The sequence below is a fragment of the Spea bombifrons genome, chromosome 5, assembly GCF_027358695.1.
Source record: "Spea bombifrons isolate aSpeBom1 chromosome 5, aSpeBom1.2.pri, whole genome shotgun sequence".
NCBI lineage: Eukaryota > Metazoa > Chordata > Amphibia > Anura > Pelobatidae > Spea > Spea bombifrons.
In genome coordinates, this window is record NC_071091.1 from 59,968,121 (window position 1) to 60,112,299 (window position 144,179).

Genomic DNA, 144,179 nt, shown 5'->3' on the forward strand with positions numbered 1-144,179 from the left:
TAACCTTCCATGAGGAATGGTTGGGGATATAAAGCATCTAAGATATGTATGTAGATTAAGGTTGACATTTCAGGAAGACAGGGAAGCAGAAAGATCCAATGCGCAATTATGCTATCTATACAGTATGTGTGCTAAAAGAAACACAGTTGCTACTGACATTTTTTAACATGGCCAAGGCAAGAGACACATAGCGAATTCAAGTTGGGACAGAAGGATGGGGTTCATATCTGCCGAATGTGGATAGATTAAATTTTGCAACAAGATTTCTAATTTTCTCTATGCTTGACTTCTGAGATTATTAATCAATGTGACTGGAATAGATTCAGCATATGTAGCAAAGACAATACCTTTAGCCACATAATGTGAAGCTGTATGTATAGAGTATTACAAAGAGTCTCCAGTTCTGGTTGTGCTATTTTAAACTGTCGCAAAGGTTTCAGAGAGCAAGACTCTTGAGTCCATTGTTCTAGTCTCATAATAAAATTATGACAGGCATAATAGATATTTATCAAGAAAGCTTGCTTTTTAAAAGCCAGTCAATGAAAATCATTTAAATTTGTATTTCCTCATTTACTTGTTTTAAATTGTTTTGCTTCTTGCAGGTCTCTCTAGATTAAACAGACTGTCTAGGTGACATTTTTTCTCAATTTCTTCCAGTCCAGAAAAATGTATTATTAAGATCCCCCTTTGTTTGCCTTCTTGTGCAATAATATAACATTTAATTATTTGTATTTCCCATGTCTAATATGTTGGAAAAGATAATCTCATACTAGGTCTCTTAAAAATCCTTCATACAGTGTATAGTGTTCTTCAAGCAAAATTAAATTGAATTATTTCAATCTATTTATTATAGCTTTAGATAGTCTGCATAGCTAAACTCTGTAATGATAGCACTATAAACATATCTTTGGAATGGTATTTTTTTTTATATCAAGAGGGGGGAGTAAATTGTTGTTTTGTGTAATTGAAAAAAAATAAGAATTTAATGCTGGATAAAACGCACCATATTATAATTGCACAAATATGTAAGCATATAGTACCTTAATTTAGTATCCTGCACAGACAAATTTAAATATTTCTGTAATCTGACCTTGTAAAGTCCTGATCTGTTCCTGCTCTACCCTTTTGTACTGCTTCTTACTGAAATCTAAGTTACTACTATGTGACCGCAAAAGTTCCAAGGAAATACTTATACACTATAGAGCAAAAACCCTGTGTACCTTAATAGCTCCAAACAAGGAAACTGATAAAATCAGTCAATAAAGGAAAGACTTAAAATATGATCTGGACTACTGCCACAGAACTGGAGAGAAATATTAAACAATGGAAGCAACTAGAGTAAAACCACAGCCTGGGGAAAACTATGACTTAGGGTAAGCATCAATGAGAAATCAATTTCCTTTGTTCAAGAAGGAGACTATATGAAAATGACTGCTGACCTATTTTGCCAAGATACTGCTCAACCAAGGAAAGTCCCCACTTGGTAGAGTCTCACATTTTAGTTTACATATACCATTAAAGAGGAAAAATCCAAACAAATGTTAAGTATATTCCAAGACAGAACAAACATATCATATACTGGCATGTAGTGCAGGACACAACCATCAACAGCATAACCATATGTACATAGGTGTGATATGTACAGACATATAATAACAGAACACCTGAAACATAAAAACATTCATACATCTATAAGTACTGGGATACAGTGCAGCACAATCAAGCATATACTTCATGACCAAAAGTATGCGGGCACCTACCATAACACCTATGTAAGTTTGTTAAACATCAAAAACCATGGGCATTAATATGGAGCCTCCTCCCCCTTTCCGGATATAACAGCCTCCACTTTTCTAGGGAGGCTTACCACAAAATTTTGGTATGTATTTTAGTATGTATTTTTGTATGTCTATTGGAATTTGCGCCCATTCAGCCAAAAGAGCATTTGTGAGGTCAGGCAGTGATGTTAGATGAGAAGGCCTTGCTCATAATCAGTTGTCTAAAATATTTTATATGCTGTAGCATTAACATCACAGGAGCCTAGCCAAAACCCTGAAAAACAGTGCCAGGCCATTATCACTCCTCCACCAAACATTACAGTAGGCACTATGCATTCTGGTAAGTAGGGTTTTTCTGGCATTCACCAAACCCAGCTATGAACGAGTATGCGTGATTGAGGAAATGAATCAGTATCTGTGAATGAGGGAATGAGTATCTGTGAATGAATGAGTATCTGTGAATGAGTATATGAATGAGTGAATTAATATTTGTGAATGAGAAAAATATGTGTGTGACAGCATGGATATATTGGCAGCAGGGGCTAATATTTATATGTATATTGGCGGCAGGGGCTTTTATATATATATATATATATATATATATATATATATATGACATATATATATATATATGACATATATATATATATATATATATATATATATATTGTGATCCTACAACCACACAGGGTACCAAGTCCTTACAAACAGCACGGTCCTCTAGGGTATTAAAGCCACAGTATTGGTGAATTAATCAGCCACAGTTTATTATTAATCCACATCCACCATTAACAGAATCCCAAACGTCTCAAACAAAAACCCTACAAACAAAAGCCTAGCTCATCTGGGCTCTTTCTAACATATATGCCCCTTACTAAGCAGGGTCTAAACTAAGCAAAATGTAGGCACACCAACCTCTTAGATAGCCTCTTTAGTGCATAGCCAGACTTGCTACTTCCAGGCCTCAAACAAAACTCTCCTTTCTGATAATCAGGCAAGGCTTTAATGCAGTCGCTGCAGCTAATCACGTGCAGCTGACCAGTGGACCACCTTTGGAGCCAGCCTGAACTCCTGGCCTGGATTCTCTTACACTCCAGGTGTATGTAAACTGCGGGGTGGAGCACCGGCCCGCCCTACTCTCTGTATGCTCCACCCCAGGGGCCCATATACTCATAACGTTACATCGCACAACAAATACTCCCCCTGGGGCTACATATCATACCCAACCCTCCAAAACCTAGGGGGGGATGTATACGCCATCAGCAACCCCACCCTGCAACTTATCACAATATATATATATATATATATATATATATATTGGCAGCAGGGGCTAATATTTATATATATTGGCGGCAGGGGCTAATATTAATATATTAATTAAAGAATAAAAACTAACTGCCAATTCAGCTGTTATTTTGAAATCATATTTCATTTACGGTCTTTACTTCAAAGAGATAAGTACATATTATGTAGTTAAAAATGCATGTCTAACGCATGAAAGCTGGAGACGCCACTGACAGGCTGCAGACTTACTTGGAGAAACATCTGAATATCTCTGCATTAATTAATTTCAGTAAAGCATCAGCATCACTAGCTTATTATTCTCCTAACTCCATCGTTTAGTCCTCCTATTGCATTAACTTAACTGTAACACTTTAGTCCTGAGTCCCAGGAGAGCCCATAAGAACTCTTACTATGCCACATATATCTTCATAAAATACTCATTGTGCTAAATACTGAATCTAATCTCCAATAATAAATTCTTTATATGGAAGAACATCAGTGTACTGTTCTGTAATGCTTAGAGTAATGCAATTAATTGTCATCACAATGTCATCAATACGCTTGCTATCTCTGGGAAAGAACGAGGGTATTGAGCTCCATATGTTTTGTCATCCAGTTATTGACTGACTCCAGAGAGTTTTGGTGGAAGCTGCAAGACAAATGTGATTTTGTAGACAAGGTTGTTATATCGTAATATGATGAGTATTAAAATCTATTTTGAAAGAGGTTTTGGCAACTAGCTGAATTGTTTATATTAGGCTTTCTAGTGCCAGTGGCCTACTGAATACATTTTTTTGCAATTCCGAATGAAAGGTTTGCACTTAAAATGACTATACATTCATATATATTGTATCATTTTTTAAAGCAAGGTAAGACACATTTTCAGACATACCATTATTCTACAAGCTGCATGATGATCCTACATCTCATTTTCTGATCTTTTTCTGTTTACATGTCACACCTGACCCTTCCAACCCCCGCAAGAAGGGCTATTGACTCTTACAACCTGGAGATTACATTTTTTTCAGGACAATTCAGCCATTAGAGCATCTTTTTGTTTCACAGGTAAAATAAAAACACATGCAATGTCCAGTATCCTGGTCTGTTACACCTAGTGTTGTTTTGTTAATTAAAAAAAAAGACTTTAATCCAGTAACAGCTGCTATAGCAATAAACGATGGGGGGGAAAATGTTACTTTTATCAGACTTATTATCGGATAGATATCTGTACAATTAAGTTAAAGTGAATATAAATAGAAAACACGATGCCTAGCTGTCTACCACTAAAAGACAACTAAAACAGCCAACCATTTGTCATTATACTAGGGCATCAGAGTGATCTTTAATAGACTTCACAATGTTTCTCTTTCTTTAATCCTTTAATAATTGGTCAACTAATCGATTATGAAAATAATCATTAGTTGCAGCCCTAGTAAGCATGGATGTGTATGTAAAAGTGTGTGGGGAAAGTGTGTATAAGTGTGTTCAAGAAAGTCTGGCATGGAGCAAGGGGGAGATTAAGTTATACATTTTATTTGATGGGATGAAAAATAAATACATCCATTGCAAAGAAAATATTATCAAAAACCTATTTTGTATGAAGTGAACTGAGTCAATATAGTGGCGCATGCAGTGACATCCTCTTTCACAACTGGAGGATTGAGGAGGACGTCACCGCAGTCCATTTTGGTGGAAGTTGCCGCTATAATGTTCTTTGGGGAATAAGGGTGGGCTTGCCGGAGCAGGGTTTCAGTCATTTCTGACACTCTGTACGAGCTTCCCTCCCGCCCTCCCCTTCTATCTATGTGTTCTGTATATTTTTTCCTGTGCCGGTGTTGGTTTCTTTTATTCTCTTTTAGTCACAGCGGGAAGTCTCGGCCAGCACCTTTTATGTGGAATATCCAGTGGATGGAGAAGGCTTGGGGAGACGAGTTCTGTGGAGGCTGACGGTACCCAGAACGAGAGCTCTTGGTAAAGTGTTGGGTTATCTGCCTGTTGGTAACACGACAGCTGGCAGGATGGTTATGTTTATGTATGGTTATGATGTGCTGGTTCATGACGTTAATAAAGCTGTGGCCAACGCCCTTACTCACAATGTTGTGTTGTGTATTTCTTGGGTGGGATGGGGTTTTGTGCCATATTAGGCCCTGTGGTCTTGGTTTAAGCAGTCAAGAAGATAGATTAAGGATTGGAGAATGAAAGTAGAATAAAGAAGAGAGAAGGTAGGCGATGCAGAAGTGGTCAGCAGAGAAGGTAGTGTACATAGTGTGCACCTGCAAGTTCCTGATGAAAATTATGAGCTTTTTGCTTAGTTTTCGTATGATTAATGGGGGGTCGGCCTCATTTTCGGGACTTTGTATGGATCACCAAATTTACCAAAATTCGGTACATTTGCAATTCGTAGCAATGTGAATGCACAAGTCTAATATCTGGCATCCTTTGAAGATGCTCTGCTTGGACGTTCTTCACGTTCCGCTGACTTTATCTGGACTAAGAAAAGGTTAGATTTTCTGGTATTCATTCAAGCTGCCCTTTTTACCCTTACTATCGTTCTGGATGAAGGCTTTTTGAATGACAGATTGTAAAGATTTCCATAATGTAGATTGTGGTGAATGATAATGCTTTTGAAAGATAATTTACCTTTAGATAAAAACCGGAGACATAAATCCCAATCTGGGGACTATCCCATGAAAACTTGAATTTACCCACACTATTATCACATTTAGGGCTCTAGAACACTCATACCCACCAAAAATTCTAGGCTCCTGGAAAAGAGGTGTGTCAGAAGAGGAAAGAGAAATAAATGAAACATTGGACAATGCTGCTGTAAATCACTCTTTTTGGACCCCAATTTAAGTGGAAGAATTGGGTCTCATTTCTGTTAATTTTAAACCATAGCTTCCTGATATTACCCTCATTTTCTTGGATTCAGGAGTGTTCAATCAAATTGTCACATGCATTGCTTGATAACGTGAAGATTTCATGCGTTTTTATAACCCTGACTCCACCGAGAAGAATTGCTGCATGCTTACTGTGATTTATCAGAACAGCCTTGGGCCTTGCTTGAAAAATATGACAGCTTTTTCCTCCCCACAAATGACTGCAGCTATTTTAATCTCCCTGTAAGTCAGTTTGAACTGATTTGGTACTGTATGGAACGGAACAGAAAAGCAACACTAAGAAACATAGCCTTAACTGGGCTTTTATACTTCCTTTATTCTTTACTTAGTTTGGCTGCATAAAGCTAGTGCCAATATTGTAAAATGAGAAGCTAGAGGCATTTGTTCCAGATAGATCAATGTGATAGATATCCTATGATTTTGATTAAATTACTTAAGTAGAATTGCTCTGCTACTATGATTCATTTATTTTATTCGTTTAAGGTGGAAGACTGTCTACACTTACTGTAAAATGGATCTAAACCACTTGTAAGAAGGATCTCTTTATTGCAAATACAATTAATCATTGCCCAAAATGCTGTTATTTTGTGTCAGAAATAAAATTCACAATGTCCTTATCTAGCAATTTTAATAAATTAGATATAGTCTTGAATGTATTACTAAGTGATAAGTGATAGCCAGCGCATATAAAATAAAAAATATATATATCCATAATCCAGTAGATTCTGCAGATTACAATGTACAGACAGCAGGACACATGCGGGGCAGATCATGCATTTACCTTTGCCGAGGTTTTAAGGTTTTATGTCACCAGTCAGTGTGTGGTGTGACACACATAAAATTAAAGTCACTACAAATGCTTGTGAACCCTAATATTACATAATCAGTGCAACATTTGCATTATTTAATTCACCGTTCTCCACTTAGAAATCAGAATCATAGTGAAAATGTTTAATGTGTGAAATAAACAGTTGACTTGTGCACACAAAGTGTGTTCGTATGAATAGACTCTTGGAGTCTTTAACTCTTGGAGGCCAAGTTCCGCCGTCAGATGTTAAAGGTCCGTGCGAGGGCCTCTATTGGTCGCCTGCAGGGGCCTCCTCTGGCATCAACCAACTGGTTAATGCTAGAGGAGGCCCCTGCCGGCGACCAATAGACTCGCTCTCGTGGACCTTAACTCCTGAAAGCGAACCTATGGATTTCCGCTCCCGTTAACCCCTGCGAAGCTGCATAGGCTAGATAGGGAAGGGACCAGGAAGATTAGTAAACGAAGACGAACACAAAGTCTTCATCTTCGCATACGTTTTGCTGCCACCATGTTCGTATGTTCGGTATATGGGCTGAACAACGAAAACGCACCCTTTGTGTTCGTTTTCATGTTTGTCCGAATACGAATGCACAAGTCTAGTAAGCAGTGCCATACTAATGATATTTCTATGTCACTTGTCTATATGCAATCAGTGTAATGTAGGGATGAGTGAGCAGGCTGTTGCACAGTACACACTGAACCAGAACCAAGGAGAACTCCAAGCTTTGTTTAATGAGTAGTGTATGGGCCAAACCATCTTTGCGGCAAATATATGAAAGGCGCTATAGTGCCATGCTGATAAGGTCTACTGAGAGTAAATGTAAGTATGGGAATTGAATTTCTAAAAAAAAACCTTGCCAAAGGGGTGTGGGGATTAGTGAGGAACAAGCTACCACATAATAAAACATGGTGTTTATTTTTAGGAAAAAACAACATGACTTCACATCTTTACCACCCTTAACCAAAAAACAGACAATACAAACTGTCTGTTTTTAAGAAGCGCTGCATAAATTGTTGGTGCTCTAATAATAGTATAATGAATAACAGAAAAGCTACTGCAAAAATAAACAAAAGCAAGAAATGAGTACTGTAGAAATATTGTAAATGAGAGTGTTGCAAGAGGGTACAAGTGGAGGGCAACACTTTAAATGGATGAGAGGAGTTTCTCCGCCACCACAGACTTAGTGTCACCACAGTCACTGGATTTCTTGGAGGAACAAAGATACATTCATCATTCCTGGCCATGCTACGTAACATTCCTTTCCATTACATCTTTGTATCATAGCCAATATCTGCAAGAAATTACTCAGTAATAGGTACTGTTTCATTTAATTTTATTCTTTCAGCTGAAAGTTTATCCACATAAAAACACAAAAGCTCAACAAGCTACTTTTCAGATTTTATAGCAATGTATGACCTATCCATACAGTTCCCGGCAGTAAAGTTTTAGATGATTACAAAATGATTTCTGGGAAAAGTTTGGGCATTCTATAGCGCTTGGAATGATGTGTTTATAGCTATAACATTCAGAAACTGACAAAAACTGCACAACTGCCAAAAATTGGTCATGATTCGTCCATTCATAGCCACGTGTACCCGTCATTACAAGCCGTTTTGGTGACATTACAAGCCCTTTTGACGCTCATTGACAAAGGAAAGTGGGAGGAACTGGGTATAGGAGGGTACATATCAATGACTGATACATAGAAGTAGCCAAAAAATAGGTGGTGGTCTCATTGCTGGTTATGGCTGTGAGTTTTTCCCTTCCGTTTTTTTTTGGGAGCAGACAGCATTTACAAGAGGAAGAGACAAGCATTACATAGATAAGTGTACTGACGCCATTTTAACTTGTCAGTTGCAGCAGTTACAGTTTTGAGCTGACTTTGTGAATAGATACTGAAAAGGGTTTTTAATATTCAAGGAGTTAACCTGCAGAGGCTATTGTCAAACAAATTGCTTTAAGTATCAGTAAATCTATTTTGTACTGCATTCTAAAGTCATAGAGTTACTGTACAAGTAATATGAGTATTGATCTTAATTACGCACAGACAAAATGCAAGGAGCTACAGTCTGCTGCTAGTCTAAAATACCTTAGGGATCACAAAGCGTGACTGTTCTAAATCATGGAAAAATAATGTCCATAGTCATTAAAGGTCTGATGTGCCATACAGCCCACCAACAAATAATATATGAAAGAACATTGTATATATGTGTTCATTTCTTGACTTTCATTAAAAAAGCACCTATTTCATGAAAACCACACCTCCCTACTGTCAATTACTAGCAAGAAAGTGCTCCAACTGAAATCAATGAAAGCTCCAAGTGCACATGTATCAATTGTTGTTCAGATCCTAGTGTCACGGACGCTCCAAAACTAACACAACATAAGAGGCTCTCACGTGACGTTAAGGGGAACGTGGACGTGAAAAGGGTTAATGCCAAAAACCAGCCCGCAGGCTTACTCGGCGCTCTCCCTTCATGGCCCAGAGCAACTACACCTTAACCCCAAACCTGTTCACCCCATGATCCCTCCCCAAACTTTATTTGCTGTCACCACCAAGTTCTATTTAAGGTTTTAAAAATAACTAAGTTTGAACTGCTCAAACTATAGAAAAACCCAATTTGGTTAAAAAAAAAAAATAGCATTTCCAAATTATAAGATATGGTAAGTGATAATTCTGGCTATCCTTGGAAGTTAGGATTTCCAATTTAGAACACAAAGAACTGATTCATTTATATTTAATTTGACAAAAATAGTAACAGTGCTTTACAAAAATAATGGTAAAAGAGACTGTGTATAGGAGGGTACATATCAATGACTGATACGTAGAAGTACCCAAAAAACGGGTGGTGGTCTCATTGAGTCCAACAACCTGTTTGTTTTTTTCTTGCTTTTTTTATTCTGGTATGTTATCATATCCCTTCTGAGGCGCCGTGTTTCTAAACTAAACATATTTAATGAATTAACCTTTCTTCATAACTAAAGTGCTCCATTTCTTTTATTAATTTTGTGGTCTGCCTCTGCACCCTTTCTAGTGCTATAATATCCTTCTTATAGCACAGCATATTCAAGGTGTGGTCTTACCATTGATTTATAAAGAGGCAAAATTATATTGTTATCTTGCGAATAGATGTCCCTTTTTATACATGACAATACCTTACTGGCCTTAGCAACCGCTGACTGACATTGCACATTATTTCCTAGTTTGTTGTCTATAACAATGCCCAAATCCTTCTCATTTGTTGTTATCCCTAATTCACTACCATTTAGGGTGTAGGTTGCTTGTGCATTCCTTACCCCAAAGTGCATAACTTTGCATTTATCTACATTAAATTTCATCTGCCATTTTTGTGCCCAGTACCCCAGTCTGTCTAAATCCCTCTGCGGCAAAATAATATCCTTTTAGTTTAGAGTTTAGTGTCATCTGCAAACATGGAGACATGACTTTCAACACCTATTGCAAGGTCATTTATAAATATGTTGAATAAAATTGGTCCTAGAACCGAACCCTGAGGGACACCACTTACCACTTTTGTCCAGCTTGAAAATTTACCATTTATAACAACTCTCTGTACTCACTAAGCCAATGTTCAACCCAAGAACAAGAATATTAAACTAATTATTTGTAACATTGTAGGTAATGTTCCTGTGTCTTGGACATATGGAAACCACTTTTTTAAGACCTACACCTCACTCACCGGTGCTATTTTAGACACCTAAACTTTTGTAGTAGGAAATGATTAGCCTTTCAACTAATAACAGGGTACCTAGAATTTTAAGGCCAACGACTAATAAATTATGTATGCACGACTGTCGGGTGGATATTCATGCTACCTTCTTCCACTCTCACTGCATGCAGCCAAATGTAAGCCCACCGGGCATTTGCCCAGTTTCCCAGGTGGCTAGGGCACGAAAGCTTAATACACACACTGTACACCTTGAGTGGAATACTTTAGTTGTATAAGTAAATATTACTAGCTGAAAAGTATCAGTACAATCAGTGTACGTTAAAATAAAAAAGGCATCACACAAAGAATACTGTGATTTGGGGAGCAAGAAACAGGTTTACAATATAAGTAAAGTATTTGAGGTTTTGATAAATATTTGAAAAACCCTTTTGTTGATGGTCTGGTTTATTTAACTGACTGCTGTAAATGAAAGGCTAAAGCCACATTTCATTTTTAGTGGGAAGTCAAACTGAGATAGATTGGAAAATAAGGAAAGCCAAACCAGACATGACATATCATTTCCTATCTCATCTGGAGCCATCTGGTCAGCTTAATCACAGAACCTAATTTCTCATACTGTTTACTTGTGGGCAGCAAAACTAAAACACATGACAAACACTTTTGATTTGCAATCTAAGCAAATGCAAACTGGCTTGAGATGCCAATTCCATTGTAGGTTGTCCATCAACTTTAACAGGTTTCATCTCTTGATTTTGAGTTTGTCCAGACATACAGATGTTGAAATATGTAAAAAATATTTGGAAGCTAATACATAACATTTAGTTGGGTATAATGAGTGTTGTCATCATATGTAACATATAAAGCTATAGTGAGCTCCGACTGCTCATCTATTATAAGTTTTTTTGCAGGATATGTATCTTCTCGTAGTCCCATTACAGCAGAAAGTAAGGTTACTAACACGCCTTACCATATCCATCCAATGTGATTTGATAAACACCAATGTCTGTATTTATTTTTAGAATGATGGCTATCTTAACAAAGTTCTTTTAAATATTACAGTGCATATTCTCTAAAGCAATTATTTTTTGCCATACATAGTTGACATGTTCAAATGGACTAACAGCAAGTCAGAAAATTTTTTGGCCCATTTGTTTTTGGGCAACAAATTCCGTTCCTTGCCCATTTGGTTCGGATGAAAATCTGGGAACCCAATTTGGGTGCCCACATTCACTCTTACACTCTCACTTACTCTCTCATCCTCTCTCATTATGGTTCAAACTCTCTAAATCTCACACTCTTGTTCTTCATCTTCTACAGTTCTTCTTTCATCTTCATCCGCATCTCTGTGGACATAAACTGACGCGAACTTCCGGCAAAATGGTGGCGCTTCTGGTGATGTCCTCTCCCTGATCGTTCAATCAGGGGGGCATCACCAAAAGCCCTGCAAACGTCTGCCAAAAGGTGATTGGAGGATCAAGGGAAATGACATCAGCGAAAACACCAAAAGTTCACATTAAGGCAAAATGGCAGTGCTTTCACTTACATCCTCTCCCCTGGTCGGAGAATCGAAGGAGAGGACGTCACCGGAAGTGTCACCATTTTGGCAGAAGTTCAGGCCAGGTTATGTCCACGGAGATGCTGACGAAGATAGAAGATAGACAAGAGAAAATGGAAGATGAAGAACAAGAAAATAAGTGGTCGGCAGAAGTGGACGACAGAGAAGTTAGGGAAACATTTAGAGAGAGTAAGAGGAGGTGAACCAGAATAAGAGTGTGAGAGAGTATGAGTGAAAGGTCCCACAAATTGTGGACAAAACTTTTGGCTTTGTTTTCATCTGCTTCATGGGGCTTCATACGAATTTCAGTTTTTACCAAAATTCTGTAAATTTGCAATTTGTACAAATTCAAATGCATAAGTCTAATACATAATACCTTTAAAACACCTGTCATACCTGTTTGCTTGCACCAAAGCATCCACATCTGTAACTACTATAAATATTATGTGATTTGTGCTTTATAATAGCAAACTAAATAATAGCAAGTTTATCAGAACACTAAACAAGGCTCTGTCCTTGGCCCTATTCATTTAAATTATCAGTAGTACTGAAGATGCACTGAAAGCTGCAGTTCAGGTTTTGCTGATGACTCATATTTATGTAAAGATATTTTTTTTCTTCAGAAGAATTTGATACACAATAGTTAAAGGGACACTCCAGCTATCATATGCGCTTTAATGCATGTTGGGATCCTGCAAAATGGTATTGTCGGGTGATTTAAGGTTAGGGTTAAAATGTGACATCAAATGCATTTATATACTATAGAGGAAACTATTACAATAGACTGAGGTTTGGGAATCCACAGCAACGTCCATTTTAAATGTTGCTACCAGGAAAAAAATCTGTTCCTGATTTATGCTATGAAATAAATGTAAAGGGTAAAGGATAATGCAATCAAGGAAAGACAATTATTGCAATTATTATTAAAATTTCACTGAATCATCAGGAAGTTAAATAGATACTGGATGTGGGTGTTACAGTACTAGTATAATAAATACAGTATATATTTATGGATATATACAGTACATATTAGACTTGAGCATTCGTGTTCATACCAATTTCAATTCAAATTAACTTTGTCAATTTTCTCAATTTGTACTAATCTTCGAAAATGAGGTGGAACTCCCAACAAACAAACAAAAACAAATTAATTTGAATTTTGTTTGTTCTTTCACTCACTCATGCTCTCTCGTACTCTTACCCAGTCTCTCTCACATTCTCACCCGGTCTCTCTCACATTCTCACCCAGTCTTTCTCACATTCTCTCATACTCTCATTCACGATCTCTTTGAATGTCTCCCTACCATCTCCATCGACTGCTTCCGTGTCCCTGCAGTTCCACAATGAAAAATGTGTCTAAATCGTTTTTAGTCCATTTGCACAAGTCTAATATGTATGTATGTATGTATGTATGTATATATATATATATATATATATATATATATATATATATATATATATCCCAGGCCAAGTTGCTCAGAGTGGTTGTCTGAGTCTGGGACTCAGTAAAACGTACAAAAAAAGAGTGAATCTCAAGCTTGAAGCAATGACAACAGCAATGGCAATGTAGCAATTGAACATGTCCCCCTTGCTAGCCCTCCCCTGATCACCACCTCTCCCATGTATGATATAAATAAGAAATACTTGTTAATGTATGCTAACACCAGTTGCAAGTGAACTTATCCAAGTCAGGCTTTTATCTATGAAGTGCTTTTCTGTCTTACATCATAAGGACAACGTGTTGACGTATTAAAGCAACTAGCATGTTCCATATAATCAAAGCTATAAAAAGATATTTGATATACATGTAAACTGATGAAGCCCCTCATGCATTCTGTGGTTTTGTTACATTTTAAAGCTTCAAATTACATTGTATTTCAGGTTCAATGAGATTTGAAGATTTCATATATTTCATTTCCTTTTGTTTATTAAAAAGAGATTATAGTGCACGCTACCAAATTTCATAGATGTGGTTTGGATATATGGAAACATTTTTTGACATCAGGACCAGACAGAAACAAATTGTTAAAATAATCATTTCTAATATAACTACAGTTGGCTAAAAAAAAATTACACCGTCTATGCCCTGTCTGAAAAATACTATTAAAGGTTTCTTGTAGCATGCTGAAAAATGTTTTAATAAAATTCTTCTTAGCTTTACTACAGTGATACCAAAACCTTCTTCACTTTGCAAAACCATCACCAGTTCTACGACTCTATCCCTACTTTGATCAATACTTAACCTCTGGATCTTACTAGCATATAAGATCAGCACTCTGTTTTTACATATTCAATATCACCATAATATCCTTCAAACCCATCTCTTCAAAGAGATCCATTCAACCAGTCACAACGACTATACTTTCCTCATGTGAACTGCCTACTTGTTGTTTGCATGGACCTCTTTATCATTTTTACTGCACATTTTCTGACTTTTATTTAAAAGACCTTTTACTCATCTTCAAAAACTAATGGAAAAAACCTGCTAAATAGATTCTGTTTTTCCTGAGTTTAGAAATATCCAATGTTTAAGTTTTTTTGCAAGTTATAGGACAATAAGTACAACTACCGTATTGCTATTTTATAGGGGTGTAAAATGCCCCTTACATTCTATACTATTTATTCTTATTTTGGGGGGTAGCAAAGGGTTTTTATGTATATTTCTTTCAGGAGGGGGCAAGTTGTTTGGGCACTTACCGTATTTGCTCGATTATATATGACCCTAATTATAAGACGACCCCCCAAAATTTGAATATTAATTTAGGGGAAAAGGAAAAGCCTGAATATAAGACTACCCTATAGGAAAAACAGTTTTACTAGTAAATATTAAATCACATGTAAACTATTTTTTCATATTTAATAAAAACTATAATTGAGAAAAATGCATTTTTTTGTTTTTATTTCCCTTTATTTGCCAACCTGTCCCCCAGTTATGCACATCTGCCCCCCAGATATGCCACTCTTACCCGACTTGTCCCCCGTGCTTCGGATTCCTTGGTGTCTAGTGGGGCAGCCGGTGGAGGTCTGGACGATGCACGCAGTCAGCCTCCACTGCTGCTGCTGGCATTTCCTCTGGGGCTTCTATGAATGAGCACCGGAAGGTCATGTGATGCCGGCGCTCCATCATAGAAGCCCCAGAGGAAGTGCCAGCAGCAGCAGAGGTTGTCTGCGAGCATCACACAGACAGCCACTGGCTGCCAGAGAGGAGGATCCGGGTCCCCTGCAGCACTGCGGGGGATCTGGATCTTAGTCTTATAGTCAGACCTCTATTTGAGGTCTGATTAGAAGACGACCTTGAATATAAGATGAGGGGTATTTTTCAGAGCATTTGCTCTAAAAAAAACTTTGTCTTATAATCAAGCAAATATGGTAGTTTTACTTATTTATTGGTTTAAATCTTTATTATTTTTCACATTTTGTTTTTTACATTTTCTGGAACTGGATGATTCCCTGTATAATGTAATGGTGACATCACTGGATTATTTATTGTTTTTATTTTTTATCATATTTTCATATATTTATATATATAGTATGTTTTTTTTATCTTTCATTGATCAAAAGCAGAGCTCTATTGCCCTGCATTGCTGATCGCAGTACCTGTGATTAGCCTACAAGGGGAGCTCAGAGGTCTGAGGAGGGTATGGACAGACCCTCTTGGATCTTTTCTACCTTTGTTGTTCTACCTCTCTACTTTTATTGTTTCTGGACTGCTGAAGCGCTCCGCCGCGATCACACAACGCCCTGAAGTATTTTTAACATAGACTAGTACTCATGCACACTAACATGTCCTGTCATCCTAACATGTACACACTCTTATACTATACACTTACACAAAAACATACTAATACCATACACTGACACATACACTCTTACTTGCACTAACACTTGCACAATTCTTGGTTGTGCTATACAGAATGATGAACCCACAATCTTGCTTTTCTGTTTGACTGCCTGTAAATGGCACTAGTAGTAGTACCATGGGGTGGTAGTAGCACCAAAAAAATAGATTTTTTTTTAAAAATCAGAAAATTACAAGCAGCCACCGTTTACAGAACAGATAATTGTCTGCATCAACCCTAGTGGCAATATTCTAGAGAGTCAGACTCTCTTGCTCATGTGATACTAGTGGCTTTGGTGTCATACATTGCACACCAGCACTCTGGCATTCAGCAATGAAAAATGGCACTGATTATAGTACTCTTACTTGAGACTGCGTCCTCTTACATGCCTTGTCCCGTGTCCTGTGTTCTGGGAGAAAAGTGGAAAGACAGAAATAATTTTTATTATTAAATGTTGCACATTCCTTGTGATATTTCATGCAGGGTGTGCTTCTTCCTGTACTTGTGAGTGAATGTTTTCAATGAGTTGTAATAATCTCAAATTACTGTGTTTTGAGCTGTTTAATGTGGGTTGCAATAAGAAATCATATAGTAAACATTAACATGTCAAACATGTTCATTTACTTTTACTTCAACCTGAAAATACTTCAAGCTTTTAATTAACCTTTAGCCTCTAAATTAAAGTGCCTTAAACTGTAACAGACACAGAATATTAGTTAAAGATAACAGGCTTGATTCAATTACCTGTCTAAACCTTGGATGAATCAAATGGAGATAAAAAATAAATGGTTAGTGGTTCAATAATTGCCCATAAAATTGCTTTGGTCTGCTTACGCAAACAGTGATATTAACATAGCTTTGATCAGCGCCGTCTTTAATATTGATTGGACCTTTCTCCCCCCACTCCCTGGCATACAATCACATCATCCACTCCAACACCAAAAACACCCCACATCATCCCCTTACCTCAACTGCAGATTTCTCCGTGGCATTACCCAGTCTTCCGTACGGGCTGGCAGCTTACCTCTGGGTTTCTCCCACTCTGTCTCTTTTTTTACGCCCAGGGGAAACAGGAATGCAGCAGAGTCCTGTGATCTCACATAATGCAATATCCTCCTGCTGCGTCTCTGCTTCTCCTGGGCGGTACAGAGAGGATGCTTGCAATGCATAGGTAAGCAGCGCCCTTAGGCTAGGTTTCCACTTGTTTTTTTTTGCTAAAAACGCCCATAAAAACGCCAATTCAGCCACACGGCATTTTTTTAGTGAAAAAACGCTGCAGCCCGATGTTAGCTGTTCTTCAATAGGAAATCACACTATGCCATATCCACTTGGCGTTTTTCTGTTTTGCGTTTTTTCAGTCCTCTTTGGTGTTTTTCTGCTTTTTTGGGCTCTGTGGCAGTTTTTCAAAATCGCAGCATGTTGACACCCTGGCCTTTTTTGCAAGGAAATCTTGGCGTTTTTCTCCAATAGAAGTCTATGAGAGAGAAAAAACGCCATGAAAACGCCATGTGGGTATTGCCTTAGCGTTTTTTATGGGGTTTTTTTCCACAGTTACAATGCAGAGAATGGACCCAGTATCTGTGTGTCCTACGAGAAATAGGCTGGAAACAAACAGTTTCACACAAAACAAAGTTCATATTGAATTTTACACCATTGGGAACAAACATGCCATTACAAACAAACATACCCGACGCATCAACTGGATCCTGCGTGCCAAAAGCAACAGCAAACAATTTGCACCATCATTTGGGGCCTTCTTCCTAGAGGAGCAGACATTCGGAGTAAAGCATGCCTTACAAACCACAGAAAAGAGACAAAAGGGTCCGCCGGGGCGTTTAAGTAGAACTCTATCAAGGAAATGACATCCGGAGGGGGCAGATACTTACCACTTATCCTAATCCCTTTTAGCTGGGTGAAACTTCTAACCCGTAAAGGCTGGAAAAACCGCCTAAGGTAAAAAAAAACAATTTCCACAGAAAGGCTAACACGCCAGAAAAAACTCCAGAAAAAAACGCCAAAACGCAGGTAAATGCAGTGGCAGTTTTCTTGGCAGGACAAAAACCCAAGTGGAAACCTAGCCTTAGAGTGGCGGGCCCATTAGCAGTTGCAACCTCTGAGACTGCGGTTGCTGTGGGCTCAGTCATTCCTGGGGGGCCGTAGCAGCTGCCCCTTTTGCCCCACATTAAAGATGGCCCTGACTTTGGTATGAAGAAATTCTGTTTTAAGTTTTTGTAGGCGAGGTTGGTTAACACTTGTTGCTAGTAACCATAAGCAAGTTAAAAAGAAAAGTCTGTATCTTTTAATGTGCCTTAGATATGAAAAGGGCAAGTGTCAAGACTGTGCATAGAACTTTGTACTACTGATACCCTGTCCAAGGTTACTTTGGGGCCCTTATGTAAAAGTGACAGCAATATAAATAACAAAATGATGTGTCCTGTATACTGCTAAATCCGAATGTCTTCTGTTAGGGAGTTAGTGATTATTCATGACTTGGTGGCCAGACGACAGTGTGGCTTGGGCTACCTGATTTCAGCATATAGTCATAATGTTGTCTTACTTATTCTCTTAAACCCCAAATTGCTGTTTGTTTCATTCTTCCTGGTGGCTGCTGGTGTGTTGAGATATTGTGCATTATTCAGATATAAAAAAGATCTAAATATGCAAATGTTGACAGAGCCACAGATATATCAAAAAGATACACTATCAAAAATATATATATTCAATGATTTTTTAATGGAATTTCAGATATAGGGGAAATGGAACACTTATCATACTCAGATTAAAGTTCAGTAGAGAGGTCAGTAGCAGTAGTTGAGTTTGACCCACAATGGGATTGATTTCTTCATCCTCAGACCTCAAATCAAAAACCCAGATATATTCACCTCAATTACTTCTACTTGCTGTATGTATTGAAAGGTAAGATTTAGAAGATTCAGTGAAGATCTCAATGCCGTTCACACGTCTCTGCTTTTTATGTAGTTTACAACATCTCCAGATGTATAATTAGGTGTGAGATTTTGAAAGCTCTTCGCACATTATAACAAATATAAAACATCCTCTTGTGTCTTTGTCTAAAACATGATAGCAAAACTGAATGCACTCTTCCCCAGGATCAGTTGGGTGACATATTTGCAGTTCAATTAAAGCAATATAGGCTTCCTTAGTAATACAAGGAGTAAATTAAAAAGCACAACAACAACAAAGCAAGAATTCAGTGCATACCATTCAAAAACACCTATCTAAGGCATAGATATTGGAAATTCTATCACAGTTCATGGCAATGTTTTGCTTAGTCCATCACTACATCAAAGTACCCCAAGTTTGGTGAGTTTTATCTACTTTTTCATTGCTTGGCGAGAATCAGTTAAACCCAAAGAGAGTCTCATGCAAGGTGGGATCTAAGCCACAACCACAACCAGTCTCAGCAGTGAACTACTGAGGCATTATATGGGGGCCACATATCTTTAATTAAAGTTGCATACACAGAAAGAGATACTTAAAGTCAGAGCAGAAGCAGTTAACTTAAAAAAATTTAATGTAAATACTTTGAAAGGTGTACCTTACACTATTGTGGCCTCTATTACTAGTAAATTTGGATACCATCTTAATAGAAAAGCTTAACGGACAGGCAGAGGTAGTTTACCGGGCTATCCCAAATAAGCTGAGCTGGGACTACTATGAGATTCGGCTGCGCCTCCTAGCCCGTTATGCAAAACCAGCGGATGCCTATCCCTGAAGATTTTGGGAAGTTGGCAACAAGAACATGATGCCTATGTCAAATGGGCCCAATGAATATACAGAGCTTGTACATACTGGTCTCATATAGAGACAGTGAAGGACGGTCAGTACCTTATTTTGCTGCAACAGTTTCACGCACCTCCAAAAATGGGGGACTGGGTTCAGGGCTGTGAGCCCAAAGCCTTAGACAGAGCAGCCCACCACATTGAAACTCAGCGAGAGGGAGCCCAGGATGCAGGGGGCCTCTCGTCAGATGATGGCTAGCAGAGGGCTTGTGGTGTAACATGAAAGCTTTTCTATCTTGCAATGGGCCTCTCTTCAGATGGTGGCTAGCAGAGGGCTTGTGGTGTTATAGGAATGTTTTCTATCTTGCAAGGAGCCTCTCTTTAGATGGTGGCTAGCAAAGGGCATGTGGTGTTACAGGAAAGCTTAATAAACTACATCTCAGTTGGAATTAAAGAAAAAAAAAACAGATGTGGATAAAACACATTTCACAATCTTATAGAAAAACACTGATTAATCTTAAATTCTGACTTAAAGGGACAGAATAATGTCACAGACACCCTCACTAAAAAGGAATGCATATTAAAGTGCTTTATGAGTACTTTAATATGCATTCATTAAAAAATGACCTGACCTATAGCTTCCTACTAGCCCATAGTCTATTGATTTTTGCCATTGGAGCTGACTGGCTGAGATGTTTTCAGCAGTATATAAAAATGAGAAGTGAGGAGATGCAGATGCATATGGCATTTAAAATAGGCAGTCTACCTAAATTTAAAGGGATCTCTCAGCTGTCATGTGGCTTAAAGTTCATATGTTCTCTGGAGAGTGCTTTTAAAAAAACACAAAAATACACTTTATGAGAACCATTGATACATTTATGCAAGTATTCAGAAAATATTTTAATAGGTGAACTTTCAATAAATAAAGAAATAATAAATAAGTAATTGCAACCAGTATTATTTATTTATTTATTTAAAAAAATTGTGAAATAGCTGTTGCTTAGATTCAGACATAGTAGAAAGAATATACAGTATCTCTGTATAACCTATGGCAATGGATGAGATCAAAGGCTAAAATTGGTATCAAGCCAGATGCTACATCGAAATGAGTTTGATGAAAGCAGAGAGTAAGCAGTTCCCAATTGGGCATTTGAGTTTGGCTTGTTCTCCAGAGCTGTGATGCAACCTCTGGAACTGATTACTATTACACTGATAAATGCTTGGGGAATACACTAACAGCATGCAATAGAAAGTAATACAGCAATAAACATGCAAAGTTTATCACGCTGCATATATGTAGGTAGGACTTGTTAAGCATTTGCTTAAATACCGTATTGGCTCGGATATAGGCTGCACCCGAATATAGGCCGCACCCTAAAAGTTTGGTGCTTTTTTAAAGACGGACCAAAAATTATATGGGGCGCAGATACATATAAGGGAAAAAAACAAAACAACAATATAGTGTAGAGTGTATAATCAATATTAGATTAGAGTGATATGTTGCACTCACAAGTGAAATAGATGATTCAGACCCATCAGAGTGGAGTAAAGTAGTATCTTTAATAATCTTCGTGTTGAATCTATAAAAACAAACTAAAATGGTACAATATCTTTAGGTAAAAAACTGAATTCACCGGTAAAAATGCACTCACATTTAGTCCATGCACTTAAAGGTGCATATATAGGCGTGTATGCAGAGAAATCCACCAATTGTAGAATGTAAAATCGTCCAAATTGATCCTTCCGACGCGTTTCGCCGAGTTGGCTTCCTCAGAAGTGTGATCAATCAGGTAAGTGTTAAAGAAAAAGTTTTGTAATAGATATGCTGCCACTCTGTCCAACCACCCCCGAGATATGCTGCCACTCTTCCCCCCCAAGATATGCTGCCACTCTGTCTCCCCCCCGAGATATGCTGCCACTCTGCCCCCCCCGAGATATGCTGCCACTCTGTCCCCCCCGAGATATGCTGCCACTCTGTCCTCCCCCCTCGAGATATGCTGCCACTCGCCCCCCCCGACTTACCAGAGCAGACCCCCAGGTGTCTTGCGGGGCCGGCCGGGGACATCTACGTAATACGCGTATACAACTTTCGGCACAGGAAATTGCGTAGATGTCCCCCGCCGGCTCCACAAGACACCCGGAGGTCTGCTCTGGTAGGTTTTGGGGGCAGAGGTAAAACGCATCGTGCGGACGTTCACCGGCTGCGGCGATGCGCCTAAACAACCTCCGCTGCCGGCACGTCTGCGCGATGTGCTTTAACAATCTCCCTTGCCGGGACTCCCCTCGTGGGAATTCCCGGCAAGGGAGATTGCTTGCCGGCAGTGGAGGTTGTTTACGCGCTCATCGCCGCAGCGGGTGAACGTCTGCGCGATGCGCTTAGACAATCTCCCGTGCCGGCACTCCCCTCGTGGGAAGTGCTGGCAGGGGAGGCTGTCTGAGCGTATCAGAGAGTAGGATCAGGGCCGGCCCTACAATGGAGCCGACTGGGGCAATTGCCCCAGGCGGCACTTTAGAAGGGACGGCACTTTGCCGCCCCAAGCGCTTTTTTTTTTGAAGCGGAGAGAGAGAGGGGCACCGAGTGGTTTTCGCTTACCCGCTCGCCGCCCCTCTCTCTCTCCTCTGCGGCGAGTCTCCCTGTTCGGTCGCGGTGCCGGCTTGTAATGCAGAGCGCCGGAAGTGACGTGAATTTCCGGCGCTCAGCATTACAAGCCGGCACCATGGCAGAGCAGGGAGACTCGCCGCAGGACTGTTTAAAGGTAAGTACCGGCGTCGGCGGGGGGGGCGGCATTTTAAACTTCGCCCCAGGCGGCGTTAAGTCTTCGGCCGGCCCTGAGTAGGATACAGGTCTGCTGCGGGGGATCTGTATCCTAACCCTGCTGCCTGCCTGGCGCCCGGAACTGCATGTCCCGGGCGTCGGGCGCTGGACCCTGAATATAGGCCGCACCCATACTTTAAAGACTTAAAGTGGGGGAAAAAAGTGCGGCCTATATTCAGGCAAATACGGTACTTAGTTATCCAGGGTAAACTTGCTTGGTTACACAGTTTGTGAGAAAACACACATTGTTCTTTTGCCACAAACTTTGAAAGATATTGGTGATGAAATGGATACATGAAGAGTGACATGACTCTACCTTTTTAAAATATCACAAACATGAATACATAGGGGACCAGAGATGTTGTCGAGCACAAATTGTTTGGGATTTTTTTTTTTTTTTGCCACAAACTTTGAAATAAGATTGGTGGATAAATAAATACATGAAATATGACAAAATGACCTCAATAAAATACTCTGTACTGTTTACTTTTCAGAGGCCTATACTTTTGAAGTTAAAATGCCAGTCTATGGAATAATACGCAGCCTAAAAAGGCACCTTATGATGTTTGCCCTGTTATTTCTATAATAGGTGAAAATTATATGCGTATGAAGTATTTTTCAAGTCAGGACAAGCAAACAAATGTACTTTTGGTTAATTTACATCAACTTCTTTAGTTGTGTCAACATTTTTAGGCACAACTGTAAAAATGTAGATTTCTCAAATTTCTTAATTTTTTATGTTTTATTCAGTGTAAATGAGGAGTTACATATATTCATAAGACATCAGAAGATAGCTGTACTTGTCTTGAAAACACCATATAATGCACACCTTCCAACAGTCCTTGATTTTGCTGGATAATCTTGATTTTTGCGGTTCGGTAAATCCTCTGATCATCCCTGACTAGCCCAGAAAAGCGAAAAGGCTTGCATGAACACACCTTCCACCAATCCCACTTCCGGTACAGACCCATACATTTCCTTTGCTGGCCCTGCCACATTGCCAACATACTGTAGGTCTCTCATCTTGGACACCTGAAATCTTGGTGGGAGGTTGGTTGAATATTAAAGCTATAGTAAGAAAATCATGCTAGGTACAAAAAATAGGAAGTGAGACGAAAACATAAAACAACAGACAACTGAGCTACACTTTCAATATAGACTCAAAAAAAGAGGTTTATTCACTAAAGAGTCTGGCAGGTGAGTTGCTGTTTCAGCGCCCTCACTTCATTATTCATTATGAACAGCCAATGCTGGCAAATAGCCGGTAAAGAGCTGAACGGGCCTTGTATAATGTGTAATTGAATGGGTAAGGAGATTTCAAAGAAATCTCACTTATTGTATTATGCGTTATACAGGGCTAGTCAGGCTCCTCCTGCAGCAGAAGCTCACTGGGGTTGGCCCTTTATAATCTACAGTAAAGTCAGGGATCTGTAACACAACTTTTCTGAAAAGTCTCCTGACTTTTCTCCTTTTACTGAATAAACCTCAAACAGAGCATTTCTATCACGTAAGTAATGTTGTACAAGTTACTAAATTACCTATAGGCGATATATATTTCAGCCACACCCATCGCTAACAGGTGTATAAAATTGTAGATTACCAATTATTAAGGAGTTACACGAAAACTGTATGTCTGCTCATTTCCTCATATGGGATAGGCCGAATAACGACAACGCATCATGGTTTGAGATTGAGAAGGTGGCAATTAACGTTCTCCGGCCTTATGATATTATCTGGACTAACTACGAAATAACAAACTATATAAAAAGTGACGATGTAGTTGTAAATGACATTTTAAAGACATTGACTAGGCTAAAGAAGAGTATGAAATTGGATAGGAAGCTTCTTTTCTCATCACCAATTGAAATACTGAAGGATATGGATTTGAGTAAATTCAAAGATGTCGCAAATAAGACATGGGCACCAGATGCCAAAATTCCAAGTTAAAAAATGTGTCCTTTTAGCCCCCAAACAACCAACATTAGCTGTTGTGGATGAGTAAAATATTTTTAAAAAATTGTTTTTTTCCCAATTTTTCACCATTTTTTTTTTTTTCAATAGTAAATTATATGACATTATCAAAATAACGGTATATAAAAAAAGCGATTGTTGTCCTATATAGAAAAACATAATTGTTATGTGGGTTCACTAAATGAAAAAGAAGAAAATGACAGCTAAACAAGAGATGTTAAAACAGCCTCGGTCACGAAAGGCAAAAGGCAAAAAAAAACCAGTCAAGTCTTTAAGGGGTTAAACCCAGTATTTTGTGTGCAATGTAATGAATACTCCTTGTCTCCTCACACCAGCTACACAGTGTGATTAATTAACAAAGTACACGGAACATAGCAGCGGGGGCATGAATAACCTGAGACAGTAACGAGGGCCAGGTATGACGTAAGCAGCGGTGATCCCCGGATCCAAGATCAAAATGCAACACCCTCTGATACGTCACAAGCGCCACTCCCCATCTGTTAGGGCTCGGTAGCAATGACGACGCACGCAGGACGCTGGCCCCGCCCAGGGGAGGGAAGTAAGCGCCTGTGTCTGTAATTATGCGTGTGTGACGCGTTGCTAGGTCGGGTGGAGGTAGTTTGTTCTGTGGGGCTCTCCGTACGGGGGGGGTTGACGGGAAGGAGCGGGGAGAACTCAGGAGGCTCAGTAACACGAAGGAGCCGGTGGTGTGTGTAAATATATATAACGTTATATATGTGTGTATTTTCCGTTCGTATGGACTTATTAATCTTCCCGTGTGGGTACTCGCATTGAGGAGATATAAATACTATGGCGAAACAGCGATGATAAAGTGACAGGTGAATTGGAGCGCGAAAACAAGGGCTACGGGGGTTACTGAAGTGACGTGTGCGAAGTAAGGGTAACAGTTCGGTAACGGACCATCGCAGCTTTCTATTGGTGCAGGTATGTCTCTCTTGTCACTCTGTGCATGTATGTGTTGTGTATACACACATGTGTTGTCTGTGTGTCCGCAGCCGGTATAGACTTAACAGCGCAGAGCATGGGGGGCAAGAGACGTGCGTCCAGGGCTACTACATAAAGGCAGCTCTGTTACAATGTCATGGGCTATGCCTGCTGGTTTTGCCCCACTAGCTGGTCTTACTGGTGAGGCTGTTGCCCCAGTAGTGCCTTGTGCCCAGATCCCAGTAATGTCTCTAGTAATTGTTGAGCCTGCCTACCCACGGTTCTCTTATTGCCTTAAAGACCCATTCCCGATGGCTTTGGGATGGATAATTCATAGTCTATCAATCTTTGTGTTGGGTTGTGAGATTGGGTATCAGTTCCTTGCAGCAGAGCCTTGTGGATAATAGAAACTCAAAGAAGAACATTTATTAGTTAAAAAGTATATGTGATGATCTATCTTAATGGCGTGTTATGTTTTTATAGAGCCTTTTGTTTTGAAAAGACTAAAACACGATAAACAAGCTTTTAGACTTATTTCTACATCCTGATGTGGCTTCATTAGGACATCTGATGGTATCCTATAGTGACCTTTAGCTAAACTGACAGATCCTCAGTATTCACTTACTCCCTGGATCCAAAGGCTGCTGGGTCATAATGTATATTTCTGCTCTTCATACAGAAGCAATATGAAATAATAGGTCACTTGAAAGTTATTGTCATCTCCTAGCGGCCAGAACGAGGTCACTCTTGGAATTTATACTACAGCTCAGCGTCGCTGTTTACGTATCGCTTCAGAAAACATACATTTTCATGGTATTTTCTGTTTCTGTCACATCTATTGAGACGGAAGATCAGAATAGCTAAGGAAAATGCACTCTGATTGCCCAGTTTTCATGTGTATCGATGTTTAGGAACCCAGACACGCATGCTATATACTGTTATTTCCTAGCAATAACAAATACTTATTTTATATTGGGCCATCAATAATATATTATTTAAAGAAAGCCAACTGGAAGAGAGGATTCGTTCCTGTGATACCCAGGCAATAAACTATTAGGTTATTCAATCTTAATTATTTGATGCACACTCATCCTCATGTCCGTTGACCTAGGTTTGTGTAATATTAAGAAGACAATGCAGTTTAATTTCATTAGGGTGTGGAATCAAGTTTAACTGCATTTCCCCTTCTATCTGAAATGTGTGATCACAGCTCATCACGACTCGGATAGCAATTATAAGATTTAAAAGAATATTGAATTGGCAAGGTTCCTAGGGTTTTGTTAATATTTATATTAATAATTGATATATAATGTGTATGTTTGTATTGAGGATTGACTGACGTATTTGCTGTCTTGGTCCAAGTGTCTCTAAAACAATGCAAAGAATGCATGTCTTGTTTTCTCATAGCAGTTTTTTTCTTCCTCTTGAAATGATTACGCTCGGTTGTAGAAGGATGTTCTTTTGAGATGACTTTCATGTTTCGCAACCTTTAATAATTTCCTTTTTGCTAGTTTGTTCTGTGCAGCTCAAGAACCTGGCCTCTCGCCGGCACTTGATTTAGTCCCTATCGTTGTGCCGTGACAACCGACATAGAGCTTTCATAAAACTTTTTTTTTTTTTTTTTTTTAAAGAAAAATTAATGATTTTCAAAGAGGGTGCCTTATTGCCCTGTAATGAACAGCAATCCATCTTGAGTTCTTCTAAGTATTGAACTACCCTTAATTGTTTTTAGAACCACCGATCTGAAAATTAACTCTTGAGGGCCATGTTTTGGTGGATGTTGTTCTGAGAGACAAAAAAATACTGTCCAGTTATGCTTATTGAATGTTGTGTAGTTGTATGGCAGATTTCCTCTTTGGAGACCATGTGAAAATCTGGTGTATTTTCATCCTCTCCATGGAGGGTCTACAGAAATATTCTGATCAGTTTTTCTGAAGACGATACAATAAGTCTGCCCATAACTTCTGCTATAAAGACTCGAACGTTAATCAGTCCTTGGTCTGGTCCTGTATTTGGGATAGCCAAATGTCTGCTCCATTCATGTTAATATTTTCTCACTATAATAAAGTCTGCCACTTATGCTGGGATTCTTTTGCACTTTTCTACCACCCTCTCAGTAACGTAAAACTTATTTACATTACATCTAAGCTTCTGACCTTCTAGTTTTTGACCTCTTGTCCCTGTGTTTCTTCCTGTATGTACGTTCATGCTATCTGATGTCTTCCTTTGAAAGCTGGGGCTATGAGACATACACACACACACACACACCTATATATATATATATATATATATGTTTTATGCTGAATAAGCCCACGTTTTTTTCTTTTGCTTAAATTGGAAGCATAGATAACATGGGAAGTCCTGTGTTAGTTGAGTAGCTGGGGTCAGCACACTTTTCCAAGCAGGAAATGTAAAGATCTGTTGTTCCCTGCCCCCAACTCATGTTGCCATGGTATACATGCAAAGCTGCTGCTTTTCATCTGGACAGAAATTCCTTTGGTCCTGAGGTTCACACACATTTGATATAGAATGAAGGGCTTTACTGTGTTGGTGGGGGGTTGATGCGTAGGGTTTAAAACAAGTACAGAGCCGAACTCACTAGACCAACTTGCATTATTTGTTATGCGTTTACCTTGTTACATGTCCATCAACATGCTTCTTTATAGAGGACTGCAGTACAGGGAAGACTTGGATGCCGTGTGTGAAACTGTACTGCAGAATAAAGACAAAGCTGCTTGGTTAAATATTCTGAAATGGTGCAGAGATCAGGACAAGACCAGGCTGGGCGATCTCTTCATTTATTTTACTGCCAGAACCTAACTTTGCGTGCTATGAAATATTGATCTCCATAAACGCATCCTGCCCTGTCTCACAAAAGAAGCAGACATCAAACTTGGCTTCTGAGATCTACCAGGGTTTTGTCTAGCCCTGAATTAGACCTCCCCTCATAACATACCATGGGGGTTTCTTTGTATTGGATTAATTATTTTAACAATAAATCAAGCACTTTTTCACATGCTGGAAGAGGTGCCTATTCCCTCTTGCTGCTGACACTGTTGCGGTTAAAATCAGCGATTGCACAGGAGTGTGATGTTAGGCAGTAATTGTTGGCTATGTGGACTGAATGTCTACTGGAACAATTGTGGCAAAAAATATTTCTTTATTAATAAAAATACCAAGCCCCTCCATTCTCACTGCAGTCCAGAGTTTGTATTGTGAGAGGCACAGTGGGGAGCTTCTAAGCCCCTTTATTCTCAGCGTTTCGTAACAGCCTATATAACGATGGCAAGTTTAGACGCTGTTGGGATCAATCCTGAGCCCATCCCAGTGTGGGAATCACTGGGGCAAAAGACTTTGTGCTGCTCACAGTCTATGGAAAGGCTGCCGTGGAGTGAGCGATCAAGCAACGTTTCTCACTGAAAGACCACTGTCATATCCGAGAGACAAGCATCAATGTGGCGGTCTAAAGAGGGGCTGTCACATTAATGCTTTTACCATAACTCAATTTAATTATCAACATACCTGTTACAGGTCTATATGATATACAGTCTATATAATGTTTTGCAGGTTTTTATAGTGTTTTCTAAAAGTGAACAAGAGATCTGTGGCAAAACTAGGATATTTATTTCCTGTTCTCTTTTCTGACCTCTCAAGATTCACAGGTGTGTGTGTGTGTGTGTGTGTGTATACATATACATACATACATACATACATACATACATACATACACATACAATGTGTGTGTGTGCATAGATAGTAATGTAGGAGCTGGGAATAACCATGACAATCCTGTGGCTGAAAAGTTAAAGCTGCCCTCAACTTCTAAGCACGATTACCTAGCTTCATCTCTTTTACAGAGCCATGACATGTAATATTTAAAAAAGGTGACAGATCTTCTTTAGAGCCACTGACGTCCGAAACATAGAACTGACTACCTCTTCCCCTATTTCTTTTCTGCACCAGTTGTGAAGCAGGTACAAATAACTAAACACATCCAAACGAATTAGAGGTTTTTAATATACCGGGTTCTCTTTAAAATGTGTATATGTATGTAATACATGCATTCCTTTAATCACATTTATATAAATGGACCAACACTATGCTTGAAGGACAATGGCAGGGATTATTTTGCTTAATACTTGTCACATATGTTTTACTTCTTCTAATGTTGTTTGCTCTGCAAATATCTGTTCATATTGTTTTGGGGAAGTATTCGCCTTACGTCAGGCTGTACAATAGTTTCGTACAATAACCTGGTTTGTGCTTTGCTCGATAGGAAGACCGTCCCCGTTCCCTTGTCTCCACAGAGAATATTTTGGGTCTTTACTATAGCACATCTCCAAATCTGTGAACTATTTGCTCTGTGGATTTTATCATGAACAAAAATGTAAAACAACTGAACATCTGTTAACAATTTTCCCTAACCAGATGTATAGATACATTTTTATAGCCTACAGAAAAGGGGTAGTTCACACATTATTAGTTGATAGTGATGCAGCTTTTTTGTGAAATGAATGAGTTAAGAATATATTGTTATGATTATATTAGAGGTTTGCCCCAATTTTGCCAAGTGTCATCGGAGTAACCTTTTTATTTATTTATTAGAAGCCCCAAGTTATCCATAATTATTGTTTAGATAAACAACCTTAAGGATGAAGGCTGAAAATTCTCTTTCCACGGATTGAATTCAAATGCTTTTTTCAGTGTTTTTTCCGGAAACTTGAGAGCAGTGCAGTAGCCACGATTTACTGATGAGCTCAACTGATCATTGCCAGGCGCCATCTACTCAATGATACGATTTGAGCTTACCCAATACCACTGCCAGATCCACCAATACCAAATTTACAGATTTCTGCGTGGCATTCTTCTAATTTACTACTGATATTCTTTATGGTTTCATGCTTACAGACTATGAATGCTCTGTAAGATTATATTTTTTGTTCTCTGTTTTTGCCTGTCTAGACACAGATGTTAGTTGTTCCAGCATCAGTAACAGAGATGAGTCCTGCTTGTTCTCAGAGATCCTCTGGGATCTACTAAAGAGTTTAAAACGTTCCTTTGACAAGGGAGAGATGCTGTCTGTGTATGTTAGGTTAAATTGGCATGGTACTAATTTTTGCTGCACACACAATCTTGTGGTTACGGCAGACAAAAGGCTTTGGTTGGGTTTTTAATTAAAAGTGTCTGTACAGCGTAAAGAATGCTATGCAGACATGTAGTTATGTCACTAATCATTTTATGTGTAGATACGTAAATGGTGATTTCATTGCTTTACTCACTTTTATCTTATTCAAAGATTCCATAATTTTATGCATATTGTCATTTTATTTTTTTCTTCAGAAAAGTACATTATATGAAGTTATCTCGTCCCTATTTTTTATTATTTAACTATCCAATGAGGGTTGATGACGTGTAGTCAGAAAGGGGGAGAGAGGACTTCAGGGCAGGAATTTCATTAGATAATGCTAGACTACCAAACGGCACAATCTATAAGAAGCTTAGATCATTACGTTTAAATTTGGCAAAAGAAAACCGTGATGTGTGTCCCCATTCCCACCATCAGTAGACTATAATTTAACAAAGGAGAAGACACACTTGTCCATCTTCCCTAGCTTCTGTTGGCATCTACACACTTGTGTTCATTCATGTAAATACAGTGGAGAGGTAGAAAAGGTTAGTATGCTAATACAAAGGTAGACATGTTCATTCTTTAAAACCTAAACTTATGATATGTATGATATACTGGAGTGTGCACCTGCATCTCATGGAGGAATAAATATCCCATCGTGGAAGCTGCTTACATACAGTATCTCTTAATGGCAGCTTAACAAGGTGTGTAGCAAAATAATGTTCCAATAAAAATAGCATCAGTAGATTTATTAGTGGCTAGATTTTCTTCACTGTAACATAAATTATAACTAAAGAGTCCCTTTAATAACATTCCGTACAATTTGTATTCTGTGTATATGCTGCTTCCAAATATTCATAGTCTCTCTACATCTCTCTCAAGTAATCTGAATGTGCTGGCTGCGGTTTACCAATTTAAAGGGTGCGTTCCATGGAAAAACTGTTTTTCGTTAAGCATTAAATTCAGTTCTTTATACAGCAAAGTAGTTAATCATTGGAGGGGGGGGCAGTTTTTATTTCATTTAGTTCCAATAAACTTTCTCTGCTCAACCATCACACTGAGGTGATCCTTTGTGGCAATGCCAATGAAGTCTGTTTCTACGTAGTACGGCTGATGGCGCCGAGCATGGGATGTCTGCGTCGTAGATTGGGCTAAGATAGCAGCTAAAACAAATGAATGACTAACATGCAGCTGTCTAAAAAAAAAATGACACTGCAAAACTAGAACTTTTAAGAAACGAAAATGGCACAATATTTTCCTACCTTATATTAATGTGGGTACTAGTAATAAAAACTAATTGTGGGAATTCCCTTTCAAGAATTAAAATAACTTATTGAACAATCTCAACATGCATAATTTTCATTTGCTTTGGTTTCAATGCATTTCCACACATACAGAAGAATACAAATAAATAATACATCTAGTGTCAAATACTCACATTCACTTACGCTTCAGCTAGGTAGATTGATAGATTTTGGCAATTTGGGTTACAATGTTTGTATGATGTATGGTTCTATGGATTCTCTAGTACCTTTGGGAACATCGGTTTTTGATACAGGTTCTTATAGGATTCTCTCTATCAATCAAAAAAAAAAATGTCTTATTTAATACAAAATTATTTGTTTCATACTTTTTGGAACATTCCCGAGGTTTACCCCCATGCTCATATTATATTGTTTACCGTTTATGACTGAATAAAGTATAGAATATGATACGCTTGTGGTATCTTCATATTATATATATAGTGTACGTTTTTTTTTTTTACTTTTTCTTGATGTAATGGGATTCTTGTGAAATCTTTCTTTCTTTCAATGACTGACAAGTTTTCCTGGGTGTTCAGAACACAGTTTTGCAAGTAAATAGGCGCTTCTGCAAAGTGGTGAAAGCGGAGCAGTCAGCACGTAAAGAATTACTCTTTATCCAAAGCTCCCCATGTGTCATAGTATTTAAATCCTTGAAATTTTGGCAATTCTATTTCTATGATTTTTCTAGATTAGTGTATATAATTTGCTTTTGATTTAGTACCCACTTTTTAATTGTTTCTTTTCTCTTTACAGGACTTCAACGACTCATAAAAGCGGATTACTGCTGCATTTCTGGTTTCTTTTTATTTTTGTGACGTTTTAAAAAATATTTTTCCTGAAATATTTTTTTGCTGCCCTCCTATAGTTTTTTTTTTGTCGTTTTTAATTACTGCCATGAAGAAATTTGCGTATTGTAAGGTGGTCTTGGCCACCTCGTTGGTTTGGGTCTTTTTGGATATGTTTCTGCTGCTGTACTTCAGTGAGTGCAACAAATGTGATGACAAGAAGGAGCGAGGCTTGCCTGCTGGGGGTGGTGAGTTACTTCAATTTTTTTTTTCTTTTCCTACGCCCTTTTTTTTTTTCCCCCACACCCTTAATAACTCAGTGCTTTTATTTGTTTATATTGCGTTGCTTTTTCATTTATTCGTTTGAATGTGCCAGTGCGTTTCCAGATGTGCCTGAAATGACTGCAGAATTAATCACTCCTGCACTTTTTCCTGTAACTTGTTAAGCTATAATATTTCTTTGGGTTTAAAGACATGAAAGTAAGCAAATTCCATTCCTCTCTTACCTCAAGGCTCAGTGTATGCGCTTTATCATTGGGAGCCATTGCTTAGCTGTGAAATACAACATTATGCATCTTGTCTTGAAAAACTTGATTTTCCTTTTCTACTTTGAGGCAATTAGAGTACCTATGACACACTTTGATTACTCGGTACAGTTTCTGAGTACCCATGACGCACTTAGAAACTTCCAGTCCACAGACTAGTTAAATAAGTTAAGTTTATATATATAAAAATTACACACACACACATTCTTTTGGCACAATTCCTCAACTCAGCCTTACTTGTTACCTAGTTTTAGTTGTTAAAGTGTGTTTCTTTCAAGACCATCAGTTGAACTGGCTGCTATATTTATATATATATATATATATATATATATATATATATATATATATATATATATATTTTTTTTTTTTTTCTTTTGATTTATGTTCTTTGTATGCCTTTTTTCCCCATATGCCATAATATAAATATTTACATTTGGTAGACTTTAGATCCTATTTTAACTTCCTATACTTTGTGTTAGGGAAGGTTAAAATGAATGTGTCCCAAGAGCTTGGTGCATTCTTAGAAGACCTTGTGTCCTAGACATTAGAAATTATGTCATAGGAAAATGAACACAGGGTGAATGTAGAACTTTCTCTTTCTACATTGTTATTGTACTCTTTGTGGACTGTACACCATTTTTTTAATGTATCTGATGAAGGTCTCAATATACCATATGGCAAAGACCAGTATACCGAATAAAGGATTTACAATAGTATGTGATGATCCAAATTCAAACAGTTCTGAAGCCTGAAATTTGTGTGGTTTCTAGCCATGGAAGCCTACTGGCCACAGAAAATCTGAGTATTAAAAGTATTCCGTAATTTAAGATTCTAATCCGCTTTTACCTTTAGTAAAACATAATCTGGTTTATTATGGTTTATGACCCATGTGTATAAGCTTATGTTTAACTATATTTATATTCTAAAGCACTTTGAACCTGTCATTCAGTTGAAAAAGCTGTATCTCCAAAAAAAAAAGTCGACACGGTGTAATTACTGTAGGGAGCAGCTGGCGTTCCATCCTTTGAAATGTGTTGAACAGCAGGTAGACAGGTATGCCACAACGTCTACTCAATTCAATTTCATATAGATCTTACAGATATTTTAGCAATATATTTTTATTTTACCTATTCATCTTCCTTGTAAGAAATCGGTGGAAGCTTCAGCCTTTTGTCGAAATAAAAGCGGGACAAGTCTATGCATTGGTATCGGTGGCCAAAGTGGGTTTCTGTTGGCCACATCCACTCCTGTGTGTTAAACCAATGCAGCGGACTTAACCCCTGCCATCGGTGGCACAAATCTCCAGGCGTTACTTTAATGTTCAGTATCTTGTGGCTATGTAGGCTGTACTTAAGAAGATACCATCATACATGAAATAGCCGTCTGTCTTATTAACCGCTCTTTCATTAGCTACACTTACAGGAGGCATAATGCAAATGGTGTTCATTTTACTAAAACACCTCTAGTTAAAGGGGGGCTCCCACTGTTTTTTATATATATTTTTTTCCCTTTGTTGGTGGCATTGGGTAGCTTTGTAAGTAGGCTACATGTGCTGCTGCCAAACACCCCATTTTGCTGCTTGTGTGTTGCAGCCTACAATCGCGATGCCAATCGCCGAGACGTTTCACGTTGTGAGGGCTAACTTATCAAGTACTAGAGAATATTTGTAGGCATTTTACATTCTAGTAAAAGCATTGTGTGTATATTACTTACAAAGTTATGTATGAAACAAAAATGTTGGGAGTTCCCCCTCAGTCTTGTTGCCCCCTAATCTGTAGTGTATTCTTTTTCCATCTATGGTAACATACCGCTCTTTAATAATAAAAAAATAAATGCATCAAGCTAAAAAAATAACAGGCACATTACTATAATAACCTAGGACAGCAAAGACAAACCGAGGCAACTGTAATTTTCTTTTACCTATTCTGAAAAACTATAATTTCTGGGAAGCCGACTGTATTAACCGTAGCTGTGAATCAGACGTGTTTGTAATACTTTATCCCACAGTCATGCAAATGTTAGTTTAATTGAACATTTCCACAATGCCTCTTTTATCATTTTTATTTAAATACAGGTTTCCCTTACTAGCTGCTGTAAATATATTGTATTATATTTATATATTTTTTTTGTTGTTGTTGAGCTGTGGGTATGTCCGTTCCTTTGGTTTCTGGAGATCTTCGTGCCGCTGCTGCTTTACCTCCCCTTGGGAGATGCTGTCATCGCTCTCTTCCCTCAGTCTGCGCTGCGGAGGAATTTCTGACAGGCTGCATCTGTCTCTCCAAGACTGAATTAAAAAACCCCAAACACGTATATATAAAACAGAAACCCAAAACGCTGTAAAATCGGTGCCGCGCCAGTTTGCGTCTGAGATCTTTTGGAGCTCTTCTCCCCCCATCAGCCTGTTGCTTTTTGGTCGCCAGTAGTTTACAACATGTCATTTTTCACCTGTTATTACTCGTGTCGGCAACATCACAGGTTACCTTGGTAACCTGTTTTGGATTAATGATTTTGAAGGCTGGAAGTAAGTTTTAAAAACCCCAGGGGGCAGTTTTGAAATGGCATCCGAATTATACAGTCGTGTTCCTGGAAGATCGCAATACAAGCTTTCACGGAAATGAAAATGTTTTTTTTTTTTTTTTTTTTTATCCGTTTGCTTATTTTAAGTATATTTACATATGAAGTGTGTGAATAAAGTAAGTGTATCACATGAAAACCTTTTCCTTTCAAAGCTTTAGAAATGTATCATAGAACATATGCTAATGATGAGGAAGAGGTCCATGGACAGTGTAAAGAGGAAACTTTACTAGCAGGTCCTAATTTCTATATTTGTACGTTATTTCCTTGCGCCGTTTATTTTGTTGTAGGTTAAAATCCTGCCGCTGGCGCTTGCTCATTACTCAAGTGAAGCCTCCTTCGTTGCACAGGTGATGAAGCTTAGACAGCAAGGGCTTCTTGGGGGAATTCTGGCAACTGCTTCTTTACCGCAGCGTAGGACGGCAACGTCTCAAATGCATTGCAGTTCAGTAGCATGGGAGTTAACAGAACTGTAGACATGCCTGCATTCTCCAGTGTTATCAGCTGGCTCCATTCAGGCGTACCAAGAGAAGATGAGCAGCGAGCACCAGTCTGCCCTCACTCCGCTACGCTCATTGGCATTACCTGCTTGATTAACTCTTCACGTCGGCGTACTCTCTAGCTGTCTGCACCCTTTTATTATTTAGCTCTACGTAGTACTAGGATAAGAGTAACAAGGTAAAATGATTTGCTAGTTACTTGACTGAGGAATGCTCTTGAGGTCTAAATAAACAGGTTCCTTCTGAAATGTAACAGCTAGGGTGTGTGTTTTTTTTTTTTGTCGACCCCTTTTGATAAATAAATACACGGAGCAGATTCCCGCACATGTTTTCCCCAAACATACTGATGGATGTGTACCAAACACCTTTTTTTTTTTTGTTTTTTTTCCTGATACCTCCTAAAAAGATTGTTGTTTGAATCCATAGTCATACATAAAGACAAATTGCTTTAGATTGCTGTCGTTAAAGGGTAAAAAAAGGACTTGAAAGGTCGATTAGTAAGTAGAATAAGAACAGGTGCAAGGGTCGAGCATAAAGAGCCACGAGTAAGAGTATAACATACTAAAAAAAAAAAAAAAAAAAAAAAGCATTACATAATACATAGGAAATGTGAAAACCGATGGTTCCATTAAAATCACTTTTAAAAAGAAAAAAAATCCCAGGGTTTATTGAGAGAGAGAGTTTTATATTTATAAGGTGACTGCTCTTTAGGAAGATACTTTTATATGACCGCTCCTAGTTTGAATTGTGAAAATGATTTGACCTGCAAGGCGTTAATACATTTTATAATTGCCCTGTTGCATTTTAGCAGGATGGAAAGAATTATTTTGCTGCAGGTTTAAAGAGTTGGCTACCGGCTGTGGAAAAAAATGTCATCTCCAGCGCTTTTTATGATAGAAAAATGTGAATATTATAATTTCAGCCTGTTTATTTGGCTTGCGTACGGTTTGTATCCTAATCCATTCATTCATTGAGACAATGACATCAGATGTCAACAGAAGATACATTATTACAGCTTTGAGACTTTTATGTCCAACCAGAGTAGGTAGCCAAATGAAACTTCGTAATGGGCAGTGAATGAAGGCACATTGTAACTCGAGATTCTGTTATTCACAATATGAGGGGTGTATATCATCTCAGAGTAGATTTTTATTAGTTAAGAATAATATATCTATTCTCATTAGCATGACTTAGCATGACTTACACCAGTTACTTAGTTCCACTTAATATGATGGTATATTTTTCTGCTGTCCTTGGTTCCACTTAGACCTGGCCTCCATGTAACCTGCTAATTTCAACCGGACACTTACCGACACACATCTTAAAGCTTAATTACTGGAAACCTGCCTTTTTTTTTTTTTTTTTTTTTTGGGAACATGACATTGATTAATGATGCAACCAGAGCAGTTACTGTATAGTCTGTACCCAAACCCATTGTATATGTTAATGTTGTGTAAAAGTACACAAAGACCTTATATGATGGAAAAAGCTCACTACAATATAAATATATATAAAAATTACTTCAAGAAAAGAGAAAAAAAAAATGAAATTTTATACTCTTTTATAAACTCTTACAATCATATTGTATATAAGGGATGAATATACCTTTTTATGTAGATTTCTTAAGGTATAGACAAATATGCGTGATGTTTACCCCCCGTTTAAAGAGCGTGTTTGAGCTCTGGTAGTATATCCAATCTAATCTTTCTGTAATCACAGCAGGGCTCACTTTTGTTATTTCTAATCCTTGGATATTTTCTTGGAATAATTTTCCATTTTACTCGAAGCTGTGTCATTTACTGATACAATGATGACATTGAAATCCTTTTTTTTTTTTATAGAGAGGTTTGCATATTTTTACAGATGGCTTCATCTATCAATACATTAGTGATTTCTCTGTCCAAATGTTTGCTTCTAATCATTTTTGTGCTTTTCAAATATTAAAACCATTTATTTTTAAAACTAAATGCTTCAGGGGCTGTTAATTCCCTGTGATGTTACCACCCCTTAAGTGCACCACTTGGGACTACTTGACCTTTTACAGGCTGCACAGTCTAGAACAATCTGTTAAAATAAATAATTTTGTATCTTGACTGCATACAAAAGCTCAGCCCGGGGAAGGCAGAGTGTCTGCACATAATGTGCATATAAGTAGATTTGTGTCTTATATTTCCTGATCACTCCAGGGAAAATAAATGTTCTTTTTGTGAAACAGTACTTCAAGGGTGGAGGAGAGATCAGTCCTTTTCCTTGAATTTTTGATTTCTAGAACTACAATATTTGTTTCATTGGGCAAAGCTTTTTCCTTAACTTGGTTTTTCATCCTGTCCATGATAAATTATACCTGCTAAGAGAATCACAACTTTACCCAGGCGAGGAACGTCTGCCTCCTGAAGGATTTTGGTTAATGATGGATTTGAGGTACTGTGTAATGGGTGGTACGCCTTAGCCGTATGTCCAGATGGTTTGCGGAAAATGCCACACACAGTTTATGGCAGTAACTTTATTGCAGAATCTCAAATTTTGCTAGTTCTAAGCACTGAAAGCACTTGGCAGTTTCCTTGGGTGGAAAATAAATCTGTACTAGCCGTAGTTCATATATTTCAAAGAGTTTTGTCCCATCCTCCTTACATGAAGGATACGTGAATAGCTGTTGTGTATTGTAGGCTTGCTAGCGGCGCGTTCAGTGTGACCACTCATTTTTCTTCTAGAACAGCAATTTACGTGCATATATAACGTATATGTAAATCTAAAATATATGTCTATATATCTTATAGATGTATGCGTTTGCTAAGTATTTAACACGACGCAAAGATGAACAGAAAATGTCTTACGCTTTACGTTCTATACATTTTGAAACTATAATCCAAAGGTTAAAAAATAGTTTACATTTCTTGACTTCCTAACGTATTTCAGCATTACACAGATCTTTCCCCCTTTAGCTAAACTCACCAGATACTACAATTAAATTCATGGGGCATGAGTATAGCGTGTAGTCGGTGATCTTAGAAATGTTGAAAACAGGGATGTGTGGTCATTTTAATCTCTAATAGTAGCCATTTTTTCTTCCCTAGTTAATATAGTAGACTTCAAGCAGAACCTAGGAACTTCTTGATTTTCTTTAACCTCTTAATGGTTTTTTTGGGGGTGTTATGAGTCGCATCACTCCATGTTGGTTTTGTACTGTGAGTAGAAAGATGTATTTCAACCATAGCATAGTACAATGGGTAGATCTGACATAACAAGTAGTATATAACATACAATAACAGGTGCAAGAGGGCCCTGCTAGAGTGGACTTACAATCTAGAAGATTCTGGAGTGTTATACCGTAGGCCCATTCATGTGTCTAAGTTCATTGGTGCTGAACGCCGTGAAACGCACAGTGGATTCGTACACTCTTGGCAGATAGAAACGAGTTTGTGTCCGTTAATGTGTCCTCTGATATCGCTCACCTTTAAAACCAACAGGACCGTTAGGGCTTTGTCACTTCTGGGTAAACATCCTCCTTGTGCAAACTATATCAACATATCTGGAGACATGTGTGATCGCATGGAAGACTGCAAATTAAACATTTTTTCCCCTTTACTTTCTTGTCTGAGGTCACACTAATCCCTAGGAAAATGTTAATAAACCAATATTTGACCAGGTAACCTGAGAAGGTCTGTCTCAGCTTTGCTTCAGAATTCTAGAATGTGATCTTGCATGTTGGGGAAATGATGCAGTTGACGGCTGGTTCAGGTATAAGTTCTGAGGTTTAGAGTTACTGTAGATTTCTGTTGATAAAGGCTTTTACATCCGTTGGCGCTTTGCTCTTTATTAGACACTTATCCTTAAGTATTCATTTCATTTTTCATTTTTTTGCTGCCTCTGTCCTTAACCTTCCAGTGTCAAGATGGAGTCGTAACAGGCATATGATTTGTACCTCTGGCTACCTATTATAGGGTGTGTGTTTTGTAATGATTTACAAGAGGCTTCACAATATTGATAACATTTCAACAAACACGTAACTTATTAAACATTAATATATACTATTGTGGCTCAAAGTACAAGTGTTATAAACCAGCATATAATATTCTGCGGGGAAAAGAATAGCATAAACAGCTTTGTGATCAGTTTTCTAAAATGTGCTAGGGATCCCTGTTTGTTTTATTTTTTCGCACACCATGGTAGTTTTAATGGTGAGATTTAATTTCATAAAAATGCTCACCAGTTCTGCTAAGTGTCCTTTGCATAACTCCAGGCCAGCTACAGTTACATAATTTCTGTTGACCTTGTGAACCACGAAAGCATTTTATGTGCCTAATTTTATTATGCTTATTATATGATAGAACGGAAGAATGAGTTCAATGTGTTTGATAAGTTTATTAACTTATTAAACTAGTTCTGGTTTGACAGTTTCCACAAGCATGCATAAATAATGGACATATTCACATGATCATACAAAGGTCCACTTTCAACAACCTGATTCAACTATGCATTAAGAAGATCCAACTTCGGTCATGTTATTCCGATGGAAACATCTATAGAGTTCTTCCCATACTCGGCTCAGGGCCCTTTTATGATGCATAGTGAGTTGAAATGTTTAATGGCTCCAGAATCTGCGTTAATCGGTGTCTGCACTTAGGAGACCCCAGTGTACAGCCCTGCACGGGACCGTTTTCTTTATTCTGCTCCCGCTGAATTTCTAACCATTACCGCCAGCTCCCCGCAACGTGTGTGCCCGATCCCGCCAGCTCCCCGCAACGTGTGTGCCCAATCCCTTCAGCTCCCCGCAACGTGTGTGCCCAGTCGTAGATCACTTTCTAAGCTTGTTTAATCAAGTGACTTGCCTGGCCCGTCATTGGACGTTAAGGGGTTAATGTATAAAAGTTTTCCTCATGGAAGATTGGTGGCAGGTCCATCAATTCTCTGTCCTTAAATTGTCTCCTTCCGCCACACCCTGACCTTACAAATGCTGCCTGATCAATAGCGATCAGCACTGAAGTCCCCTGAAAGAATATTTCTCTCCTTGAGCTTAAAATAAACGCTTTATAGTTGTATACAGCAATGTAGGTTAGCTTTGACACAAAGCTGGTTATGTTTATTTGGTATATTTGCATCCCTGGTTTAAACACCACACTGGGATGACTCTTAATGGCAGTGCTAATGAAGTCTGTTCCTCTATAGGCTTTCATTAGTCAATGTGTGTCTGGCTGAATACACAAAGATAACAGATACAAAAGAACTGATTTAAAAAAATAAAACATTTTTATTTTAATCTAATACTTGTGACAATAGTAAAATGGGAATTTTCTTTTAAGTATAAATGGAATAGGGTGAATACTCATGCAACGCTCCGGTTCTTGGAGTGAAGGTGGCTCCTTCGAGGGGAAGAAAGGGTCTCCCAAAAAACTACCACCAGTCACGACACGGCACAACAGTCTGAGCAAGAGAACCCTTTATTGGTACTGGACATGCTTTGTTATAACCATTTTAGGACTGGAAAGGGAGTTTACTTAGAAAACAGCAAAGGATTAGCATAATTAACACACAACATACTAGCAAGGGATTGTGCAGACAACACCGGCACCAGACTTATCTCCTCGCACATTCAACAATGGTGAATACACAACAGAGGTAAAGGGATTAGGGAAGTAATACATAAATGTGGACTAGACAGCGCATGTGTCTCAATACACAAAGATTTAACGAAACTACAAAATGTTACAGTCCCAATAATAATCTTAGGACACATGTTCTAAACAAATACACAGTAATGTATACATAAAAACATATCAACAAGGGTATAACCAGAATAGCTACATATTAACAGTACCATGTGCAGTTACAGATACCTTCCCTTGTGGCATGCAAATATTACTTACATTACATCTCTCAACAACATTGCATCATTTTTTTAATTTATTTTTTTACTTTATAGAATTAAAAATGAGATTTGGGGAAATACAAAATTACAAAGCTGAAATTCAAATGTGACCCAAAACCAATTTTATTGCATTCATTACTAGCTTGCTTGAACATTTTATTATTTTATTATTGACCTTTAGTAAGCGCTAACATATCACTTAGCACTGTATAATTTAGTAGGGGGCAGTTAACAAGTACATTAAAAATAAAGTCCCATTTTTAAATAGTTTTTTCTAGGAATATATTTCCAAGCGTTAAAAATTATAAAAATTCTGGATTAAAGCCTCTTTTTTTATGTCTCTTTTTAGCAATCCCTTGTTTTCTAATATGCAGTTTTTTTTTGGGTCAAACTATATACTCCCACACATTTAACCCTTTACAATAATAGTGTATGTATTGCTATTATAATCATTTTTATTGCACATCTTGGACCTATGACATGTGTTAATTTCAAAGCATGTCTGATTAAAGGCAGTTGAACAGCCCCATATCGTTATTAATCTGTAATTAAAAGCTCTGCAGCCTTTCATTAAATGTCAAAATAGATCACATCATATTTCTAAGATGGCATATCTGAAGGCAATTGATGAGCTGTATACTTTGTAAGAGAGGTCTCCTGGGGCTTTTAACATGGCTTTCATTGGGTTTTTTTTCTTCCCTTTTTTATTTTACTTTATTGAAGTGACCAGCAGTAGATTTTTAGATTTCTGAGGTTGACGTAATGCATAATAATACATTTAAGCCTTTACTATTTATAAATACTAGCATATTTAAAGCCGTCACATTTCCCAAATCATTAGTTTTCCATTTCAATAAACTAAATACATGTAATCTTTTTTACAGATTTAAATAATCCCATCTTCTATATTTATGATAAGCATCTCAAGTTTTCTGTTCTTAGGGGCGTTATCATTTATTACATGCTATTAAGTTATTTGATCTATCCTGTTTGGTGGCATGTGATTGGTTCATGCCTCCTTTGTGAGAGAGGTAACTTCAGGACAGTAAACAGACTAGGTACGCTAGATACCATTTGTCTTGGATCTGAACTTCGCTCAGGTCAAATAATCTTTTCCCCTTAAACCAAGCAGCTCGAAGTCAAATATCTTAATGGGAAACCTCTCTCTCAAATTCATTTTTCCTCGCGCAAGACCCTACTAAAATACTGATCAATTTCCTTGTTTTCGCCCATCTGGATTATTGCTGGCCTCCCCATCCCCTGCCTTACACAACTCCAATCCACTCTGAACACCTTTGCCACACTAATTTTCTTATCCCGTCACTCTCCATCTGCTGCTTCACTTTGCTCGTCTTTCTACTGTCTCCCTATATCCCATCGCTTCTCCCCACCATCAAGATCTCAGAAGACGTTCCACATGACCCATGCAACCGTTGAGTCTTCTTCACCCAAACAGTCTCCTATCTTCCGTCTCATTCTCTCACAACCACCTAATAGAGTGTAAGCTTACAAGAGCAGTACCTTCTGATTTTGTAACAATGTCTTAACGTGTATATTAAAAATAGAAGAAGGCTCCAGGCACGCAGGGGTTCCATCAGACAGATTTATTGTAGGAAACAGACAACAACGTTTCGACCTCACGATGAGGTCTTTATCAAGTTGATAAGTACTTGATAAAGACCTCATCGTGAGGTCGAAACGTTGTTGTCTGTTTCCTACAATAAATCTGTCTGATGGAACCCCTGCGTGCCTGGAGCCTTCTTCTATTTTTGATTTACTGGGGAGCTGGCCCTTCCTGGCACAGCTAAGCACCTGAGTTCCTGTGGGGAGTGAGTGCAGATTCCTAATTCTGGTGACTTAACGTGTATATTGTCAATATTAATTTTATTAATTTGCCATAGGAATCTGTTGATTTTTAATGTAAAATGTAGTGTATTGGTAACAAAAGTTTAACCTGTAAGCAGTTTTAAAAAATGTCTTATGATTTGACAAATTATGTAAGCTAACATATCAAAATAGGTTTAAAAAAAGTGAATGTTACAACATTAGTTAAATTACACAGCATCTGATTGTGCGTCCATTTAATATTTTTTGTTTAGCTTGAATGTTCTGTCGTTAAACCCACCTGGTGTCAAAAGCCAAGTGGTCAATGTAATTGAATTCACTTAGATTGATTTCCTGCCCAGTTTGATGACTGTCACATCTTGAAAGTCCTTCATAGTCTATCAGCTTTGATCTCTTGTTCACTTCTCTTGTTTTGTGGAAAATATATTTTGCTAGAAAAAAAATACACATATATTAAGGGCCTAAAGCTAGAGTTGGAAGTCTTTTCCTGGTCAATATACTCACACTGAGCTTCAGCCTGTATGCGATGAAATGAAAATACAGTTCTTGTTGCGATTAGTTATTTCTCCTGTTACCCAATCTGCATTTTGAAAGCTACAATCATGAAGTCTACTGATTTGAGATCCTGGTGAAATTTGCATGTGTGAGCACAAACAATGCACCCGTGATCATTTGTAGTTCCATTTAGTACCTCAAAAAAGTGAACCTAAGACATCCCCTGATAAATGTGTACCTGTGCGTAAGGAAGCTGTTCATTGTCAGGTATTTTGCCTGCGCCATGCTATTTCCAACTCCCTGAACCTGCATGTTGGCCAAAGCAGGTCTCTTCTGGATGCACAAGTTCTTGTGCACGGCCGGAAGTTGTAAAGACTACTGCTGAAGGGGTGGGGGAACTCAAGACGACCTTTGCTTCCATCAAGCGTAGTATTTGGTTCGATGCGGCAGTAGCGTACTCGCCAGCCTTTCTACGCCCTGTTCTATTGGGGACTGATGATCCTCCTCAATGCACAACATGACTGTCAGAAGTGTGCCTTCTGGTTTAATAGTTCAATCTTTGCATTCTAATGGCATTCTGTTACAATGTTTTTTTTTTTTTCCAATGCATAACTATATTGTATAGCTCTGTGGAATATGTATCCAATATTTACGTAAAATAAATAAGTAGAGTAAGGAAAAATGTAAGGGTGGTAATAATGTCTTCTATCCCTTTTTTTAAAATGTAAAAGGATTAAACCTTAACTATACCACTGACACAAGGGTGTTTCACATTGGCTCTCTATTTTAAAGGATGGTCATGCCCTTTATTCTTTAGTTACCACTGAGGGAGTCAACTGAATGACCTCCATATGTCCTCTACCCAAGTGGCTGGATACCATTAGTTTCACAGATAAATAGCGGATGCCTTATTTTTACAAAAGCAGCAGCAGCTCTGTGATCAAAAGAAACAGACATGGGTGTTCCTTTTTTCCAGGCTTTAATTATTACACTTTATTTAGTACTGTTATTCTTCCGTTAGTTTACTCTCCGCCACAATACCTGCAGGGTGTGAAGTCGAAGCACAGACCTACACGTGTTTACTTTCTTCATCAAAATTGTATTTAAAGTTCGGTAATTTGCGTTATCAGACAAACACTCATTAATTTGGGGTTAGAGTCATAAACGTCCTTTTTAATCACATGATATAATGCATGTTCAAGACCCGAGAATCGCTTCACTGTATCTTAGCTACTTGCCAGACACTAAAAAGTTTCACATTTTAAAAGGAAGCACAGATGGCAGGAAATACACTCACTGTATGTATGGGTCAATTTTCAGCATGATTTATATGACCGGATAGACAAAGCAAACTGCCAGTTTGGCTTTGACATTTATTTTCCGATTGTTTTTCTTTTATTTTTGCGTCACGGCATGCTAATAAGACAATTTGGCTGTGGACCTCTTGGCTGAAGCACCGAGATAGACTATAATAGTTAAATATCAGTAGATGTTAGGATCTTGGTTCTACATTATCAAAAAGATTTTAAAAAGCTAGTTTAGTAGTTTTTGTTTGATGCACAAAGTTTGTGTGAATTGCCTTCAAGGGGCAGGCATCAAATAGGTCTGAGAGGCTGTCAGAGGTGGCATCTTCTGAAGATATTAGAAACAAGGACAACAGCACCTAATCGGTTTGTCTTTGTCTGTCCTATTTTAGTCTTGTCATACCCCTTGAATATATGTATTGTATTAAGTGCAGCCTAAATTGTTGGCATTATATAAATAAAAGAGTAAAAATAGCAGCTTTGTTCTGCAGTGGGACGGCCTATCCACGACATTGTTTACTATAACATTTAGTAGAAATTATGTGTATGTTCTTTGAGTTTCATTGCTAAAATGTTTATTTTAATTTGAATTACAGTTTGGAATCAGGGCAGAGTGATGTTACCATGTCATGTCCCTTGTTGTGTTGCATACCAGCTGTTTTGTATGCGACGTCGCACATCTGGGGTGCCCCATTTGGCCATCCATGTGAGTGACGGTACTTGACTGCAGTCAGCACCGAACTGGAATGAAATATATTCAGGAAGCCTTAGGAACGTGTGTTTTACAGCAAATGGAGTCATCAGTCATTTAAAAAAAAATGAGAACAGAACAACAAACACTAAACTCGGCAGGATGCTTCCCAGCCAAAGCTGTGTAGATGCAAAGACAAAAATAATGCAATAAAGCCTTATTTCTGATACAAGTCAGAATAGTTCAATTTGCATCTGGTAATACGGTAATTATTTAGCAAAATGCAAAAGAAATAATGTGCATCATCTCAGAATGGCATTGAGCTCCTACTAAGAGGATTGACCCCCCCCATAGTTACAGTGATTAATTAGTATTAAAAGTCAAGTTTTACAATCATTTTTTGTTTGGTGTTTTGATTCCTACTATACTCCTATATTGTACACAACTCATCTTTGTTAGGTTATTTCATTTGACAATGAAGTTAAGTGATATTTCACCTGCCAGGTTTGTAGTGATGCTCCACTACAGCCTTCTTTCTTATTGTAGGATCCTACTTTCCTAGGCTACAGTTTCACATGGTGTTTTATAGCTGACCTTTTAGACACCGCGTGTATAGCCTGTAGCACAACGTTAGGACAGTGACTAACTGTACAGTTCTAGTCGCTTTGTCACTACCTTAACACTTTGCTATAACTTTCTGCGTGTGACTATACTCTCAACCTATTCTGCATCCCGATATCCTGATTGATGGATTATTATTGTGCTATTGTTCCGATAATGTCTTTGGACATTAGAATGACACGTTCATCTCCTGAAACAACAATGATTTCATTATAATCACCCCAATTACATTCCTAACCGTGAAACCAGGACTACATTTTTTCATAGGCAACATTACAACTGGATTACACTCCTTCTCACGACACGAAAGGTCATTTTGGCTTATTCACTCACTGAGTATCCCACTGGAAATGAGTGTCTTACTGTGTGATGCCTCAGTCTGTCTATCTCCATTTTCCCATCCTACCGCTGCTATCTGTTTAATAAACATTTAATTGGTTTTATATGTTAATATGTTCCTTGGCCTCTATGACTAACTTGCAGTAATCAGATCTATGAAGTAAACCTGTATTTGCTGCTTAGGTTAAATCAGTTGAATATGTGATTCGTTCCTCTCTACAAGTAAAATAGTGACATCTCTAAATGGTAAAATGAAAATGATGAATCCAAAGCAAAACACAGCCATCTTGCTAGGAAAGATACTATCATGACTCTATAGCATGAAGCTTGCACTTTGTAAATTACCCTATTTGCTCGATTATAAGATTACTCTGATTTATAAGACGACCCCCCAAAATTTGAATATTAATTTAGGAAAAAATGAATATAAGACTACCCTATAAAAGAAACAAGTTTTACTAGTAAATATTCATATGTAAACAATTTTTCATTGCATTTTTTTGTTCCCTTTTATTTGCCAACCTGCCCACAGTTATGCATATCTGCCATTATATGCCACTCTGCCCCCCAGATGTGCCTTGTTCCCCCCTATATGCCACTCTGCCCCCAGATGTGCCTTATACCCCCTTATATGCCACTTTGCCGCCAGGTGTGACTCTTGACCCCCGACTTACCAGTGCTTCCCTAGACTTCTCCTCGTGCTTCAGATTCCTTGGTGTGTAGTGGTGGCGGCCGGTGAAGGTCTGTGCGATGCGCACAAACAACCTCTGCTGCTGCTGACATTTCTGCCGGGGCTTCTGTGAATAAGCACCAGAAGGTCATGTGATGCCGGTGCTCCATCATAGAAGCCCCGGCAGCAGCAGAGGTTGTCTGCGCGCATGGCACAGACCTCCACCGGCTGCTGGAGAGGAGGATCTGGATCCCCTGCAGCGCTTCGGAGGATCTGGATCTTAATCTTGTAGTCACACCGCTATTTGAGATCTGAAAAAAACTCTGAAAAAAGCTCTGAAAAAAACCTTGTCTTATAATCGAGAAAATACGGTAATACCTTTTCTAGAGTTGGCGTAAGGAATAAATCTCTATAATGAGTTCTTATTTCTTATCGTTTACCAAGGAATGTGTGTGTATGATTGTAAGAACCACGGAAAATTCGCTGAGGGAATGTTTTAAAGCGTCAAAGAAAATTGTTACTGCCTGTAAGAGGAAAAGGAAAGATCACATATTATAAATTCATGTTTTCCATACAGTTTGGGTATACATTCCCTTTAATGGCATGATAGAGGTTTGGTAACCCAGCTCATTGACTAAATGTCTATTGTTAATAATAACTTGTATTATCAAGTTCTAACAACCTCTCATCTAGTACCCATGTCTCTGCAGGGCTGCCATCACAAATCTTGGTGCCCAGTACAGGCAGTTAAAGTCCAAGCCCCTATGTCACTCCCATTGCCTCACTCATTGCCCACCTTATGATCCTCCCATAAGCACCCCTTATGAGAGCAAGTTAAAGCCTAAGGTTAGTGCCCCCCCCCAATAACGTTCAAACTCACACTCGCTCACTCAATGACCCACCCATTCTAACACTGTACACACACGCACATATGCATATTGTTTCTCCTCCTCTCCATCTTATACACACGCTTTAACACTATATTTTGACATAGACATGCTCTAGCACAGACTAACTTTATACACAGAAACACACACCGCTTTGTCCCCTCCGTACCCGATTCCACTAGAGCTTGCTTTGTGGAGTTGCCATTCAAGTGTCTCCCTACTGCTGTGGGGTCACGTAATGCACGTTACGTGGCCCCACTGAGCACATTGGCTACCATGCCCCCACAGCACCCCTTCTCAGCACTGTTCTACGACCAAGCAGCAGGGCCTAGCCCAAAACACGATTACCGGGTGTACCCTCCTGGTGGTGGCCTTGTATCTCTGCATACTTCATTTTGCTTTGCTGTACTTTCCAACTGCATGTTCTTTGCCCTCAAGCTAATTAAGCTCTTAGTGACCCAAGTCATATGACCAGGTAAAAAATGTCAGCTGCTTTTTGGTGACTTCATGGAAACGATTTTTTACAATGCTTATAATCAAGAGAGTATCACCTGCAACTTGTTTAGAACAACTGTAGAAGTTTCTTATGAAACTGCTCTGTCCCAGAGTCAACATATAATTGAAAATTATTTTTTATATATTTTAGGGGCTCTCTGTTATGGTGCAAGGGCTAATATATATACAAATCTGTAGTCTGTATAACTGTTCATTCGATTTTGGCCTTTTGACTTCTCTCCTTAAAAAACGGAAACACCTTTATTTATGTTCATCTTAGGATGTGAGAAAGGATCACTGAAGAACAAATCCTTTTTTCCCCCCAGGCAACGAGAAGGTCTTAATAATTTATCCAGTATAATTCCAAAGCCCACAGCAAGAAAGAACAGTTAAACGCTCGCACAAATCCTATCACATGATTTGTTTGCTGAGCTACGGACAGCATTGAGAGGAACAAAAAATAACAGACTCCTGTAACTGCAATAATTTCCTTGTGTTATATGCCTTTGCTTTAATTTAAATGAGATATGTGTAAATATTGTTATGTATATAATATATATATCAGGGCTTGACAAATTTGTTGTGAATCTAGGCGCCAGCTAAAAAAGTTAGGAGCCAGGATTTTTTTTTTAAACTAACAGTTGGTTCGGAGTGATCTGATCATCATCAGCCCGCTTACTAAAATCACAGTATTTGACCTGGAAGCACCCTGGACTTTCAGGTTAGTGCTGGTTTTTGTTGTTGTTGTGTATTTTTTTTTTATTTATTTTTTATTTTTTTTTATTTATTTTTTTAACGCTTTCAATGCTGATGTTCCATTGGAGCACAGCATTGACTGATATTTAGTCAGCACAAGCTTGTGGGGACAAATGTTAACCCCTGCAATGCCACAAATGTGTTATACACAATTGTGGAATTGAAGGGGTTAACGCTGCACTGTTGCTCTCATGGAGCGATGGAGCGATCAGGCAGAGGGGGGTTGTTGGGGCTGGTCTCCACACTCATGTGGAGACCGAAGAACCCTCTCCCCCTGTCCCTGAAGCTGCCTCTGGCAGCTGGGACGCAATTGCTGGTCTATAGACCAGCCATTGCAGGGGGAGTCTCTTTGATGACTGCTGTAGGCTTCCATGCCTACAGGAGTCATCACAGGGCTTGTGGGGGCTCGTTTTTGCTGTTGCTGGCAGACCACCAGCAGCAGAGCCCCATACAAAACGGGAATTAACCCCTAAATCGCGGCATTGAAGGGGTTAACGCTGCACTTTCGCTCTCATGGAGCGATCAGGCAGCAGGGGGGTGTTGTGTCAGGTCAAGTACCCAATCAACACTCAACCCCCTTTCCTGAAGCTGCCTGTGGTAGCTGAAAACACGATTGCAGGTTTTCATGCAATCACGGTTTCAGCCTACAGAATCACTCCGTGGGAGTGATCTCAGGCTCCGGGGCGGGCTCTGAGTGGCTCTGCTGTGCTGACAAACACCTAGGTGCCAGGACAAAATTCTGAGTCGTCATGGCCACCTGGCGCCTGGGATTTGTCGAGCCCTGATATATATGTTGCCCAAACATTGGAAGTTTTGGTTATAGAACAAGTAAATACATGTGTTTATATGTGTTTTTTTTTTTTTGTTTTTTTTATTGACACTACTAACATATAGTTACTGTTACCATCACAGTTACAGAAACAAAATTTTGGCCTTTTTATATTCTTGTATTTCATTGCCAATAAGGATGCACCGAAATTAAAATTCTGGACCGAAACCGAAAATTCAGGATCTACTTGTCCGAAACCGAAAATGACCCACCCCCCCCTTAGAAGAAAAAAACCCACACTTTTATTAAATATAAGTAACACACTAAAATTGGACAAAAAATAATAATAATAATAAACTCAAACCGTAATTAAACTCCTGTAATGCCCAGGCGGTCAGTTTATGTTGGAATCTGAGTGATTCCAGCATGTGATGATAGTAGTCAGTGTGATTTAATGACACCATGTATATGAAATGTGTGATATGACACTCACTCCTATCATGCCCAGGGTCCAGCATGTACTAGGCATAATATGAGTGTGATTGATGTTGGTTGCTAGTACAGCAGCCAGTACGTGCTGGAACCTGGGCTTGATAGGAGTGTCATCCTCTCCCAGAAGCAATCTAGAGCTTCCAATAAAGGTTCATTTTCATGACTCCTATCATGCCCAGAGTCCAGCATGTACTGGCTGTCTGGGCATGATAGGAGTGTGATTGCTAACATCAATCACACTCATCCTGGAACTTGGGCATGATAGAAGTGTAATTTCTGTTAGCTTTAGCTACTGTGGCTGCTTGTGCATGATAGGAGTGTCATTGCTATAATACATGTATATGCAACATCAATCACACTCCTGTCATGCCCAGGCAGCCAGTACACGCTGGATCTTGGGCATGATAGAAGTGTGATTGCTGTTAGCAATCACATTTCTATCATGCCAAGTCAGCCAGTACATGCTGGAATCTGGGTATGCCTGGGCATGATAGGAGTGTGATTTTCGGCCACCGATATATCGGTGCATACCTAGGATTTGTAGTAAAAAACATACCGCTACAAAAGGGGAAGAGGGCCCAGCTCAATACCTTGAATTAGCTTTTCAATTAGCTAAAACAGTGTTAGAAGATTTTGACATACATTAAAAAACAGAACTACATTTTTGTGTGCTAGTGTGTTCCATTAAAAAAATCTGTAGTCTGCATATATTGCAGTGCTGCATACAGTATCAATGGTTAACAAAAAAATAATACTAAACTGGGTCTTCCCCTTTAAATTTACACTAAGCTTGAGCACATGCTTGGGACTTTCATGAACAATCGTGCCTGGGCAGCAGTAACCATATGGTAAGAGTAGAGCTGGTACTCTATGAATGCTGTGCTTCATTGGGCTACATTTTTCAGTATCCATAAGAGTGGGGTGCGCTGTGTAAGGGTCAGTATCAAGGCTTAAGAGTCAGAACAGCTTTGTTCTTGTATTATATCAGATGAGAGATAGCATTTAGTTTTATAAATCCTTTGTGACTTAGCTGTCAGTTATACATTTTCTTGAGAAGCATCCATTAACACGACAATCCATCTCTGCACACAATACCCTTTGAAAAATAAATTATATAGAACCATTCCCAAATGAAATATCTATTCCTTTCAATGGTTGAACTCAAATATTGATCCCGAAACTCGTGGTGGCTTGCCAAGTCAACCTTCATTTTCTTGAAGTTTTTTTTTTTCTCATTTCACATTCAGAGTGTAGTGTTGTGGAACGTTTTGCGAGATGGCATTTATGACGCTATGCTTCGAAAGTGGTAGTTTAATTGATGTTACTACATAATTGACACAAAAGATCTGGAACCTTCTATTAGACTGTGCTTGTATTCAGAATAACTAGTCGATACGATAAAACAGACATTTATTTGCAAGACAAAGACCATGAAATTGACATTGAAGATATTAACTTGTGCTGATGCTTGAAAAAAATCCCAGTTTTTCTTTCTAAAACTGTGGGTTTTGGACAAAGTTGTTAGCAGGCAGCCATGAGTACATGTCTATGTCTTCCATGTTATTGTTGAAGAACTCAAGCTCTAAGACATACAGAGGTCACAGTAATGTGAACTATGCATGTTGTCAAACAGCAATAGCTAGAGTGCTACCCGTTTCAATAAGGTTGCAATCCATCCGTGGAAAGGCTTGGTTGGGGGGGCCCTAATTCTTCAAACGGTGCTGACCCACTTGCATAGAGTCATGTAACTTGATATTGCATGCCTCTGCGGTAGTAGCGTGTCAGCTCTCACTATGGATCTGCGCGTTAGGAGGGTGTGTGGATGTCTGAGTGTGTTGGAGTTTGTGTTAATTATGGGGGATAAAAATACATGTAATTTACACATGTGTATAAAATGCCCCCTCTCCCTGCTTTGTTTGTGATCATAGGGATGACTATTATGCTCAAGAATAAAACAGACATTACTGGATTTCTTGGCCTTCTTTGCTGTCATCTAGTAATTTGTAAGGCCCCCTGATGAAGCCGGCTTGTACGCCGGTGGAGCGTGTGTTAGGTGTTTTATAGCTCCTAGCTGCACCAGTTTGTCCCTCATACCTTCAGCTTGATTAAAATGTGATTGCAAGACCCGTAGGACTTTATTACCCTACTAAGCAGTGGGATAACGTATGCTTTGGTGTCATGGTTTTTCCACTAGATAGCTAAGGTAATAGTATTGAAAAGGTTGATGCTATCCCCTCCCCCAACAACCACCATTAACATCAACTAGATGGGCCGAATGGTTCTTATCTGGTGACACATTCTGTCCTCTAATGAAACACAAGAGCATTACTTAAATAGGAACTATATTCATATGCACAAAATCACATAAACAATATTCCTTAAAAATATATTTTTTCTTGTACGCTTATACATCCACAAACGAGAGAATTATCATTTAGTGTTATACCTTGGAAACCAAAGCAGAGCTGCAGCACTGCTACAGAACCGTATCTTGCATGTCTTAGTTTTGCCATACTGGGAGAATGATTCTTGATCAGGAAGGAAATGGCTACTAGTCTACATGGTGTTATCCTCCAGAGGAGCGCTGCGATTTATACGTGTGGCCGATATCAATCATATGCAGTAATGGATATGTCTATTGCTACGGCATAGGACATAAAAGCTTCCATGATTTACTCTTACAGGGTCTTTAAACACACTGGTTCACTGCACTTATTAAAATGTTATATTTATATGTACATACACACACCTTCTCTATGTTGAGTTACCATCATAGAGCCCTACCGCATTCTTCTTCAAAGAAATGTACAGGTCTCAGTGCCTATCCTCTTCTTTAGGAGCCATCCTATTGTCATTGTCTGTTTCGTATATCCCTGTATATTGGCCATGAAAAGGCTAGGCAGATCCATTTTACAACCTTTACAGCACGGTTATGATATCCCACTGTCTTGCAAAATACTGTTTATTACTTCAGGGGTCTTGAAACATATCTTTCAGGAGGGGAGCAGTGTCACGTCAGTGCTGTAAGAAATCTGCCCTACGCTTTGTGTGCTACAATAATTTCCTTTAATGTAAACTAGCACATGACCCCTTCAGCTGACGAAGATAGCCTTTGCTGTTAACAAGGCACCTATTTAGTTCTTCACCTAGATACCATGGAGAAGTGCTGCTTCCAGCAACATGGGATGGAGATCCCAATTGATCCAGTAATACTCCAGGCTTGGCCAGCAATTTGTTCTGCATCTGTTAGACATCATCTGTCACAGTTCGGTCTCAGTTTGTCTATTGAGCTGATGGAGAATCCGAAGCTAATTTCTGAGATAGTTTAGTTGAATAAATATTTCCATTTAAAGGGACACTTTAGTGTCTGTGTGCAGCTCCAGAAACAATTACCAATACACGTTAAAGTTCTTAATATGTGTTCGTTTTGTACTGGGTTTGGCCGCTTGAAGCTTATCACTAGATAGAACGCACTTCCGTTTGAAATCGGTGGGAATGCTTCTTGCATAGGTGTGAACAAGAACAGGAGGTGATGGAGAATCCGAAGCTACTTTCTGAGATTGTTTAGTTGAATAAAAGTCATCTCCTCAGTTTCGTGTGACGTTCAGCCTCTGATGAAGCATCATTCTTGCGCCAGCTAGCATGTTTTGCAAATGAAATTGCCATATTTGCCACTTAACATTTCAGGTTATCTGAAATCCTTTAGATGAAATAACTAATAGGAAAAGGGAAGGACTACTTTAAAATGTTAAGATGATTAATTGCGTGGATGAAAATGGGTACCGTGTTCAGACGATTTGTGACACTCCTCTATTAGTCATTCTTGAAATGAGAGATTTCCATGGGCACACCTACAAGCAGCTGGCAAAAATAAAATGCCTGCTTCTGTCTCTGCTCACGATGGAAGTCATATAATTGCCCAACTCCTGATGTCTTTTAAGAGCCTCTTAAGTTTCTCTATAAACATTCATTGCTCGACAGTGAGCAGAATGTTAATAAGAATTCTCCCAGCTTCAGAGCAGACATGGTCATTTGAAGGGTGGCATTTTAGTAGCGTATGATATCTGGGATTCTTTTTACGGACGTACAGTCAGCTCGCTTTTTTCCTAATGATGGAGTGTACCCGCTGGACTCCAGTGCTGTCGTCTTGACCTCCTGCATGGAAAATGTCACCTCTCCTTTACTGTTGATGTTCCTGCGCTGCTCTCCCGCATAACTGAAAACAGCCAAAAAACACACTGTCAGTATTTGTGTTATGAATTCTTGGCACCCTGAGCTCTTAAGATCCACAGCTTTCACTCTTTTTTTAAAAAAAAATTACTTTTTTGGCTTAATCTAATCTCTTTACCCATCATAACATGCAGTCAAATGATTTACTCCAAGAGTATGTTTTCCCGCACAACTGTCTAGGCTTGGTATCATATCATCAGATGCATTCAACAAAGTAGCAAAGTTAGATTTTCTCCTGCTTGTGTTTTGGTAATTTGATATCTGGAAACCTTTAATTTTTTATTTTTCATAAAATGTTTATTTTGTAATAAAGCTGACCAAAATAATGAGATGGGTATTTTCATCAAAACTTTCAGATGTAAAAAGCATATTTATCGTTACATTCTTATAGTAATTTTGTCCAGTATGTTTGAAAGGGCTGTAGGTATAAAATATATTGAACATTTTAGGGATTTTAGACTATTACTTCAGAAAGCTTGTAAGATGTCCTTTCAATGGCATGATTAACTAGGTGAAATTTTTTATTCTGGGTAATAATTGTTATAAACATTACATGTAAAATAGTTCTGCATGACTTTATATGTATATTTAATGCTATACCCTGGCATTAATGGTAATGTAATATTTAGCTTAGAACAGAAAGTCCATCCCTAGCACCCTATTGATATAATTAAATCAAAGTAATTTGAAATTAGGTAAGTGCACCGTTTGTAAAAATTCCTCTTCCACCCCAGAAACGTAGAAATGGCAGAACATGGCTTTATAAACAACTGTAAATAACACATTACAAATGCCTTACTCTAATCACACCATTTGAAACAAAAATGTCCTTTATTGGCCATTTTTAGATGTTGGGAAATATGTTCTTCCCATCCATTTTTTTTCTACCGTTGGCCTTCAAGTGCCAGGGCCCCAGTAATGTCCTATATCGTGTAGTCTGTAACAGAGACTTCCACATAAAAGCTAGATGATTAGATTTTCTGCCCATTTTAGTACCTACTGTGACACTTCAAAACTTTACGTGGTATTTGGCCTTGTTTTATGTTTAGAATAGAGCACCATGCAGGTTTAAATTCTTGTACTGGATTAAACTCTGCCGCTTATTTGGAAAGCTAACCTACCAATCGACTACCATCTTATTGAACTACTCCATTACACTTAAGCCTCCGACGCCTTAGTTTTAGAGCGTGCCCATTACCGTAACATTTCTCTCATGTGAAATATAGTTACTGAATCCTTTGAGGTATTTGGTATCATCGCTAATATTATTTTACTTCATTAGTTCCACCAAATTCTAGCTTTTCACATAGTTATATTTCGAAATTCCCAAAATATTGAAGCTGTGCGCGTGAGACGGTTGATTTTCTGTATGTATTTCATTTATGGTTTGTTTAGAGCTGGTACTTCATCACATAAGTAAATGCTGTTATGTGCTAGTTTTACCCACTGGTATAGTGTCATTTAAATAGGTCATAGAGCACAAATAGGAAATTATAGGTAGAAGTATGCAAATACATCATTTTAAAATGGCGTCACCTCACTTGTCCATGCAGATTACCAATTTGGGTTTGAGGGAAGTGTGATCGCAGCACACTGTTAAACAGACATAAGAACTGTGCTAGGCAGAAATGAACTTACTGTGCTTATAATATTAAAAGCATTTCCGTGGTGATGAGGGTAGGCTTACGTATGTGATGAATCTAGCCAGAGAAGAAATAAATCCATCTTTTTTTCTGCTATCATGGTAAATAGATTACTTTGTGTAATATATGTAATAAAGGTTTACCAAACGTGGCTTCAAACCAAAACATAGATGAGGGCAAACCTATTCTATCATTGCCTTAAATTGAGGAAAAGGGAAGCTTTTTTTTTTTTTTTTTAGTCGGTTTGCTGCAGAGCTACAGTTTGTCTCACATACGTTTTTCATTCCAGGTTCTGATGTGATTCAAAAACCACACGAAGGCCCTGGAGAAATGGGGAAGCCTGTCGTCCTACCCAAAGAGGACCAAGAGAAGATGAAGGAAATGTTCAAAATCAATCAGTTCAATCTAATGGCAAGTGAAATGATAGCACTCAACAGATCTTTACCTGATGTCCGGTTAGAAGGGTAAGTAGGTTGCACTGTTTATTATGATAAAAGCTGTGTGTAATTGAAAAGGAAACTACTTTGAGTGAATGGCCTGCCAAGCACCCATTAGCGCTGGAGAGATATTACCCAAGGAGACATTAGGCTGTGCAGCCTGAAAAGTGGTTACATTTCAGTGAGTGCGGTATATTTTAAATGCTTCAGGAGCAAATAGAAATTGCAGTTTACACAGGAAACCTATGTTGACATTGTTATATTGAGACCTGGGCTTTAAAATGTATAATGGCTGTTTTTAAACTTTGAATAGTTTGGAATAAAAACGACAGATTCTTCATTCAAAAATGAATAAAAGTAGCGAAATGAAGAAATCTTTTTGCATTGCGATACATTTCAGTTAACTAAATCCCCCAAGGATATACTTACCAGAGAATTGATGGAGCAAACTTGCAGTACCAAATTCCTGGCTGGGATTTTAGATACTCGTCTTTAATGAAAACAATTCAAATTGATCAAATCATTCAGAAATCCTTCCAGGTTCACATCCTGTAAGGTCCTTAGTAAACATATCGGTCAGTGTAGGATTCAGTACTGGACAGCCCTAATGTCTGTTAGCAATGAGATATTGGTGTTTATGACACAGGCCTTTCTTCTCAATTTTATTCCTTGCCCATCAGAGACTGCATGGGAACTCATTTGCTCTTTAGGTGAATTCCATGCTAATCAAAAGCAATTGACATAATATCTGGGGGAAACTTGTGTAATGACAGTAAATTCTTTACACTCCAGATGTTACTTTTGATTGCTATAGAAGGGTCACTTGGGTCAAGAAGTTACTTGGCAGTGAGAAGTTGTGTAATGCAGCAGGACAGTGACCCTAAACATCAAAGTTAATCTACTACAGAATGGTTTCAAAAAAGAAAATCTGCCTTTTGGAATGGTCCAGTCAGAGCTCAGACCTTAACACATTAGAGATGATGTGGCTGAGCTTAAGCAGTTCTGTAAGGAAGAGTGGTCTTAGATTCCCCTTAAAAGTGATGCAGATCTGATATGCAAATACCGTAAGGGCTTGTTTGAAGTTATTGCTGTCACAGCAGACAAAAACTATTTTCTAGTGATGTCATCATCAGGGGAACTATCCAGTCCAAACAAAATGTAAAAAAGTCAGATAAAATGTTAAAAAAACAAAATGTTTTATTGAGCAAGTTCTAAAATCAGTGCTGTATCTTTCCAAAAGTCCCAGAATGGAAAAAGTTTAAATCCCAGCGTTTAAAATACCATGGGGTATCTAATTTGCAGAAATATATGGTTCCAAATAAAAAATTACACAGCTCCTAAATCTGTCCAAACAACCCAGCAAACCTACGGATATATGGTATCACTGTACTCAGGGGATATTGCTGAACACATGGGTGGTGGTTTAAGGTGATACCAGGAGCTGTAAATTCACACGTAAAGTACAATGTGTTTGGGGAAAAAACACAAAAAAATATTTTGACAATGACTGGTGGCAGAATTAGTGCATGGAAAGAGTTCAATTACTAAATGACAAATTGAATTGGCCGGCTTCAAATATTTTCCAGATATAACATGGGGGCAAGATGACCAGGTTTCAAAAAATGGTTTTGAAATAGCAATATCCTACTTGTACGTATAGCCTCATAACTTGTTAAAAGGATAAAAAAAAAAAAATTGGGTGTCTCTGAACTCAGGACAAGTATTAAAATCTATTTAGCACGTTTTTTCATTAGCTTTTGTAGACGAGTACTTTTTCAAATAAGTATTTTTTTCCTCCATTTTATTAAATTTTTTATGTATCGTGAAAATAATTCCTGGCTGTTCCCTGGATACACAGCTCTTTCTCCAACAAGTGAACACACTGGACGATAACATGCCATTTACTTTCATTACGGTTGCTGTGTCCAAAGCAGCACCACATCTTATGACGGATGCTCAAAGCGGAGCAAAGATTATGTTAAAACGAGATAAAGCTACAGTCACCATGTGCCTTTGATACAGCTCCAAGGGACTGTGATTTTTCTTTAGCCTTTGATACAGATTAACTGAATGCTGATCAAAAGAGTTGCATGTTACATTGAGCATACTCATTTTTTGTGTTTCTCTTTTATGTTCGACTTGTAGTTCAAATAAAAATCATCCCAATAGGTTTGATGATTGTTTACCAGACAGCGCCTTTTGTTGGAAAGCAAGTAAAAAGTGCGTCACGCAGCACAGTACTGCTTGTAATGCAGCCCTGCCATATACAATGTGTAAGGGATGGGACATTGTTGTTCTGGTTTTTGCCGCTGGTGTAAAATGGTGCCTTGACATTTAATCCAAGTGATTCCCAAAACAAATCCACTGATTAAAAAATAGTAAGGTAAAGATAATTATCATAAATTAACTAAGACCGGTGGACTCCCAAGTGCAGTAGGCGATGAATCATTTTTTTTCTCTCTGTAGAATGCTTTTGCCTTTTGCATTGCCTGAGAAATGCTAGGGAAAAGAAAACTATTTCTATAAAGCATGTTTCCTGGTGTTTAAATAACCAATAGTTATCTGCATTTTTTTAATTAAAATTGATTCCAACCTAATGCAAGTAATTATAGTCCTCTGTCATCTCTGCCACAGAAGCAAACTACCACCGGCTTTAAAAAAAAAAAAAGAAAGAACGTTGACTCATGGCAAATATATCATCAGGCTAGTTCAACAAGAACCACACCACCAGCTAATTATCGTTATAAAGGCAAACAGTTTAAATCTGGTGTTCTCCTTAATCAGTCTCTCTATTGTGTCAGTACAGGCGTGAAAGATTAAGCTTCTTAGGGAAACACAATGCAACCAGTCATTATCGTATGGTCATATCTCTCCTACGATTAGCTTGTTGTGCCACATATACCGTGTATATATAATATATATATTAAAGCGCAAAAATGTTTATCAGTTTAGGTATATATATATATATAGATAGATAGATAGATAGATATATACCTAAACTGATAAACATTTTTGCTTTTTAATATGAGGTTCTGCTAGTGCTCCTATTTTCGGCATGGATATATATTTTAAAACATATCCTTTTGAGCATGAATAGTGTTTGATCACAGACATTTATTGTACCGCAGTGTTAGCCATAAGATGTGTAGTATGTTACACATACCATCAAATAGACACACTAGGTTTTGGGTTTCAATATTAGCCTGGATTTCACAGAGAAGAATCCAAATGAAATAGAAATTCATGTTTCTACTGAAAAAAAAATGAGATAACCAAATACATTGTTCAGCAATTATCAGTGATTCACTGATTCCTGAGATATGATTGTCCATGTAAAACCCTTAACTACAAGTCCAAATCCAGGTTGGCTCCTAGCCGAACTTAAAGCAAGGATTTGTGTGGAAAAGTGAGCTTGTCCCTTAAGTTCTTACTCAAGTCCACCATCATGTTTAGGGTCATTCAGGTTGTATATGTGCAGCAATGCTTTTATAAGCAATTAATTTACAGAATTGCATTCTCAAGAAGTCTCCTTTTTGAATCCCCTTATACAGAATGTAACTATTGGTGCTCGGAATCATAGGGTTAGCCAGGAGATCTACATCTTGTGTGATCTGCATCTGCCATCAAATTCAATTTTGCTCATACACAAATTGTTCATAAGATGTAATTGTTCTGCTAATGAGAAGTCTTATCCAGAGATCAATATAGATTTATTTTTTTTATGCTCTCCCTGGTGTGTCATGTCTTTTAGCGGACGCTTATTGCTTGAATCCGTTGCCTTTAAAAGGAATAAAATTAAAGGAGCTCTTTGTCTTTGGACCTTTTTAAGCTCTTTCTAATATGCCCTTGAATATTTTTGTAGTCTGTGCTCTATGATTTCTAGTTTTTAGTGAATTGCCTTGAAAGCACAACATCGAAGGCCCCTGATTTCTTGCGGCCTTGGGTTGTTAAAGTATATTTTCAGCCTTGGTGTGTCTTTGTATATTTGGATATCCCACAAAGCTGACAGAAAATTAGCTATATTTTAAAAAGCCCGGAGGTGTAAAAGAGAATTTTCAAAAAGATTCAACCTTATACAGCTGTTGTGTTTTCCTTTGAAATGACTCCTGTATTAATTACCCTGTGTAAATGTCCTAACTGTCACGCGCACACACTAAATAACAAACCTACTTGTGAACTGTATATATATGTGTGTGCGTTTGAGTACACTGCCTCACTTGATCTGTCATTTTATTAGTAATCTGTGCTTTTTACATTCACAGCATTTTAACAGAATGTCAACCCATGAGAAACTGAGGAGTTTAAGAAATGACAAAAAGTAATAACATTATATTGTTTGTTACATGTAGAAATGTCCTTGTTTTCCTATGAAAACAGCTAAGTGATCTCAAACTGGCAGTATGCGTGTGTTTGTATACAAACACAACACATGTTTATATAAAAAAATAATTGTGAAATGTGTGGCATAATTATTGGCAAACCTTTTTTGTCAATAATTTGTGCTACCTAACTTTGCCATGATAACGGCGCCCACCTTGACCTTTTCTTAAAAAAATACATAATAATGCTTTTCCCTTGTGGATATAAACACAGGTTTATCCAAAGAAAATGTAATATATTTATGGCTCAATTATTGGCACCCTTAGAATTCATATGAGAAAAATATATGTAAGTACATACCCATTGATATTTTACATTTTTAATAAATCTTGGTGACTAGGGACAGGAAATTGTTCAACCATGGCTTCCTGTTTCACAGGTATATCGATATTAGGTAACACATAGGCCAAATTCCTAGTCATTAATTAGAATTGGTAAGCTGCGATGTGTGGCAAAAGGTTGTTGAGCTTCACAAAATGGGAAATGGAAGAAAATAGCAAAAGCCTTGAAAATGCCCATTTCCATCATCAGGGCAATAATTATGAAGTTCTAGTCAACTGGAAATATTCTGTGAAGAGAATAGTTGGAGTGGCCATAAAATCTCTAAGGATAACAGCTGGAGAATTGCTGAAGTTGGTTGCATCTTGTGCGCATAAAGTCTACAAAAATGCAATCTGACATCACCGCAAGTTTTTTTAGGGGTTTCAAGAAAAAAGCCTCTACTCTCATCCAAAAACAAACTCAACTATCTTCAATTTGCAAGACACTGCTGCAACTTCAATTGGGATCAGGTTCTATGGTCAGAGCTTTTTGGCAATAAACACCAAAGGTGGGTTGGTGCACACCGAGAGGTATATATGGATAAGTACTTGATGCCCACAGGTAAATATGGTGGGTGACTTTTTAATGTTTTGGGGCTGTTGTTTTGGCAGAGGACCTGGAGATTTTGGATACATAGCATCATAAACTCTATCATATATCAACAGATATTAAATGAACACCTGACTGCCTCTGATAGAAAGCTAAAAATGGGCCATGCAGGGCAACGATCCAAAAAATACAGCCAAATCAACATTAAAATGGTTTACTGACCATAAAATAAAGGTCCTACCATGACCACCCCAATCCCCTGGCTTGAACCCCTTAGAAAATCTTTGGTACCATTTTTCATTCATGGCTGTGTTCTTATGCAAAATTGTGAGTGAGCCCACTACCTTGGCTGAGGGGCAACCACATACATGAATGTTCTCAGTATGCTTTACTGTTGGCATGACACAGGACTGATGGTACCGTTAACCTTGTCTTCTCTGGATACGCTTTTTTCTGGATGCCCTAAACTCATCATCAATCAATGGAGACTCATCAAAGAAAATGACTTTACGCCAGTCCTCAGCAGTCCAATCCCTGTACCTTTTGCAGAATTAGTCTGTCCCTGATGTTTTTCCTGGAGAGAAGTGGCTTCTTTGCTGCCCTTCTTGACACCAGGCCATCCTTCAAAAGTCTTCGCCTCACTGTGTGAAGATGCACTCACCCCTGCCTGATGCCATTCCTGAGCAAGCTCTGCACTGGTGGTGCCCTGATACGGCAGCTGAATCAACTTTATGACACGGTCCCGGAGTTTGCTGGACTTTCTTGGGCGCCCTGAGACATTCTTCACAACAATTGAACCTCTCTCCTTGAGGTTCTTGATGATCGGGTAAATGGTTGATTTACTAGCAGCAATATCCTTGCCTGTGAAGCCTTTTTTTCTGCAAAGCAATGATGACAACCCATGTATCCTTGCAGGTAGCCATGCACCACTCTCCTTTTAAAGATTCCAGTCTGTTATTCTACTCAATCAGCATAACAGAGTGATCTCCTGCCTTGTCATTGTCAACACTCTAACCTGTGTTAACCAGAGAATCACTGACATGCATACCTGGGAACTCTCTCTCCGGGTTTGACCCGGAGATTGCCGTGGTATGCTGACATGTCAGCTGGTCCTTTTGGTGCAGGGCTGAAATGCAGTGGAAATGTATTTTTGGGATTAAGTTCATTTTCATGGCAAAGAGGGACTTTTCTGATCACTCTTCATAACATTCTGGAGTATATGCAAATTGCCATCATCTAAACTGAGGCAGCAGAGGTTGTGAAAAGTTAATATTTGTGTCATTCTCAAAACTCAAAACTGACTGTGTGTGTGTCTAAATAAACATTCTGTTGTATTAAATATACAATAAATGTTGTCGTAGTTGTAGAAAGAGCTCTTGAATTTGTTGGCCAGATGGCTGAGTTTTCTCCTGCCTGAGGCACGCAAACATCCACTGCTTGTGTGAGCCGACTGTGCGGTATTTTAAGCATCCTTTACCATGCTGTTTTACAGTGTGAGCAGACATCCGCAGCATACCGTTCAAAATGTTGGACGCAGCAGTAGACTTTAGGTGACTTAATATATTTTACATAAAGGCTTATTTGATATTTGTCATAAAAATAACAGATACATGTGTCTAATATATTCAGAACAGCAGCTACTTTGATTCTTTGACCTCTTCTTAAACACGTAGCCTTTCTATCTCATACTCTAACTTTTAAGGATTGTTAGATGAATTGGCAGTGGATACTGAAACACAGGACCTAGTGTTGTGTAGTTGACTGTATTATATCGATGCATTTCTGTTCCTTTCCTCTTGGTAGAAAAATGTGCATGTCTTGGCATCAGCATCTCATTTGCACTATATACAGATAGGCCATTATTTGCATTCCAGGCTGTTATATATTTAATGTATATATCTCATACATACAAGTAGTATTTGGTGCCTCCAGCACTTATTGGACGGAATGTCTTGGTATGTATAGTTTTCTGTATTCCTTACAATTCATTGCTTAATCTGCAGGATCCGTCTCTGTGTTTATATGTAGGGCATACATTTCTAATGCAGCTGTGGGTTACACTGGTCTTAGTAAAAATTGTATACCACAAGCTAACCAGACAATGTCACTTGCTGTAATAGGTATCATCGATTCTTTGTACATGTTCTATTTTCGTGATCTGTATAGGAGGGGATATTTTATTATTCTGTTTTATTATCTATATTTCTATATATAAAATCTAGACCAAGCACACCACTGTCCTGTTTACCAAGTACTTCGGTATGAGAACATAGCCCCCTTACTGCTGTGGAGGCTATTGACAGCCTTCATAGTGTAAATGGACTGGTTGAGTAAGTCTTGCAACAAGGACTCCGATGTTCCTGTTTTTAAGGTACTCAAGGAATTCTTAGCGGAGACGCAGATAAACACACAATATGTGCTACTACATATATGCTATACACTATCCTTAAAATGTTGATACCCTTTCACTCACTGTGAATGTCTCCCTTCCTTCTCTGCCAACCGCTTCCATGTCCCTGTCTCCTTTCCCATAGCTTCATTTATGATCTTGTAAGTCCTTGCTCTTCAGTCTTCTGTCTTCACCTGCTTTCGCAGTGTCTTCTTTCTTGGCCTGTGTATCCGTGAATCAGGCTTCTCAGCGCACTTCCACGAGGGGGCAGAGCTTCTGGGTAAATCTCCCCCAGGTGGAAAAATGGGGAAGGAATGATGTTCCTTGAAGCTGTGCCCTTTTGCAGAAGTGCACCTAGAAGCCTGATTCACAGACGCAAGGGCCAAGAAAGAACACACCATGAAACGTGCACAACGGCAGAAAAAAATTCTGGATACTGAAGAGCAAGAAGATGCAAAATTAGAAGTGGAGCTGTGGAAAAGCAGATGGGGACACGGAAGTGGTTGGCAGAGAAGGTAGAAAAACTTTCGAATTTTATTATTATTATTAGTTTTTTCCCTCAGGTTCTTTGAACATGCGACTTTATCTGTGATGTTAAGTGAGGATTTCTTGTATTGGTCTGGGTAATATGAAGGCTTTTGATAATAAAAAAAAAAAAAAAAAAAAATGAAGTCCTGGCAAATACAGAATGCATTTCACATAATAAGGGTTGCTGTAAAATCTACCTTTTAACTCGTAACAGCAGTATCAAAAAATTGCACTGTAGCATAGATTGAGTTAATCATTTTAATCCATAAACTGCCAGGCTTCCTCGGGAGGAAATCTGGAATGAAAATGAACGCTAATTACATACAAATGGGAAAACTCCAACAGATTGGGTATTTAAAAACGATTCAGCATGCTAATGGGACAACCGCGTCCACATGCACAGTAAATGACCAGTAATTAGCAGCAATATCATATGCGTTGAAGAGGACAAATATGTTTTGGTCTTTGGTAGCAATTGGCTATATTTCTTTTTACCTGCATCATTCCATCTGATGTGTTTTATTAAACTACTCCACTATCTGTGATAGCGTATTCATCACAAACTTTTTAATTAATTTTCTACTCATGAGGGAAAAAAATGTTTATTTTTAAGATCAAAGTCATCCATCTTTATAAAACACCCCAGCCAGCTCTGTATGTGCGTATACAGCTGATTTAACCACTTAAATATATAAATTATTTGTGGATGTTAAAATTTCAAAGTAACCTGTAGATAAATGTTATAAAGACGTGTATTCTTCATTCTTGTGATTAAAAGCTTTACCAAACCTGATAATCTCTGCCAAGTATTTATCTTTCTGTACTCATTAAATTGCTTCCTTATGAATGTTATCCCACAATGGCAACATGATCTAATTGCTGAGATTAGTATAATTGGATAAACCTGTAATTGATGCTGTAGGTACCTTCAGAAGACCTTTTTAGAGTTAATTAGCTTGAGCTGTATAAAGCCAGACTCTACTTAATAAATCACCGCCTACAGGTAGGGCTGATTTGTGGTGTTCTGAATTCTGTACATCACCTTATCAGCTGTGCTTGTTGTTTTTATTCATTCTGTACTATTTTATGTCCAACTTTTACAAGAATGTTTTAGGTGCATTTATGAAAACAGAATGCCTATACATACAGTAAGAATTAGATGTTGAATAAATTCCAACACGAGCAGTTGGGAGACAGGCTTGTTAAAGGTTTTATGTTTTGTTTGCATGATAATATTAGATTACTGAAATTACCGGTAAGTGTTAGGGTTCTTTTACCGACATAGCGGAGGTCTAAGTTGGCCTTGCCCATCTGCCCAAAAACAGGTTCCCTTAATGAGTTTAGTAGAAAGTGGCCAGATGTTGTCCTCTTTAGTGTTGTCCTCTTTAGTGTTGTCGCTGAAATGTGATCAAAATATGTTTCCACAGGATTGTTTCTGACAAAAACACAATGGTTTGAAGTATTAGAGGAGATCTCAGGATTATAGTGTACAAAACTAATACATTTCATAGCATAATTACTTTACTCTGCAAGATATACTTATAGGTGTATATATAATTTTTAATTTACAAGCACGTCTGCTTTTTTAATTTGGTTAGGAAAGATTTGTTATAGCATGGTGAGCTTTGTCTGCCTGCCAGTAATTCAACAGAAGCTCTATGGGTGAGATGTACGAGCTATTCAAACGTGGACTGTTGGGTAAGCAAGCAGGAAGTGTGGAGGAAGTATTAGCGTGTGTCAGAGATTGCTGATATTTTTCCAGACTTCCTCACTACTGACAAAACAAATAAGCGTCCTTCATTGTAATGTGTTACCATATCATAACACTTGGCACTGTGTACATCCAGGGCCAGCTTCTGCCTACTCTTTTAATTGAAAACAATTCAGTAATGAATATAGCCTCTTTTCTTGGAAGCAGGTTCATGTCTGCAAAGACATTGGCATTATCCAAGTGGGTCATTCCTTGAGAAATGTAAATTTAAATGATTTGAAAATCAGCTCTATGTGTTGGTCTTAATGTTTTACAAAAAAATAAAAATATTTTCTTTTAATTTACAGCAGACCATCTTGTTCTGGCTAGCGTTTTCTTTTCTTTTTTTTTTTTGTTTCCTATTCTGGTGTAGATCCCAATATCTGTTGGTTGGATGATCACTTTTTCAATGTACATTACATTACATTACATTTATTTATAAAGCGCCGGCAGATTCCGCAGCGCTGTTACAGTCACAATTTCACATACAAAAACACATACAGTAACAAACTGGTACAGAGGGAGAAGAGGGCCCTGCTCTTGCGAGCTTACAATCTAGTCAGTGGTTGAGGGGGAAGTGAAACAATAGGGGAGGACTGCTTTCATGGGGATGAGTTGATCTGGTTCCGATGGTGGTGTAGCCGCTTTCTGCGGTGGTAGCTGGCATGTCGTTTCCCTTCCCTTTTAACTCAAGTGTAACTCTTACATAGCCGCTTATAAGGAGGCCACTGGGGGAGAGGCCGCAGCAGCTACAACTTACATACATTGAATATATTTGTTATGTTGTGTACGTTTCTGCACAAGTTGGATTAATCTATCATTAAGTGTAAAGGGGAGAGACCTACATTTCATAGGAACGTGTGAAAAGGTTGGCTTGTATATTTGCTAACTAATGCAAAACACAACCTAATCCGTCATTGTAGGAGGCGGGTAAAACGTAGATGGTGAAAACGTTTCTTAACTGGCCTAAGTTGCCTTTAACGGGGAATATTACTTGATAATATCATCCTGTGAACTGTTAGTAAGCACAGTTCTGCCCCATTCGGGGGCATTTTATTAAGTTATTTTCTTGTTGTGGTGTTTTGTTTGTTCGTTGAAAGGTACATATTTACTTATGTATTTTATTTTCACATAAACATATTACTAGTCATTATATGTATTGTAAATTTTAATCAAGTGCGTAATTCTACTCCACACTAAAGGTACAGTCATATACGTTTCTTTTTTTTAAATAGATTATTAGGACAGGAGAAAGTAAAAATGAAGACTGCTTTTTTCCTAATTATACTTAAAATCTATTTTATGGACAAAATTGAATATAGAAAAACAAAATAACTTGGCTTGTTCTCAGTGTGGCAGGCTGTATTGAATTTAAGTCGTAGATAAGTTTATCTGCTTACAAAACAAACCACTTTAAAAGAAATGTTTAAACACTTTAGTATTCATTTAATATTATCTTTTATGAGCAAACTCAGTTTTCCATTTTTCTAAATGTTCTTTTGCCTTCCTAGCTGCAGCAGTACCATTTAATCAATTTTAAGTCCGAATAACGTAGACCAAGACACTCTTCTAAGATTTGCTAGTGATTCCTACACTATTGTGTCTAATGTATTGAAGTGTTGGATTTATTTTCATTGATGTAATAACATACCAGTGGTTAAATAAATTATGAGCGAGCGTTTATTAAATGTACGTTCTTCTTTTTTCCCAGTTGTAAAACAAAAGTATACGCGGATAACTTGCCCTCGACAAGTGTTGTGATAGTATTTCACAATGAAGCTTGGACCACGCTGCTAAGGACAGTACACAGTGTAATAAACCGGTCTCCGCGGCATTTACTGCAAGAAATTATTTTGGTAGATGATGCCAGTGAAAGAGGTATGTGCTTACTACAGGTCATCAAAGACCTCTAAGTGCCTTTTATTGTCTTCCTAATAATACAGTGTTTTAAAGTCCTTCACAGGCTTCACGTTTTTGTCCAGCTAATAGAAAGATATAAATTTTTCTGTATATCCTAGCTAATCTGTGCGTACTCTACACAATTTCTCACCACCTCAACTGCGGGAGCTCCATCATGAATTTACTGTAATTTGCGTATTTTCTCTGCTTAATGTTCCTCTACATCCTCCTTTACCTTTTTATACCACATATTCCCTAGTTTGTTGCCACCGTATTGTAGTTGAGCGCAGTGTAGTACCCATTCTTCTAAAATATTAGCATTCTTGAAACATGCGGCAACCTGCTTTACCACGGCCCCCGCAGGAAAGCATAGGCTGCCGGATTCCCGTTGTCCCGCAAAACCCTGGTTGCCAGGAAGAGGTTTCTAGTCGCCATGGCCACCTGCCGCCCAAGGTTTGTCAAGCCTTGGGCTAAGTCTTAGTGTTTTCTTGAGAACTTGTACACAGCTTGATATCTTTTTAATGATTTTTATGGGCATGATGGGTTAAGTATACAAATTGCACTATGGTAGTAGTGATGTCTGTTCATAAATTATAGGTTTATTGAGATGGCCTGCCCCCTTATACATTGCTGCATATTTTATTGCAGATCTGGGAGCAAGTAAGGCAACCGATACTGCTATTACCAGGCTGATCAGGAACACATAGTTTAAAGAAATCTATAGATTTAATAACCGGAAGAGTATACTCTGACAACTGATGTAAATAATTAACCAGCGACCCTGCATCTTGCAGCATTAAAAAATTACTTCAGTCCTGTCTCCTCTGACAGTGCTGTAATTAAAGAAATTATTTTCTCAAGATAACATGCTATAAACTCGTTCGACACAAGTGTCTGATGTTCTTGGTAATGGTAGAATCTAGATTTGCCTCCATGTGTTCCTGCTTGCAGGGCTTTATAGGTTAACAAGTGCTTGTTTTTTTTTGTTTGTTTTTTTATTAATTCCTGTTGAGTTAGTAAACTTTGAGCCACGAGAGAATGCCCAGAGATATAAAATATCAGTCGTGAGGCATTATAACACCTCCTGTTGATTGAGCCTTTGGAGTTATTGAAGAATTCTTGTGCCTGGAATAGGAAATATGTATTTTGCGTTGCATCGCATCATGTATTGCGTTATTGGGTTTTATTTTCTTATTCTACTGCAGAGAAAAGGATGGTTTTGTTTAATTGCAATCATTTGCAGACTTTATTAGCTGTTTTAATGACCTAGTATATAGCCTATTATGCATCAGCTTGCTCTTTATATATGCCAGCCACATAGACAATGATTTAAGCAGTTTGCCATGGTTGGCAAATTTCTTTATTGATATTTCCGCAAAATGTCCACACACCCAACAGATAGATGTATTTCCTGTCCCAGTGGCAGCAGATCTCCAACCTATTGGAGGAATAGAGAAAGTTATGAGTAGTGATTGGGGCTTGAGAACCAGAAGTACAGTCTATTAAGGTGTAGATTAATCTCTAAACAATAAAATGGTCAAATCTTAAATCCATCCAGTTTAGCAGGTATTGTTACGGGGGCAGAGAATTACCTTCCCAGACAGCAAGACTTTTAGCAGTGAAGAACATCACATGCCGCCCATCAAAACAGTTGTGTGTGTGTGTGTGTGTGTCACACATGGTCATTTTGATAACAGTAATGTAAAAAAAATAGAATGTTTGCTTGTGAGGGGTTTTAGGGGTGGGGGGGATGCCTAGTAGACTACAAATGCTTCATATTCCCACTGGAAGATGGTTTTCATGTCCATTTATTTACTGCATCTCAGTGACCTGATTGATATAACGCAGTCAAAGGAAGTCCAAATTCTGAGTATGATTAATAATTGTGTTGTGTGCCTCGAAGCGCCACGTAGAAAAGCAGTACTTGCTACCAAGATGTGTTTGTGAAGATGGAACATTAGAAACAGTGACCCTATGACCTTTCTTTGACATTCTCAGCTCAGCATGATAGAAAGCCGTCTACAGAATGGATATTGAAGAAGCATGTTTCCTCATTATCTTGGTGCAATGTAGAAATATATACATTTGTTTTACAAGATCAATAGCACTTGCTATTTGTTATTCAAATACATATTGGTGTCATTTTTTCCCTCTCGGGATTTTTTTTTCCTGTATGAATCCTTTACTACCGATAAATCTTAATTTGAAACCCAGTAAGATTGATTGAACACTCGTTTGTAAGCCAACACTGTGCATTTATATTTGAAGTACAATGATTAGCTGAGGATGAGTGATTTTGTATATTGGTAAACATTATCTAAAACATTGTTATCTTTTTGTTAAAATTTTATTTTTATTTCCTAGAAATTTTACAAAAACCTTTTTTCTTTCCCCCAGGACAGAATGCTTTTTACTTAAGAGTCAGAAATTAGGGATTTTCTCTTTAAAGATTTGAGACTTTTTACTTGCTTTTCCATAGGGAGCACGTATTAAAATAAATAAGTTATTAAATGAGAAATGTGGAATACTGCATCATATAAAAATTCCATACAATTACGTAAATTATGATCTTTATAGAATGGTTTTCCTCTATTTTCTATATGAAAACTTCTGTTCACTCGATGCTTAATCTTGAATCTTTACGTTCTCTTCGCGTTTGGGCAGTTTTACTTATTTAATTGAACCAAGATTGTAAAACTTTACACAAAAGCATTTTGTCAAGGACCAACCAAGCAATCAATCTACCCTTCCTTGACTACCTTAGTGTTGATGTTTTGTATGCATCATGTCATTATGATTGACAATTATATATTAGCATCTTATGGCAAAGGCAAGTTTTGTCGCCTCTGTTTATTCTGTGCCATAATATGTGTTTTTTTGTTTTTAAAAAAAAAACCAAAAAAAAAAACTTGAATTTCTTTCCTGCAATAAAAATGACTTGACCTTAAGTCTCTGGTGCCTAATGTAACAGATGTGTCCATTATGTGACATAACTTACAAGAACAAATCTGATAGAACTCTGACCCGTTAACTCTGTTTCCTTTCTGTCTTCCTCTTGGTTTGTAGAACCCTTAAAAGAATGATGCAGTAAGGTGCAAATGTACATGTAAAGCTTAGTAAACACAATGACTAACTCATTCCTATAGAAAGTTGGAACTGCTCATCAGAGTATATTAGACATAGTGGGGTTTATTCACTCAGAGAACGGAAGGTTACTTAAGGTGAACCGAAACTTTTTGCTGGCTTTTGCATGCATATGTTGTGAAATGAGTGAGATGTCTCTATTTAACTATGCATACAAAGGGGCAGTTTGTGTCAGATTACTGAGAAAAGCAATTAACGTATTGTCATGATTATATAAAGCCTGCACTTCCCCCTAATTTAAATCTTTAAATTGAGGGTGCAGCCAATAATCTGGGTTTAGATATTTTCTCTGTCCCCCTACCTTATGCGCCGATCGCTTTCATGCCCCTGTATCCTTTTACTTGGCTCTGCTTCTTTTCATGTATATCCTTGTTCTGTCTTTCTTCTGTCTTCCACTTGTCCCCGTGTTCAGTTTTCACTCCCAGCGCACTTCAGCAAAAGGGTGGAACGGGAGCGAGGCTGTCCTCGTGACACCGCTCTTTTGCAGAAGTACCTGCACGTCTGTCTTCAGATTGGGGCTTCTCTGTGTTCTTCTGCAAAAGAGCGCAGTCACAAGGACATCCTCTCCCTTGTTTTGCCAATTTGGGAGGAACGGGTGTACCTGGGAGCTCTGCACTTTTGAAGAAGTGCTCCGGGAGTGAAAACTGAACACGCGGTGACAAGCGGAAGGCAGCCGAAAAGGTAGGGAGACATTAATGGAGAGTGAGAGAGAGAACGTGAGAGTGTGAGAGCATGTGTGAGTGAGAGAATACTGTTATAGCTTTCTAGTCATGATTTTTTTAAAATTACGTTTTCTTTAAATATCAAACTTAGTTTCAGTAAAAAGGACATTTGTCCAGGGGCTCCACTATAATACTTTTCACTCTATAAACCAGCTCCATGGTAGTATAAATGTGTGGCAGCTTCAGACAGAGCTGTTAAGGGCACTTACATATATACACAAGAATAATGTAGTTTATATATAAATACTACTAATGTTTTTATTTACAAATATAAATGTGTGTATTGAAGATTAATTTTCCCAGGATTATTCTCTTAATCTGCCCCTATAAAAAAAAAAAAAAAAAAAAGAGAGAGATGGCCCCTTGTCGTTTTGCAGTATACCCTAAAGCATGAAATATTCTATATATCCAAAGCACTGCTTCTACATTTGCCAAAAATTATGATGAATCTAAGCAGATTGCTTACAAGTTTCATTAACATATCTTACATTTAACAGTATAGCTTATCAAATGCTCTTATTTAGACCGCAAATCATTACTTTCAAACCGTTATATATAAAAAAAAAGCAGCAATTAAAACAAAACTTTTATTATTAAAAAAATCTAGGTCCATCCAAAAATGTGAATAGAAAAGATAAAAATTCACTAGTTGAATTGAACAATGACTTATACTTTATTACTGTTATTGTTACAAATGTCATTGTCATTTGAGAGAGAATAATTTAATAGATTTTAGACTGCTCTAGTCCTGTATGTGTTTTTACTCTTCTGTGCTTTAGAACTAACGGCAAAGTTGCGTAGGAAGGTGCCAGACAACAAAGTGAAACAGTGTGATCATTAGTTTGTGTGTTCTGGAGTATAGCTGGCAAGGCAACAGAAGCCCTGGCTCAGTAATTATTGTGCATTATTTGGTAATGTTGGCACAGTCATACTAAGATGTCTACACAGCTCATTTTGAGATGCAAGTAAGACCGTTTACACTGTTAATTAGGAAGAGCTCTTCCCAAACAAATGCAAAATATGTACAGTACCAGTAATGATACTTTATATATGACAGTGGTGGCTGTTTGATTATTTTTTTTAATTGTATTTTGTCTCCATTTATTCAATATAAACAAAGTTAATACAATAAACATATTCGGTGGAAGGATAATATGCACAGTTAAGGATACATAATACACAATTTAGGTAATTAGAACGAAGTTCGTTGTCCGATGTCCACATTTACACTTACTCACACTCTTACTCAGGCTCTCTAAACGTCTCCCTTGTCTGCCGACCACTTCACCTCCATGTCTCTCATCTGCTTGTTTCTTCTCCTTTCTTCTTTGTCCTTTTTTCTACTTTCTACATTGAATTCATAAACGCATAGTACACGACAAACATGACAGATTAGTAATGCGTGAGTGAGCAGGACCGGACTGGCCCACCAGTCCGTGGGCCGGCAGACCACATTGAAAGTGGCCGCCCTGCTGCGAAGTTCAAAGCAGCCGTTGTGCGGCTTTTAGCATGTGACAGTCGAGGGGGCTGGCCGACAGAAGGTGTCCCTCGTGGCAAGGAGAGGGTCATCACATCGGAGGAGAGCAAGAAACAGGAACGGAGCGGAGTCATGTGAGGTGACACGCACTCACTTGACTCCGCTGGGTTCCTGCTTCCCCTCGACGGAGCAAGATATGCTGCTGAGCAACACAGAGGAAAGCGGCAGGGCCCCTGCGGATGATTTTTTTTTTTAGTTTCAGCATTTTGCCAAAAATGCTATTTTCGGCAGATAAGTTTCAGCCTCCTATATATCGGTGCATCCCTGCTATCTTGGTGTGTGTGTCTGGGTGTTGGTGTGGCAGAGCCTGTCCTGGTGTGTGTGTTTGGGTGCTGGTGTGGCAGAGCCTGTCCTGGTGTGTTTGTGTTTGGGCGTCTGTGTGGCAGGGCTATAAAATGGCCACCAAAATCCTCAGCACCAGGCCCATGATGCTCTTAATTTGGCCCTGCCTCCAGTGTGCATCAGCCAGCTTAAATCCAGCTTGTACCCACAGTGTGCTCAAGCCTTGTGCAGTTTTATTTGACTAAACTTGTTTTAAATGGTCTGTGGACTGACTTTGTTTTACTGTTTAAGTAATTTAGTATTGCTAGAATTACATATAAAGGTTGCTCAAAAAACTGTTTGTCCACTGCTTTTTTCTTTATCGCCAAATTAACCCTGTATTAATATGCATTATGAAGGTAAAAAGCCATATTTTCAGTGAAAAATGAGTGCAGGCCCACGCACACATACATTTCTGATCAAGTGGCCCACTACAGGAAAAACTTGGTCTAATAGACCATAGAGTTTGCTGATTAAGGCAGCACAAGCAGTAAGACAGACTGCAGCCATTTAAAGTGAAATGCCACATGTCTACAGTGGAACTAGAGTTCTATATGGGTCTAGATCCTCTAATTGTCCCCATCCCTGGCCCATCTGGTTTTACATATTGTACAAGTCTCACACGATCTTGCACTTTTAAATTGTGTTAGTGTCCAGTAGGCTTGTTTTGTTAATTTTCCTTAAGCGTTGTCATTTTCTTAGCAGCTTCTCTGAAGCCATAAGGCTGTAATGATATCATGTTTTCAATATAAAGGCAATACTCCAAAGTCACGTCTCTATAGAGACAACTGCGTCCCAGGGTACCAACGTTTGTAATGTTGGAGTCCCCAGGTAGATGTTTTCTGTCTGTACTCTTCTCGCTGCTCCACCCCAAAACATTAAAATACATGAGACCACATGACTGACTCCTTCCTGTGAATGTAAGTGACATACATAAGAGTCATTTGGCTTTAACCACTGGTGTATTATGAGGTACTTATACATCACTCAGCATTTTGTGTTTTATATACAAATTCCATATACATGTATGTAAATGCAATTTGTGTATATGATACAAAATGCTGAGTCATATACAGTATATACTTTACAATTTACCAGTGCTTAATGTCAAATGACGTGTATATATGTCACTCTGCATATTGTTTTGTGGTATTGAGTTATTACATTTTGCATAGCAGCTTTATGGCCAAAAAACAAACTTGAATTGATATTGCCATTTTCTCTATGAAACAAAGTTAATATTTTACAGTCAAAATACTCCCCATTAAACATAATTTAATATGCCCTTACTTGCAGTCATTCCTGTTTGACTCTTACTTGGCTGTGAACTTTGCCTATGCTTTTGCTTCCGGAGAAACCGCAAACTGTACAAACTGCGCAAAAGCTTACATAATGTCCTCTCGTGTCTTCAAGACTCTCTCACAATGGATATGTCATTAGGGATATCTCATTCCTCTGGTTTCATTAGGGTTGTTGTACAAAGGTCACTTAGCGCTAATTCATGCACGTTTCTTTGGCAGAACCACGGGGGGGCTGCCTAATTTGAAATGACCATGTTATTTATGCATTTGCAAATTATTAGAACTCCTGCATTGTAGCCTTCTTTTAAAATTGTTTCTTTTATTGTCTCTTTATTGCATCTAGTTGTGGAATGCGTCTTTCTAATGTACTTGACCAAATCACATTTTTCAAAATAAAGCATGTTATTATTTATTAAGCAGCTATTGTTAAAAACAGTTTTTCAGGGTTATTAGTAGGACAGAAGCTATACTGTATTGCTTATAAACACACCAGGGAAATAATTAACACAGCAGCACATTAATGTCACACACATTATCAGGATCTTGGAAAATGTATATAAATAGTTCCCACGTTTTTCCCTTCCGCTCATCTAGAAACTGGCATGTTGTCGGTCACATGCATTTTAGTTACTCATTTGTGATATATTTAAGAGGAACCAAGTTGTCAGGGAGGTTTCTGGTTATTGTCATCTTGCTCCTTAGATAGCTTCTCTGGGTAAAGTCTTCCAAAGAACCGTGCCACCAGTCACGACACAACACCATTCAGGATGCAAACTTATACTCACTCTATTAGGAAAAACATTAGGTTTTTATGGGCAACAAAACAATGATAAGTATTGGTAAGTACTTAGAGACTCACACTGTTATCTCTGGCTAGTAGAGCATCAAGTGTGTGCAGTGAGGGCTGGTTTGGTGGGGCCAGTTGATCTGATCATTAGAAGGGGGAAGACGGGGACCAACCAGGGATGATATAACCAATGTAAAGAAGAGCAATACAGATGGCTTAATAGGACTTAAGTTAAGTGGAGGGGAATTAGGCACCAGGAAGAATTCAGTGGAATGCGGAGAGGGTTATTTGGGCAGGAGACAGAGCATCAATGGGACTACAAAACAAACAAATAAATCATTAGCATAAGGAAGCATAGCAACAGTACCATCTCATGTTACAATATAACTTATATTTGTATCAGTTACCTTATAGTATCATATTTACCTTCTGTTCTAGTAACTATTTCCTTAAAAAAAAGGCAGTTTTAGGGAAAATCTCTTAGCACTGACTGATATACAGCTGATTTTGATTGTTGAGATAAAATAGGATCACTTTAGGTCAGTCAGAAACCAAGTAAATGTGGTATTTCTGTTCCTAAGGATGAGATGTGCAAACATGACTGGAACTGTTTCAGTGCAATAAATAATGGCTGTGAAATCCAACCTACACAACTTCTGGCATAATTGAACGTAATTAACTATAGCGTGTACTTTGTTTTCCCATCAGTTTAATTGTTTTGCAGATATTTGATTGAAAAGTAAGGGATTTAGTCACCAACAAAGCTGGAACCTTTAGCAAAAATGCAACAAAGCATTAATCACAGATGTTCCCAAATAGTGAAATAATAACCTATGGCACATTTTGACAATAACAGTTGAATGTGACTTCGGGACCGTTGGGAGGATGTAAAAACAAGTGATTCTGGTAGATAGGTTGAAAAGTTTACTTATTACCACAGCAATCAAAGGATTTCTTCAGTGATCGCCAACATCGCTTTTAATACAAAACCAAATTGCCTTACATACTAGGAGCAAGCTTCTAGGTTGTATAATGAGGCACAAGTGGTCATTTACAGTACTGGAAACCATCATAACCCATAAGGATATAGATATCCTTCAGCAACAATCATAGTCTAAAGTAAGCCCTAAACTTTTTGTTTTCTATTAATAGGAATCAAAATTAAAAGTAAACCAGCTGCTGGACAGTACAGGTGCCCGCAGTGTCCATACGCTTTGTACCACTGGAGGGTATTTTGCCCTCTGCTAGGTGGTATGTTACAGAAGAAAAAAATCTTGTTTGCTTTGCTAAATTTGCCCTTCGTCTCTGTGTGGGTTACTATTTAAGCATTGCATTTATATCTAAAAATGCATGTTTATGCAAAGCAACCATAAGTGAAGAAATGTCCCTTTTACTTGAAAATCGTATTGCGTTGTCATCCAACTCAAGTTGAATTTCATTGTTTCAGATTTATTCTGCATTAATACTTTCAGGGATTTCACGTGCTTAAGAAAAAAAAAAAAGTGTTTATCACAAAAAAATGATAGGCCACAACTGAAAAACAAGCAGATTCCCCCAGGGAGTTCACATTTTATCGATTGCATTAGCACAAAGGCCGTTATTCACAGTGAAGACATGACACTTTCTGGAGCTGCAGACAGGCATGTCTCAGCAGACGGCTCTGAAAGCGACAGATGCACAAATGAAGGGGATTCAGAAGATGAACCTCTTTAATCCATTCTTTAATGGAAAGCAACGTTTCCCTCTTATTAATCTAAAACTTTATTGACATTGCTGTGTTTTATGTCTCTGTACATTCACTTTTCCCAGGCGACCTTTTTTTTCTATTTTGTCACTGAAATATGATCATCACTTTCTGAGGACGGAAGCCATTAAACCTGCCTTTATAAAATATGCTGTAAACTTTATAAGATGTATGTAAATCCTAGTATGTGCTATTTTGGGTGTCTACTTTATATAAGAGAAGACATATAGATATGTTTATTTAAGTTATTGAATATCATGGCTAGAGTAATCTTCGTGGGTTATACTAAAGATGTCCACTAAGAAGCCAAATGATTTCGGCAGCTTTTATTTAGCCCCTCTTACACTAAACTGCCATTTCTTTCCCATGAAGATTGATAACCTCAAAAATGCATAATGCTGACGAGTCCCATTAAGGACGAAACAGCTGTCCATGAGTGGTGATCTGGCTACTGCACCTCTTACCCAAGTTTTGTCTAAAGGTTGTTATAAGGATGTACAGCAGGCATTTACCTTCAAGGGTTCCATGTATAAAGTGGATATAGAGGCAAAAGGTGATCATTGTTTACCTTATTTGCATGCGCCTACCCAGAATCCATTGTGGTTGTGGCAGCACCATGAGATTTCTGAGGAAAAAACAAGCCTTCTGGCTTGTCTGGTGTCTGTAGATGAGTGTTCAATAATGCTTCTACTATATTATTGGTATTTTGTATACTGACCTGTGATTCTGACCATAACATTTTCTCCCCATTTTAGACTTTTTGAAGAGGCCACTGGAGAGTTACGTAAAAAAACTGCCGGTACCGGTGCATGTGCTTCGCATGGAGCAACGTTCTGGGTTGATCAGGGCCAGGCTGAGGGGTGCCGCGGCTTCCAAAGGGCAGGTTATTACATTTCTAGATGCACATTGTGAATGTACTGTTGGATGGCTGGAACCTCTGTTGGCTCGGATCAAACACGACAGGTAAATATCTTCACAGCGGTTGTAACTGATTATGTTATGGTGGATGTGTAGCATTTTGCATATTTCTTTTTTGTACTCCAGGTTCTATTCACCAACTGCAACATGTCACTATATTGGATATATTTATGTTGTGTATATTAAAAAATTTGGTACAGCTGTGAAGTGTATGTATTTTAAGCCCCTAACTCTGCAACCATAGAAAATGTATTGCTCTATGACACAACCAAAAGACCTGCATTAATAGCGATTTGCATTTTATCCGGTTTATAGAGTGAATTAGGGAATTTTTTTTTTATAAATAATACTGCTTTTCTAACTTTTGATGGTAGCTGCTTGCTTGAATATAAAACACGGACTACACCTTTTTAGTTTCGGTTGATCCTCATTGGTATATAGAACAGACCTTGCTCTCTTTGATTGTAACACCGAAATTATTAAATAATGAAAAAGGAATGCCTTTTTAATGCACTCCTAAACCAGTCATGCATCACCAGCCAAAATAAAATCAATGATTAGTCCTGATAGAAGCACTTCATTACTAGCAATCAAACAATCATTTATTGTAATGTACAAATTTCAGCCAATTAAATAATCTTTTAATCTTTGACTTGTGTTTTAAGCAAATTCAACATTTGACACGCACCCTTTATGTCATTATTTTTCTAGTCTAATATCCCATACAGTCTCGCAAATGAAAAATTTGCATGTTAATGCTTTTTGTAAGAACTGTATTCTTTACTACATCATTCATTAGTACATCTTATTCCTGTTTCTTTCCATTGGTCCTCGGTTAGCTGGATGGTAGTTGCTTTATTATATCCGTGGAATACATACGGCATATTTTTATATTATGCAAGTTTACGTAGTCCTACAGTGTAAATTTATATTCTGCTTAAAAAACATGCTTGCTCTTGCCATGTTCCCTCTCTTTAAGCTGTGGTCAATAGAACAAGATTAAAATAAGTGGCCTCCGTGTCGGTAATTATCTTGGATTTATTAATCAGAGCGTAGCCATAGTGATGGCAATCAATAGTACCGTGGATTCCTCACAAGTATATTGTCTTAGATCAGTTTTTGCATGAAACTCCACCTTTCTGCACCACCTGCCTTGTATAAAAAGGCTTGTTTTTATTACACTTGTTGGAATACAAGATTAAAGGGACAGTCTAATGTCCCAGACACGTCCTCTAAAAGAAGTGCTCTGTGAGTACTTTTATATGCATTCTTCCAAAATAAAATAAAAAAAAAAAAAAAGACCAAAAAGTTGCAGCCCTCCTCATCCATGGTCCAACGTTTATTGGCTTTTTGAAGCAGCCTAATCAGAGGCAAGCATTCCCATTCAGATTGACCGCCACCTGCAGCGGTTGTCCAGCTAGCACTGAAACTGACTGGAGGCGATATATAATTGGCATTTAGGGGAAGAAATACTGCAGGGTCCTCCATTCGTTTGCAAAACAGACACCATAAAAATTTAATGGGGCCACACGGCTATCATATAAGTTAAAATGCATGTGATGGATGGAGTGTCCCTTTAACTGCCATTAGTCTTTAAAAAATTCTAGTTTTTGTTAAAGTATCTATCATAATATTATATGAACTGAATGTAGGATTATGATTTTTATAGGAATAGCTTGTACAGTTTGTTTTTAGGCATTTTAATGTGGAAACACCCTGCAGTGATCATTTTTTCCCCTCATTAATTAGTGCAAAACATTCCTATTAGGTAATTTTTGGAAGAAAACTGTTTGGCATACTAATAATAATGGTATTGAATTGGCGTATCCCAAAAGAACTATTAATATTATGCAAAGACTGACTCTCTCACGCATAAAAGGACAATATTTCCTTGATAAAATAAAAATCATTTTTCGAAATATTTAAATTCACAGGTTTAGATTATTTATATATACATACATACATACATATATACATACATATACACTCACACACACACTACCATTCAACAGTTTGGGGTCACTTAGACATTTACCTGTGTTTGTAAGAAAACCAAATTCATCTATTATGATAACATCAAATGGATCAGAAATACTAGACATAATTTTTAATAGAAGATCTTCATAGGTGTATAGAGACCCTTTATCTGTAACCATCACCAACACGTTGTGTTCGCTAATCCAAGTTTAAAGGCTAATTGATCATTAGACAACCCTTTTCCATTTATATTGGCACAGCTAGAAGTTTCATTGTGTTCCATAAAAACAGCTAAGTGACCTCACTGGGTAATCTCACTGGAAGAAAAAAAATGCAAAAGAAAGAAACGATTATTGGAACATTGTGGTAAATATTATCCCCGGGCTCAATTAGACAGGTGTCTGTGTCTAATTAAACCCCAATATTATCTTCCTTTTATAGATTATTATTTGTTTTATATAGTATATTCCGCAGTGCTGTACAAAGGGATTGACACAATTAACTTCTGCAGTAACATAACTAAACCTTCTCAAACTATTGTTCGCATTAGTAGAAAATGGTAGGTAGGTATTTAAAGGAAACAGGTGTTTTATATGTTTTGCATCTGTGTGATGTCGTAGCCAATAATTAAATGAGCTACGTCTCACATTTACAATGAAGTACATCTTCTGCACACCACTTCAGAAAGAGAAATCCATAGCTGTGTCAAGCTCTAATGATACCATTGTCTCATTAGCAGTCATTATTTTGTGTCTGACTCTATATACAGTATAACTTCTTGGATTACACTTTATCTGTATGCATTACAGCACTGTCTGCTGAATACATGATGGATTGATGCACTTACTTTGTAATGTTGGAAATGCTACTTTGCATATCTATCCTACTTGGTAAGTACTTTAAAGGGACACCCCAGCCACTATATGCCCTTTAATCTATACAATAGACAATTGTCACTTTTTATTTTTAAAAGGAAGAGGCATGGAGTGATTCATCAGAATCTTCTATGCATTTTGCCCACACTTTTGCAGAAGTTATGTGTGTGAAAGCATTCTTTGTTGGTAAAGCTATAATGGGACTTTACACTGTCTCATCAATGTGAAAAAAATTACCCGCACTCACTATTGGAGGAATGGGGGAGAGGGTGTCCCCATGAGGCTTGCCATGGGGACATGAGGCTTGCCATGGCTCTGTTCTTTTGGGGAAGTACTGCAGGAGGCAAGAATTAATGCAAACAGATCTGCGGAGAAAGAAGTTTAGAAACACCTCTCTTTATCGACCAATCCGTCTGCATTATACTGGCCTTTTGTAGTACTTATCCAGCAGGATGGAGCATTGGTGCTCAGCCTCTCCCCCAATGAGGAATGGGGCAGTGGTTCCAATATGTTGAGCAAGTACTACACCAGGTCAGAATAATGCAAATCATTTCTGCACCTCTCTTTCTCCGTGAATCTGTCTGCATTAGTCTGGCTGCTTAGAGTACTTCTGCAAAAAGGCAGAGCCGCAGTGTTCCCCACGTGGCCAGCCTATGCCCCATTCCTCCAATCATGGGAGAGGGTGTCACGCGGGCTCTGCCGTTATGCGGAAGCGCTCCAGGAGTCCTGGACAGATATCAGGGAGAAATGGACCAAGAAAGAAGACGGAAGAAAGAATACAGAAGAAGCGAAGAACAAGAAAAGACAAGAAGCAAATTGAAAAAGCCCTCTGAGTTTCCTCCAAACTGAAAATGTAGGAAATAGTTTGTTAATGGACTGATAACAAAGAATTTGTTCGAATAGTTTTTGATCCATTTGCACAAGTCTAGCAGAGGATGTTGCAGAGTATCTTGTATTAACCGTTTCAGAATTGTAAACATCCATTTTTTTAGTTTTTTTTTTTTTTAGTCTTTTATTTAGTTCTTTTTAAAATATGTGATAGGTTGATCCCAGCTCACACAGGTTATTGTAAAAGTATGATTTCTGTAGAACAAGTGCAATGAGGTACTCGCTTATTGTACATCAAAAAAAAAAAAAAAAAAGAGAAATGCATGGTCGATAATTCTTACATTTATTGTAATAGCCAGCCTTGTTTACTCAACTGATGCTTTATCTGCTTTACCACGCTGGCCTCTGTCCACACAATATGCTGTCTTCTGTATCTATACACCTTACAAACTCACTTCCAGAATTAAAAAACACCTTTTTTTTCCAATGGATTATGTCAAATAATTTAATTGCTGTCCCTTAGTGTAGGTATATATATATTTTTTTCACATTGTTTCCTGTTTTCCAAATTTAGGAGGACAGTGGTGTGCCCAATCATTGATGTCATAAGCGATGACACCTTTGAATATATGGCGGGTTCTGATATGACTTACGGTGGGTTCAATTGGAAATTAAACTTCCGATGGTATCCAGTTCCACAGCGTGAAATGGATCGTAGGAGAGGCGACAGAACGCTCCCTGTGAGGTAATTCTTTTATATTAAGGTAGTTCATAATAATAACAATAATAATAAATTGCACTAATTTAACAAAAAACTAAACAAAAAACAGCTAAAACATATATTGATTCCCTTCTTCTAGGACTCCTACTATGGCAGGAGGTCTCTTCTCAATAGACAGAGATTATTTTCAGGAAATTGGAACATATGATGCAGGAATGGATATATGGGGAGGAGAAAATTTAGAAATATCATTCCGTGTAAGTAACAACTACCATTTTGTTCCATGATATGGCTTTTTTTTGGGCAATATTTCCTAATCGTCCAGCCCTACTTTGTGAGGGTTGCGTGCATGTTTCAGCGCTTCTGCATTGCATACAGTTGCATTTGAGAGTGTAAATCATTTTTGACAAGGTTATAATCCAGAAATAAAAATAAGTTTATCTGATGCTCCTGCATACCTTCTTCTGCTAGAAGATACAGATCAGGCAGTGTCTCCTTGCAGCTTCTGCTTAGACCGCGAGTTCTTGCAGCAATGGGGCCATTAACCTGTCTGCGAGTTTATTTCTTATAACACTTGTGTCACATAGAAACACAGCCTAATACAAACACTTGACAGATGAAGACACATGAATAGCTGGCAATTAAAAATTAATGTATATCCTTAAAACGTGGCTATAGTGAACGTATATATTACAGAGCAGTAACTGACGATAATGTTTGTGTTTTGTTCAGATATGGCAATGTGGTGGTACGCTAGAAATTGTGACGTGTTCTCATGTCGGACATGTATTTAGAAAGGCAACACCATACACCTTTCCTGGTGGTACAGGGCAAATCATAAACAAGAATAACCGAAGACTTGCAGAAGTATGGATGGATGAATTTAAGAACTTCTTTTATATTATTTCACCCGGTAAGCAAGATCTCCTTTTACAACTTTGTATTCTGTGCTCTATTACAGACAAATTACAACTATAGTCAAATCACGTCGAATCATTTCTTAATATGTTCAGTTTAGGATGACAGATGGTCTATTTGTACAAGATGGATACTGCCATGCTTTTAATTAAATTCCTTTTCTCTACATTTTGTCATTTTACAGTTATGGGTAAGTACACGGTGGCATCAGGAAATCTACAGCTATTAAAGCACTTTTACTATATCTCGAGGTCGGCAAAATACCCATTAAATATGAATTTTAAAAAGTGTGAAGTTCTTGAGAATTTATCAAAATGACATTACAATTTGATTTGTGAGTTTTAAATAACAGAGATTGTAAATACAAGCGTGATGAAGTCTGGTCTTGTGGAACTTAACTCTTCTTGAGGAAATATGAAGTAAAAAAAAAACCTCATAAACCTGCCCAAAGGTTTGTCCTTCTAACGTCTAGACTAGCATCTCTAAAAATTAGTGAAATCGCATAGAACTATACGCGGCTGCTGTTGCCATAAACAATCACATTCACCTTCGCTCTCCTGGAGCGTTGAAATGCTGTTTGGCAGTATAGCAAGCGTTAGCTGGAAGGCACGGGTTGCCATGGAAACCAGGCCTCCGCCTGATACACTGACTTCAGCTGCCCCAATGAAAAAAAACTATCGGTGCACAGAGAAGAATATACTCCGGGGAGACTATTATCTCATTAGAACAAACTATGATGAACCATGTGCCTTAGATTTGAAGTGGAAAAATCTTTGTAGTTCTGTTTTCCATAAACCTGTTAAGATATTGTGATTTACATTTCTTGTATAGGTAATTGGGGTATGCAGTTAAAAAATAAAAATAAAGCATATTAACTTAAATTACATTATTTCCATATACTGTTCATATGATTTAAAACCATACTATTAATTAGAACAACTTGTAAACTTATAATTTTGCTTCAGCAAAATATTTGGGTTAAAGTCAAGGAGTTATTAATTACCTTTGCAAAATGTAGGGAAAATAATTATTCTGCCGGAGACATACACACCATACACTCTACAAGCAATGCATTTCAGATCCGTGTAAATCTTTTTATTTGATCTCATAAAGAACGTTTTGGTGTATTATTCTTCAGACCAGCTTTGTAATGTATGCATGCTGGCAAACATGAAAGCAATGCCCACTGACAGATTCATTTAGACAGTGTTTTAGTTTACATTGTTCTCAGCCAGTGATAAATCCTGAGAATTATCTCAAGCTGTTTCGGCATATTTAATATGAACCTTAAGAAAAGCCCGCAATTGAAGCTTCCCTTTTGCCAAATGGCAATGGAGTAGCAGATGCACCCTTTCTTCAGATGTTAAAAGTGTGGGGTAATGAAACAGCTGAATTGAATCTGAGCACCACCCGCGACAAATAATCCTCAAAAAATGACATCAATTTTTATGTATATATTTTGAGCCTTATTGGTTCAGGCCATGATAGCACCAACACAGCTATATATATTTTTTATATAGATATATATATATATATCATTTGTTCTCACAAAGGATGCATCATAGTAACATAGTAACATAGTTCATAAGGTTGAAAAAAGACCAAAGTCCATCAAGTTCAACCTATATACATATTGTGTCCCTACCGTGTTGATCCAGAGGAAGGCAAAAAACCCTTATGAAGCAGATGCCAATTGCCCCATACCAGGGGGAAAATTCCTTCCCGACTCCAAATATGGCAATCAGAATAAATCCCTGGATCAACGTTCTGTCCCTATTAATCTACTATCCATAACTTGTAATATTATTGCTTTCAAGAAACACGTCCAGGCTCCTTTTAAACTCTTTTATTGAGTTTACCATTACCACTTCCTCTGGCAGAGAGTTCCATAGTCTCACCGCTCTTACTGTAAAGAACCCCCGTCTGTGCTGGTGTAGAAACCTTCTTTCCTCCAGCCGTAGAGGATGTCCCCTTGTTATAGATACCGTCCTGGGTATAAATAGGTCCTGGGAGTGATCTCTGTACTGCCCCCTTATATATTTATACATAGTTATTAAGTCCCCCCTAAGCCGTCTTTTTTCCAAACTAAATAACCCTAATTCTGATAATCTTTCTGGGTACTGCAGTCCTTCCATTCCCCTTATTACTCTGGTTGCCCGTCTTTGAACCCTCTCCAGCTCCACTATATCTTTCTTGTACACTGGTGCCCAGTACTGTACACAGTATTCCATGTGTGGTCTGACTAGTGACTTGTACAATGGTAGAATTATTTCCTTGTCGTGGGCATCCATGCCCCTTTTGATGCACCCCATGATTTTATTTGCCTTAGCAGCAGCTGCCCGACACTGGTCGCTACAGGTAAATTTACTGTTAACCAAGACTCCTAAGTCCTTTTCCATGTCAGTCGTCCCCAGTGTTTTCCCATTTAATACATATTCCCAGCCTGGATTTTTCTTCCCCATGTGCATAACCTTACATTTATCTGTGTTGAACCTCATCTGCCACATCCCAGCCCAAGCCTCCAACCTATGCAGATCCATTTGTAATCGTGCAGTGTCCTCTATTGTGTTAACCACGCTACAGAGCTTAGTATCGTCTGCAAAGATTGATACTTTACTATACAATCCCTCTACAAGGTCATTAATAAATATATTAAAAAGAATAGGACCCAAAACTGACCCCTGTGGTACCCCACTAGTAACAGTCACCCACTCAGAGTATGTACCATTAATAACCACCCTCTGTTTCCTATCACTGAGCCAGTTACTTACCCACATACACACATTCTCCCCCAGCCCAAGCATTCTCATTTTATGTACCAGCCTTTTATGTGGCACCGTATCAAATGCTTTGGAAAAATCAAGATATACGACATCCAGCGATTCTCCCCGATCCAGTCTAGAACTCACCTCCTCATAAAAGCTGATCAGGTTAGTTTGACAGGACCGATCCCTTGTAAACCCATGCTGATATGGAGTCATACATTTATTTTCATTGAGATACTCCAAAATAGCATCTCTTAGGAAACCCTCAAACAGTTTACATACAACAGAAGTTAAACTAACAGGCCTATAATTCCCCGGGTCACTTTTTGTCCCCTTTTTGAATATTGGCACAACATTTGCAATGCGCCAGTCCTGGGGAACAGACCCGGTCACTATAGAGTCCTTGAATATTAGAAATAGGGGTCTGTCTATTACATTACTTAACTCCCTTAGAACGCGGGGGTGAATGCCATCTGGACCTGGTGATTTGTCTATTTTGATTTTTTTTAGGCGGCACTGTACTTCTTCCTGGGTTAGACAGGCGACATGTACTGGGGCATTTATCTCATCCTGCTGTATATTACCTGGTATTTCATTTTCCTCTGTGAATACAGCAGAGAAGAATATATTTAATAGATTCGCTTTTTCCTGATCCCCGTCTATAACGTCTCCCTCATTACTTTTTAAGGGGCCGACGCTTTCATTTTTAACCTTTTTACTATTTATATAGTTAAAGAACATTTTGGGGTTTGTTTTACTCTCTTTGGCAATGAGTCTTTCTGTCGCCACTTTTGCTGCTTTTATCTGATTTTTACATATTTTATTTTTTTCCCGATAGCTTCTTAGTGCTTCCTCACTGCCTTCCTGTTTTAGTAGCTTAAATGCCTTTTTTTTGCCATTTATTGCCACCTTTACATTTTTATTTATCCACATTGGTTTTCTCTTGCTCCTGACACTTTTATTCCCATACGGTATGTACTTTTCACAGTGAGAATTTAAGATATTTTGAAAAATCTCCCATTTAGTATCTGTGCTTTTGTTTTTGAGGACATTTTCCCAATTTACAGTGTTAAGGGCTTCTCTTAGTTGATCAAACTTTGCCTTCCTAAAGTTCATAGTTCTTGTGGCTCCTCTAAGAGTTCCCTTATTGAACGACAAGTTATAATGTATTATATTGTGATCACTATTTCCTAGGTGCCCTCTGACCTGCACATTAGTTACTCTGTCAGGTCTGTTGGTTAATATTAAGTCCAGTAGAGCGCCCCCTCTGGTTGGGTCCTGTACCATTTGGGACAGATAATTATCTTTACTTATAGTCAGAAAGCGGTTTCCTTTATGAGATTCACAGGTCTCGGTTTCCCAGTTTATGTCGGGATAGTTAAAGTCCCCCATAATAACCACCTCATTGTGATTTGCTGCCTTGTTTATTTGCTTTAATAATTGATCTTCTGCTGCCTCAATTATATTTGGTGGCTTATAGCAAACCCCGATCAGTATTTTATTATTTTTCTTACCGTATATTTCTACCCATAATGACTCCACATCATCATTTCCCTCACATATATTCTCCCGCAGTGTGGCCTTTAGGCTGGACTTTACATAAAGGCAAACTCCTCCCCCTTTTCGTTTTTTTCGATCCTTCCTGAATAGACTATAACCCTGTATGTTAACCGCCCAGTCATAGCTATCATCCAACCATGTCTCTGTTATACCCACTATGTCATAATTTTCTGCAGACATTATTAACTCCAGTTCGCCAGTTTTATTGGTCAGGCTTCTGGCATTAGTAAGCATACAATTTAGAGGTGTATGGTTTTTTCTCCTATCAAGCCTATCCCTATTAACTATTCTAACCCCTCCCTCCGCTCCACCCCCAGGTACATTTATATGCCCCAGCTCTCTATCTATACTATCTTCCCCTTCTATATTGTAGTTTCCCTCCCCCCCTTTCCCTAGTTTAAACACTCCTCCACCCTTCTGGCCATCTTCTCCCCGAGTACAGCTGCACCCTCCCCATTGAGGTGCAGCCCGTCCCTACCGTAGAGCCTGTATCCGACAGAGAAGTCGGCCCAGTTCTCCATGAACCCAAACCCCTCCTTCCTACACCAGCTTCTGAGCCACTTGTTTAGCTCCCTAATCTCCCGCTGCCTCTCTGGTGTGGCACGTGGTACAGGTAATATTTCAGAAAATACTACCTTGGAGGTCCTTGCCTTGAGCTTGCTACCTAAGTCCCTGAAATCATTTTTAAGGACACTCCGCCTACCTCTTACTTTGTCATTGGTGCCAATGTGCACCATGACAGCTGGGTCTTCTCCAGCCCCTCCCAGTAATCTGTCAACCCGATCCGCGATGTGCCGAACTCGAGCGCCAGGCAGACAACACACTGTTCGGCGATCCCGGTCTTTGTGACAGATTGCCCTGTCTGTCCCCCTAATAATAGAGTCCCCTACTACCAGCACCTGTCTGGCCTGCCCTGTGCTCGTCCTTCCCTCCTTACTGGAGCAGACACCGCTCTGGAGGTCAGAGGCAGTGACTTGCTGCAGTATTGCTAACTCTGAACTAACATCCCCCTCATCTGCCAACCGGGCAAACTTGTTGGGGTGTGCTAGATCAGGACTAGCCTCCCTGGCGCTTTTCCCCCTACCCCGCCTTCTAACTGTAACCCAGCTAGCTGCCTGACTGTCCTGTACCTCCATCCCGCTATCCTCCCCCACCTCTACCCGCGAGAGAGCTTGCTCAGTGAGCAGCAGACTCCTCTCCAAGTTATCAATAGATCTCAGTGTTGCCAGTTGCTCCTCTAGACTCAAGATTTGTGCTTCCAAATGAGCAACTTGCACACATCTCGCACAGCAATATGCACCCTCGAAGCGCTGATCAAGGATTGCATACATTGAGCAAGATGTACACCTGACCGCATTGTCAAACATGGAGGACATCTTGGCAATGGGGATAGCTCAAATAACTGGCAAAAACAGACAGTAAGGTGCAAAATATATATAAATATATATGGAATAACAAGGATGTATACTTTCCCCTCCTTTTTGCTTTTTAACTCCTTCTTTGCTTGTAACTCCTCACTTAGAGATGTCACTTAGGAGATTCGCCCCAGCTCAGGATTCTCTTGTGTGTCCAAGTTAAATGCAACTGCAAAAAGCCAAGCAGAACTCCCAGAGAAGGTTACTTAATTAGCAACACACCTGAAATAGCCCTTAACCCCTTTTTTTTGTTTTTCTTTTTTCAACAAAACTTTACACTGAACACTCCACAAACAAACACAGTGCTCCCCTTGCAATAGTAATGAATATACTCTCCTTCTTTGCTTGTAACTCCTCACTTAGAGATGTCACTTAGGAGATTCGCCCCAGCTCAGGATTCGCTTGTGTGTCCAAGTTAAATGCAACTGCAAAAAGCCAAGCAGAACTCCCAGAGAAGCATCCACAAAACATTTGTTTCTATTTAATAAGAAGTAAAGTTAGACCTCAGTTTGACTGGCTAGACTTGGCTAAGGTCACATACCCTCTCATGCTAAAACACTTGAAAAACAACTTGTACAGTATGTTCACTAGCAAGAGCTGTCCCTGGGAATATGTTAAATGTTGCACGTTACTAGCAAGGCAATGCAGGTTTTAAGAAAACTTGTCCTCACCTGCAACCCACACAATTTATTTAAAAAAAAGAAAATAAAAAAGCTCTTATCGACTCGTATGGTCAAGGGCATGGAAGCTGAGTGTTTTTTTGCGAGTGCAAAATACTAGTTAGCCATAGTGGGTTTTTTGTCCAACTTGTTGGGGTTTTCAGCTGCAAACACACATTTTTAGCCAACACATCTGAACATCTGCATACCGAGGGGCTTTTGAAGTTCAGGTGAAATGGCAAATGTACGTAGGGGTGCGAATTCCCACCATGCATTTCCAAGAAGGCTAAATGACAACTTGAAGGCAGGACACATCTCTTATATGGGTTAGATGTGCATTTGATCAAGTGTTAAATATGACATTGGAAAAAGATCCAAATTAGTAGGATTACAGGTTCTTGATAATACAGGTAGCTAGATTGCTTTGTAGTCATTTTTTCCTCTTTTAACGCTTGTGTAATCTAAACGCAACAAAAAATCTAATCTGCCCCTCTGTGATTTCAGAATTTGTTTGCTTGCTGTATTTCTAAAGTTGTGTAGTAGGTAAATGACGGGAATCTTTGGCCCTTTCATTAGGTACTGTACAAAGAACTACACTTGTGGGAACCAAAGTGTGCAGGGGCATAAATGCGAAAGGTTACCAAGCCTAGTAGTTATCATAAGTGTATTGAAAAGAGTAATTTAAAAATCTGTTGACTGGGGTGCAAAGAAATGCAATTTTACCTGTATTACATTGTAAAGAACCAGAAAAGATACATGCTTCGTATGCAGGTTTATAATGTTGTTTCTCTAACAATAGTGAGGCTACAAGTATGTGTCAAGAGGAATTTAAATCCTCACCACTGAGAAAATGAATGAGTTGGTGAAAGTTACCAAGAGATGATGTCTGGTTTCCCAGCCAAATCAATCTGCATGTAAATTTAAGTGGCTAGTACGTCTTCATAAATGTGCATCTGTGTCTATTTGCAAGGAAATTGGCATTAACTCATCTTGCCTACAAAACTGTCATTTTGTTCATAAATTGCATTGTCGCGTTTTCCTTCGAGGTAGATATAAAATGCAATTTATTAATGCAAACAAGAATTAAGGTCTCATAGACATTATACATGGTGAACCTAGTAAGATACAAGGTTCAACATCAAACTTATTTCAATATTTCACAAAGATAACCCAAGAAAGCACGAGTTAATTTAAATGACAATTTCATGCATAGAAGGAAAAAGTTATACAACAATACTAAAGTGAAGTAGGCTAAAAAGTCTCAAAGCAGTACATGGTCCCACGATCTAAAGAAATCCAAGAACAGATGAGAATTCAAATTCACGTCTATCAGTCTTGAAAGGGTCACAAAGCCATTTCTAACGCTCTGAGACTCCAGTGAACCACAGTGAGATACTTTATCTACAAACATAGAAACTTGAAACAGTGGTGAACCTTCCTGGTTGGTCCACCAAATTCCCGCAACAGCGCATAGATGACTCATCCAGGTGGTCGAAAAAGAACCCAGACTAAGATGTACAAGAACTTCAGACCTTACTTACAGAGAGCCTGCAAAAATGGGCTCCATGGGACAGTTGCAAGGGGAAACCCACCAATGACCAAAAAAGAATACACAGGCTAGTCTCGTAGTTGCCAATATAGTTTTGTTGCCAGTTTGTTATGGAACCATGAATTCCGTTCTCTACCGGAATATCCTGAAGGCACAAGCACATCTCTGAATTGCTCAAAAGGAACAAAATAAAGGTTTTGGAGTGGCCTAGTTAAGATCCTTATTGAATCTGATTGAGATGCTGTGGCATGACCCTGGGGGGCAGTTCACACTCAAAACCCCTCCAATGTGGCTGAATTAAAATAATGAGCCTAAAATGACTCATTGACAGTTATTACAAACGTTTGATATGCAGTTGTGACACAACCAGTTACTAGGTTTACTTTTTCACATGGGTGATATAGGATTTGATTAACTTTTTATCAATGGATGAAACGATCACTTAAAAGCTTCATTTTGTGTTTACTTACATTGTGTTTGTCTTATATGACAATTAGTTGGGTCCTCTGAAACATTTAACCATGACAAAAAATGTAGAAATCGTGAAAGGCATGCCCCATTTTCACAGCACTGTTAATACACCTTTGCCTCAATTTCTATTATGACCATTTCTGGGTTACTGTCTAGAACTTTCTTTTCATATCCAGTAATACTTATGAAAGTCCTTTAGAAAAAAAAATATTTTTCTCCTTCAGCTTATATAACACAGTACTAGTTACAAATTAGTTTGCATTGTCAAATACCTGGTTTTATCACATTTTGTTACAATATAGCCTTTATCTGTAGACCTGGAGGCTGTCATTGTTCTCATGCATAGTAAGATGAGCAGTAAAGGGACCTCTTGCCATAACTGATTTCTTTAAAAATGGTCTATTAAACTTGTACATTAGAGCCACAGACTCTATGCTATATGTGACATTTTGTACCGTGATAAAGGCTGGAGGGTTGAAATGCATTGAGGGTCGCAAAAACTATATGCTTTGCTTTAAAGTGTGTATTATGGAATAAGAGGCAGTGATGGGTTCATTGTTTTTTTCACCTCCATTTGAGTATTCTAGGACTGCTCTGCTGTTAACAAAGGTTATATGTTCTGTGATAATGATTGCGGTTACCTTTGTGTGTTCCGCAGTAAATAACATTGTCAAATATGTTACTTTAGTTATATGAATTGTAAACATAGACGTGCATGTGTTCCTCTGTGAACTTCAAATTATGTATAGAGATTAACCAAATGGTTAAATTGGAGCTGGAATGTTCCAAACAGAATATATTTTGTAATAAAAATGTTTCTAAATTCCATAAGATGCCAAAGGGAATAAAATCAAATTTGGTTTACCCAGTTTATATTGTGTAATGAAACATGATCATCTTGACCCAAAAAATCTTTCTTTCCAAATAGTGATAATTATGCCTGTTTATAAAAACCTACGACCTGGGGCTTGTGTGTTTCATGGAATCGTATTACCTTTGCAAGATACAGGCAGATTTTGTGTGCCTTTTTATGCCTCTTTTTTTAAAGTTCACTCAGAGAAGTCAGGTTAATTTCCATAGCTGTTTTCAACTGATATTTGCATTATCCTATTACAAAGAGATAATCATACTCTAACTGCAATATGCCATTATATGCAGGTGTACTTTTTATTGCCAAAACCTTTGTGACATACAGGATAAAGAATAAAATACCGGTACATCAAGACAGCCGATGGCAAATATATGTAGATTGGTATAGAGGACAAGAGTGATGACAATTTATTTAGCAAAGTGTACAAGGGAAGCATGACTAAGTTAAAGTTTGTGTTTGGTGGTTAAACATTTAAAACTGCTGTTCCACTTGAGGTACTTATTACTTATTATTAATTAATATAAATTATTAAGCATCATGTAAAGGGAAGAAAAAACATTTCTGCCTTTTTATTTTTCTCGTAAGTGTACCCGGTCGTTCTTTCAAAGCCCAGTTGACCTACTGCAATTAAACCATAAAAAACACACAAGAAATGAGTCCTAGTGTGTAAACAAAATATATAGTTCTGTGAGCTACAGAAATATGTATACACTAATATAACCTTTTTTTGCCATAAAGATTGCTGATTTGTGTTTGTGTCGTTTCATGTTTGATATTTTGTGATCTAGTGCAATAAATGTTATGTGATCATCACTTAAGAGCACGATGTGGAGTGTGTATTCCATAAAAAAGGCACCCGCTAGTAATAATGCCACTTAGTATTTTTGCTTGTGTTGTTGTTTTACAGGGGTGACTAAAGTGGACTATGGGGATATAGCAATGCGAACAGCCCTGAGGCATAAGCTTCAATGCAAACCATTTTCTTGGTACTTGGAAAACGTATATCCTGATTCCCAGATACCACGCCATTATTTCTCTTTGGGAGAGGTAAGACATGATTAGAGGTTTTTTTCTTACTGTTAACTAACAAACTACACGTTTTTTTAAATTTCCGTAATATTAGCCTCTTGTGTTATCTTAAGTAGGCCGTTCTAAGAAAGCTTCGTTTTAATAGAAGAGCGTTATCTCCCTTAAATACTTGTATAGGTATTTCTTAACATTTTAATGTTCCCACTCTTACTGAATTATTATTTAGTAGACTTTGTGCACATGGACTAAACTATCCAGACAAATTTTTTGTTTAGTTTTGGTCCATTTGTTTTTGGACGACAAATATTGTTTTCCACCCTTTCGGTTCGGATGAAGTTCGGAGGGCTTTTTTCTTTTATCGAAAAAAAACTAAATGTGAATGAAAATGTGGAAGTTTTCTGCTTCTTTTTCGGTTTAGTAGTGGTCCTTCTTCATTTTATGACATTTTCACAAATTAACAAAATTGGCAAACTTCATTAAAATGTGTACAAATCCAAATGTATTTAGATGCTAACAGTTTTAAGGGGTTTGCTACAATCATTGAGAAATGTTGTGAGTACTTGGTCAGTGTTTGATCCCCTAATGCCAGAATCCATGATTCCGAATTTCTCTGTACCCAAGGCATTAGCTATATTTTCACTTAAACTACATGGTTTACATTATCGTAGTATATGAATCTGTCCTACTTTATTATTTAATATTGATGTATGTTATTAGCAGAGCTACCTTTTCCCATTTAGCTGCTATAAACCCTTTTAATTTATTGAAGAGATGCCATGATTATCATTTAAATTCCAAAGATAATGAGAAAGCTTAGGTGTTTATCTTGACATGATTTAAACAATCCTAATATTATCATGGGTAGGCCTGTGTTTTTACACTTGCACCTACAGTATATATGGGGGGTCCATTTAACATTTCTAGACAGTCCATAAATAAATCTGGACAGGCTTAATGTGGTTCCAGAGCCTGTTTTCAATAATTGTGATTACTTTGGCCTTTTATGTATTTTGGCAGACTCATAACTTAGGGTCTCCATAAAAACAAATGGAGAGACAGTTTCAGAAAGTTTCACCGATCACTTGACACCTGCTGACAGCTGGAGCTGCTGTTATCACTTTAACAGTTTAATGCATGTGTCGTTTGAGTGTTACCTTGTAACCAACAGTGAGCTTTCAAATGTCCTGTGTATGCCTTTGGCATGTTTAGACAGCTCAAGATCCTTTGTTACAGGAGATGGGTTCAACTTAATGTATGTCCGATAATGCAGTGAGTGTGAGGTACTCCTCTCCAGCCAGTTCCTGGCTCGCACAAGATTTCCAGGCGGCTAACGACAATTTTCACAAATTAAGAAATGGATATTCAAACACTTATTATGTACTTTGATACACATTTGTGTTTTGTAATCCTGTTACAGACAGTAGGCAGTCCCTTTTAAACATTGTTTTATTGGATCCTTAAATGTTTAAATTGATTTTTATCAAAGATCTGCTACATCAATTCAAGCCGGGAACCTTAGTTTGATGTTACTTGGTTTTAATTATAGGTTGTCACTTACTGCACTTTCTGGCATGGAACGTAGGAAAATGTACAGCCTGCTGCACAGCATCTAGTTTTAATTGTTTCATTTTATTAAACTTTAGTTGCTTGATGTTTTTTTCTATAACCGAAAGCCCCTAGAGTTGTAATTATCCCGCATTTTTCTCTTCCGATAGGTAATGTTAGAGATGCCTTAGGTTATTCCCTGCACAGCTTTGTTATGATAATTACGGCAGGCAGATCTTATGTTTTTCTTTATGTTCAAAGAGAATGTTGTCTATTGACTATTTTGTATAGTTTAGTATTTGAATAGTTATTTGCATGTGCCTGATAATGTTATGGGGTGTGGAGGTGTCTGGGTGTCTGGGTATGTTAAGCTTAGCCTCTGGGTGTGTTTGTATCATTGTGTGTGAGTGTATGTTTTAGTGTGCATGGGTGTTTGTGTTAGCATGAGTGTCTGGATGCAAGTTTCTAGGTGTGTTGGTGTGTGTTAGTATCTGTGTGTATTAGTGCGAATGTGTGGATGTAATGAGTTTCTAGGTGTTTGTTAGTGTGGGTGTCTGTGTGTTAGTAGATATGTCTGGGTTTGTGTAGAAGTATGTGTCCGTGTGAGAGTCTGTGTACATATGTGTAGTTGGTGCGCTTCCCAAGGTCAGACTCTGCATCCACCACTGGCAGGGAATCACTTTAATTTCTGCGTCTGCCCAGAAATCTTTGCATTTTTCCCAAGTTGCATTAATGTTATCCTGATGTTGTGTGATACATTAGTTGCATGAAAGGATGAAAATATGCTGGTAACGTCCAATAGAAACTGCTCCAAGATTAGATGTAAGGGACTGTGGAGAGGGATGACTTGCTGTCTGTGGATGGGTATCTTGAGGGTTATGGAGAGGTGACTTGGGAGTTATGAAGGCTGTGGAGGGTGACATTTATTTGATTGCAAAGCAGAAGTGAGTGTGTATATGGGTAAAGGATAGTTTGTGTATACTGTATGCGTGTGTGTGTATATGTATGGGTATTTTTTAGAAACACAAGTACCAGCACCACATTTACAAAAATAAAAAGCACTGAAAGTTTCCAAATTTAAGTAACCATGAATTGAGTACGCTGAAGATTTACAAAAGCCAACTTGGTCTTTGAAATATTTTTAAAGGAATTGTGTGTATGTTCATTTTTCATTATGCAGGACAGAGGTGCATAGAAATACTCACTCAGTTTGCCATGACAGGTGCTACCCACTACTGAATTTAACACTTCTGTAACAAATTTTAGGATTAGAGATCGAATTCCCAGAACCACGGAATGCTCAAGCCCTACCCATAAATAAATCTTTAATCAAGTAAAATTTTCCTTGTTCATACTTTTCGTCGGGAACACTTATCATGTGACACAAAAGCAGGCACTGACAGGTTGTTGCAATAGAAATGTTTCCTAAATGTTTGTGTGATTAAGTGTGCCTTAGTTGGCAAGAATAAAACAATAGATCTGCTAAGCTTTATTTGTTTATCATACTCGAAAGCTCAATTAATGCAGTAATTTATTAAGCTGTCATTTTACATCATGCCTTCTCTGACAAATTAAGCCTAGTCCATTACATATCATCCTTATATAAATTTAATACTTCCCCCATTGTTTGTCTAGTGCAGTCAGACATGTTTTATTTAAAGAGAGGCTTGCACCAAATTTGTTTGTTGTTTTTTTCCTTCCTGCAATTATATCTGTCTTATAATGGTACATATATAGGTCTCTGAGTGTGCCCTGTTTTTCCCTTTTATAGATTAGAAATGTCGAGACAAATCAATGCTTGGATAATATGGCCAGGAAAGAAAATGAAAAGGTTGGAATTTTCAATTGCCATGGAATGGGAGGAAACCAGGTAATGTAGCTTTTCTGTACTTAAGCACAGCATGCCCGATGGTTCAATGCTATAAATACTAACGATCTGGTGTATGGATTTCTCTTTAACAACTTTACTGTGCAGTGACTAAATAACACTTTCTAGATTTTCTAGATTTTTGGAGATCTGACATTTCCTTCTTGATTTCAATCCATGCCTACAGTGTGATGACAGGGATGTCTAGATCAGATTGTTTCTGGGTAATGTTAAATGTAGTGTAACTTGAGTCGGTGGTTCCCAATACAGTCATCGAGGTGCGCTAACAGGGCAGGATTTAGTAATTACCACATTCGGTTGCAATAGGGCAATTCATCAAGCATGGATTTTTATTGTGCCTCGATGACTGGACCCACTGATTTAACTGTGGGAATATAATAAAACTACTTCCCCAAAAATGACATATGACATATGGCATATTACAACATAATAGTTACAATGTTGGGTTTTATATGTTATTTACCCAGAAAATTTTTTCCAAAATTAGAAAATCAACATTTGACCTCATTGTGTGTTGATGGCATTGCTTGAGATAGTACATCATTTAAGATGTAAAAATGTTTGTTAGTGTGTGTATGTACTGTATATATACATCTATATGTGTGTGTGTGTGTGTTATATACACACACGGATTATATACATGCAATGTCTTTCTTTGTGTAATGTGGTCTATTTCACTCTCATTTTGTTTTGTGTTAAGGTATTCTCATACACTGCTAGCAAAGAGATCCGAACAGACGATTTATGTTTAGATGTGTCGAAGCTTAATGGCCCAGTCATAATGCTTAAGTGCCACCATTTAAGAGGCAATCAGCTGTGGGAGTACGACCAAGTGGTAGGTATTTTTTTTCTTTTTTTTATTTGTGTACAGGAATCGCTACTTCACTGGCGTCCTTCATTCAGGGGAATGAGTGTTTTGCCCTCATAAAAACAGCTTGTCGAGTTACCTTGGGGGCTCTTGCACGCCTTCTGTAAGATAGCACAGCCAGGTGTACTGTGCCTGCATGCACCATCACACTCTAAGTTAACCAAAGCCATATTGGAGATCATAGTTCACAGTCACCAATACCGACATGAATAACATGCATGCTGTTTTTGTAATCCAGTTTTCAAAAGCAAAATATTAATTTTGAAACAGGGCAATTAATTACTTTTTTCCCCTTGTAGGCAAATGGCTTTATAATAGTTCATTGTGAAGATGTTTACTGCCATAGTGGGTTAAGTCATATAATCATACATATAATGTGCAAAAGAAAAAAATCTCCAGTTCTAGTCACCCTTTATTTGATATTTTTTTTAAAAAAAAAATATGGCTAGGAAACAATTATTGATATTGGGGGGAATATACATTATAGACACTTACAAAAAGTTATTTAAACGTTACTCGAGTAACCACTCATTGTAAAATGGTCATGATCTTAAGTCTGATTGCATGAGAAATTCAGTAGAATGTAAATTGATTTAACATGTCGAATGGAGAAGCTACTATTTATGAGCTGGTAATGTTTCTTGTATTTCTATCATTTAAGGAATCTTATCATTCTGTACCATATCAAAACAGAGTTCACTGAATGAACCTAATTATTCAAAAGAGCGCATTTACTGCACCAGCAGTTGGCAGAGATCAGCACAGAGCTCATCTGTACCTAGTCTGTATCATCTACTGTCACCACAATGCCCTATAGTGGCCTGGTGCCAATGGAAATGAATCAAAAGTTGGTTCCTTTTTTTTATTAAAAGAAGTTGTTTCTGTAAGAAAGCAAAAGCATTCCTTACTGAACGTTAAGTATGTCTTTGTTGTAGTTGGAAAGATGCTTTGTACTCAACACATATTGAAGTGTATTAGCCTCTTATTATACACCAGCTTTGGTTACTGTTGAGACGGAGTCAAGACGAGGGTCAGAAAATGATCCACGTGACATCAGTGGCAGTCTAAAAGACTTGCTGCCGGCTGTTTCAGATAACTGCGTCTGATTCAGCGAAGCGTCGGTCACAGAGGTGTGTGATGCTGTGAAGATAAAAGAAATGTCATCCCTATTGCTGTGCTTTGCAAATATGTTTTTCTGCAGTAATTTTGCACATAAATATATTTTTTTACATTAATCAATCCCCAAGTGAAAACAAATATTTGGAGCTTAAATATTCAGAAACGGGTTCTGGAATAGCACTTTCCTTCCTGTGTGAGCTGTCTTGGCATGTGCACGATTAGGACTGCTATAATTGGATATATGAATGAGAGAAAAGTGACGTGAAAACGTTTGGGTACATTAGATGTGCGCAGGCATATTATCCTACTTTTTGCCTTATTTTAGGAACCCAATATTGATTTAGCACTTGTGTATCATACAGTCCTATGGGTTTAAACTAGTTTACTACTTATTATCCTCCCAATCCAATTATGAGAGAGATGCGTGAACAGCCTCTTAAAAGTTTGTTAGGCGCTCACTTGTCTGTACTTGTTATTATAAAGTGTATAGCTATGTAAGCCTGCATGAGCTACAGTCTGTTAGGGGACCACATGCATGAAGCACATTGAGAATATTGTGTAGAACAGCTGAACGAACTTGAATTGTATTAAAAATAAGTAACAATAGGCTACAGCATGCTGCGATATGATAATGCTTCAAACCAGGCACCGGCAACCACTTTGGCTTGAAAGAGTTGCTGTTGTTCCTGAATGTCTTTGTAATAAGCTTTCTGCCATGTCGAAGCCAGAAGGGAGAGGTGACATCAGGCTGGTTTCCCGTTCAAGCTCCAGTAGGGCACTCATTCCAAGTATTTTATTATTTAAATAGTTCCTGAAATAGTAACCGCATGCATTTGAATTTAATATGTTGAAGTGTATTTTCAGCCAAGCTGATACAATGCAGCAGGGATCACTGTGTCTTAATCATCAAAGTCATGCTGAAAATGAAAAATGGTTTAGCAAGAATGTCTATTTTAGGCGATGGAAGCTAGGATTTGCTGTGTTTGTCTGCATAATGGCAGCTACTACATTTCCCAGTGGATCTTGATAAAATGGCCATTTCTAATTACTATTTCTCTCAATAATCACAGTTTCCAAAAACTCTGCCTGCCAGAGAATATGTTGACTGTTTTCTTGAATTACAGAGATAATTCTAGCAATATAAAACATCAATAATAGCAACACAGTATTTTTGAATTCAGGGTCCATATAACTGCTTGCCATTAAATATGATATACAGTATCTGATATGTGTCGCATGGGTTTGTGTGGGACTATGTACTGGTGGCAGTGCTTCTGATTGCTCATCAGCATAAGGACTGTTTTCTCGTAATTGTTTTTTTTTTTTTTTCTTTTAGTACCAACAAGTATTTGTTGAGAAAAGTCTTATTCATAACTAGCATTTGTTTAAAGCTCCCCAGAAGTCAACATGCTTTAATGGCAGTATTAATAAATTATTGAGTGATGTCTAGTGCAAAAGCTTTAATTTTTTTTTAAGGATTATCCCTTTTTTACCCTCTTAACCCCTTCAGGACCGGGATTTTGATACTAACGTGTCGCTAAAGGACCAGAGCCGTTTTTGTGTTTTTGCCATGTCTTTCTTCAACTGTAATTTCTCTCTTATCAATTGGTGCACCCACACAAATCATATATTGTTTTTTTCAGCACAAGTAGGGCTTTCATTTGAAACCATATTAAGCTGGGTAGTACATTGTTTTGTTTGAAATAAACTGGAAAAAGTGGGGAAAAAATGAAAAAAATTTTCATTTTTTTACAGTTTTGTATACATACAAATTGTACACACATTGAACCAATGGGAAAAAATTATCCCAAATATATTCATTAAGTTGTCCTGATTTGGAAACCACCCAACATGGCCAGGATTTTTATCTATTTTGACCAGTATAAGGCAAATATTGCAAGGCATGCATTACGTTTTTGAAATGTAATTTTTTTCAAATTTGGCATGGTAGTCTAATAACTGCAATAGTTGTCACAGATACTGATTATCCCCCCAAAATTATATGTTTATGAACAGTAGATAAGTCAAGGTGTACAACTAGGGTCATTTTGACACTTTTCAAACAGGGATTTTATCGCCAATTGCTGCCAAATTTTGAGGTATTTTTATATTTTTTTGTTTTTTTTTGCATATGTTGCAATGTTGCTTTAGATTTTATATTATATTTTGTATAGAATATGTGCAACTGCAGAAAAAAACACCAAATTGTGTTCACCAACATCCCCCGGTTCCAACAAGGCCTCACATGCATGGTTCATGCATTTTTTGAGGAAGCTATGAGGGCAACACTGGAACATGTGCATTTTAGTTTTCAAATTTGGAATTTTCAGAAATTGGTTTCCTGGGCCCATATCCCATTTGGGACATTTTGGAAGCCCCCCACTGTAAATTACCCCATAAAAGTATATATTTATGAACAGTAGACGAGTCAAGGTGTTCAACTAGGGTAGTTTTGACAGTTTTCAGCCAGCCATTTCTTCACTGATGTCTGCCAAACTTCACAGGGAAATTATTTTATTGCATTTTTAACGCATACATTTCAATGTTGCACTGAATTTCTTGCACAGCATAAGTGCAAGAGTGGAAGAAAACACCACATTTTGTTCACCAACATCCCATGATTCCAACAAGGCCTCACATGCATGGTTCATGCATTTTTTGAGGAAGCTATGAGGGCAAAACTGGAACATGTGCATTTACATTTTTTAAAATATTTTTTTTTTATCAGATTACTTGTAAGTGACAGGTTTAGGCCGCTGACATCAATCAGGGAGACCGATCAATAATCAGCGACTTAAAATGTCACCGACAAGTGATCAGGTAATAATTATGATTTTTTTATTTATTAATAATTTGTGTTTTTTCATAATTAACCTAGATGACCCCTCTCTCTAGATGACCCCTCTCTCCCCTCAAGGGAGGGGGTGGGGGGGCTGGTCTCCACACTCATGTGGAGACCAAAGAACCCTGTCTCCCTGTCCCTGAAGCTGCCTCTGGCAGCTGGGACACAATCTCCAATAGACTGGAGATTGTAGGGGAGGAGTCTCTCTGATCAGTCCTACAGGACTGATCAGAGGACTTCTGGGGGGTCGTTTTTGCTGTTGCTGGTCTGCCTGGGCTTCCAGGCAGACCACCAGCAGCAGAGCCCCCTACAAAACGGCAATTAACCCCTTCAATGCCGCGATCGCGGCATTGAAGGGGTTAACGCTGCACTGACGCTCTCATGGAGCGATCAGGCAGCAGGGGGGTGTTGGATCAGGTCCCCACACTTGTGTGGGGACCCATTCAACACCCCCCCATTCCCTGAAGCTGCCTGTGGCAGCTGAAACCGCGATTGCAGATTTTTCTGCAATCGCTGTTTCTGCCTACAAAATCACTCCGTGGGAGTGATCGTAGGCTTGGGGGCGGGTTTAGACAGGCTGTGCTGTCTGCCCAGGAGTCCTGGGCAGACAGCAGCAGCAGCGCCCCCACGATCACCGCGATTGTGGTGATGTGGGGGCGTTTTTTGGAGGAGACGTACCTGGTACGTCCCGGTCTACCGGTGACTGTTAACCAGGAAGTACCAGGTACGTACCGGTACGGAAGGGGTTAAAAGAGGTTAGATGTTTAAGTACGCACCCGCAATAATTTGGGCCAGTCCCAGCTTCAGGGCTCATATGATTGTAGTTATACAGTAGCAATAGTTAAGATGCAACTCTTTATGCTACAAAATTAATTTCTATCCCCCTGCTTCAACATACACTATATGGACAAAAGTATTGGGTCACCTGACCATTACACCAACAGAGACTTTTATGACATTGCACTACAAACTACATAGACATTAATATGTAGTTGCCAACCCTAACAGCTTCTACTCTTCTATGAAGGCTTTCCACAAGATGGGAACATTAAGGCATTGTGGACAATGCTAGGCTTCCTACTTTGTGGAAGCGGTTTAGAAAAAGGCCTTTTCTATTCCAACATGACTGTGCCCCGGTGCACAAAGCAAGGTCCATAAAGACATGGTTGGAGGAGTTTGGTGTGGAAGAACTTGACTGACCCGCACAGAGCAGTGACCTCAACCCCATCAAACATCTTCACTGTGTGTGGAGATTGCACTCCACTGTGTATGGAGATTGCACTCCACTGTACTGAGCGAAAAGGCAGGAATTCCCACAGAAATACTCCGAAATATTGTGGAAAGCCTTCCCATAAGAGTAGAAACGGTTATAGCTGTTATCCACCTACATATACAAGTCCCTGTTGGTGTAATGGTCAGTTGTCCCAATACTTTTGTCCTTATAGTATATTTCAAGACAAAAGTCTAAACTGGTCATTCTACAGTAATAGGTCTGTGAGGTCAGCTTAAGTGATGCAAGTTGTAAAATATTAACCATATGTCCTTTACATTCAATGTGAATACTGTAACTTGAACAAGCGTTAGTTAACCCTTCATTTTTCATGTTGGCTAACTGCATTTTGTTCTGCTCCTTAAAGAAGACAAGGCTGTGTGATAAATAATATACAGTTATGACCACTTAGGTCCCTTGTAATTTCACTCACATACATTGGTGTCCTCTTGTAAAGTAGCTGTTTTGTTTCTTTGTTTGGGCAGTGGTACACACAGATAAACAAAACTCTCTTTCCTAATTTTCATTTCAGGTTTTTTTCTTGCCAAAATGTGATAACTAACACAACTTTAATATGTCCGCTTTAATTATGAAGGTGGTGTGTTGCTGCCAAGTTATGTCAGGCTGAGTGCTAGCATGGCACATTGCCCAACTCTGTGATATACTGTAGTGCCTGCCGAGCAGCACCTTTTTACAAATGTGAACAGATGCTTTCAACATTTTTTTCTTTCATTCTGGCTCAATCAAAATGTATAGTGTATCCAGATTAATTTTTTTAAAGGTGCAGACTCCCATTTATATACAAAATCATTCCATTTGTGGATGCCAAGTAGATTAAATTTGCCTAATTCAGCTCTCCATCCATTTTGGTATAGGCTTATTATGACATTGTTCAGCTCCGTGACCTTATCATCCCTAGTTTTATTGACTACCTAGACCAATCCCAGACATGTGGTGAGTGGAGCATGTAGTCCAGGTACTTAACCTCCTCCGGCCATGTTCAAGCTGTCGGCATACAGAACATCTTCATGTTATCATTCTACTAAGCAAACGTTCTCAAATCACAACTCTGAAAGTGCTGCACCCCTTGTGTGACTACAGTAACTAGTCCCTTGTAGGGTTTTATGGCAGGGCAGGACATCTGGCACCCTTGAAGTCTGGCCAGGTTTCCACTTAACATTTATGGTAGGATGTGGACTAAGAAAAAGCTCTATTGTTTCTTCTTCAGGCAAGATGCCTTGTTAACCCTTAAACATGTATTTTGCATGGCATTGCGTACAAACTTGAAGGGGACTAAGGCTACAACAACTAATCGATAAAATCGATAATAATAATGAAAATTGTTGCCAACGAATTTCATTATCGATTTAGTTGAATCGATTAGTTGAATGCTCTGAAAAATACCCCTCGTTTTATAATCAGTTTCATTCAGTGTCACAGAAGTTACTACTTACCAGTCCCTCCCTGCAGTCACTTACAATTGGCCCCGCCCCTTTTTATCCCATCGCCGACTGGCCCCACCCATTTCCTATAGCGTCCACAACTCCACATGGCTCAGCAACTAATCTAACTGTGAGTGTAACGTTAATCCTGTATTTATTTATGAAAGTATTGTCGGTGTAAAGTGAACAAGTCTATGAATCTATGAGGGCACTATGGCATATCTGGGGGGGTATAAGGCATATAGGGTATTTAAGACATATGTGGGGAGGGCAGTGTGGCATATCTGGGGGTATGTGACATCTGGGACTTAGTGTGGCAAGCCTGGGATCAGATGTGCATAACCAGGGGGGCAGGTTGGGAAATAAAAACAAGAAATGCATTGTTTTTAACATCCAGTTATTTTAAATAAATGAAAAGTTTACATTTATTTTTTTATCCGATTAATCGAAAAAAATAATCGGCAGTGGCAGCCCTAAAGGGGACCTCAGGGTCTGATACAAACATATAAGAAACATATGCTAAAACTAAAAGTGTAAGGAAGATGATAACTTTGAAACAATTTTATGAGTCTCGTAAGATTAAGATCAGTTTACATTTCCTCCCAATATAAAATTGCTTTTCTTGAACTATCATTGACAAAGAGGTGACCAACAAATTGCTTGTTTGTGTCACTCTTTTATGATGATTACACCATAAAATTTACATATTTCAATACCTGCTTCCAATACCAAACTTTAGTAGATAGAATATAAAAAAAATGTAAAAATAACACTGCTTTTTGGATCTTATACAAATATTAAGGTAGCATTTTACAAAATATCAAAACATGCTCAATTGTCCTTTAGGACTTAGAGAAAAACTGACGTGCAACACAATAATATTTTTATCTGGATATTCTATATAACACAACTAAGTCTGAATTGAATCTGATCTCCTTAATTGTTATAGTTTGTTTGTGTTCTCTTATGATCAGTTATAAGGATTAGTAGCTGGCTGTTCCAGTTCAGTAGGAGACTTAATTATTGATAAAATTGACACTATACATGTTCTTACAGCTAGTGTTCATATGATCATTTATAGATATAGTGGGGTGTAATGTATAAAAATGTATATCAAAATTTTAAATCTGCACAAAACATAAATTGAATTGTAAAAATGTATTGGAAAGTTGCAAAAGTAGGGTAAACATTATCATCATGGCAAATGGAGATGCTCGTGCTGGTTTTGTCACTTTGACCAATATCCCCTATAGTTAAGTAATTCTCAATGCAGAAGTCTTTCTTTTGGGAGCATTGGCAGGAGAGTTGTGGTTTCAACTCACTCATAAGAGCTACTACAGGCAGAACTTGGCTGGTCCTGTATAATGCATATTTAAATTAAGATTTCTTGAAAGTCTCCTCGTACATTGATGGAGAATCTTGCCAGCATTTGTCCTATATAACGGATGGTAAAATGAAGGAGCGGGGGGGGCACTCCCCCTTTAGCAAATAGCATTTGAGTATCTGGCAAAACTCACAAGTTAGTAGTAAAACATTAATTTTACTTTAGACAAGGTTGGCAAGTTTCCCACAGTACAGATTTCTATTGCCTTTTAGGAGGCACTGTAGCCAAATTAAATCAACAAAGAAGTAATTACTTATGCATGTAATGATTTTTAAATTTTGACCAGAGATGGATTTTTGTTAATGAGAAAATAAGCGGCCTGTCTAAATGCTTTTCAAAGCCGCCTAACCTTTTGTTTTTTTGTTCTGACTTATGAGGATGGTATAGAGCTGGTCTGGGTAGTGTGCAGTGTGTACTTTCATCACATAAAAAAAGTGGTTGAGAACAGTAGTGAAAATTACCGTATTTCCTCGAAAATAAGACAAAGTATTTTTCAGAGCAGTCAGAGGTAGTGTTACAATCGGACCCTTAGTCGAACTATAACGCTAAGATCCCATGCAACGCTACAGGGTAGCTGGATCCTCCTCTCTGGCAGCTGGTGAACAGCAGCTGCTGCCAGCACTTCCTCTGGGGCTTCTATGACTGAGCGCCTGCGTGACATGACCTTTTGGTTCTCCACCATAGAAACCCCAGTGTAAGTGCCGGGCAAAAGTGGAGGTTTATGCAAGGCTATAAATAAAACCCTTCCCCTCAGGGTTACCTTCAGCGAATAACAAACCTGTGTAGAAACAGTTGAATGGAAAAATTAATTTATTAAACAAACAAAAAGAACATCAAAATATCTAACAAATAGAAAATGAAAGGAAGGACTAAGTTTGTCACCAGGGATAAGCAGGCAAAAGGAGCTCTCGATAAGTAGAACTAACTGCAACCCCTAGTGACCCCACACAAGTAGAATGAGCTTCTAGTACCTGTTGGGGGGGTTTTCTTAGCCACCGAGTAAGCAGTTTGGATGGACAAGATGATAAATCTAGCAATGGTACATTTAGAAACACTCCTACCTTTGTTGACTCCAGAAAAGGCCACAGACACAAAGATTTTCTGAACTTCTTTTTTATCTCCAGATAGATAGACATTCCTTCCAATCTAAGTTATGCATGGATTGTTGTTCCTTGGACTTTGGTGAAGGGAAACATTGTGGGAAGAACAAAATACTGTTCTCTGTGCTTGTGGACGTTAGGAGCAATTTCTGGTGGGAGGATAAGACAAAGGACAATGTTTGGTGTTCACTAATCCTTTTTGCTGGTGGCAAATAGGCCACTTTCAATGACTGGGGACTGTCAACGCCTCAAGTGAAAGAAAATTAAGTCTCTGAAGAAGAAATTAAGATCCCAGGGGACCATCTTCACCACTGGGTGAGGTCTAATCTGGACAATGACTTTAAAAAACATGTCTAAACATTAGAAAATAAGCCAGTTCCAAATCTGGATAACTGAAATTTAACCTTATAGTTCTGCAATCAAAGCCTTCCTGCTAAAAGTCCAGAAGGACAAGAAGATGCAGCACATCCTTTCAGTTTATACCAGCAACAGAACTTTTTTCAAGGTCTTCAAATATGTAAGGGAGGTCACACAATGCTGAGAAGAAGAGTGGCTGCAGGTGAAAACCTTTTCCTGAGTTGGGATGGAATGCGGGTCCTTTACAAAGCTGATCTTCCCGCACTGGCAGCCTTAGAGGAGCTTTGGAGCTGGATTACTGTTGCTTGTTCCCTTCTGATTTTCTGAATAATCCTGGAGATGAGAGGGAAGGAAGGAAAACTATATGCACGCTGTATATTCAGTTTTTGAGAGAAAGCCGCTAACTGTTGGTGTCACAAAGAAGGGTAACGAGCCACCACCAAGACTTTATATCTGGGCATTTTAGGTTACCCCAAACAAACCAGAATTACAGTATAAAAGAAATTGCCTTAATAATGAGATTTAATTAACCCCTTTGTAATGTATTCTACCTGAACTTTCTTCAGAGCAGTGCTGTTACACAAATATATGACATACAGAAATAAAGGGTACAAACTGGCCAAACAGCCCGTAGAATAAAAACAGGTGAATGGGAGAACAGAAGAAATCCCTACAATCTCCACACTCACATTCCTCTATTCTTGTGAATATCTGGACATCAACTATGTTGAGTTTAATTGCTTTCAAAGTAGGCATTATCATAACTAATTACAGGAACACATCTCACAGGGCATGTTTGATATCCACCAAACAGATACAAACAGGTATTCTAAGTATATATTGAACCTTGTAACAATACATATACATATTCTCCACATTTCATGTTATGCTGCTGTCTCCTAGATTACCTACGTAAGAGGCACAGTACATTTTATGACACACGGTTCTGGTGGTGATATCCACTCTTTTGATTTATGGCCTAGGACTGGTAGCAACCCTTTAATGCCTGATGATTAAAGAATATACTGTATGCTCCTGGATCAAGGACTATATAAAAATATACATACTGGGCTTCACCCTTGAGTATAGAGTGTGGAGGCCATCATATCTATTTTGGGCATATCCCATCTTTGCAAGGTTAGGCGAAAATATTGTGGTGAGGTGACCATTCCCCCTGGATGTAGAGATTTTCTGCTTAGAAAATCTGCCTGGCGTTTCTGGATTCCACTGATGTGAACAGCGGACAGTGAAACAGAATGCACTTCTGTCCATATACATATGCCCAACGAGATTCAATGAAAAAGGGGATTTATCATACCACCCTGCTTATTGATATAGGCCACAATTCGTGCCAGCTAGATACGTCAGCCTAAGGAGGATAGCCAATGACCAATTATCAACTTTCCCTGAAGATGACTCCATTAGCAGACCGAGAAAAGTGTTCTGACGTGAGTGTAGGAAATGGAAGTCTTAATCATAGACTGAGACTTTGTTCTCCTTGTAGTGGGTGAACTCTGGATATATGCTGTTCTTTTAATGGACACTTTATATCCAGAGATGCTACTGTAATTCTGCCTCCATTTTGTTTTTGCCTCCAATTTTTATCCCATGTAGTTCTTTCAAGCAGAGATTCTAGCTCCTCACCGAACAAGACGTTGCCATGAAATAGGTTATTAAGAAGTCTATTCTTAGATGCTTTTTCAACAGCCCAAGCTTTGAACCACAGGGGCCCTCTGACAGCCACAGAGAAAGCAGAGGCTCTAGCAGTCATACGACTAGATTCAGTAGAGGCATCAAACAGAAAGCTTACCGCCAGCTTCACCGCAGCTATATTTTTCAAAAGATCTTCCCTTGAAGCTATATGTACTCTGAGATAGCCAAGCCTTCACCGCTCTGCAAACCGAAGCTATATCTGACCTAAAAGCTGAAGCTTCAAAAGATTAAAGCCTTGGGGTATTCCATGGCTCAGTTAGCTCTTTATCAAATGGGAAGAGACGTCTGCACAGGTTGATTCCCTTTTCCGGGATGATTTCATTCTTGTTAAATAATGTTGGATAAGACATGTTGAAATGGAAAGGAGGAATGTTACTTTGCAAATACAGAAAAAAGGGAATGTATTTTCTTTGGCTTACCATCCTCCCCTAAATGCATGACTGATCTAACTACAGAAATCAAGGTATCCACCTCTTGTACTGGAAGAAGTTGTTAGTCACCAATTTCACCTTTGCCATAGGAGATGTCTCGATCCAGATAATCAAATTCAAAATCAGAGGCTAGAGGAGCTTGATGTATCATAAAAGCCCGGCCAGGAGTGAGGCAGAAGAGCAAGAGTAATCCACTGCAGTGAAGACAGACTGTTGCTTAAAATGTTCTTTAACCAGAAGGGGAGTTCCCTTCCCCAAAGGGTTTGAAATCTGCAGCTGTTCTTAAACAAGGAGACAATTCTCTTCTTGAATGCTGAAGTGCCTTCTGACACCCTGGACACTGGGCATATTTGGTTTTCATAATTTTTAATGCTTATCCTCAAGAGAAGGAGCCTTAGCATTGTTATACCTAAAGTATGCATAAATCACATACACAGCATAACATAAAAAAGGGCAGATAACCAGAGATAGTATGTTCTAAATTAATTCAGCAGGGTGCTACATCACTAGCATAGAGCTTACCCTGACCAGAGCTGATGGGTTAATGGTACGCCAAAAACAGGCATAAAAAACTGAAGGTAACCCTGAGGGGAGGGGTTTTATTCTGTCCTGCTCGATCTTAGGGAAATGCGTCTTTAAAGCGCTAACAATATTTGTAATGTAAGATTTTACTGTAATTGTAGTGAAGAAGTCCATAGGAACATATAACATTTTTGATCTGCTCTGAGAACAAACTACATATGAGACTGCCTTTGCTCATCCTGTACTATGGACATTGCTCATTTTGTTAAGTTTAAAAAGGTGCTTTTCTTTTTTTTTGTGTTAGTGTCCTTCTAAAGGGAAATATCTCTACTCAGGAAGTTAATCTTCATAATTCTTCTTCTTCTCCTGCAGTAATAGAATGTATAACTCTTCTGCAATGAATTAACCTGTCAGTTGTCTAGTGTAATAACATTCTGAAGGAGGAAGGGTTTATCATAAAAACATTTGCCACTTTAGTTCATTTCCAATTATCATAACAATATTTGTAATAGCTGTGAAGTATTGAGTTTATTGTTGACTACGTTTTGGCTATGGATGCAAAAGGCCTGGAAATCTATATATTAGAATTTGTTGTTGTTGTTTTTTTTTTTTTTGCAATGATTATTTAACATTTTTGGAAAACCTGCATTTATTATTGTTTCTTCTTTGTTTTAGAAACTAACTTTGGTTCATGTGAATAGCAACCAATGTCTTGACAAAGCTGCAGAAGAGGACAGTCAAGTGCCCAGCATCAAAGACTGCAACGGCAGCCGATCTCAGCAGTGGCTCCTGCGCAACGTCACTCTGCCTGAAAGCTTTTAAAAGAATCACCGTTGACAAGTACATGGTGAATGAATACATAAAAAAAACAAGATTAAAAAAAATTTGACTGCGCTACCTCTGCACACGTGACTTGCACATCCTTGGGGATCAAGAAAAATAAATGCTTTGCACCTGTAAGATTGGGGGGCGCACATATCAGCTCAGACTACCTTGTGGTTTTTCAGTAGCTGTGTAAGAGCCCTCCTCTATGAGGATGTGAAATGGCATACTTTGTATCATAAATGTGCACATTGAAGTTTACAAGAAACAGTCTCCCTCATCAAGAAGTCTTGTTAGAGAACATTTGAAGGCGATGCAAAACCGTTAACATGGAGCCTTGGGAGAGATGCATATCCATACAGTCTGTGTGAACATAAGTACCCTCTTTTGGACATGTTTTGTTAGGGAAGGTAGATTCGAGGCAAAGCAGGTTCTCTGCTGATGATTTCGTCCACAACCATCTTTGTTCCAAGACCAGGATGTCCAGATAAGAAACTGGAGCAGTGATGCAGATTTGCGCAAATATTTCCTGAGTGAAAAAACAGGGTTTAAAAAGGAGTTTAAAATCACATATATCAAAAGTACAATTTGTTATAGCGAAATATCAGATTTATATGTAGATTTTATACCTCTGGTGGGAAAATAAACTGAAGAAAAGAAAAAAATCTCCTTTCAGTTGTGTCATAGCGAGAATAGAGTATATTTTTCATGATGGTAATGATGTTGATTTTTAAAAGCAAAGAAAAATTGAAATGACAAATTTCGTTATTTTTTTTAATCATTCTTCTTTGGGGTGATAAGTAAATTTACATTGTGATGTATGTTCATATTCCACACAAGGAAGAGGCTTGATTGTTAAGTGGCAACATCTGCCAGTGCCACACCTAGCCCTTTCTGGAATTAGTGAAGAATAAATGAAGCGTTGAAATCACGTTTCCAACTGCAGTTAAATGGGACTGATAATTTGTGGTGCCCAAAATACATACTACTGTACTTACCTTTTTTTTTTTTTTTATAAAGCAATAAATTTAGTTTGTCCTTGCCAATGAAATTCTTGTCTTTTAAAATGAGAAATACACATTTTTTTCATTATTTTATTATTATTTGTTCAAAGACATCTTGCTGATTTGCTGGCAAAATCATATTTTGTTAAATGTCAATACTTAACTCTACTTTGCATAATGCGTTTAGAGCAGTTCTGTTGAAAAGATGCTTGCTTTCTACAGTTTTTAATATTTGTGTATGTATAGATCTTTCTCTCCCTTTGAGTGTATACACATACTTTCTCATAGTTAAGATATTTGCACTATTTTTCCATACCTAGATCATTGTACAAATGAAGCCTGACTTATAGATCAAAGTATGAAGGCATGTTGTTTGCAATACAGACTGTTCTCCTCTAGTGCCTATGTGTAAAGTACATTATTTTTCATTTAACCCTGTCATATTAATATGGCAGCTTTTGTATTTTATTTCCCATATTTCTTCAAACATAGTTAATCAGGTGGTGTAACCAACAGTCATAATCAATCTTTTTTTTCTTTAGAGCTGATAAACACAAGGCCTTATCTTTCCAGATGTTGAAAGAATAATGGATTGCCTGGTTGTGTCTGCTTTGCAGCTGGAGCAATCTCTATGGATGTAAATTTGAAGCCAACAGTTATTCTGTGTCTGGCGCATATATATATAATATAAATATATGCCAACTGAGGGCTACAGCCTTTAAAAGCACCACTTTTTGGACGTTCTTCTTTTTGTGCTGAATGGGGTCACGGATATTCCCTTGACAGTATACAGCACACTGCATTCATTAGTGTTATAAATGAACTGACGTAAAGCACTCTGTCACAACAGTTTGAGTCATTATGAAGGGCCAGACCCTAGGGGTTTCTACTTAATGCAAAGGGCCAAGTTGATCCATAATTCATATCTAAGTAATATTTAAACCTATGCGATTCCCTCAAAGATCTAACAATGCACCATGTGGGGCCTGCTCTGTCATTCTTTTTATTTAGCCTTTTGGAAGGCGTAATTAATGAGAACAGATAAAACATTTTAACCCCTTCACAACTCACCCTTCAGTTACTAAATCCCACTTTATAACGAGTCATTTTAATATCATGTTCATGGAATTATTCATCCTGGTTCAATGCAGCTTTTGTAAGGGTGGGGGTCAATAGAACCATCAAAACCAAATGATGTGACAATATTCAGTAATGGGTGTAACAATCATGGTCGCACCATGGGCCCACCACTCTAGGGGTTCTGGGCGACAAGTTGTGTGTCCCTGTAAAGACGCTAGGTCCGGGTAATACTCGCAACTAGCTGCATACGCTCCTTGCACGCTTTGTCTGACTGATCCAGCGGGCAGGAAGTGACTTCCTGCATGCCGAATCAGTCTGCACAGAGGAAGAGAGACATACCAATCCTGCAGGTAAGTGGTGTGAGAAGTGGCACAGCCAGACTGGTGCCAAAGGTTGCACAGGCCAGCTGGGGGCACGGACAAGCAGTTTATGGAGAAAGATAGCGCAGACAACCTGTTTTGGGGCACTGGCAAGCTGGGGACTAATTTAGAGGCACCAACCAGCTGTTTGATGGGAAGCATGGCACCCATGCCGTTTGGAAGGGGTGGCACAGACAAGCTTTTTGGATGCACTGACCAGATGTTTGGGGACAAAGATGGCATAGACAAGCTGTTAGAGTGCACAGGCAAACTGGTGGTAAAGTTTGGCATAGGTAGAGTGTTTGGGGACACTGACAAGCTTTGTGGGGGTGCTGACAAACTGGGCAAAGATGGCACAGGCAGGCTGCTTGGTAGCAAATATGGCACTGATAAGCTGTTTGGGGACAATGGTGGCACTGTGGCTTGGTAAAGTTGGACCCCAGGGCAATTTTCACACCATGGCCTTGTGATTTCTAGTTACACTCCTAGTCAGTAATAAAAAGTAATCTTTATTTCAGATTTATTAAAATTATACTACAGGACAAAACTGCCACTTAATACCAAAAGACAATTCCGTATACTGCTGAAATAATAGTGGAAAGAAGAAATATGTGCTGTAAATGCTGTGCACACAATACATGGATTCAGTAATAGCGGAAGCTGCAAGGAAATTACAAGTTCTAGATTTTAGTTGACCATAGGTTGGCTTGTCTTGTTAGTAGGGGTTGGCATACATGAGTCATGACTACCTCACCCTTCTCTTTTATTTATTTGTTAAAGGGATACTGGTAGGTTTGTTGGTTCCGTTTTAGTATTTACTGGATGATGAAATTATTTCTTGAATAATCATATTACCAAGCATCCCTTGGTAGAAATCTGTATATATCTGTCACTATATCTGTTAGGTATAACATGGTTTCAGTGAGAATTTTCAACAAGTACACTTTTGGGCACTGTAGGCTATACATACACACACACACACACACACACACTCACTCACTCTCTGGGTTTTTTCACTATTGATAGTATATAGAATTTACCTCTCGATATTAAGTGGCCATTTTGCCCCTTTTTATTTATATATTTAAAATGAATTTTATGTTTTGTTGCTATTGCAACTATAGTGAGTCACATCATTTTGTTAAGAGTTAAGACAAAAGGAGCAAAAGCAACAAATAAAAATATTTTAAATGGGTTTCTCAGCTTTTTTGTAACCTTATACTATCACCAATCCATGCCAAATAGTGGCAACCTTTTTTTCTGCTTTTTATAAACTCCCCATAGAAACTGTTAAGAAACTTTTTATTAAGCAGCATTTGAACTTTGGTGTACATACATCTGCCCCCTAAATCTAGTATATTTAGCAGCTTTTTTGTTCACGGTACTTGAATGGCTGAGCATCGCTATTGCATTACATTTGAGCGTTCCCCAGTAAAATGTTAGTATGTTTGTCCCAGACTCTTTCTGTAGTGTGGCTGTTTTGACAGTATTTTGTCAGTAATACCAAGTGTTTAATTCTGTGTTTCTGCACATCTGTGTTCACAACTTTCTCTACTTAACAGAAAGGGGTTTATTCACTAAAGCAGGGGTTGGCAGGAGAGTTGTGGATTAAACTCCCTAAATTCACTAAGGGTCATCTCTGGCTAATTTCTCTACAAGAAGGGTTGACTGAGTCCTGCATAATTTTGATTTTTATTCTGCTTTATGCAGGGCCATCTAGACTCCACTTGAGACTGACCTTCAGTGGATTCAGCCCTTCATAATGCCAAATCCCTCTTTCGTAAACCCCAGGAAATTATGAATATTATCTGTTTTGAAAGACTGTTTTACCAAATGTGTACGTCCTTTTAACTCAGTGTAACACAAGTTCATTAGTAGGATTTTAACAACATTTGTGTGCTTATGTTTCATTTAATAAACCTCAAATCATTATTTGTTTTCACATGTTTAAAGGGCAACCAATCAAAAAAAAAAAGACAAAGTTTAAGATAAGACTAAGGAAAATGTAATATAGCATTGAGACAAAGTAGTTGTTGCTTGCTATTTTTTTTGTATAACTTTATACAAGTTTATCTTGTTTTCCTTTTGTGGCTGCATTTAGATAGCAACACATAGATTGAGGATGATGTCTATGTTAAGCGGGAGCTCTCCTATTGCTTTCTTGTTCTTTGTCAGCGTTATACCTCTTTTCTACTAGGGATGCATACAGCAAGTGCAATGCCTTGTTAGCCCCTACGGCAGAAAAAGTGGTACGTGTTAATATATTCTTATTTTAAATTGTTTTTTTTTGCTTTAAGGTGAAATTTATTATTGAGAATGGTTTAATTGTTGGAAAATATTATTTTTTTGCATAATGAAATTACCTTCACTCTGACATACACATTCAAATGAAATTAGCTAAACATTTTTTATTAATAAAAAAAAAAATCCCTCCTGAAAATATTCTGAATACCTATTTTATTTTGTACCTTCAAATATTGTTATTAAGATTAACTAATTCTGAATCTTCTGAGGTGAGGTTTGTTAAGTATGTGACAGGATGACAGGATGTGGCCTTAAGCAACTGGCGAGAGAGGCGAAAACCACAAAAACTTCAAACATACTTATTACAATAGAAACAGTATAATAGGAACCATGGCTGCTAGGTCAGATCCTGGCTGCTGTCGCATATTATCCCTCCTCCACTACGCACCACTAACCCCAGCCCTGAGGCATACGCACATATGTTAACACTGTACACTATCAGAGGCACACTCATGCGAACACCATACAGTAACATGAATGAGCCATTTCGGAACAATTTTGGGTGGGGGTGGTAAGTTAAAAAAAAAAAAAAAAATGTACTCTCCTTTTTAAGGGCCCATCCAGAGATGATCCCCGTTCTATGGCATCGAGCACAATAACATTTTTTATTTGTTTGTCCTGCTTTGCATTTTTTTTTAAATTTATTTTGCTCCTACTGCCCCTCCAAAATTCTAAGGTTCCCTTTAATTCTTCTTTAATTTCATGCCAAAAACTATCCTGACTGGGACAAGGTTAAAAAGATTGTTAGGGCACTATGCATGTTCTGCAATTGGCAAGAAAAAAATCACTTGTATATGATATGCCTATATAAAATCTGAAGATATAACAGAATTAATTTTGTGCTATCTGCATTTAAATAATGTACACAGTTGATAAAAAATAAAGTGGTTCTTTTGCTGTGAGGTCTGTAGAAGCATTGCCCTAAGGCAGGCATGTCCAAAGTCCGGCCCGGTGCCAATTGCGGCCCGCGTTCCGGACTGATACGGCCCCCCAAGTGAGCCACGGGACTTGGCGTCATCAGCCGGCGCAGGGAGAAGGAAAGCGCGAGATTTGGGCTTTCCTTCTCCCTGTGCCGGCACACACAGCCACAAGGGCATCTGATGAAGAAATTGTGTAGGGGAGGGTTAGATTTCAACCCTCGTCTACAGTAACTTTAAACAGGGTTTATGTTTGACTGTAGACGAGGGTTGAAATCTAACCCTCCCCTACACAATTTCTTCATCAGATGCCCTTGTGGCTGTGTGTGCCGGCGCAGGGAGAAAGAAAGCCCAAATCTTGCAATCTTGGACGTCTAGATTTGGGCTTTCCTTCTCCCTGCGCCGGCACACACAGCCACAAGGGCATCTGATAAAGAAATTGTAGGCAGTGGCGGAACTACCGGGGTCGCGACTGCGACCGGGCCCTGGAGTTCTGCCAGTCAGGGGGCCCCAAGGGGTGCCGAGCGGTTGCTGAAAACAACCGCTCTGCACCTCTTGGGCCCCCCTGACTGACAGAAATCTAGGACTCCTCTGCTCGCCGCCTGCCTCTGCTGCTGCTGCCGCCGCCTGCCTCTGCTGCTGCCGCCGCCTGCCTCTGCTACTGCTGCCGCCGCCGCCTGCCTCTGTGCTGCCCAGAGTGCAGTGTTGGAAGCGTGAGGCGTTTGTCTCGGGTGCCGGCGCTTCACGCTGAGCGCCGGCATATGACGTCATATGCTGGCACTAAGCTGTGAAGCGCCGGCACCCAAGACAAACGCCTCACGCTCCCAACACAGGAGTTGACGGTAAGTGACCTAGGGAGGGAGAGGGTAGATCGTGAGAAGGGGGGTAGGGAGGGAGAGGGGAGATCGTTAAGAGGGAGGGAGAGGGGAGATTGTGAGAAGGGGGGGAGGGAGAGGGGAGATTGTGAGAAGGAGGGGTAGGGAGGGAGAGGGGAGATTGTGAGAAGGAGGGGTAGGGAGGAAGAGGGGAGATTGTGAGAAGGAGGGGTAGGGAGGAAGAGGGGAGATTGTGAGAAGGAGGGGTAGGGAGGAAGAGGGGAGATTGTGAGAAGGAGGGGTAGGGAGGAAGTGGGGAGATTGTGAGAAGGAGGGGTAGGGAGGGAGAGGGGAGATTGTGAGAAGGAGGGGTAGGGAGGGAGAGGGGGATTGTGAGAAGCGGGTAGGGAGGGAGAGGGGAGATTGTGAGAAGGGGGAGGGAGAGGGGAGATTGTGAGAAGAGGGAGGGAGAGGGGAGATTGTGAGAAGGGGGGTAGGGAGGGGAGATAGTGAGAAAGGGATAGATGTGGTATGCCGTTTTCAATAAACTTTGCATAAAATAGTTAATTTGTATTTAATTTTAATGGTTCAGAAAATGTCAGGCAAAATGGTCGGCCCTCGCACATGTTCACTTCATCAAATCTGGCACTCTTCGAAAAAAGTTTGGACATGCCTGCCCTAAGCAGATGGCTATTGGCCATAGTTAGGTACATATCTAGGGGAAACACATAAAAAAATTCTAACTTTAGTATAAACATTCTATAATATTTATAGTGTCTGAAAATAGTTTAGTAATGTGCATACTGAGACAAATTACTCTGTGGTTGCAAAAATCTCTTTGTGGTCTGGTACAGGCTCCAAGTTCCTCCTCACGTGTCATCAACCTTCTAGAAGTAGCATAAATGAAGCAGATTCTTAAATAGCATTTGCAATGACCCATAAATATACCACAGCTTCCAATGAAAACAAAGAAGACAGCCCTGTTTCAGGATGAAAAGAACAATGTACCCATTTGTTTACTCTGTCCAAAATCTGAGACTTGAATGGATCATATTGGCTGCGATGTTTAGGGTCGAAGAAGAAACAGATTTGTGCTGGTTTAACAGGCTATATTGCTATGCTGAGACAAAGCAAGCAAAGATACAGACGACAGTAGTCCTTAAATAGTGCTTACCAGTTTCCTGCCTCACCATATATATGCCATCGTGACATTTTGGACATTACTGTGATAGATATATATGGACATATAGGATATATACATATCCTCCTGCTAAGTGGCACGCTGGGTTTTGTGAGGCTGAAAGCATTAATGTCAGTTAAATAACGTTAAAGGTAAAGACCTAAGCACCAAGATGTTTAAAATACACCATTACCATACTTCACTTACTAATCATTCTAATTATTCTGAATATACTGTTACATTGTATAATTATCTGCTTAGAATGTTTTTTGGGTGTAAGTGTATCACAGTGTTCTGCAGGCCTAATAGTATATGTAACCCATATAGAAACCACAGGAAATGTGTTTATAAAGCAAGTAGTGTAAATAAAATAGATGTGTATTATACTAAATGCCCTGCAAAATCTTGTAAATTCCTATCAAACTGTCATAAAATTCTCAGTACTGCTGTCTCCTAGGTATACTTTCTGCAATCCGTAACAAACAAAAGTGCTCCTCTCTAGCCTTATGAAATGTTGGGAGCTATATGAATATGTAATTATTTTAATGCATCAATGTAAATGAGACCATATGCTAAAGTATTAATCTACTGGTGTTATATACTCCAAATAACTTTTTTGGCATTTTATAACAATTATGGGTTCTTCAGTAAGGATTGTCTTTAGTTCTCACTCAAAATAGCTGAATTATCAAGGGGTGTGCTAGTGTTATGTACACAAATAATATACTGTCCAGGAGGGCAAATGGTTATGCTAATGGTAATACTCTTTTTGCAGTACATGAGGAGATGCAAAATATCGCAGAATGGGAGAGAAATTTGCTATTCTACAGGCTAGTGGCAAACATTTTTTTTTGGAGACAATGATGGGTAGGCTAGGAACAGGAAGCAGAAACTATAGACAGGAAAGTAAAGTCACATGTAGCAGTGCAACATAACTATTGAGTAAGGATTCTGAGTACGAAGGACACGTTGAGACATCGTCCATGTGTGTCTTCTTCTGGGATATCCATGCCAAACGACAGAGGTTTTGACCATTGGTTGTAAACAACAATACCGCATGTAATCCACAACTGCTACATACATGTGTATGAAATATTAGGTGGACAAAATCTTGTAAAGAGAAACTAATGAACTACCAATGCATTTCAGAGCAAGAGTTTAAAACAAGCAGAGCACAATATTCATAAACCTGAAAATATCAGTCCAACTTCAATTACTGAAATACAGGTTCTGTATTATATTCATAACTTGACGTGGTTATGATGTACCCTAAATAGGTCCATGCCAAAATGGGTGCTAAGGTCAATGGGATCTCTCAGCTCGTCGAAACCTAGAAAGCACTCAAAGGCTCATTGTATTGTCTGGTTAAATGAAAATGAGCTGCCAACTCAGGTCTGAAAACATTACCCTGGTCTTAGTTCCTGAGCCAAGTACCTAATTACTTAACTGGGATCCGCCTTAGCAGAGCTAAAAGAGTATAAGAAAACAGGAAATAAATGAGTAAAAGAGAAGTTATGTGTACTGCTGAATAGTGTGAATAATTAAAGGTGTGGCAAAAAAAGTACAAGATGGGCTGGCAAAGAACACAGATACGTCATGCAATTCCACATTTGAGGACTACTGCTGCCATCTGCATCAAATTATATACGCATCATTATTAGCCATACCGGATCATTATAGTCTTCTTGCTTACAATTAATAACCTGTTGGGCTATTTTGTAAGCAAATGGACGGGTTTACTCTTATATGAGTCATGTGATTGAGCTTGCCAGTGTGAAAGCTTTTAGGTTGCCCTGGGTTTCTGGTAAAAACTAACCAAGATATTGTCTTTTAGCACAAGAGATGACAGCTCTTTTGCCTGCCCAACGTGTAGAGAGGTTAAGAAAGTGATCAATATAAGGCTATTCTGCACATAAAACAATGTCAACGGAAACAGGAGTGATTTATTTTATATAACTCTATTACTAGCCAGAAAGCAGATGCATTTATAATACCTGTTAAAATGTTAGTACTTATTGAAAAATGTTTCGGACACGCAAACTGTAGTACTACTGACTTCACTCTAAAGTTCTTTGTTTTTCTGAGTCTCTAGAACCACTGAAGTTGGCTAAGAAACTGAATATACACCAGCTTCATTACCCATATTTTTCACAGTCCCATTGCTGGTACTACTACTACTACTGCTGTGGCTTAAGGATGTCCCTTGTGAACAGGTCTAGACAGTCATAAAGAGTTTATCACTCAAAGTCCTTCCAAACAAGAATGGATGTCACAGCTGGCTGCATGCCCTTGGGTATGCAGTGTATCATTATGTGGTCTGGCATTGATGATAGCAGCTTCATAAAGCTGATATCAACACACACTCAAAATCAAATCTGTACTTTTTGTAGATTAGTAATCCCTCAACTATATTTTGACATAAACGATGACGTAATGAATGATTATAATTGATTTTTCATTCTTTTTTTTAATCCAGACGAAAGAGGTAGGAGGCATACATATACAAAATTGAGAAATACAATCCCCATGGCTTAAACAAAGTTTGCAAATTGAAAAGCGACACCCAGAGTTAACAAATTCAAATAAATGACATCATGGTCAGACGTATCTATATAAAAAAAACAGAGCTAGACAATTGTGAATTAACCCCCAAAAAATCAACCAGAGCAATTTTCATGTTTTTGCTATATCTTTAATGAACTGCCATTTTTATTTCAGGACACGTAGGACTTTCCTTTGAACTAGTAATTATATATAAATCATTATTTAGTATGATATTTTTTTTATAAAACACTATTTGTTGACATACCAAAGTATTTTACTAGGGGCATTTTAACAATTTTAGCACCAATCTATGCCAAACATTTAGCTTTTTCCATTTTACCAAACGCATTATATACAAAGTACTGTATTTGCTTGTATATAAGACAAGGGTTTTTCAGAGCAAATGCTATGAAAAATACCCCTCATTTTATATTCAAGGTCGTTTTATAATCTGACCTCAAATAGAGGTCTGACTATAAGATTAAGAACCAGTCCAATCCCTGTACCTTTTGCAGAATATCAGTCTGTCCCTGATGTTTTTCCGGGAGAGAAGTGGCTTCTTTGCTGTCCTTCTTGACACCAGACCATCCTCTAAAAGTCTTTGCCTCACTGTGCATGCAGACGCAACCACACCTGCCTGCTGCCATTTCTGAGATAGCTCTGCATTGGTGGCACCCTGATCTAGCAGCTGAATCAACTTTAGGAGAAGGTCCTGGCGCTTGCTGTAACCTTGAGGAACTTTGGTAACCTGACGCATTATTCACAACAATTGAACCTCTCTCCTTGAAGTTCTTGATTATCCGATAAATGGTTGATTTAGGTGCAATCTTACGAGCAGCAATATCCTTGCCTGTGTAGCCCTTTTTGTGTAAAGCGATGATGACAGCACATGTTTCCTTGCAGGTAACCATGGTAAACAGAGGAAAAACCATCCTCCTTTTAAAGCTTCCAGTCTGTTATTCTAACTCAATCGACATAACAGCCTTGTCCACGTCAACACACTCACCTGTGTTAATGAAAGAATCACTGACATGATGTCAGCAAAGAGGGACTTTGCAATCGATTGGAATTCATCTGATCACTACTCATAACATTCTGGAGTATTCACAATAACTCCATAAGCTTTGTTTTCCATGAAAACAGAGAAGCAAAGGACCTTAAAGACACCCCAGTTTAACTCTCTAAGTGGACTGCCACAATCATGAATGTAATGAGAACACAGAATATTGAGTTTTTGTATTCTACGTTTTCACATTTCTTGCACGTATCAGGATGAATATCAGGATTTCCTTTTGTTTTCTTTTACACATGGGATGGTATTTGCTGAAGTTCCTTTCCTGGGTTTTGGGGCAATTAAAATGTTTTGGTGTCTCTCATTCCATGGTGTCTCAGAACAGTTTCACTAACAGCTTAATGGATATACCTAGCGATTATGTTAGGGGATAGATTAAAGGGAAGCAATGTGGTCCTGTTACTGAATAAAGGTTATAGGCTATTGATCGGTAAGAGTGATTTGATCATCATCAGCCCATTTTTGATTGATTAACTGACAGCAAGGCTTAACTCTTTTGCGGAAGTTCACAGGAGGCCATGTCCACCGAGAAGCGAATAAAGAAAGAAGACAGAAGAACAAGAAAGAGCAAGAGAAGAAGGTGACAGCGATACGAATGCAAAGAAGGTGGGGAGACATTCATAGAGTGTGAGAGAACGTGAATGACCATGTTAGAGAGTTGATGAGAGTGTAAAAGCTAGACTGGTGCATTCGTATTCGGGCGAACATGAAAACGAACGCGAAAGGCGCGTTTTCATTGTTCAGCCCGAATACCAAAAATCCAAACATGGTGGCGGCAAAACGTATACGAAGACGAATCTTCATGTTCGTCTACTAATCTCCCTGGTCTCTTCCCCATCTAGCCTACCTTATCTAAGCAGCATCGCAGGGGTTAGCGAGAGCAGAAATCCGTAGGTTCGCCGTCAGGCGTTAAAGGGACTTGCGACCCTTTAAAGGAGTTAAAGGGCCGTGCGAGTGAGTCTATTGGTCGCCTGTAGGGGCCTCCTCTGGTATCAACCAATTGGTTGATGCTAGAGAAGGCCCCCGACAGCAACTAATAAAGTCGTTCTTACTGCTCTTTAACTACTGATGGCAAACCTATGGATTTCCGCTCTCGTTAACCCCTGCAATCCTGCATAGATAACGTGGAAATCCATAGAAAACGAGTGGAAATCCATAGGTTCGCGTCAGGAGTTAAAGACCTTTGACAGTTGATGCCAGAGGAGGCCCCTGCAGGAAACCAATAGACTCACTCGCATGGCCCTTTAACTCCTGGCGGCGGAACTTGGCCCGCTCCAAGAGTTAAAGGTCCATACGAGCGACTCTATTGGTTGTTCGCTCTGACCTTTGGAGTGGGGAGACCAGTGGTCTCTTCCGGCCAAGTTGCAGCACCAGGATTTTAAATGTCCGTACGAGCGACTCTATTGGTCGCCAGCATGGGACATCAGATGTCATATAACAGGCCACGACACAAGCTCAGCAGGCAAACCATAAGTAGCAAAAAATCCAGGCTAGAAGCAGGTTTAAATAGTCTATGAAACAGGTACCCGGTGCAGGTGATCAGAACTCAGTGGTTGCAGATGGAAGTACCCAGGGCCGGCCCAAGACTTCATGCCGCCTGGGGCGAAGTTTAAAATGCCGCCCCCCCGGGGGCATTTGAAACTTCGCCGACGCCATTATCTACCTTAACCCCCCCGGTACTTACCTTTAAACAGTCCTGCGGCGAGTCTCCTTGCTCTGCCACGGTGCTGGCTTGCCGCAGAGGCCGCCCCTCTCTCTCCTCCGCTTAAAAAAAAAGCGCTTGGGGCGGCAAAGTGCCGCCCCTTCAAAAGTGTCGCCTGGGGCAATTGCCCCAGTCGGCTCCATTGTAGGGCCGGCCCTGGAAGTACCCTGAGTGCAGATAACAAGATTGAAGATTTGAGGTCCACAGTTCAAGTCCTGTGCCAGGCATGGTCCAGCTGAGTCACCTGCCTAAACTTGGGTTTAATTACTACCTTTTTAAAAAGAAGAGTCAGTTCTTTTCTTTCTTAGGATTGGGAAGCAGCTCTTAGCCATGCCCCCACTGCCCAACCACCTTTCTCCTACTGTCTTCCCACTCCCCACACGCTAAAGTCTTCAAGGGGCTTTACCCACAAATACAAATGACTAGCACCACTCCTTCAAGAAGCTACTCCCCAGTGAAGGAGGTGCTCTGGGTAGCCTACCTTGAGAAGTTCCCAGGAATGATTCATGGGTAATAATTTGAGGAATATACATTAACTAGTGTAATTGTTATTCTGTATCACAATTGTGAATGTTAAGTTTCTGTATTTGCAGATATATATGAAAATTACCATATTTGTTATCCTTATCTCTTACCTACTTATCTCTCTCTCTCTTCCTGCACATTTTATAATGCAATCTAATGAACTGATAATTTAACATAAATGGTGACCTACTACCCTGACAGCTCTGGAGTATTTCACTTCCAAACTGGAATCAGGAGGTTCATCTGATAGCCGCACCAGTATGCCTCATGGGCCTTCTCCAAAACCTGACCCATACCATCTCATTGCAGTTGAGAGCTCTTCATTCATAGCAGTCCAACCCTTAGGGAAAATGCTGCCCACCATTTCACAATATATATTTTGAATACTGTTGTCTCCAAGTTTTCAAATTCTTAAAATAATGTCTAGTCTTCACTATGTTAAACATCATAAACAGGCTGACAAAGATGATAGCTTTTATTTCCAGGATGAATTGCTGTGTCCTATTTTTGATGTTCTTACTGTACCTGATATTGTTTTATAGCTATTCAGATACTGTTAGAAATATGTCTTCATGTGGTAATAAATGTGGTATCATCTCAACAGCACCCGAGGGAGGAATCCTATAAAGAAGGATGACAGTTCAACTCGTTCTAAAATATTATATCTTGTAAAGGAGAAATAAAAGTTGTTTTAAGTTCTAAAGATTTTTGTTCAATGATCATTTTTAAATACATTCTAAAATACATGACTCTGTGACTTTTATGACTATGCAACTGACTTTTTCTTGGGAAATAAACATGCATTTATAAAATCAAGAGCAATTAGCATTGACTGGGTTAACCATGTGCACCACTGAAATGAGCAATAAATTGTATTTATCCGTAAGATGCGTGTCATTGATGAGGAAAATCAACTGGGTCACTGAAATTTTGATTTTTTTGGATAACTTATTTTTAGTACATGGTTTTTCACCATGATTTTCTGGGCAGTTTGATTGGGAAATAAATATATATATATATATATAATTACTTTTTGTCACTGAGAAAAACCATGTTATGCAAAGTTATAGTTGGTTTTAGCCATTCAAAAATTAAGATTAAGGTATTGATGTATGTCAAACTATTAACTCACTGCATATGGCCCCTTCTGCAAGCTTTGTCCCACACAAACCATATATGTTTGCTTGCCTCTGGCATAAAAGGACACAAACAGATTTGGGGTGGGGGCTGTACCGTACCTTGCTATGAATTTGTTTTGTGTATCTTTGTCACCATTATAATTCTGAAATAGTATTAAATTGTGTTTTACAATCATCGGATATTATGTGTCATTAATTAATCCAACTTGAGCTGGATACAGAATTTCCTTGTGCTGCTTGTGAACTTGGATCACTGACAGTATGAACAACAATTCCTGGCGGACTCCTATATTAATGTGGCTCTTCCAGTGCTTGAATTGGGAAATTACACAACATGCAAACTTAATATAATGCTGGTGTCAATACCTACAACTATTGATTGATACAATTTTATTATTATACTTCTTACAATTATTACATTATTATTTGTCAACCCATGTCTTTATGGATCTTGTTTTTTGCACAAGGGGACAGCCACGCTAGAAAGGGCTTTCCCCAAGCTGGTGGCACAAATTTGGAAACGTACAATTGTCTAAAAGGGTTTTGCATGGTATCATTAACATCACCCTTCACTAGAACTAAGGAGCCTTGCCCAAATGCTCAAAAACAACCCCAGACCAATATCATTCACCAATCTTTACAGCAGGCCCTATGCATTCTAGTAGGTAGTGTTTTCCTGTCATCCACCAAGCCCAGATTCCTCCATACAAACTTCCTGATAGTAAGTGTGAGTTATTACTCCAGGTAACACATTTCCACTGCTCCAGTGGTGTGGTGCATTAAACGACTCCAGGTGACGCTTTGCATTGTTCATATTGATCTTTAGGTTGGTGCAGCTGATTGGCTATTGAAACCCGTTTTATGAAGCTCCTGATGCACAGTGCTTGTGCTGATATTGCTTCCAGAGGAAGTTTGGAACTCTGTGGTGAGTAAAACGGAAGAGGACAGATGATTTTTACATGCTTAGTGGCAGAGCTGTTACTCCTAGACGCTTTCTCTTTCACAATAACACAGTGGACTGGAGCGGATCTTACAGGACAGAAAAATCACAAACTAACTTATGGCAATGGTTGCATCCTATGACAGTGCCATGTTTAAAGTCACTTAGCTCTTCAGCATGACACAGTCTACTGCCAATGTTTATCTATGGAGATGACATGCATATGAGTTTGATTTTATATACCTGTTAGCAATGGCTGTGACTAAAACAAATAAACTCCATAATTAGAAGGGATGTCCACATATTTTTGTCATATAGTGTATGTTAGGTGATCTCTAACTCTCATTATGCCATTGAGGTCTTTGTCATCACAGTCTGATGAAGTGAGAACGAAATATCTATCAGTATATGCGAATGGTTTGGTTCAGTGCAGAGAACAGTTAACAAAGGAAACAGAATTGGGCAATGTATACTAACTGCACCTGTTTCCTTTCTCATCATGACACCAATTTGTCCTGCTGTGTTTGTACATTGGATTACAGTGTTGAAATGTCAGCCTGCCTTTCCTACTCATATTATTATACAGAATTGAACTTGAACTCGAGACTAAAAAAGCCTGTGTCTTGCTGGGGCTTAAAAATCTAAACAGTTCTGAACAGTGTGCTTTGATTTCATTATGTTTTTAATGTTATGTTTTTCATTCCAAATATAAAATAAACACATTCCCAAAATGAAAGGTCATCCATTTGGAGAGCTTGTTCCTCCCGTTTAAAGCCTCAGCTAGTATAACGCAAAGTAATTGTATCATTATTACTCTTGGCAAAGATTTTAGGCAGGGTTGAATAAACTTTGTTTGCATGGCGCTCTGTATGCCAAATACCAAATCAACCTATTTGTATGCATAGAGAGAGTGCATGCTGCAAATAAGATGATGCTCAAAGAAGGGGAAATTCACAGTAGGTTTGTTGTTTGTTGAAGTGAATTCAATGAAGATTCTTTGGAGCAAATGCACGCATTAGATAAGCACATTCTACAGATGCAAGCTAATTCTACTTAAAGGGATAATAAATGTTATTTTTACATATGTATGGCAAAGAACAGGAATTATTAGGGCTAAGACTTCAAAGCATTCCCATTTGTTCTTGCATTGATTACAGGTGTTAAAAACAAGTTGCTTAAATAATTAAAAGTGTTTTGGAAAAGCCTGCAGGAATAAAACGCAGGTTTTATGGTTATTAAATGAAATTGTTCCTTTTGTAACACAATAATAACACTGGCTGGAGATTTTCCAGCTTATATGGTAGTGCAGTGCCACCTAGGTTAGAACGCACCATAGACAAAGTACATGTCCAGTACCCCTGCCTTTCCAGCATAACCGCGTCTACTTTCATCCCACCCAGTTCTTTACTACTCATTCCCTTGCCCACACCACTAATATATTTGCCTCTATTTCTTGACTGTTACAAAAAAATGCAAAAAGCAAACTCAACCAATGGCATTAAGATGTATAATTAGTGAGATCGTTTGTGGCTACAACGTAGAAAAACATAGAATACTGATGTATTCAGCTTAATCAGTCTTCATTCTGTGAGAAGTGTTACAAATGGAGACAGAGAATGTTACCACACTTTCACTGGCTTCTATAATGGTTTCAAACTGTGTTTACATTTCAGCTTCATTCTATCCAAAAGGGCAGCTCAGAATGAAAACGTAAGTGGAATTTCCTCTTCACATGAGAACTGATATGCCCAGCTTCATTGGGATATTTTTGGGTATATGTGCACGTGAGCAATAAAGTCCACATCTGGACTCACTATTACACCTAGGGTGAATCCCAAGAAATTCTAAAAGGGAAAAATGTCTTACAAAAAGGTATAAGACCAACTTAACCTACACTGTCAGGTATTAAATCACTGTGCGTTCTCAGTTGAGCTGGTCTAATGCCTTTTTGTACAATATTTCTCCCGTTGAGATCTCTTTTGAGTTCACCGCGAGTGTAATGGTGAGCATATAGTATACCTAGAAGGATACCAACTGCATCTTACTGATGAAGCCCTTGAAGGAGAAGCCAAATAAACATGCAAGCAAGCATACACACCAAAGTATTGGAGTTGTTGGGGAAATTATCGCTTGCAATACAACTGCCCTTGTGGTTGGGATCAGGCTGATGACCACGAAGACGAAACTATATGTACAGGAAATGTGCCTTGCATTTCAGCTCTAGAGAGCCTTCATGGGTAGGATTGATATATCAATGGAGACATACCGTAAGGCAGTCTATCAAATTGTCTGTCCTTGGTTGGTCTCATACCTTTTAGCATAACATGACAGTTTTCTTTAGGAAATTGTTAAGAAGATTGGTCTCCTAAACTGTATGTGAATTTCATTAGCACAACACACGCTATTTACAAACACTGCAAACACTGGCTTTAAAAAGCACATTGTACATTAATAGAACAGGAATAGCATATATAGCAAGATAACATTAAGATAACAATAAGATGTAGTTTTGATGTTCGAAGTGCCAGACCGTAAACAGTAATTCCAGTTAAATTACAGAAACCAATGAACGTTACTTCTGATCGGACTATTCCACTTGTTGCTAGGGTGATACACCTGCATGATTATAATGAAAATAATCTAATAATGCGAGTATTCATGAACATATATAACAAATAATATATTGTTAATACCTGAATTGCTGTAAAATATATGATATTCTTTTTGTGCAAGTTCATAGTAACTGCATAAATATAGTATTCTTTCAGCACAATAAATAAAATTTTGATAAAGATAAAAAAAATCTGTAAACTGCAAAAAAAAAAAAACCTTCATATTTATAAAACCTGACACACTTCCAACTGATTATTGTGACCTAAGGACAGTCCTTGTTGGGAAATAAGATATTGACCTTGATTGATGCAGAATTTGCAATGTTGTGCTCAGAAGAAAACAACTGTTTTAACAGGCATGAAATGTGTCTAAACGCTGCTGGGATGAATTAAGTTAATAGAGATTTCACATTTATCGGTCACACTAAGAATTTATAATGTATTTTAATTTTAAAGTACTTAGAAGAGTATTATCTCCTTTGCTTGAAAATAAAATTATACAGAAACGAAAAACCGACATACAAAGTAAGAGAACAAAACTACCATAAAGGTTAATTCTTGGAAGGGTGATGTTAGGCTGACTTTCATGGACCGTCTGACAAAGGTTACTGTTGAAGGAGAGCACTGTCCTTTTCTACAGCCTTATTGAAGATTCTTGTGTGCATCAGTATGCCTTATGCCTTAGTGGATTTGGGACTTCAATGACCAAGCAGAAGGGTACAAGTTTTGGTACTACTAGGTGCCTACACAATCTGGGACATGAACCCAATGTTTTGGTGTAAACTCTAAACATGTGCAAATGGGCCAAAAAAGCATTCAGACAAATTTTTCGGTTAGTTTTTGGCCCATTCTTTATAATGTATTTTAAGGCTTATCTAGCCTTTCCCTATAACTAAGGTGTTCTGTTTATTTACAGGTAGGCTGTTTCAGGGGCAGGGGTGGGCCAGGCAGGCTGTTTAGGGGTCAGAGATGGTGGGGCCTGAGATGGCACAGGCAGGCTGTTTCAGGGGCAGAGGTGGCACAGTCAGACTGTTTAGGAGGCAGAGATGACCGGGGCAGAGATGAGACAGGGAAGCTGCTAAGGGCAGAGGTGGCACATGTAGGCTGTTTCAGGGGCAGAGGTGGCACAGGCAGGCTGTTTAGGGGGCAGAGATGGAGGGGACAGAAGTGGCACAGGTAAGCTATTTCAGGGGCAGAGATGGCACAAGCAGACTGTTTAGGAGGCAGAGATGAAAATAATCTGCTAAGGGGGCAGAGGTGGCACAGGCAAGCTGTTAAGGGGCAGAGGTGACGCAAGCATGCAGTTTAAGGGGCATTGGTGGCACTGGCAGGGTGCTTTAGCGGCAGTGGTGGAACAGGCAGGCTGCTTAGGGGACAGAGATGGTGGGGGCCAAGATGGCACAGGCAGGCTGTTTAGGGTACAAAGGTGGCACAGACAAGCTGCTTGGGGCAAAGAGGGCAAAGACATGTTTGGGGAATAGATGGCACAAATAAGCTGTTTAGGTGCAAAGTTGGCACAGACAAGCTATTCGGGGGCAAATGTGGCACTGTGGGATATGCTGCTTGTAAAGCTGGGATGCCCCAGTGCCCTGTGGTTTCTAGTTATATCCTTGGTGTGGCGTATGGGCACATGCGCTTGACCATGCAAAAAAATATGTTTTTATTCAAAAGTCTGGCCCTGTCCTTGCTTGTTACTGGAAAAATTAGTCACCAGCACATGCATTGACTTTCTGGATGTTTTTTGTTTTTGTTTTTCTTCAAAACGATTTATTCAAAGAGGGAATTGTACAAGAAAAGTACATAATAATAATAATTATATCATAGAAGGTATACAAGGCACATATCGGCAGTGAGTAAAAGACACGTACAAGAATGGCAAAAAAGGAGCCACCACAGAAGGCATATAACATAAACAACCTGGACGGTAGAGGGAAGCACAATATATAGGTAGTTCCAATATAGAAGGTGCAAAAGTACAGGTATAAAAATTTATGACATAAACTGCAGCAATACATTAAGACTCCAGCCCAACAGTAGCCAGAGCAGGTCGGAACCCAGGGATTGGAGGGGTTCCTTTGAGCATTTGGAGGCAAAACCAACCAGTGGAACGAAAAGCGTTAAAGAGAGAGAGTTTGATGGAATTGTCCATAACAACAATAAAGGAAGACCATTTTTGGAAAAAGGATTTAGCCTTTACCTCCCTATGCAGGGCAGCTTCCAGCCAATCCAGATGAAAAATGCAGCGTAATCGGCCCACAGCCATGTCAAGAAGTGGTGGGTCAGGCTGTATCCATTGGGCCAGTATAGCCTTTTTTGGGGCTCTGCCATGAACAAAATAATAATGTATAAAAATTTTAAATGAACACACATTTTTTTTAAAGAAATGAAAAGAAAAGAAATCACTACATGGTTGCATTACAGTGACTGAGTCTCACCCATACTTTAGCAGCTGCTTGTACTGCATATAGGGTATCTTAATCCCTTCATATACAGTACTGTGCAAATGTTTAAAGGCTGATGGAGTATAACTACCTTGTGTCTCGTTGCTGTGCTTGGTCTATGACTTTTGACATTAAACTGTTTTCAGCAACCTAACCTTGTAAGTGAGTTTGACTGTTCCTCAACCAGTTTTATTCCTCCTACACAGCTGTTTTTGTTTCAGTTAATAATTGTGTTTAAACCTACATATTAAAATATCATTAGCACCTGTTTGGTATAATTGTTTAATCATACACCTAACTATATCCCTGTTTTTGTGCAAGTGAACCTAGAAGAATTGATTCTGCTTTGAAGGCAATCGTTTATGTGATTTTAATTGTTCTTCTGTTCACCCACTTGGCATTTTGTTAAATTATACAAATAAACTATAAACATGTCTATTTTTGGGATCATTCTTATTTTACATCAATTTTTCACATGGCCAAGCATTAGGATCTGAAAGACTGTGACAAGGCCAAATTGTGATGGCTAGATGACTAGGTCAGAGCATCTTTAAAACTGCATCCCTTGTGGGGTGTTCCTGGTCTGCAGTGGTCAGTACCTATCAAGAGTGGTCCAAGGAAAGAAAACATTGTTATGAGTGGCCAAGGCTCATTAATGCACGTGGGGGGCAAATCCAAGAGACAACCTAAAATTGCTGAAAACGTTAATGCTGGATCTGATAGAAAGGTGTTAGAACACACAGTGCATCACAGTTTGTAGCATATGGGGTTGAGTCAGGGTGCCCATGTTGACCCCTGTCCACTGCTGAAAACACCTACAATTGGCACGTGAGCATGAGAACTGCACCACGGAGCAATGGAAGGAGGTGGCCTGGCCTGTTGAATCGCATTTATTTTACATCATGTGAATGGACAGGTGTGTGCGCATTGCTAACCTTGAGAACACATCCCACCAGGATGCATACGTGGAAGCCCCACCTCGCAGCTTACAGGACTTAAAGGATCTTCTGTTAATGTCTTGGTGCCAGATCCCACAGTACACCTTCCCACATATAATGGAGTCCATGCCTCGATGGGTCAGGGCTGTTTTGCAGGCAAAAGGGGACCTACAGAATATTATGCAGGTGGCAAAATCTTATGGGTGATCGGTGTATGTATGTATATGTGTGTGTGTGTTAAGATCATGAAGTGGGAAATGCATTAATGCATTAAAATTTTTAAGAACAACATATAAAGTTATATTATTCCTCTTGCTTTAATTCAGTTAGGTCAAAAATTAATCTTGAAAATATGACGAACATGCAATTCAACATTCAGAAAGGTATATATACAGGAAAGATATATATATATATGTCATCACAGTTTCCAGATTTTGTAAAATTCTGTTTTTAACAAAGCTGTGACTAATATTTCACACTGGTAAGATCTGATTTACTTCAAACAGCATCCTGTAAAAAAGACAAAATCAATGTAACTTGTCATCTATATTGATGTTAATGAAATAAAGACTTATAAATTTGAGTAGCTTTTCAAAAGACAGAGAACATTTCCGTCATTAAGTCCTTTAGCATTTCTTAATTGTCCACTAACAGATGGGCAATTTAATCCAGTCAATATGAAAAAACACAATGCAATATGCTACAAACACTCACAAGGACACATATTTAGACATTTGATGTTTGTTTTTAATAAAATGAAAATTATATGAGCTATATAATTTTATCTAAAAAAAACACATAAAATCGCTCTTATTGGAGAGTGGATTTTAAGACAAAAGAAGGGGTTTAGGTAACAGATATATGCACACAATAAAATGTTTCTATCATCTACAAAGTGTATTACCTAGGGAAACATTTAAATTCACTGACTTTATTTTTAATCCAGTCCAGACTGAATGAACCATAGCTAATTCTGACACACAACATGCAGGAGATGCGTAAGGTATACATGATGTAGGGCCAGATCAGAACTTCTTGCAATGACCCTTCATAATGCATAGTAAAGGTGATCAATTGTACTATTCTAGGCTTTCTTACAACTGCCTGATTTAATGAATAAATCCCTTAACAAAAAAAAAAAATCTACCAATCATGTCAAGAACAATAAAGCCTTCATGTGCTTCACAAAAAGCAACTATTTTGCTATTCAATTCCTATTCCTAGAGCATAAAAATCATAAAAAAACATGGATTTGAGATATTTGTCTCACAGGGGAGATTTGATTGTGAAAGCTAATTTATAGAATCAATACGTAAGACTGCATTTCAGCCAATCTAAGTGCAGTGACAGGTGATCAATAGTAAGTGTCATGGCAAACTTAACACATCTATGACAGTGCGAGCACAACCTGCCAGCACATTGCATCTGCTATTTTATGCATGCTTTCTAAACTGGTTGGAGTGTTATGCTCAGTATATTTTTTTAATATATTCTAACCAATTTAATCACTGATTTGACATTAATCTACATTATACAATGAAAAGGAACCACTGGTATATTAACTCCTTTATGACAGAGCTGGGTTTTTTTTATTTTTGTACCCTGTGTTACAATGGCTGTTCTAACACTTCTGCGGTGCTCATGTTTAGCTGTAGTTTTTGTCACTCTCATTTAGTGTACTTAGACAAATTATATATGTTTTTTTTCAGGACAAGAAGAGCTTTCTTTAGGTACATTTGTTTGACCATATCACTTAATTTACTATAAAAAATTTAAAATATGGTCACAGAATTAAAACAAACACTTTTATTAGAAAAATATTTTACTCATCCAAAAAAGCTAATGAACAAACTTGCTAAATAGATTCTTATATATATATATATATATATATATATATATATATATATATATATATATATATATAGTTCAGAAATACCCTATAGCCTACAAAAAAATACATAAAAACATTGGGTAATAAGTACAAGTAGCAACATCTAGCTATGGTGCTTGTGGCAGCTCTCCTGGGCGGTCATAGTACGTCCCAGGTTGGGTTTTCGGTGTCACCGAATGCCTCAATATTGAAAAAATTTCAGCAACACCTTTTGCGCTTAGGAGGTGAATATTGATTGTCTCCTAACGTCTTTTAAAACAGGTGGCCGGCATGTTGTGTTGTTGCTGAATGGCTCTATATCGAGGCATCATAGCAACATTGTTTGGGAGAAGAAAGCGATCTTAAACCAGTTAACTAGGCAGCTTACGACCATCCAAAAACATCAGATAACTACAATGTAAGGAGTGCCTGAATCGTGGTCCCATGAACCATCCCTCCCCTTTTCAAAAAGGCCTACATAAAAAAGCAGCACTATGTAACCCCCAGAGATAACAACATTCAGCATGCACAGGGACTAGCTGGCAAATAATTGGAATCGTTATTAAGCTTTATGGGCAAAGCCAGCCTCCATCCATTAAGACTGCTTTTCTATGAGATGCAACTGATGGGGGAGCTGGGTGAAGGGGTGAGAGCTGGGGAGAATGTGAGGAGATCTCTTGGGGTCTACTTTGATGAAACCAGACTTTGAAGCCTGCAGTAAAGTCTGACTGAATGCCCCAATCATGAAAAGAGTTACAGAGACCGGAGAAAAAGCATAAATACTGTCTCTGTGTGATGACTTAATGAACTTGAGGAGACAGCACTCCAATTGCGTTACTGGTAGAGAAGTAACGGTAAGATCCAGCAGCAGTGTCTCCTTGAAAGGTCACTGACTGAAACAGCAGTCAAAAAAAGAAATAGTGCTACTCCATCATCCTGGGCCCTGTAAAGTGCACCACCGCTTACCTAGGGGATACATTGGTATTTGTTATCCAGGTTGTTTATCCTTTGAGTAGGGAGATACATTTAGATTGAGTGGATATAATTAGGGGGGTGGGGGGTGGGTAGGAGCTGTGCCACAGCAGCGGTTACTAAACTTTGATATGATATTCATTTAATTTAATTAATTAAAGAGACACTCTAGCTATCATATACACTATAATGCATATGTAGCTGTGTCATCTCTACATCAGTGTGTGCCCTCTTGCAAATGTTATGTAATGACCTCATAAAGTGCTAAAATATGCATTTTTCTTTAGGTCGGGGTGTCGGGGACAGTAAACTATCCCTTTAATACACAGATAACACACACTCTCTTAATGTCTATTAAATAAAATGTAATTTCTGACAGTAGATTTTAAAGATTATATATATATATATCTATATATCTATATATATATATATATATATATATATATATAGTTATAGTGAATTAGATACTTTTGTTAAAAGTCTTTTTATTGAGCTTGCATGAATAAAAAATATCAAGTACCAGCTCATGTGGTTATACAATACATATAATATGTAGCCGTTATTGTTAAACTCTTCAAGATACCATTCATGTGGACAATATAATTATATAAAGTGTTGACAGGATACATTTACAATGACTGTTTGAAATAAGACCCTGAACTGGACTACAAGGCAACACATTGAATTATGCCTATTAACAAAAAAAATCAAAACCCTATTTTCACAAAAAATACAAAGTTAGGATGGAGAAGCAGTATTGTTTGTTGTTTAAGCCATGCAACCGCTAGAAAAAAAAGACATGCTGTGATAGTAAAAGTTATTGTTAAAGGTGGCCCTTTCTAAAGAACACTATGGTGCAAAAATAACAAAACATGATCATGAAATGTGATATTAAACAGAAGGAGTTGCAAGGGAATTAAAGATTCAGGTGAATAGGGTAGTGAAAATAAAATAGGCTCAGTAAAGCCTTAGATGGCAAAAGAAAGTAATATTTAATAAAAATATCACACTGATATGATATCATTTCGTTGGTAAAATACAATCAAATGGTTTTACCTTTTATAATTGAAAAAAACACATCAATCTCAAAAAGGTACTTAATGAGGGAATAAGAGATAATTTGAATACGAAATTCATGTTTGTAATCAATACTGAATTTGTGTTGGTTCCTGGTGTTCTCATATAGAAGAATATAACAACAATTAAAATCATGGCCACTGACCTGAATTACAGAGATGAGTTGAAACCAGTGGTAGCCCCATTGTGTTCCATAAGTGGAGCATTTCAAACTAAAATTAGTGAGCACGGATTAAATTTGTGAACTTTATTCCATCAAAATTGGCAAGCATCATCAGAATAAAGCAGAACACTTACTTCTATAGACTAAAGTAACCCTTGTAACCCTTTTTTCTTTCTTTATCCTTTCTGCTGCTGTATTATTTACTATTAATGTATTATGTATGCATTTTGCTTTTTTTCTTCTTTTTGTTATGTATTTAAAATACAAAGGGAACATTTAATAAAATAAAAATAAAAAAAGTAACCAGTTTAACAGAATCAGTTAATCAGGCTAGTTTTAAGCAATGTATTGCAACTCACATTATATATTAAACAATGCTGGTGGTGACAGTCTCCTTTTTGAAGTCTAAAGATTTATATTTTATTTTGCCCACCCACCCATACCTTGACATTTAGGGGTTTTCTGTCTTCAGGTCCGGCAAATGTAGTCCTAATCCTGATCATTTTATATACCCGGAGATTTAGCAATGAGACAAATGATAACAACCATGACCTTGGTGCGAACTTAAGATATATCCTGTTTTGGCTATTATATTAGTGTTAGTAAATATGTGATTCTCATTTAAAGCAAATATTTATGCAATTACCAGTTGCGTAATCATGTTGTTACTAGTATACGTTTCTTTAATGTTACTAAATGTAAATGCTAGTGTAAAATGTTGCAACGTGTTTAATGAAAACATAAGCCAATAATAAAAAATAATTACCAATTTCCCTTTACATTTATTTTAGCTGTCTTTATAAATGAACACATCACTGAGCACCAATGCAATATCATAACATACTATTTAGCAACAATATTTGGAACAAATAGAACATTGGCAAACATTGTTTACTTTGTGAACAATCGTGACACGTGAGCTAGATTATGCTTGGCAGATTAAGTAATGATCTGTGTCTCACATTTATTATTTTGAAAAATCATTTTATAAAGAGGAGTGAAACTAGGGGTAGGCGAAAAGTGATTTTTTTTTTGGGGGGGAGGGGGAATGAATGATCCAGAACTTATTTGTGTTAACTGGTTCAGGAACATCATCTTTTTTGTGAGTACGGTGTATGAATATACATTTTTCCAGATCCATCACTTGTTGCGCAATAGCATAGCTTTGTGCCACACAAACATCTGTCTGTACAAAAGGAGTAATTATTTTCTAACACTCCTAACCGACGCTCGTTTCGTCGACATGCACCTTGCCTTCATCAGGGCAGCGAATCACTAAGCGGAAAACCGAGTTTTAGGACCAGGATTTAAAGTCTGTAACAGCGACTCTATTGGTCACCGGCAGGGAGCTCGTCTGGCATCAACCAATGAAGAGCTGCCCTTTTCCATTCATTGTTTAGTGTAAATGCAGTTATGTCAATACTGCTGCTGTTACACTGTTATACATTTGTTTGATTCATAGGATCTTTCTGGCGATGTATATGTATGATCCATCCCTGTCCCTCATTCATAAAATGAACCTATGAATGAAACAAATGTATAACACTGTAACAGTTAGCAGCAGCATTGACATAGCTGTATTCATTTCACACTAAAGAATGAATGGGAAAGGGCAGCTGCTCAGACTTTTCATTGGTTGATGCCAGATGAGCCCCCTGCCGGCGACCAATAGAGTCGATCTGACGGACTTTAATTCCTGGCGCCAAAGCCTGGTTTTCCCACCCTGATGAAGCCGACACCTTGGCTAAATAAGCATCGGGTTAGAGTGTTAGAGATATATATTTCTCACACTATTAGTGTTTTCGGGTTAGAGTGCTAAGGATAAGTTATTTCCCTTGTGGATTTCCATATTAAACCCTGCCATACTACGGAAGACTTAAAATAGGCCAGAGGCAGTGACTTGTATGGGGGGGGGGCAGAGGCCAGGGAGATTAGCTAGGAGATATTTAGAGATTTTGTCTTAACTAATAGGCTAGCCTGGTATATATCTATATCTATATATATCTATATATATCTATCTATCTATATATATATATATATATATATATATATATATATATATATATGAACACAAGCACGTACGTGTTGTATGTCTTCTTCTTCATGTATGTTTATCCGCCGCCATATTTGTTTGTTTGTTATTAGGTCTGATGAATGACAATGCAACATTCGTTTTCATGTTCTCCTGAATACGAATGCACAAGTCTAATTATTGCAGGTTTAAAACAGCAGGGATGTGTAAATAAATATTGCTCACAGAGAGACTACCAAATTCCAACTGCCTCAATTGAAACTGATATGGTAAATCAGTTGAATTATATAAAACCAGTTGAACTATAATAGCGAAATACATAAATGAAAGGCTTAAATAAGGCTCATGATTGCATTAAATGAGAGTAGATATGATGATCCATAGCGTAGGAAATGTATATTATAAAATTGCACATTGAAGTAAATGAATTCATGATTATGTGTAGAGGGGGAAAGTATAGATGGTGAAATATGCATGACACACAAAGAATATAATGTTAAATAAATGGAGAGACCATACAGAGTTTAATGCGATATTTGAGGTACTCTTTTTATTTAAAAGGGCTTGAATTTTATATCTTTATCTTTAAACAATCATAAGTTTACTGCAAGATGTAAAACAGGTATATATTAGATATAATGTTATAATGTATTGTGTAAAGATATGTAAATGAAACGTTGTTACTTCATGCCTACTTTAAGCAGCTTGCCGACACAATCCCTTCAGTCCATGCACTGCCCTGTGCGAAGGGAAGATCTTCTCTTGCATTGTATGGCAGCTTTTAGGTGTCGATTAGCTGCATAATTGCTCTACAGAGCATCAGATCTGCTCTCTGTCCCAAGAGGCTTAAAATCAATATGATCCAATCACTCAATAACCCTAGCTTTCTCTCCCACTATCACTATGGCTACTAAAAAGAGCCTGGCTAGGAAAAAAACACACGCATTTAAGGAAATTATTTTTTATTTTATTATTTTTATATGTACATTATAAACAAGTCAGTAATTTGTCACAATAAACATGTCATTTCTATTGGTCAGATTTTTTATTGTTATTTTACACTATTTTTTTTAAATTTAGTTTTTAAAATTTAATGATATCTTACATATTTATACCTTATATATTTGATTACTGTTAAGTGACACTTTTTGGTGATTACAAATTGTTTTTAATACTTGACAATATTGTTTTTACGGTGATCACTGAACACCTAATACTATGCCTAACCTCTATACCGAACAACACTAAAACTTTACATTGTCACTATCCCCAACATCTAACAGGATACAATAAAACAACTATGGAGTCTAGTAGAGTGGATGGGCATGGTGGAACTAAGGAGGATAAACTTATTTAAGTTGATGGACCAACACAGTACCCTTACAGAAGAGGTCCAAAAGCTCACAGCAAAGATGATCGACTTATAAAATCACGTAGGCAAAATAACATTTTGATCTGCGGAAACCTTGGGTATATCTCTGCGGCAGACTTATCTATCTTAATGCAAAGTTTGCTTCTATCTTACAAGATTAGGCCCTAGAAGATCCTATCCTAGAACGTACCCATAGATTGCCTTTGCCTAGGGGGCTGAAGCAATAAGCTTATTTAATGCAATGACGTGCCAGGCACATCATTGGTCATTAACTGGCCGTTTTTCTGTGATGTGCCTGGCACGTCATTGGTCGTTAAGGGGTTAAATAATGAGACGTTAAGGCTTCCATGAGGATTAGAGTCATTTAGGTAATACATTTGGTGAGTCACTATGTAGCATATGTACAATCGGCTAGTAAAGGGTTAATATTTTAGGGTCAGCTCTTTAAGGTCACCTATCAAGATCTTCCCCTAACTGTTGTCTTTTGTTTTTCATGATATTCTGAGATACTAACACAATTCTCTAGAACATGACCTAAACACCAGACTATTCTTATTTAATTAAGCTAGTCATAATTGCTTATACATAATTCCCTTTGCATTACAAAGATTTATTCATTTTTTTTCTTGTCTTCAACTTTTAACCTGTATCACCGGATTTGCTGAGCCATTCGTTTACAGCCAGGCTATAATATATAATAGTCATTTTTTTTAATGAATTACTAACAAACCATGAATGTTAAGATTTACTTTCTGTCTTTTCTACCAGTTATTCCTTATCGAAATTGCTAAAAAGATGAATTGCGGCATAAAAGTGTTTCAGCCAAATCACTAGCTTCTGTACAAAACATCAAACAAACATACACAGGTCCAACATTTAGAGAAATAAAAAAGAACAGTATAAAATAAATATTATAAATACTTAAACTACAATATGTTATAGATTTATATGTAAAATAAGAAAAAAGGTTTGGATGTCGCACAATCCTTCTTTAACATATTTCTTAAACTTTTTTCTAAAACAGGAAGCTAAAATACAAATTCTACAGCACAAATACAAGTACAAGCTATACTTCTAGTTCTTATGATATCATACATTTCTATGAATATAGTGACTCATGATCTATGCTCTGCAGTCAGTGGTACTGGATTTCTCCTAACTTAATTAAATTGTAGAGAGGGTAAAACATTTACATGATAATAATAACTTTCAAGGTGTGAAAGTAACTAGAGACTGGAAACAGCAATGCCTCTGATTTATCATAATACACCCGACATCAGCTTGATTTGTCATTCCATTTTGCCTTGAAAACATAACACTGTTAATACTCCACCCCCGCTATGAAAATGCTTGTGCAAAGTATGATAAATTGTCACTTTTTCAAATTGATTCAGGTCAGGAGCAAATGACAATAGAGCATCACATACAAATCAAATTGTTTATTTTCTTTAAAAAACAGTAGCTTCAAGGTAAACAAAGGATAATAATAATCAATACATTTTAGTTCATAGTGTGGAAATAACATAATAATTAATCTTCCACCCTAGAAAGATAACTGCTGTATTCTGTTTTTTTTCTCCTCTTCTTTCCAGTGCTGTATGCTTTTATTTTAACAATAAAACAGTAACAGGTGAAAATGTGTTAAATAAATATAAAAAATCATGCAAGTAACATAAGATCTGCGCTGATGCAAGCCCTCAGGGATCCCCTCCAGTGATTCTCATCTTGACCTGAAACAAATTTATGTAGCAGATTTATCCAAATGTTTCCTGCTCACAAAATAAGCTCCAAACGATCACGCCATCAATATTGTGGGTGTAGTTGTAACCGTGAAACCTGGAAGTCATGGCATGTTGATGATACCAAGTGGAGAGGCGACAATGAAATGGTATCGACTTGGCTATTTCCATCTTAAATTTGTTAGCGGTTTAAGATGTTAGCTATAATGGATTGTATCTATTAAAACTCCTTTTTTTCATAAGATTATTGCATCATGTCCTCTGTTTATCTTACATGGATCGTTTGACCTGGAAGTGTTTATGCGGAGCGCCACGTTTTCTGTTTAGAGCTTAGAGCATCAGTTTATGCCTATTTACCATTTGTTTTTTTTACATTTTTACATTACATTTTTTTATCAAAGACTGAAGGTATACTTAGAAGACTTCTATATTAACTAATATTGCATG

The 144,179-nt window shown here is 38.3% G+C and overlaps 1 protein-coding gene across 1 annotated transcript; it reads left to right on the forward strand.

Moving 5' to 3' along the window:
- Positions 1-25,021: 25,021 nt before the first annotated feature.
- On the forward strand, positions 25,022-113,986 carry GALNT1 (polypeptide N-acetylgalactosaminyltransferase 1). The gene is made up of 12 exons (XM_053468269.1): positions 25,022-25,328; positions 32,514-32,793; positions 57,557-57,731; positions 69,333-69,499; positions 79,832-80,039; positions 84,249-84,419; positions 84,535-84,652; positions 85,128-85,308; positions 95,511-95,650; positions 98,949-99,047; positions 99,766-99,900; positions 112,789-113,986. The coding sequence occupies exons 2-12, from the start codon at positions 32,655-32,657 to the stop codon at positions 112,933-112,935; spliced, it is 1,680 nt and encodes a 559-aa protein (XP_053324244.1). The 5' UTR covers positions 25,022-25,328; positions 32,514-32,654; the 3' UTR covers positions 112,936-113,986.
- Positions 113,987-144,179: the final 30,193 nt, after the last annotated feature.

Bases quoted from the DNA above. Each gene is read 5' to 3' on its own strand.
- GALNT1 (XM_053468269.1), top strand. From the start codon at position 32,655: ATGAAGAAATTTGCGTATTGTAAGGTGGTCTTGGCCACCTCGTTGGTT. The intron at 69,500-79,831 runs GTATGTGCTTAC...TCCCCATTTTAG, and splicing joins AGATGATGCCAGTGAAAGAG to ACTTTTTGAAGAGGCCACTG. The intron at 99,048-99,765 runs GTAATGTAGCTT...TTTTGTGTTAAG, and splicing joins ATGGAATGGGAGGAAACCAG to GTATTCTCATACACTGCTAG.